The 144,179-nt window shown below is 31.2% G+C and overlaps 2 protein-coding genes across 10 annotated transcripts in view; both read right to left on the reverse strand.

The window, feature by feature from the left end:
* The window catches only part of LOC131802301 (zinc finger protein 888-like), a 1,819-nt gene extending 1,145 nt beyond the window's left edge, over positions 1-674 (reverse strand). The window contains exon 1 of the mRNA XM_059122315.1: positions 1-674. This exon is cut by the window's left edge and continues 1,145 nt beyond it. Within this exon, the coding sequence (XP_058978298.1) occupies positions 1-664 (664 nt within the window). The 5' untranslated portion in view covers positions 665-674.
* Positions 675-20,679: 20,005 nt separating this feature from the next.
* LOC101894165 (signal element on autosome protein 2) lies at positions 20,680-101,707 on the reverse strand. 9 transcript variants are annotated; one of them, XM_059122475.1, is made up of 3 exons: positions 88,233-88,801; positions 76,506-81,102; positions 20,680-21,283 (listed from the first exon to the last, which is right to left on the reverse strand). In XM_059122475.1, exons 2-3 carry the CDS (start codon positions 80,686-80,688, stop codon positions 21,240-21,242), a joined length of 4,227 nt encoding a protein of 1,408 aa, XP_058978458.1. In that variant the 5' UTR covers positions 80,689-81,102; positions 88,233-88,801; the 3' UTR covers positions 20,680-21,239. The 9 variants fall into 9 exon arrangements, with proteins under 9 accessions (XP_058978458.1, XP_058978456.1, XP_058978453.1 ...); XM_059122473.1 differs by lacking the exon at positions 20,680-21,283 and adding an exon at positions 101,324-101,707 and having other exon boundaries at positions 69,986-81,102; positions 88,233-88,636; XM_059122470.1 differs by lacking the exon at positions 20,680-21,283 and adding an exon at positions 101,311-101,707 and having other exon boundaries at positions 69,986-81,102; positions 88,233-88,636.
* Between the last annotated feature and the right edge of the window lie 42,472 nt (positions 101,708-144,179).

The following is a 144,179-nucleotide window of genomic DNA, read 5'->3' on the forward strand; positions in this document are numbered from 1 at the left end:
GTGTTTCCTCATCGGATAGATCAAAATCAAAGGCTCTCTTGTGGCCTCTAATATTTGGGGGGACCTGTTCGGTTGGCATATTTCCTTGGTTTTGGGAATAATAGATTTCCCCCGCAGTTTCATGTTCTCTTTTAATTTTCCACACAGGCTTAGGAGAAGGCGGGGGCTTTGCAGAAAAACTACTTCGGGGGAAAAAATTCTCCCCTGAGGCCTGGCAAAAACTTCCATCAACTTCGTTCTTAATATCCTCATCGGATACATCAAAATCATAGGCAGTTTTGTGGCGTTTGGGATTTTCTGTGGGAATTTGGTTTTCAAAATGATTTCTCTCCTCCGAAGCCCCATTTGTTCCAGGATTCTCATTGGCCCTGCTTCCGATCATATTTTTGGTACTTTCCTGCAACGATTTCCTTTGGTTACTTGATCTTATTTTTTGTTTATATTCCGCCAAGGGTATATCATCATCATCTGAAGTGTTGCTGTCATCACTGGAGGCATAATCATCACTTTCACCTCCCGACCACTCCGAGGCTGATAAAGAAAAATCTTCATTTTCTTCAGAGTCCAGGAAATATTCATTTGAATTCTGCTCCTGGATTTGAGACATTTCCGGTTGCTCAACATTAGAATAGGGGATAGAAGTTGAATTAACGTTGGGCGCCATAATTTGTGAAGCTTCGGAGACTTTATAACTTGGATTTTTGTTGGGCTCTGGGACTTCCGTTGAATGTGGATTTACGTTGGGCGCCATAATTTGCGAAGAGTCAGCTACATCTTTATTTGGATGTTTGTTGGCATCAGGAATGGCAGATGAATGTAAATTAACGTTGGGCGCCATAAATTGTGAACCTTCGGAGACTTTATAACTTGGATTTTTGTTGGCTTCAGAAATAGCAGATGAATGTAGATTTACGTTGGGCGCCATCATTTGCAAAGATTCAGCGACATCTTTATTTGGATGTTTGTTGGGCTCTTGGACTGCCGCTGAATGTGAATTTACGTTGGGCGCCATATTTTGTAAATCATCGAAGCCTTTTTTATTTGAATTTTTGTTGCCCTCATAGACTGTCGTTGAATGTGGATTTGCGTTGGGCGCCATAATTTGCATAGCTTCAAGGCTCTCAGCTTTTGAAGGTAGATTAACGAGATCTAGATTCCAAGAATCACTTATGTTGGGCGCCAAATGTTGCAGATTTTCGTTGAGCTCATTCTTTGCAGTTAAATGCGAGCTCACATTGGGCGCCATATTTTGCAGATTTCTCTGGAATTCGTCATTAAATTGATGGGAGCTAAAGATATGATGCCTAGAACTGATGCTGTGTTCATTGCTTGCGGTTGAATGTAAATTTACGTTGGGCGCCACAATTTGCATAGCTACAGGGTTTCAGAATTTGGTGGTAGATTAACGAGATCTGGATTCCTAAAGTCACTTACGTTTGGCGCCACACGTTGAAGATTAGTGGCGTACTCATTCCTTGCTGTTGACATCGGATTTACGTTGGGCGCCATATTTTTTAAATTTCTTCGGAATTCGAAATTTTGTGAGGCACAGACTTGTTTCGCATTGGGTGCAAAAGGTTGCAGATTTTGATCCGTTGAATGAGATTTCACATTGGCCACCATATTTTGTAGATTTTCTGGGTTTCCGATATTTAAATTAAGAAACTCACAACCTTGATTCCTGGCACTACCAGTATTAGGTGCCAAAAGTAGTAGATCTTTCACCTGACTATTGCCTATAATTGACGGCGAGTTTAGGTTGGGCGCCATATTTTGTAAATTTTCGGGGTGTCCGACATCTACATTTTGCAAGTCTCTGTCCTGATTCTTAGAAATATAGGGGTTGTCGGAATTATTGATTGCTGACGAATGCAAATTAACGTTAGGCGCCATATTTTGTAAATTTTCTGGTTGTCCAATATTTAAATTTTCCAAGTCTCCGTCCTGATTCCTTGAAATATAGGGGTTGCCGAAATTATTGATTGCTGACGAATGCAAATTAACGTTGGGCGCCATATTTTGTAAATTTTCTGGTTGTCCAATATTTAAATTTTCCAAGTCTCCGTCCTGATTCCTTGAAATATAGGGGTTGGCGGAATTATTGGTTGATGTCGAATGAGAGGCAACGTTGGGCGCCATCACTTCTTCAGCCCTTGGGTCCTCAGCATTTATGTGATATGTCTCAGAAAAACTTTCTTTAGAATTATTCCGATTAGGCATCAAATGTTGCCCATCTTTGGTGTGTCCCATGACGCCAGTGGTGGGGAAGATATCACCTGGTGCGGGAACCTCTGAATTTTCTAAATATTCGGCATTTGAATGTGGCTCATTACAGTCTGGATCCTCAGTACCATTGGACTTGGCTTTGAAATTTTTTGCATGCTTCCTTACCAAGAATTTTCGATCTTTTAAAGAATTAACGTTGGGCGCCATTACTTGCAGTTCCTTGAAATTTTCATTTGGGTATTGGCTACTCGAAATATTGGCATTGGATGACACGATATGCTCGAAATTCTCATTGGAGTGATGTGGAGGAACACCGGCTGTGTCCTGAGATTTATGACCTGCCAAGGATAAGTTTTGTAAATCCTTAGGGTTTCCTTTGTAATTTTGTTCCTTGACATTATTGACGTTGGGCGCCAAAAATTGTGGATTTTTGAATGAATTATTCCTGCTTCGAACATGGGGCACCTGGGCATTGGCCGACAACATTTGTAGGACTTTGGTGTGCGGAAACATTTGAAAATCTTTGGTGGGCTGAAATAGTGGTGGGTTATCGTTGGGCGCCATTTTAGACAATTTTAGAGGGAATTCGGCTTTGGAGTTTTTATAGGCGGAGGAGTTAACATTGGGCGCCAAAATGCCATCAGCTCTGGAGGGTTTATCGAAGTGTTTTATATTGGAGGTTTCATTCATGGAACAGGAAGCGGCGGGCGTTATTGGGGACAATTGTAAATTGTAGTCCTTTCGGCTAACGTTGGGCGCCAAATTTCCCAAATCATTGAAATACTCCAGAACGGCATTAGAATCTACCAGACCATCAGAGTTGGGTGTCAAATGTTGTAAATGTTGGCTTATGGCTGACTTTGAATCTGGGTTAGGGTTATCTACCAGACCATCAGAGTTGGGTGTCAAATGCTGTAAATGTTGGTTGGCCTTTGCCTTTGAATCCAGGTTGGGTTTGGCGTTGGGCGCCATTTTTGTTAAGGCCTGGGAATATCTAATATCTTCGTTAAGAAATATACGATCACATGGGTGAGCATTGGGCGCCATTAATGCATTGTCATGTAAGTCTTCTGTGGTTGCGGAATTTTCAAATCCTGGGCGCTTGAAGGATGCTGTATTTAAAATCCAATTCTGAGGAGTGTCAGTGGCACCCCACGAATGCCTCGATGAAGAGGAATGAAATGTTGCCTGGAAATCTTTACTATCGTCTGGAGAAGTTGCAGAGCTGGGACTAGCCACATTGTGATGTAGATTTTCTGATTTAATATTTAATCTAGACAGAAGATTTTGGCTTACAGCTGGAATTGCCGGAGCATCCAAAGTTGTCTTTAACAAAACCTGATCCGAGGTTGAACCCCTCCAATTTCCTTGGGGTAAATTTTGAGCGGCCACATGCAACTCTAGGAGTTTTCTCTGCGCCCTACAGGCAATCTCCCGGAATTTGTTAAATTCTGTAAGACAAAATCGGCAGCTGGCACAGATATAACGAAAAGTTTGCGACCACTCCACTTGGAAAAACTGAAAAATAAAATTGAAAACAAAATAAATTTTTACTTCATCCTCAAGTTGACAGACAACCTACCGCAGGAAGAAAATATTTTTCCACAAGTTTATAAAGCGAATTTGGCTGGCCTTCCAGGCTATAGAGACACTCATGATCACTGCCAAGTACAGAGCAAAGCCGACAATATTCTGGCATTGCTGTCGGGACGAAATGCCAATTTGAAATGAAATGGGCGGGTGCTGTGTGTGCCAGGTCGTAATGTAAATGCATATGTTTTAGGGGCAGGTAGTAAGTGACTTTCCGCTTGGAAAAAAATGTGTCCGTAGAAGGATTTTCCCCCGATTTTTATGGATGTTATAACAGGAAAATAAAAAAATGTGTGGGCCATTCAAGCGAGATGTGACATTTTTTCAAATAAAAGAGTGCTGCTACAATTGGTTTGTAGATGGGAGAGATAGATATTTTGCAGTGGTCAGAAATCCTTGGAGACAGCTCAGGTATATTTTGAATTGAAATTAAATAATGAATCCTTTTTTTACAAAAATGTTTGATGAGGAGAGGAGATATGACCCTCAAAAAACGATTACCAAAAAATTTGTATAAAGGAACATTTCAATTCGGTTGACCAGATTTTCATTTTTTGTCTGCCACTCTAAAACAAATTCTCAAAATTCTTTCAATAAGAGATATCCCTAAGAGAATAACTTTATTTTCCTCAAAAACTCCTATTACCCTAAGAGTTATGGCCATTGAAAATTATTAATACAAAACAAGAATTAAATTTAAGAACTTAAGTATATGTGTATATTTGGTCATAACTCCAGTACTATAATAGATACATCAATATATCCAATTACAAAAGTCAAGAAAATATATGGTTTTCCTAAAATCCGTTTACTTGAGTTGAATACTTCGAACCGTTTAGGAATTATCAGCTCTATAAAATGATTACGCAAAAAATTCAACGCAATGAAAAACAAAAGTATTTATCCATTTTTGCCCATATCTTAGTTACTTCATAAGTTACACCCATAAAGTGCATCAATTTTTTAGAGATAAGTCTTCGTACTTTCAAAATCAGAACATATTTATTTGACATCTTGAATATAAAATGAAGTTATAGGCTCTGGAAAATGATCACGCAAAAAATTTAACAAATTTGGAAACTTAAGTATACATGTATATTCGATCATATCTCCAGTATTATAATATACACATCAATATATCCAATTACAAATGTCAAGATAAGACATGGCTTTCCTAAAATCCGTTTATTTGAGTTGAATACTTCGAACCGTTTAGGAGTTATCAGCTCTAGAAAATGATTACGCAAAAAAATCAACGCAATTTAAAACAAAAGTATTTGTTAATTTTTGTCTATATCTTAGATACTTCATAAGTTACACCCATAAAGTGCATCAATTTTTTAGAGATAAGTCATCGTACTTTCAATGTCTATATATACCTATTTGTTAAATCGAATATAAAATGAAGTTATAGGCTTTGAAAAATGATTACGCAAAAAATTTAACAATTTTTGGAAACTTAAGTATATGTGTATATTTGGTCATATCTCCAGTACTATAATAGATACATCAATATGTCCAATTACAAATGTCAAGACAAGATATGCCTCTCTTAAAATCCGTTTACATGAGTTGAATATTCCCATTCGTTTGTGAGATATTAGTTCTAGAAAATGGTAACGCAAAAAATTTAACATAATGACAAACAAAGGTATTTGTTCATTTTTGCCTATATCTTAGGTACTTGACAAGTTACATGCACAAAATATCTCAATATTTTAAAGCTAAGTCGTCGTACTTTCTGAGTCTGTACATATTTACTTGATAAATCGAACATCAAATGAAGCTATAGGCTCTGGAAAATGATTACGCAAAAAAGTTAACAAAATTTGGATACTTAAGTATATGTGTATATTTGGTCATATCTCCAGCACTGTAATAGATACATCAATATATCCAATTACAAATGTCGAGATAAGACATAGCTTTCCCAAAATCCGTTTATTTGAGTTAAGTACTCCCATCCGTTTAAGAGTTATTAGTTCTAGAAAATGATAACGCAAAAAATTGAACGTTATGACAAACAAAGATATTTGTTAATTTTTGCTTATATCTTCGAAACTTCATAAGTTACATCCATAAATTGTGCCGATATTTTAAAGATAAGTCGTCGTACTTTCAAAGCCAGTATATATTTATTTGATATCTCGAATATAAAATGAAGTTATAGGCTCTGGAAACTGATTACGCAAAAAATTTAACAAATTTGGAAACTAAAGTATATTTGTATATTTGGTCATATCTCCAGTACTATAATAGTTACAGCAATATATCCAAAGACAAATGTCAAGATAAGATATACCTCTCTTAAAATCCGTTTATTTGAGTTAAATACTCCGACCCGTTTACGAGTTATTAGTTCAGGAAAATGATTACGCAAAAAATTCAGTGTTATGATAAGCAAAGGTATTTGTTTATTTTTGCCCATATCTTCAGAACTTTATAAGTTACATCCATAAAATGTATCACTATTTTAAAGATATGTGTTCGTACTTTCAGAGTCTGTATATATTTATTTGATATCTTGAATATAAAATAAAGTTATAGGCTCTGGAAAATGATTACACAAAAAATTTCATAATTTTGGAAACTTAAGTATATGCACATATTTTGGTCATATCTCACGTATTATAATAGATACAATGCTATAGCTAGCAAATGTGAAGACAAGATATGCCTTTCTTAAAATCCATTTATTTCAGTTGACTACATCCAGACGTTTAGGAGTTATCAGCTCTAGAAAATTATAATGCAAAAAATTAAATATTATGTAAACTAAAAGTATTTGTCTATATCTGGCTATATCTTGGGTACTTTTTGAGCTAGATCCATAAGATTTCTCATTATTTAAAAGAAAAGCCTTTCTGCTTTCAGTATCGGTTTATATTTATCGGATATCTTCAATGTTTTAAGAGTTATGGCCTCTTGAATATGATTACTCAATATCTTAATTACTTTAGAAGATATGACCACGAAAATTAAATTACGCAAAATATGTAAACATTTTTAAAACTTTAAAAACTTACCAATATCTCCAGAATTTTATGTTCTACAACAACACTACTTTTCATGTTTTTTATAGAGAAGAATTTTGTCGTTTCAAATCCATTTAATTTAGTTAGATATCTTGATTACTTTAGGTGTTATCGGTATTTAAAAATGGTTACGCAAAAAATCCAAAAATTTTGTAAAATTGGCTATATTTGCTTACTTGACTGTATCTCTGGAATTTGGGGAGTTATATCAAAGTGTGGCACATCCATTGTAGGTGTTATATTCCTCTTTCAAAAAAATTTAATCTGAGTCATATATCTCAGTCACCTCAAAAGATATAGCCCCATAAATACGATTACAGAAAAAAAAATTAAAAAATGTAAAAATTTTGGGCATATGTTAATTTGTCTATATCTCCGAAATTTGCTGAGCTACATCCAAGTGTCTGCAGGAATTATTAAAGCTTATGGTGTTCTCTTTCAAAATCCATGCTACTTAATTGCCATTTCTCAAGTAGTTTAGTAGTTATGGTCTCCAAAATATCCTTACCAAGAAATATGCAATTTCCAACACATGCCTGCATTTGCCGATAACTCGGGCAGTTGGCCAGCTAATCTAATATTTTAATGCATGAAGATTAACAATTTGAATATTCTTGAGTAACAACCTATTTTGGAATTGATTGACAGTCCAGAAATAAGTTAAACTTGAGTCAATCAATCAATCAATCTTCTCAACATGCTGTTACCAGACTGGGGTCTATTGAGGCTAAATTTTTGTTATGGGAAGGGGGTGGTGGTTGGTCATGCAAACATACGAAGGTATGAGTGTGTGCGTGTGAGTTCAATTATCAAAAAACGTTTTTGCCAAATACCAACCCCCCCTCCCCTCCTCCAAAACGTTAAAGACTGATTTAAAATTTTTGAAAAAATTTCCATATAAAATTGTTTTGGATTTTTTCTTTCAGTCTATCCTGCAGGAAGTGCTGGAAATTTCCCCCTGCTCTTCAATTTTGGCCCTGGGCTAAATTGACACCAACAGCATCAACATGCAAAATCGCCTTTTGTAAATGTTATCCAAACACGCCATCAAAAAAATTCTGAAATGTATTGACACAACTAAAACTCTTAAAACTCAATATTAAGGCATTAGGAAATGCCGTTTGGCAGAGACGTAAGCCAAACACACACACATATGCCAAGGGGGGAAATTCAAGATGAAATCTTCAAAAGTTTAAAAAGGAGAATTGCCTTATCCCCTGGTGCTCCTCTCCCTTACCATTACCATAAGTCCTGCAAGGTCTTTCCATTTTTTACCCATCTAATGCAATTACTTTAAAAAATCCAACACCACCCCCACCCCCTCTGGCCTATGTTTATTCACATCAATACCGTAGAATGTCTCGGATGCTGGCCATGGCTATCAGCAAAATTGGATTTATTTATTTACAAAACCATACCAACACCAGCGCACACGTTTGTCGGCATACATTCACACGCTTAGGGGCATAACTAAAACACTCATATGCTCAATCAATAACATTGTTCGAGGCATATGTGTATAGTTTATTGGGGTGGTTAGAAGTTAAATTTAAACATTTTCGAAAAGGATCACTAAATCTTTAAATAAAAAGTATTTAGATAAATAACCACTAAAATAATCGAGATATTTTCAAAAATAAAATTTGCTTAATTTTTCAGAAATTTTCTGCAGCCATGTTCTTGAGATTATAGCTCATAAACTATTCTGTGTAACAGTAAAAATAAGTGGAATATGGAAGCTAATTTTCAGATCTTCAAAATCATATAAATAATGTTAAAATAACTTGCTAAATTCCCGAGATATAGGCAAAATTTCACACTTACCAAAATTGTTACATTTTTATCATTTTCCCGGCATAGATATTCAATGGACCATAACTTCGCTTTAAATTTACATATCGCAATTTAACAAAACGACTTTTAAAGGGGTAACTCTTATTCTTCAATAGAAAAATTTATTTAAGTATGTCCCCAAATAATTTCCTGAGTTATCGGCAAATTAACACAAAAATCCAAATTGTCTAATTTGCCGGATTTTTTTGGTAGTCAATTTTCGGGGCTTATACTTCATAAAGTTGTGAAGACATACATCTAAGTCAATATGGTTATGTTAGGAGGACATATTGCCTTTTAAGAAACATTAAATGTTTTGGATATATCTCTCCAAATACCAAAGATATGGCCAAAAGAAGACTGATGTGGAACTTCTTTAATGTCACATTTTATTTCGTAATCTTTTTTCTAATGGTCATAACTCCTAAAGTTATGAAGATATTTGACAAAACTAAAACGTATTTGAAAGTGGTATGCCTTGACAAAATTCTCACCAAGTTATGTAGATATATCTTTATACATACCCAAGAAATCGTCATTTGTATGCCTGTACTTAATTTTCATAATATTTGATATTTTCTAGGTAATTATATTTTTTCGGTCATAACTGCTAAAATAGTCGAAAAATTTATACAAATTAACATGATAATATCAGGAGAATATATCTCCCTTTAAAATATTTCAAATTTTTTCGATGTATCTCAGCAAATGCCCGAGATATGGCCAAAGGAACATTGGTGCCAAATTTCTTTGATTGTGGCATTTTAGTTCGTAATTATTTCCTACAAGCGATAACTGAGAAAATTATTGAGATATTGCACTAAAGTAAGTCGATTTTAAGAGAGACATGTCTTGATATGAAACTGGCCAACTTATGTGGATATACCTCCTTAAATACGGGAGATATCATCAATTGTATTCAGGTTCTCAATTCTCCCAAGGTTTGCCAATTTTTTTGCAATTATAATTTTTAGGCCATAACTACTAAAATAGTCCAGACATTTATCAAAATTAACATGGTAATATCAGGAGGATATATCTCCCTTTAAAATATTTCAATTTTTTTTCGATGTATCTCAGCAAATGCCCGAGATATGGCCAAGGGAACATTGGTGCCAAATTTCTTTGATTGTGGCATTTTAGTCCGTAGTTATTTTCTGTAAGCGATATCTGAGAAAATTATTGAGATATTGCACTAATATAAAACAATTTTAAGAGGGACATATCTTGACATGAAACTGGCCAACTTATGTGGATATACCTCTTTAAATACGGAAGATATCGCCAATTGTATTCACGTACTCAATTCTCTCAATATTTCCCATTTTCTTGGTAATTATATTTAAAAGGCCATAACTACCAAAATAGTCCAGATATTTATTTAAATTAGCATGGCTATATCAGGAAAATATATTCCCCTTTAAAATCCATCAAATTTTATTGATGTACCTCAACAAATACCAAAGATATGACCAAAAGAAGACTGATGTGAAACTTCTTTAAATGTTACATTTTATTTCGTAATCTTTTTCTAAAGATCATAACTCCGAAAGTTATGGAGATATTTGAAAAAAATAAAAAGTATTTGAAAGCGGTATACCTTGACATAATTCTGAATAAATTATGTATATATATATCTTTATAAATAACCAAGATATCGCCAATTGTATTCATGTACTCAATTCTCTCAATATGTCCCATATTCTTGGTAATTATATTTAAAAGGCCATAACTACCAAAATAGACCAGATATTTATCTAAATTGACATGGTAGTATCAGGAGAATATATCTCCCTTTAAAATTTATCAAGTTTTATAGATGTATCTCAGCAAATATCAGAGAGTTATCGCTAATTGTACAATATTGCTGTTGCTTTAAATTTATTTGCGATTTTTCGTTAGCTCGTTTCCTGAGGCCATAGATCTGAAAATAACCAAGATATCTGACTGAGGTAAATTGATTTTTTAAGAGGGTTATGTTTTCTTTAGAATCTTGTAAGATTTATAGATTTATGCGATCAATTTCCAGAGATATGGGAAAAATTACATAAGTACTTTTGTTTTCATTTTTTCTGTCATTCTTTCGTTCTTATCTTCTGGAGGTCATAACTCTGAAAGTAAGCAAGGTATCTGCGTGAAATAAATTGATTTGGAATTAGATATATCTTACCTTAAAGTCGATCTAGATTGGTTTCATATATCTTGACAAATACCAGAGATATCGCCAAATATAAGATATTACCGTAAATTTTAGTTTTCTTAAATTTTTTCCGTACTTAATTTCTTGAGGCCATAACTCTCAAAGTAATGAAGCTATCTGACTGAAGTGAACTGATTATGATAGATGGTTATCTTATCTTAGTTTGTTGTAAGACTTGTTGATTTATCTGACCAATTACTAGAGATATCGGAAAAATTAATTATGACATTCTGTTTAATTTCTTTCTACGTTTTTTTCGTTCTCATCATCTAAAGGCTATAACTCTGGAAGTAAGCAAGGTATCTGGGTGATATAAACTGATTTTGAAAGAAAAATATCTCGTCTTCAAATATATATATCACTTATTTATATATCTGCCAGAATACCAGAGATATCGCCAAATATATGGTCGTTGCTTTTTGCTTTTTGTTTTCCTTCGAACTCAACTTCTGAAGAATATAACTTTTAAACTAATCAAGATATCTGAGTGAAATAAACGAATTTGTAAAGAGAAGTATATTTTCTTAAAATAAGAATTAAGCATTTTCAAAAAAAAAACTCCAAATTCAGTTTTGCAGATTATCACCCACCCTATTATGTCATTTAAAGGGAGTGTGTGTTAGATTCCGTTTCTTTTTTAAATTCGCCAATTGTATTGTTCTGTTTTTTTTCTATTGTTGTTGTAATTTAAATGGAAAGTGAAAGTTCCGCATGTGAAAAAATTGAATTTTTTTTGTGTGACCATCCCATACATGGAGGGTGTTTTTGGCATTTGTATAGAGTCTATCTGTCCATTATGGCCAAGAAAGGAGATTGAAAGTCTCCCTTGTCCTGCTCTCTCTCTTTCTCGTCAAACACGTGCATGGGCAATTTAAATAATACTTTTACACATGTCGGTATGTGCGGCCATATGTACATATGAGTGTATGTGTGTGTATGGGCCTGTAAATTATTGAAAATTCAGTTTATTTTATTTGGGAACTTTTTGCGATAAAAAAAAATTGTTTTAAACTTAAGCCGATTAGAAAATACGCATTTGAAGAAGATTTTGAATGTAGGGAATGTTTTAGCTCATTTTCTTATGGAGGTAAGCATTGGATTACATAAAATATATTTTATCAGAAGATTTTGAAAAAAAATTCAAATGGGAAACCTGAAAAAATATAAGACCTTATTTCCCAATTCGTCACAAGATCCTTTTATTTTAGGTATATAATGTCTTCGGCAATATTTTCATAGACCCTTCAGCAAATGTGCACCTTCGGTTGGCCACCAGAACTCAAGCGCCGGCCATGGTGAAGGTGTGGGCCGTGGGCCGCCATATCAGCAGATGGTCGCTCTCCGCTCCGTATTAATCGACCGTGGCATCAGAATAATAGCCCCAAATCTCCCCCTAGATTTTTGTTGTTAAGTGCCAATGGAAGAAGTATTATATCTAGGATGATTGGTATTGAAAATGAGATATATCGGTCCACGTCGCCGCCATACCTCTCGATATTCGATATTTCGATGATTTTAGCAACATTATTCACCGGAATTGTTTCAAATTTCGTATTTGAAATTCGTAACGGATACTTCATCCTGTGACAGAAAATTGCCTCCGCAGGTCCATGCCCCATATAACGGTACCTCCCGATATTCAATATTTTGATGATTTTAGCTACATTATTCACCGATTTTTTTCAAGTTTCGCATTTGAATATTATGATAAAATTTGCCTATGCAGGTCGACGTCGTCGTATTTTTAACGGTTTTTATTTTTTGAAAATTGCAAAATTCGTTCCAAATGGTGGAGGGTATTCACTGTTAGGCCTGGCCGAGTAAAAAAGCTATATATTTTGAATTTGACTTAAATTAAGCAACAAAACTTAAAATGAGAGGAAAACGATTAAAGACAAAAATATTCTCCGTAAAAATTCGCCATAGGTCTCCTAACAAAAGAATCTGCTAAATTCGATATATAGTACTTAAATATGCCGAACAACTTAAATATATAAAATTTATGTTTTTTTTGGACTAAAATTGGTTTGCTTCAAAATTGGTCGAAATCTGCAAGAATTCTTTATTTTAGCGTATTACTATCTATGAAGAAAATATTCTCCGTCAAAATTTACCATATGTTGCAAAAGAGAAGAAATCTCTATATTGGATACAAAGCGACCCAATATCAGCTCAAATTTAAATATAAGTATGTTAGGGTCATTTCATAAGGCTTTTTTTGTGAATTTGGGTCAAATTTCGCATCAAAACTTAAATTTGGATGAAAACGTTTAAAAGCGAAAATATTCTCCACAAAATTTCACCAAACAAAAGAGCCTCCTAAATATGATAATATAACACTAAAATATGCCTGGAAATTTAAATATATAAAATTTATGGTTTTTTGGTCTAAAATTGGTTTGCTTCAAATTTGTTCCAAATTTTGGTAGAATTCTTTATTTTAGCGGATTGCTATTAATGAGGGAAATATTCTCCATTAAAATTCGCCATGAGTTGCCGAAGAAAAGGTATCTCTAAATAATATATAAAATGACCAAATATTAGTTCAAATATGACTCAAAAGATTATTTAGTCAATTTAGATCATTTTTTGAATTTGACCCAAATTACGTATCAAAACTTAATTTTAAAGGAAATCCATTAAAGGCAAAGATATTCTCCATAAAATTTCACCATAAGTCTCCAAACAAAAAAACCTGTTAAATTTGATATATAGTACTTAAATCTGCCTGACAATTAAAATATATAAAATTTATGTTTTTTTTTTTGGTCTAAAATTGGTTTGCTTCAAATTTGGTCCAAATTTTGGTAGAATTCTTTATTTTAGCGAATTGTTGTCAATGAAGAAAATATTCTTCATAAAAATTCACCATAAGTTGCCGAAGAGATGAAATCTCTACTTCTTGACATAAGGCGACCAAATAACCATTCTTACTAAAAAATTTGAACAAAAGTATTTTTGGGTCAGTTTCATCAAGATGTTTGTGAATTTGGTACAAATTTCGCATCAAAACTTAATTTTAGAGAAAATCCATTGAAAGACAATATATTCTCCATAAAATTTCACTATGAGTCTCCTAACAAAAGAACGTGCTAAATTCGATATATAATACTTAAATATGCCTAACAATTGAAATGTATAAATGTTATGCTTTTTGGTCTAAAATTGGTATGCATCAAAATTGGTCGAAATCTACTAAAATTTTTTATTTTATCGAATAACTGCCAATGAAGAAAATATTCTCCACAAAATTTCACCATAAGTCTCCCAGCAAAAGAACCTGCTAAATTTGATATATACCACTAAAATATGCTTGGCAATTTAAATATATAAAATTTATGTTTTTTTTGGTCTAAAATTGGCTTGCATCAAAATTGGTCGAAATCCACTAGAATTCTTTATTTTAGCGAATTGTTGTCAATGAAGAAAATGTTCTCCATAAAATTTCAGCATAAGTCTCCTAACAAAAGAACCTGCTAAATTTGATAATAATACTTCAATATGGCTGACAATTTAAATATATAACATTTATTATTTTTTGGTCTAAAATTGGTTTCCTTCAAATTTGGTCCAAATTTTGGTAGAATTCTTTATTTTAGCGAATTGTAGTCAATAAAGAAAATATTCTCCATAAAATTTCGCCATAAGTCTCCAAACAAAAGAATCTCCTAAGTATAATATATACCACTAAAATATCCTTAACAATTTAAATACATAAAATTTATGTTTTTTTTTTTTTTTGGTCTAAAATTGGTTTACTTCAATATTGGTCGAAATCTCCTAGAATTCTTTATTTTAGCGAATAGCTATCAATGAAGGACATATTCTCCATTAAAATTCACTATGAGTTGCCGAAGAGACGAAATCTCTAAATTTGATGTAATGCGACCAATAACCATTCTTACTAAAAAAAATTGAGCAAAAGTATTTTTGGGCCAATTTCATCAAGATTTTTGTGAATTTGGCCCAAATTTCGTATCAAAACTTCATTTTAGAGGAAATCCATTAAAGGACAATATATTCTCCTTAAAATCCCACCCTAAGTCTCCAAACAAAAGAACCTCCTACATACGATATATACCACTAAAATATCCTTAACAATTTAAATATATAAAATTTATGGTTTTTTGGTCTAAAATTGGTATGCATCAAAATTGGTCGAAATCTTCTAGAATTTTTTATTTTAGCGAATTGTTGTCAATGAAGAAAATATTCTCCACAAAATTTCACCCTTAGTTTCCAAACAAAGGAACCTCCTAAATATGATATATACCACTAAAATATCCTTAACAATTTAAACATATAAAATTTATGTTTGTTTTGGTCTAAAATTGGTTTGCTTTAAAAATTGGTAGAAATCCGCTAGAAATATTTACTTAAGCGAATAACTAACTATGAAGAAAATGTTCTCCATCTAAATTCATCCAGAATTGCCAAAGAGAAGAAATCTCTATATTTGATATAAAGCGACCAAATATCAAGTCAAATTTGAATAAAAGTATTTTTGGGTAAATTTCATCAGCATTTTTGTGAATTTGGCCCACATATCACGTCACAATTTAAATTTGGAGGAAAACCTTTAAAGGCAAAAATATTCTCCATACAATTTCACCCTCAGTCTCCAAACAAAAGAACCTCCTAAATATGATATATACCACAAAAATATCCTTAACAATTTAAATATATAAAATTTATGTTTTTTTGGTCTAAAATTGGTTTGCTTCCAAATTTTGTCCAAATTTTGGTAGATTTCTTTATTTTAGCGAATTGTTGTGAGTGAAGAAAATATTCTCCATAAAATTTCGCCATAAATCTTCAAACAAAAGAATGTCCTAAATATGATATATACCACTAAAATATCCTTAACAATTTAAATATATAAAATTTATATTTTTTTGGTCTAAAATTGGTATCTGTCAAAATTGGTCGAAATCTTCTAGAATTCTTTATTTTAGCGAATTATTGTCAATGAAGAAAATATTCTCCACAAAATTTCATCATAAGTCTCCTAACAAAAGAACCTCCTAAATGCGATATATACCACTAAAATATCCTTAACAATTTAAATACATAAAATTTATGTTTTTTTTTGGTGTAAAATTGGTTTGCTTTAAAAATTGGTCGAAATCTGGTAGAATTTTTTAGTTTAGCGAATTATTGTCAATGAAGAAAATTTTCTCCATAAAATTTTACCATGAGTCACCGAAGAAAAGAACTTGGTAAATTTGATATATAGTACTTAAATATGCCTAACAATTTAAATATATAAAATTTATATTTTTTGGTCTAAAATTGGTTTGCTTCAAAATTGATCAAAATCAGCTAGAATTCTTTATTTTAGCGAATTATTGTCAATGAAGAAAAGTAAGTCTTCTACAAAGTCTCCTAACAAAAGAACCTCCTAAATATGATATATACGACTAAAATATCTTTAACAATTTAAATATATATATATGTAATTTATTTTTTTTTTGGTCTAAAATTGGTTTACTTCAAAATTGATCCAAATTTGGTAGAATTCTTTATTTTAGCGAATTACTGTCAATGAAGAAAATATTCTCCACAAAATTTCATCATAAGTCTCCTAACAAAAGAACCTCCTAAATGCGATATATACCACTAAAATATCCTTAACAATTTAAATATATATATATGTAATTTATGTTTTTTTTTTGGTCTAAAATTGGTTTGCTTCAAAATTGGTCGAAATCTGCTAGAATTCTTTATTTTAGCGAATTATTGTCAATGGAGAAAATATTCTCCACAAAATTTCACCATAAGTCTCCTAACAAAAGAACCTGTTAAATTTGATATATAGTACTTAAATATGTCTGACAATTTAAATATATAAGATTTATTATTTTTTGGTCTAAAATTGGTTTGCTTCAAAATTGGTCAAAATTTGCTAGAATTCTTTATTTTAGCGAACTACTATCAATGAAGAAAATATTCTCCATAAAATTCCACCCTAAGTTTCCAAACAAAAAAATCTCCTAAATATGATATATACCACTAAAAAATCTTTAACAATTTAAACATATAAAATTTATGTTTTTTTTTTGGTCTAAAATTGGTTTGCTTCAAAATTGGTCGAAATCTGCTAGAATTCTTTATTTTAGCGAATTATTGCCAATGAAGAAAATATTCTCCATGAAATTTCACCCTAAGTTTCCAAACCAAAGAACCTGCTAAATTTGATATATAGTACTTAAATATGCCTAACAATTGAAATATATAAAATTTATACATTTTTGGTCTAAAATTGGTATGATTCAAAATTGGTCGAAATCTGCTGGAATTCTTTATCTTAGCGAATTACCATTAATGAGAGAAATATTCTTTATCAAATTTCATTGTGGGTTACCGAACAAATGAAATCTGTATCTCTTGTGTATATCCTTAAAATATTTCTTAGAAAAAATGAGAACCCTGTTTTCTCCCATAAGAAAAATGGATTTTTTTAAATTTTTTTTACACATTTTATTTATTTTTGTATTTCATTTTGGTTTTCGTTCTTTTTCGTTCGTTTCATTATTTTTTATATATATAATTTTTGAAATTTCTTTTTTGTTTTGGTTTTTGTTACTTGTCTAAAATACTTAAAATTTACTATTGTTTTTAAAGAGAGTGTTTTTTGTTTGTTTGCAAAGATAGCTCACATTTGTTGTTGTTTGTTGAGAGTGTGTTTTTTGTTATTATAGTTTCAATTACGTATAACTTTTTTTCGTTTTCTTTAAATGTTCCGTTTTTTATTGTTTTAATATTTGTTCAATATATAAATTAATTTTAATTTTTTTTTGTTGATTAAAAACGAGGTAGGTTTCCTTTTTTATTATTATTTTTATAAAGTTGATGTTTGTTTTTTTTTTTTAAATATATATGTATATATTTTTTTAATATATATAAGAATATACCTGAAATTTTTAAGTTCTTGTGTGTGGGGGGTTGTTTTTTATGATTTTTTTTTCTTAGTCAAAATTATAAATTAAATTTATTATTTTTTTATTTAAAAATACAATTAAGGGAATTTGTTTTTTATTTATTTTTTTTATTTATAACAAAAATTAAAAAAAGAAAATAATTTCTATATATATTGCACATACTAATCTTATGTCTTAAATTTTTGAAATCCGAACAAATTAAGAAAAAAAAAATAAAACTTCTAATTATTTTATTTTTTTTTTTATTCAAAACGGTTCAAAGAAAAACACATATACACATACTATTTAGCTTATAAATTAAGATTATTTTTTATTATTATTTTTTTTAAGATTTCGTATTGATGCTTTGTATTGCTGTTATTGTTTGTTTATTTTCCAACACTTTTTCCAAAGGTGTTTTTTTTTTGGGTTTTTATTTCTTTTTTTATTCCTTGGGGTGATTATATTTTTTTGTTTTATTTCTTTCAATAAAAATGATATGCAGGGGAATTGATATTTTTTCTATATATGTAAAATTTCTATATTTTTTTTATTTTTTTTTATATTTATGGGATTTGCATGTGGTACGAGGAGAGGTGAGGTGAGGTAAGTTTAGATTTTTGGGGCTTGTCGTGGTTCATTCTTACTAAAAAAATTAGTACTTTCAAAATGCTCTGCCTGTATTGTTGGTATTTTTTTTTGGTTTAAATTTAATGATTATTTTTTATTATTTTTTTTTATAATTTTTTTGTAACAAAAATAATTAAACAAATAACAAAAACGAATTTTTATGACTATAGTAAGTGTAAATAGTTGGGTTGTTTTATTGGATTAAAATATTATTATTATTTTTTAAAGAAATAAAAAATTAAAAAAAAATAATTTAAAAAATAATTAAAAAAAATAATTAAAAAAGATAATTAAAAAAATAATTATTGGATTAAAATATTATTATTATTTTTTATAGAAAAACAAAAAATAAAAAAAATATTAAAAAAATAATTTAAAAAAAATAATTCAAAAAAATAATTTAAAAATAGTAATTATTGGATTAAAATATTATTAGTATATTTAATAGAAAATAAATAAAAATTGAAAAAAAAAAAAAAAACAAGTTAAAAAGTATCAGTCGGTTTTGCCGACAGGTGTATACCTCCGGCCAATCTTCGATTATTTAAAAAATATTTTATTTTATTTATTTTTTTTATAAATATTTTATTTTTGACCCTATGTGGGGGAGGTACTTGATGGAGTGCACCGATATGGTTCATTTTCGCACCTGACGTAGTACTGACGTAAATATTAGGATTCGCAAAGTTGGTGCAAAATCGGATTATCGTTTCACTTTCTGTGCAGAAAATATATTTTTTGAAAATTTCGACCTTTTTTTGTGGGGGAGGTACCAGAAGGAGCGGACGGATATTCTCCATTTTAACACCAAATCTTGGGTTAATAAAAATATTGGGATGTGTGAAATTTGAGGAAAATCGGACTCTTAATTCACATTTTATAAGAATTGTAATTATTCAAAATTTTGACCCTTTGTGGGGGAGGTACATGATGGAGTGGACCGATATGGTTCATTTTCGCACCTGACGTAGTACAGACGAAAATTTTAGGATTTGCAAAGTTTGAGTAAAATCGGATTATCCTTTCGTTTTTTGTGCAGTAAAATATTTTCTTTGAAAATTTCGACTTTTTTTGTGGGGGAGGTACCAGAAGGAGCGGACCGATATTCTCCATCTTAACACCAGACCTTGGATTGATAAAAATATTGGGATGTGTGAAATTTGAAGATAATCGGACTCTTAATTCGGAATTTTATAAGAATTTGTAATTATTCAAAATTTTGACCCTTTGTGGGGGAGGTACTTGAAGGAGTGCACCGATATTGTTCATTTTCGCACCTGAAGTAGTACTGACGCAAATATTTGGATTCGCAAAGTTGGAGGAAAATCGGATAATCGTTTCTCTTTCTGTGCAGAAAGTATATTTTTTTGAAAATTTCGACCTTTTTTGTGGGGGAGGTACCAGAAGGAGTGGACCGATATATTCCATCTTAACACCAGATCTTGGGTTAATAAATATATTGGGATGTGTGAAATTTGAAGATAATCGGACTCATACATCACATTTAATAAGAGCTTTAATTATTCAAAATTGTGACCCTTTGTGGGGGAGGTACTAGATGGAGTGGACCGATATTATCCATTTTCTCACCTAATGCAGTACTGACGCAAATATTATGATTCGCAAAGTTTGAGCAAAATCGGATTATCGTTTATCTTTCTGTGCAGAAAATATTTTTTTGAAAATTTCGACATTTTTTTGTGGGGGAGGTACCAGAAGGAGTGGACCGATAATGCCCATCTCCGAACTCAATCTAAGTTTGACAAAAATATTACGATTTACCAAGTTTGGACCAAATCGGATACTCCCTTCGAGAGTTATCGTGCTCACCATCCAGACAGACAGACGGACGGACGAACGGACGTCGCTAGATCGACTCCAACTGTCCTGAAACGGATTTGCTCCAAAGAGACCTAGGTTCTAAAATCGTTATTTCGACTAGACACGTTTTGACCGTATCCAGCCATATGGCTAAGGGTATAAAAAATAAATGTTAATAAATTGTAGAATATTTTTTTAAATCATAAAATTAATAAAATATATTTTTTTTTATTTTAAATTTTTTTTTCATAAAAAAATAAAAATGATATTTTTTTAACAAAAAATAATAAATTGTAGAATATTTTTTTTAAATCATAAAATTAATAAAAATTATATTTTTTTATTTGAAAATTTTTTTTTCATAAAAAAAAAATTCAAAACAAAAGAAAAGAATAAAAATAAAATAAAATTAAAAAAAATTGTTAATAATTTTTTTTCGTAATCTGTCTATTTTTTAAGTTTAAAAAAATTTTTTTTTGGTAATAATTATTTTTTTTTTGAAATCCGTTCTTTTTTTTGCTTATTTCGTTTAAATTGTTTTAAAATTCGATTATTTCGTTTCATATTAATATTGTTGTGGGTTTGATGTGTGTGTTCTTAAATATTTTTTCTATTCAAAATTTTACAATTTTGGTTTCGTTTCGTGTTTTGGTTTGTCCTTGGGTTCCTTTCGTTTGTTTGGGTTTCGTTTAAATTTATTTCAATATTTCTTTTTCGATTTTTTTCAAAAAAAAAATTTTTTTGATATATTCGGCTGTGTTCGAATTCCATATTTCGTGTGTGGTGGTTTAATTAATGCTTTCTTTTTTGTCTTAGTTTTCCTGTCATGTAATCCAATTTTATAAATTTCCAAAAAAACAATACGGCTTTCTTCCATTCGATTTCGACTTCGTTTTCTTTTTTCTCTCTCTTTTGTGGAATATTAGTTTATGCCTTGTTTCGTGTCAATTTTTTTTTTTCGGGTATTGATGTGGGAATGCCCTCTTAAAATACTTCACAGAGTTGCGTGAGAAAACTGAAACTGGATTCTGCAATAAAGGAAATTGAAAAAATCAATATTAGAAAAAAAGTGAAATTTAATTATAATTAATAAAGAAATTGAAATTGAAAATGGAATAACGAATATCTAAATGTCATTTCCAATTTTATTGTTAAATATTATAGTAACAAATATTTTTTTTTATTCAACACACCATAGTGAAATTGAGTGGAGAACATTTTCTCCATTGATAGCGATTATCTAAAATGAAATTTTCTTGGAGATTTGGACCAATTTTGGAAATGACCAAAATTTTGTAAAATTTTTCGCACTTCAATTTGCTATTGCCAATTTCTTTATGAATTATCAAATTTACAAATGTCTGTTGTTCGGTGACTCATAGTGAAATTTAATGCAGAAGATTTTCCTCATTGATACCAATCACCTAAAGTGGCAAATTTTGGGAGATTTGGGTCATTTCTCGAAAAAAACCCCAAAAAGAACAATTTTATTTTTTAATATTTTTATATTTCCAATTTGCAGCTGCCAATTTCTTTGGCATATATTAAATCTACAAATTTCTGTTGTTCAGTGACTCATAGTGAAATTTAATGCAGAATATTTTTCTCATTGACACTTAACAGCTAAACTGAAGAATTTTGGGAGATTTTGTACCATTTCTGGAAAACACCAAAAAATTACCAACATTTTTTAAATTATTTTATATGTTCCCAAAATTTAGCTGTCAATTTCTTTGAGAAATATTAAATCTACAAATTTATATTGTTCGGTGACCCATAGTCAAATTTAATGTAGAATATTTTCTCCATTTATACCAATCACCTAAAGTAAAGAGTTTTGAGAGATTTGGGCCATTTCTGAAAAACAGTCAAAAAATGACCAAATTTCTCAAGATATTTCCAATCTTAATTTTCTACTGACAATTTCTTTCGGATATATCAGATCTACAGATTTTTATTGTTCAGTGACTTACAGTGAAATTTAAGGTAGAATATTTTCTTCATTTACACTAAATACCTAAAGTGAAGAATTTTGGGAGATTTGGGCCAATTCTGATAAAAACTTAAAAAATGACCAATATTTTTTAAATAATTTTATATTTCCAAATTGAAGCTGCCATTTTTTTAGGAATTATCAAACCTACAGATTTTTGTTGTTCAGTGACTCATAGTGAAATTTAATGTAGAATATTTTCTCCATTGGAATTAAACACCCAAAGTGAAGAATTTTGGGAAATTTGGGCCATTTTTGAAAAACACCAAAAATTACCAAAATTTTTTTAAATATTTCCCACTCTAATTTTCTACTGCCGATTTCTTTGGCTTATATAAAATCTACAAATTTTTGTTGTTCAGGGACTCATAGTGAAATTGAATACAGAATATTTTCTTTATTGACACTAAACACCCAAAGTGACAAATTTTGGGAGATTTGGGCCATATCTGAAAAAAAAAACCAAAAAAGACCCACTTTATTTTTTAATATTTTTATATATCAAATTTGCAGCTGCCAAATCTTTGGAATATATCAAATATACAGATTTTCCTTGTTCGGTGACTCATAGTGAAATGTAATGCAGATTATTTTCTTCATTGACAAAAATCACCTAAATTGAAGAATTTTGGGAGATTTGGGCCATTTCTGAAAATTAACAAAAAATGACCCAGTTAATTTTTAAATATTTTTATATTTCCAATCTGCAGCTACCAAATCTTAGGGATATATCGAATCTAGAGATTTTTTTTGTTCGGTGACCAATAGTGAAATTAAATGTAGAATATTTATTCCATTGACACCAATCACCCAAAGTCAAGAATTTTTGGAGATATGAGGCATTTCTGAAACACACTCTAAAATGACCAAAATATATTGTGAAGTTTTATCAAATTGGCACCACTGAATTCTGGAGAAAGATTGGGTATACAGATTTGTGTTGTTCGGAAATATAAATTGGAATTCGATGAAGAATATTTTTTCCATTGACATCATTCGGGCGTATTGAAAAATTTTAAGAGATTTGGGCCATTTTTAAAAAACTCTCAAAAATGACCAAAATTTATTGTTACTTTTTTAAATTGGTAACAAGGATTTTTGGAGATGTATTAGATATATTGGTGTCATTTCTTCTGAGACTAATAGTGAAATTGAGTTTATAACCCTTTCCCCTTTGACACCAATCACCAAAAATCTAAAATTCGGTTCAATTTCCATCAATTTGGAAAATGACCAAAATTGCCCAATATTTTTTGACTCTTTGTTGTTGACCTCCTCTAATTTCTGGAGATAGAATGATTATACAGATTCCGTTTCTTCGGAGACTCATAGTGAAATTGTATGTATAACTCTTTACCCTTTAACACCAATCACCAAAAGTTTAGAATTCGGCTCAATTTCGATCAATTTGGAAAATGACCAAAATTGCCGAATATTTTTCTTCTTCATTCTAAATGAATGATACCTCCGATTTTTGGATATGGAATGGTTATACAAATTTAATTTCTTTACAGACTCATAGTGAAATTTTATGTTAAACCCTTTCCCCTCTGACACCAATCACCAAAAGTTTAGAATTTGACTTAATTTCGATCAATTTGGAAAATGACCAAAATTGCCCAAAAATATTTTTTTTGTGGACTCTAAGTGATACCTCCGATTTCTGGAGATGGAATGGTTATACTGAATTTGCTTCTTCGAAGACTCATAGTGAAATTTTCTGTGGAGTATTTTCTCAATTGATACCAGCTACATAAAGTTAAGGATTTTGGTTGATTTTGATCAATTTCCCAAAAATGACCAAAATGCCCAACTTTTTTTTGTAGACCTTAAATGTTATTGCTGATATCTCGGGACATAATTGATATATGGATTTCGTTTCTTCAGGAACATATAAGGAAATTGGCTGTAGAATATTTCCTTTATTGACACCAAACACCTACAGTTTAAAATTTCGCATAATTTCGATCAATTTGGAAAATGACCAAAATTGCCCAACTTTTTTTTGTACACCTTAAATGATGGTGCTGATATCTCGAGATATAGTAGATCTATGGATTTCTTTTCTTAGGAGATTTATGGTGGAATAGGGTGTAGAATATTTCCTCTATTGACATCAATCACCTACAGTTTAACATTTCGCTTAATTTCGATCAATTTTGAAAATGACCAAAATTGCCCAAAAAAATTTTTTTTGGTGGACCCTAAATGATTCTGCCGATTTCTGGATATATGTTGTTTATACGAATTTCGTTTCTTCTGAGACCTATAGTTAAACTTTCTGTTGAATATTTTCTCCCTTGATGTTAGCCACCTAAAATTTAAAAAATCGGTAGAATTCAATAATTTTTCCGAAAATGACCAAAATTGCCCAACTTTTTTTTGTAGACCTAAAATGATATTGCTGATATCTCGAGTTATAATAAATATATAGATTTCGGTTCTTAAGAGAATTATGGTGGAATAGAGTGTGAAATATTTCCTCCATTGACACCAGCTACATTAAGCTAAGGATTTTGGGTGATTTCGACCAATTTTCCGAAAATGACCAAAATTGCTCAAAAATTTTAGTAGTCCCTAAAATGATATTGCTGATATCTCGAGATATAGTAGATATATGGATTTCGTTTCTTAAGAGAATAGGAGTGAAATAGGGTGTAAAATAATTCCTCTACTGACACCAACCACCGAAAGTTAAAATTTTCTCCTAATTTCGATCAATTTCTAAAATGACCAAAATTGCCCAAAAATATTTACAAAGCCCTAAAAGATACTAGTAATGTCCGGAGATATATTAGATATATGGATTTAATTTCTTCAGTTGCTTATGGTAAAAATTGACGTTGAATATTTTTCCCTCTGACATTAATCGCCTAAATTGAAAAAAAAAAAATCGCTGAAAATCGGTTAATTTCGAAAAATGTCCAAAATCGCCCAAAAAATATACCCAAACTGATACTGCCGATTTCTGGAGATATATGGAATATATGGATTTGGTTTCTTTGGAGACTCATAGTAAAATTTAATAGGGAATATTTTTTCCATTGACATTAACCTCGAAAAATTGAGTTATAGGTGAAAATTTCCTAAAGATTTGGAAAAATACCAAAAATACCCAAAAAATTAATTTTTTTTATTTTCCTTAATTTTTACTATTTGGAGTGAGTTTTGAGTTTTGGTGTATTTGAAGAACTATTGCAGAATTATGTGTTGAATATTTTTTCAGAAAGATTATGTCCCCTAAATCTAAGTTTTAGTGGAAATTTTGAAGATTTTTTGAAGAAGTAATGGTAATTTGAATGGTTTTCCTGAATTGGGGACCAAAAAGACCCCTATTATGAGCCGCTAGAGGGTCAATGTTGTCTAGGAAAATATTCTTCATGATATTCTGAATATTTGTGCCAAACACTCCCTTTGGATAAAATCTAAGGATCTCAAGGAATCGTGCCCTGAATCATGGAAGAAATAAAATTCATTTCTACTTTTTTTCAAAATTTCCCCAATATTCAATTCCAAATAAAATTTTTATGTTTTTCCAAAATTAATTAAATTTCATTAATATATCTAATCTCATGTCACTGCCACATGTCCTTTTGCCAGAAGGACACGTACAACTGATATCCTTAATGACATGCTACATAAAAATTCAATCACCGTCATTTCATTATCTGATCTCTGCTCGGCTGTCATTCTTATTAATTTGGCTACATTACTTTCTTTTTTTTCGGGGTTTGTTTTCAATTCCTCCTAGAAGAAGAAGAAGACCAAGACATTTTAAAAACCTTTTTTTCTTTTTGTATCCTGTAAAGATATTTCGTGTCTGGACGAACATTTCGAAATCAACCCCTTGTCACGATTCGAAATGTAACGGCCTACATTTGTGATAGAAACAAAAAAAACACACGCACACACACAACAAAGAAGACTACCCCCTCCTCCTGCCTGGAATCCTAACACACATAAATTTGAAATTACAGCATAAGTGTCACTTCTAATTAAGTGTAATATTGAAATAAAGAAAAAAGAGAAAGGACGAAGAAAAATATATGGCCATGGCCAAAATAAATTTAAATGTTTATGGCTTTGGTCTGATGACATGTCATGCATATTTGATTCGAATTTCCAGTGATGAGGTATTGAAAATTTGAAAGGATTGAATTGATCGATGTTAAATGAGGAGGGGATATGGAATTTTTCAAAATTTCCCAATAGAGGATAATTATAAAGAAAAAAGGGAAATTTTAAAACTGACTTTCACATTTAGCTCTGTTAGGAAAAATAATGTGGTTTGGTGGAAAATTTTAGAAATTTCCCTTTAGGGAAATTATATTTCCTCAAAGGGAAATTTTTGTTTCGGGGAATTTTCAAAAATTTCCTTCAAAAATATCTATTTTAGGAAAAATAAAACTATTTGGTGGACAATTTTGAAAATTTCCCATTTGGAAAATAATTTTTTCTCAAAGGGAAATTTTTGTTTTTGGGGATTTTAAAAATTTCCTTTACTTTTTGCTTTGTTAGGAAAAGATAAAGGGATTTTGTGGAAAATTTTAAAAATTTCCCTTTGGGAAAATAAAATTCCCTAAAAGGGAAATTTTTGATTTTGGGAATTTTTTAAAATTTCTTTCACATTTTACTTTTATATGTCTAATAAAGTCATTTTGTATAAAAATCTAAAAACTTCCCTTTGGGAAAATAAATTTCCCTTAAAGGGAAATTTTTGTTTTTGGGAATTTTTAAAAAATTCTTTCACACTTAGCTTTTTTACGTAAAATAAAGTAATTTGCTGTAAAATAATGAAAATTTCCCATTGGGAAAAAAAATTCCCTTTAAGGGAAATTTTTGTTTCTGGGAATTTTTAAAACTTTTTTTCGTTTTTAACTTTTGTAGAAAAAAATAAAGGGATTTTGTGGAAAATTTTAAAAATTTCCCTATGGAAAAATAAATTTCCCTTAAAAGGGAAATTTTTGTTTTTGGGAATTTTAAATTTTTTTTTCACATTTAACATCTAAAATTAAAATAAGACATTTTGGTACAAAAATCTGAAAATTTCCCTTTGGGAAAATAAAATTCCCTCAAAGGGAAATTTTTGTTTTTGAACATTTTAAAAAAATTCTTCCGTTTTCAACTTTTGAAGGCAAAATAAAGCAATTTGCTACAGAAAACTGAAAATTTCCCTTTAGGAAAATAAATTTCCCTTTAAGGCAAATTTTTGTTTTTGGGAATATTTGAAAATTTCTTTCACATTTAACTTTTATATGCCTAATAAAGTTATTTGGTATAAAACTCTAAAAATTTCCCTTTGGGAAAATAAATTTCCCTCAAATGGAAATTTTTGTTTTTGGGAATTTTTGAAAAATTCTTTGACATTTTACTATTATATGTCTAGTAAAGTTGTTTGGTGTAAAAATCTAAAAATTTCCCTTTGGGAAAATAAATTTCCCTAAAAGGGAAATTTTTTTTTTTTGGGAATTTTTAAAAATTTCTTTCACATTTTATTTTTATATGTCTAATAAAGTCATTTGGCATAAAAAACTGAAAATTTCCCTTTGGGAAAATAAATTTCCCTTAAAGGAAAATTTTTGTTTTTGGGAATTTTTAAAAAATTCTTTCACTTCTATCATTTGTTAATAAAATAAAGTAATTTTCTACAAAAATCTGAAAATATCCCTTTGGGAAATAAATTTCCCCTAAAGAGAAATTTTTGTTTTTAGGAATTTTTAAAAAATTCTTTCACATTTTACTTTTATAAATAAAATAAAGTCATTTGGCATAAAAACCTGAAAATTTCCCTTTGGGAAAATAAAATTCCCTTAAGGGGAAATTTTTGTTTTTGAACATTTTTAAAATATTCTTTCGTTTTCAACTTTTGCAGGAAAAATAAAGTCATTTGGCATAAATTCTTCAAAATTTCCCTTTGGAAAAATAAATTTCCCTTAAAGGGAAATTTTTGTTTTTGGGAATTTTTAAAAAATTCTTTCATTATTTACTTTTATATTTAAAATAATGTCATTTGGCATAAAATCTTAAAAATTTCCCTTTGAGAATTTAAATTTCCCTTAAAGGGAAATTTTTGTTTCTGGGAATATTTGAAAATTTCTTTCAAATTTTACTTTTATATGTCTAATAAAGTTATTTTCCATAAAAATCTAAAAATTTCCCTTTGAGAAAATAAATTTCCCTTAAAGGGAAATTTTTGTTTTTGGGAATTTTTAAAAAATTCTTTCACATTTTACTTTTATAAGTAAAATAAAGTCATTAGGCATAAAAAACTGAAAATTTCCCTTTGGGAAAATAAATTTCCCTCAAGGGGAAATTTTTGTTTTTGAACATTTTTAAAAAATTCTTTCGTTTTCAACTTTTGTAGGAAAAATGAAGTCATTTGGCATAAAAAACTGAAAATTTCCCTTTGGGAATTTAAATTTCCCCTGAAGGGAAATTTTTGTTTTTAGGAATTTTTTAAAAAAAAATTCATTATTTACTTTTCTAAATAAAATAAAGTCATTTTCAGTCAAAAAACTGAAAATTTCCCTTTGGGAAAATAAATTTCCCTTCAAGGGAAATTTTTGTTTCTGGGCAATTTTAAAAATTTCCCTTTTAAAAATTTTGGTATCTCCCCTAAATTAGTTCATGTAAGCTGTCTGAACTAATTTTCTCCACATATCATGTACCTAATAAGCTTAATTCAGATCAATCTTCATTATTTTGCTTTCATATATCCATGACCTGTTATGGCCTTCATGACCCTTCCATGGGTAGCAAGCATCATTGGATAAATGTAAAAAAGATGATACTTTCCTTTGGTCCCTTGAAAAAAAATACCCATTAAATGTAACAACAATTAAGGCACAAATGTTCCCTCTCCAGTCACGGTTGACTGGCTGGCTGGCTGTCTGTTTTGATTGGTTCATTGGAAGTGTTAAGGAATTTCTTGTTGTTGTTGTGAAATTTTATTTTGAAGGGTTCATTTACACTTTTGAAAGATGATGGAAGGACTGACAGCTCAACAACAATGTTGTCAATTGTTGTTTTTGTTTTTCAAAGAAAAACGACCCCATGCTAATGCTTAGATACATCTGATAAAAAGGAAATTTGGGGGAAATTTTGGAAATTTTATTTTGAACTGAAGGACAAGCATCCCAAAAATGTCCTGCCAAATTAATATTCGAAAAAAAAAAATTATTTATATACAGGAGAAACATATTAGCCTTGACAGTTTATGAGGAGAGAGGAGGGAGAAGGAGGGCATTAAAAATATTTCAAACCCGATTTTCAAGTTGTTTCTGAGTTAATGTGTCATTAATTTGTAAATTGCAAATTTTAAGTTTATTTTATGACCCACCAATTTTCTTTGTGTGGCGGAGATTCTTGGCTTGGTTTAGAAGTCATTGTACCCATCCCTGCCGGCAAGTTTTTGTGACACATACAGACATTTTGCATAAATTTTTATGGTTTTCGAAACACACATAAAAAATACCCAAAAAATCTGGTTAATTAGTATTTATAACCCCTTCCCCCCTCCACCCTTTCTTTTACCAAAAACTGACGCCTTACAAAGTAAAGGAGAGGTTGCAATGTAGAGATACATATACATACGTATGTATGTGATCCTTTCATTTTTGGCCAAAAGTGTGAGAAGCAATATTACCGAAAACAATCTGGGGAATATTTTTGTAGAACATCATAACCCTCTGGCGCCATGTTTTGGGGGTCTTTTTGGTCCGCCAATTAAAAATACTTTTTTTGAACTTGAACTTTGAATAAAAGTTAAAATTCTCCCAGAATTCTTCAATTTAGAGAGTTTATGTTAATGAAAGAAATATTCTACACAAAATTTCACTATAAGTCTCCACACGGAAGAAATCTGTATGAATCCCACTTCTCATGGAAATGTCAATAGTAATTTGGGTATAATAGAGAATTTTGTATATTTATTGATACTTTTCACAATTGGTCGAAATCTTAAACTAGAATTCATTTTAGGGTCTTGATACCAATGGAAGAAATACTCTACACAAAATTTCACTATAAGTCTCCACACGGAAGAAATCTGTATGTATCCCATTTCTCATGGAAATGGCAATAGCAATTTGGACATAAAAGACAATTTTGTAATTTTTTGGTACTTTTCACAATTTGGTCGAAATCTTAAACTAGAATTCATTTTTGGGTCTTGACACCAATGGAAAAAATATTCTACATAAAATTTCACTAAAAGTCTCCAAACAGAAGAAATCTGTTTGTATCCCATTTCTCCGGAAACATGCAATTGCAATTTGGGCATAAAAGAGAATTTTGTATTTTTTTGGTTTATTTCACAAATTGGTCGAAATCTTAAACTAAAATTAATTTTTGGGATTTGATATCAATGGAAAAAATATTCTACACAAAATTTCACTATAAGTCTTCACATGGAAGAAACCTGTAGGTATCCTATTTCTCAGAGAAATGGCAATTGCAATTTGGGTATAAAAGAGCATTTTCTATTTTTTGGAATTTTTTAAAAATTTGGTCGAAATCTTATATTAGAATTCATTTTTGGGTTTCGATACCAATGGAAAAAATATTCTACATAAAGTTTTACTAAAAGTCTCCACACGGAAGAAATCTGTATGTATCCTGTTTCTCAGAGAATTGGAAATAGCAATTTGGGTATAAAAGACAATTTTGTAATTTTTTGGTACTTTTCATAAATTGGTCGAAATCTTGAACTAAAACTCATTTTTGGGGTTTAATATCAATGGAAAAAATTTTCTACACAAAATTTCACTATAAGTCTCCGAACAGAAGAAATCTGTATGTATCCCATTTCTCGTAAAAATTGCAATTGCAATTTGGGCATAAAAGACAACTTTCCAATTTTTTGCTACTTCTCACAAATTAAATTTTCCAATTTTTGCGTACTTTTCACAAAATGGTCGAAATCTTAAACTAGAATTCATTTTTGGGGTTTGAAATACTCTACACTAAATTCCACTATGAGTCTCTGAACAACGGAAATCTGTAGATATAATATATTTCAAGAAATTAAAGGTATACATAAATATAGTTTTGGTATTTTTTTCATATTTTCGAAAAATGGCCAGATTCTTCCAGAATTTTTAATATTTGGGATATATCTCCTGTAAAACTAAATTTCTGACATTTGGTATCAATGAAAGAAATATTCTCCATCCAATTTCACATTAAGTCACTGGACAACAGGTTTGCGTATCTGTAAGATATATCATGGAAATTGCGGCATGATCTTGGATATATAAACAATTTTTGGGCTTTTTTGGACATTTTTCAGAAATTGTCAAATTTCCATTGAAGAATCCATTTTTGGGGTTTGATGTCAATAGAAGAAAAATTCTGCATCTAATTTTACTATTAGTTGCTGAAATAATGAATTCTTTATCTCTAACTAGTCTCAGGAAAATTAAACTATAAACATGGATATATTAACTTTGTTTGGTCTTTTGGGTATTTTCAAGAAATGACCAAATTTTCACTGAAATATTGATTTTTGGGATTTATTGTCAATGAAGAAAATATTCTCCATAAAATTTTGCTATGAGTCGCTAAACATAGGATTAACCTATATATAATGTATCCCAAGGAAATTGTGGCATGAACTTATATCTTAACCTATGAATAAACTATTTTTGGACGTTTTTGGGTATTTTTCAGAAATGGACAAATTTTTACTGAAATATCGATTTTTGGGATTTGTTGTCAATGAAGAAAATATTTTTCATATAATTCCACTATGAGTCGCTAAACATAAGATTAACGTATCTATAATACAACCCAAGGAAATTGTGCTATGAACTTGGGTATATGAACTAAATTTGGTATTTTTGGGTATTTTTCAGAAATGGTCAAATTTTTAAAGAAGAACTCATTTTCGGGTTTTGTTGTCAATGAAGAAAATATTCTCCATTTAATTTTACTATAAGTCGTTGAACAGAAGATTTACACATCTATAATACATCCCAAGGAAATTGTGCTATGAACTTGGGTATATGAACTAAATTTGGTATTTTTGGGTATTTTTCAGAAATGGTCAAATTTTCAAAGAAGAATTGATTTTTGGGGTTTGATGTCAATAGAAGAAATGTTCTTCATCTAATTTTACTATTAGTTGATTAATTAATGAAGTCTGTATCTATTACCAGTCTTAGGAAAATTGAGCTATGAATATGCATATATTTACTTTATTTGGTCTTTTTGGGTATTTTTGAGAAATGGCCAAAGTTTTACTGAAGTATTGATTTTTTAGATTTGGTATCAATGAAGAAAATATTCTCCATATAATTCCACGATGAGTCCCTTATCGAAAGGTTGCGGTATATATTCGAAATCTCATGGAAATTGTGGCAAGAAATTGGATACATAAACTACATTTGGTATTTTTGGGTATTTTTCAGAAATGGTCAAATTTTCAAAGAAGAGTCGATTTTTGGCGTTTGTTGTCAATGGAACAAATATTCTACATCAAATTTCACTATGAGACTCTAAACAAATGAAATCTCTATGTGCAATATATCTCTAACAAATATAAGCTCCAAATTTTGCTGTGTGAACGAAAAAAAAAATATTATTTCATTTTAAATCATTTATTTAGAAAATAAGTTTTGAAAACAATAAATTATTGTTAATTATTTTACTAATGCATTTAAATCCTCCGGTGCTGATTCATTGTGGTTACCGTATGAATTCATTCAAAAAATTGAATTAACAAAATATTAAATCATCATCACCATTGCTCTGAACATACTAATTCGAATCCTCCCAAAAAAAAACTCAATGAAATTCAAATCCAAATGCTAATTAGCAATTTTTCAATACAAATTCAAAAAAAAAAAAAAAAAAAAAAGTGTGTTTTAGGAAACATATGGTACTCATAATTTATATTAAAAATTCTTAATAAAATTTTGTAGGAACACCAAAATTGATGGCGTTTTGAAACTCAATATGAATTTATATTTTATTTTTTTTTTTGGTTATTAAAAATTCAAAACACGTTTGAACTAATTTTCGTTTTCTCATACAAATTATAGATAATTTCCTAGATCAGGAAAAGAAACAACTACAACAACAACCACAGCAGCAGCAGCGATCAGAAAGGGGGTTTCGTGTGAGTTTCGGTTTTTAATTCACATGAAAATTATTACTCAAGATGCGGTATCTTAAAACAACAAACAAAACAAAACAAAAAAAAAAAAAACGAACAACAAAATATAATTTCTAAGATTCATAGAAATTTGTGTGTGCGTCTTTTTTTGCTCAGAAGAGAAAAAAAAAAAAACGGAATGATCAACAGTCATACAGTCGAGGAAAAATGTCTGTTCAAATAAAATGCAATTAAATTTCAGGGCAAAATTAAACAAATTGAATATCCTAAAAGAAGAAAATATTTTTTTTTCTACAACTTTTTTTCTTGGGTGTATTAATAAAATCCTGAAAATCTCATAAAAATATAAAATATTTTTAAAATATCACAAAATTTTTCTTTAATTTTTTTTTGTTATTTAATTTTTTTTAATTTCCCATTTTTTTGAGTGTATTTATTTTTTTACAAAATCCCTGAAAATCTTATAAAAATATAAGATATTTTTAAAATCTTACAACATTTTTAATGCCCTTGTTTTTTTTTTTTCAAAAATTTCCCAACTTTTTTCAATTTGCAAATTTTTTAAATTTTATTAAAAAATGTCTTAAAATATTATAAAAAATATATATTTTTAAAATCTTACAACATATTGCTATTGTTTTTTTATATTTTTCTTATATTTATTTTTTTATATTTTTTCAAAAAATTTCCCAACTTTTTTCCCCGAGTGTACTAAATTTTTTTCTTGTAAAAATATAAGATATTTTTAAAATCTTACAACATTTTTAATGCCCTTGGTTTTTAGTTTTTTTTTTAAATTCCCTACTTTTTTCCCCGAGTGTATTAGCTTTTTTAAAAAATCCCTTAAAATATTATAAGAAATATAGAATATTTTTTAAAATCTTACTACATTTTTAATGCTCTTGTTTTTTAATTTTTTTTCAAAAATTTCCCAACTTTTTTCCCCGAGTGTACTAAATTTTATTAAAAAATGCCTTAAAATATTATAAAAAATATATATTTTTAAAATCTTACAACATTTTTATTGCTATTGTTGTTTTATATTTTTCTTTTATTTATTTTTTTATATTTTTTAAAAAAATATCCCAACTTTTTTCCCCGAGTGTACTAAATTTTTTTACAAAATCCCTGAAAATCTTGTAAAAATATAAAATATTTTTAAAATCTTTCAATCTTTCTTTTTTCAATAAAATCGCAACATTTTCTCTTGAGTGTATAATTTTTTTTACAAAATCACTGAAAATCTTATAAAAATAGAAAATATTTTTAAAATCTTACAACATTTTTAATGCTCTTGTTTTTTATTTTTTTTTTTCAAAAATTTCCCAACATTTTTTTCTCGGGTGTATTCATTTTTTTTTACAAAATCCTTGAAAATCATGTGAAAATATAAAATATTTTTAAAATCTTAAAAATTTTTTAAGCTCTCGTTTTCTTCAAAAAAGTTCCCAACATTTTTCCTCGAGTGTATTACTTTTTTTACAAAATCCCTGAAAATCTTGTGAAAATATAAAATATTTTTAAAATCTTACAACTTTTTAAAGATCTTGTTTTTTATTTTTTTTTTTTAAATTTCCCAACATTTTTCCCCGAGTGTACTAATTTTTTTTTTTTCAAAATCCCTGAAAATATTGTAAAAATATAAAATATTTTTAAAATCTTACAACATTTTTAAAGATCTTGTTTTTTAATTTTTTTTCAAAAAATTTCCCCAACATGTTCCCCCGAGTTTATTATTTTTTTTTTAAATCCCTGAAAATCTAATAAAAATATAAAATATTTTTTAAATCTTACAACATTTTTAATGCTATTGTTTTTATATTTTTTTTTATATTTTTCAAAAAATTCCCCAACATTTTTTCCCATGTGTATTAATTTGTTTTACAAAATCCTAATCCTATCCTAAAACTATATATTTTTAAAATTTTATATAATTTTCAAAACATTTTTCCCCGAATGTATTGATTTTAATTTTTTTCCCTAAAAATATTACAAAAAATATATATTTTTAAAATTTAACATAATTTTCAAAACTCTATATTTTCAAAAATTTCCCAACATTTTTCCCCGAGTGTATTATTTTTTTCACAAAATTCCTAAAAATATTGTAAAAAATATATATTTTTAAGATCTAACATAATTTTCAAAACTCTATTTTTTCAAAAATTTCCTAACTTTTTTCCACAAGTGTACTAACTTTTTTTAAAAAATCCCTTAAAATCTTATAAAATATATATATTTTTTTAAAATCTTATAACTTTTTTAATGCTATTGTTTTTTTTTATTATTTTTTAAAATCTAACATAATTTTCAAACTCTAATTTTTTTCTTTTTTTTCAAAAATTCCCCAAAATTTTTCCTATTTTTTACAAAATCCCTGAAAATCTCATAAAAATATAAAATATTTTTAAAATATTGCAAATTTTTTTAAGCTCTTTTTTTTAATTTTTTTTAAATTTCCCAATTATTTTCTCCGAGTGTATATTTTTTTAAATCCCTGAAAATTTTATAAAAAATTTATATTTTTAAAATTTAACATAATTTTCAAAACTCTATTTTTTCCACAAAATTTTCCAACATTTTCTCTCGAGTGTATTATTTTTTTTACTAAATCCCTGAAAATCTCATAAAAATATATATTTTTACAATTTAACATAATTTTCTTTGTGTTATTTTTTTTTTAAATTTTTCCAAAAATTTCCCAACATTTTTCCTCGAGTGTATCTATCACTCCTCCTGGCCGTGTTGCTGGCTTCATTGTGATTGTGATTAAAATGACATACAACCAACCAATTTAGCCAGCCATACAGCCATCTAACAAACGGCGGCAAGATCCCTCCCAGAAAAAAAAATTATACAACAACTACAACAAAACAAAAAAAAATGAAGCAACAACATACATAGTAAACGAATCTTAGAAATAAATCTTATAATCCAATTAATGCGCTTCATTTTTTTCTGGTGTTTTTGTGAAGCACACAAGCAACTCCCAAGAACTATGAGTTACGGGGATACAAAAAGGCACCATAGATAGTAGACAGACAGACCGTCCGACAGATAGGAAGATAGACATACCGACGTAGATCATCTGTACGTAGAAAAAGGTATGAATGTATGTGATGTTGTATCTAATCGCTTGCATGTATCTTAAGCTTGGCTTAAGGAAGGGTAGGGTGGACAGTGGTTGTAAAAGGGAAATAAAAAAATTGGAAATATTAAAAAAAATGAAAATTAATATGGATATTTTTTAATTTATATTATATATTCGATGGAGAATATTTCCTTCTTTGACATTAAGTCGATAAAGTGGCCTTTTTGGGGTAAAATTTCAACATAATTCAAAAAACTACCAAAAATAGCCCCAAGTCATTTAAAATAATATTGAAATTGAAATAAGGTTTTGAAAGGCATATATGAGTTTTATATTTTTTTGTTGTTCAGAAACTCATAGTGAAATTTTCTGAAGAACATTTTCTCTTTTGATACTAATCCCCTAATGTGGTCTTTTGGGGTAAAATTTCGACCATATTCAAAAAAGTACCAAAAAATTGCCCAAGTACTTTTTAATGATATTGACATTGAAAGAGGGTTTTAAAGGGCATATATTATTGAAACAGATTTTTGTTGTTCAGAACCTCATAGTGAAATATTCCGGAGAATGTTTTCTCCTTTGACATTAAGTCCCTATAGTGTATTTTTATGGAAAATTTTCGACCATATTTAAAAAAACTACCAAAAATAGCCCTAGTAATTCATAATAATATTGAAATTGATAGGCCGTTTTTAAAGGCATATATAAGTTTTATAAATTTTTGTTGTTCGGAAACTCATAGTGAAATTTTCTGAAGAACCTTTTCTCTTTTGATACCAAACCCCTAAAGTGGCATTTTGGGTTGAATTTTCGACCTAATTCAAAAAACTACCAAAAATAGACCAAGTAATTTACAATAATATTGAATTTGAATGAGGGGTTTCAAAGGCATTTATAAGTTTTATAATCTTTTGTTATTCAGAAACTTATAGTGAAATTTTCCGGAAAAGATTTTCTCTTTTGATACCAAGCCCCTAAAGTGGCTTTTTGGGTTGAAATTTCGACCTAATTCAAAAACTATCACAACAGACTAATTTCTTTTAATATTCTTTTTGAAAGAGAGTTTTGAAAGGTATATGTTAGAGATAGAAAAGTTTGTTATTCAGAAACTCATAGTGAAACTTTCCGGATAATGTTTTCTCCTTTGACACCAAGTCGCTAAAGTCGTTTCTTATTGAAAAATTTCGACCTAATTCAAAAAACTACCAAAAAATAGGAGTTATTTATAATAATATTGAAATTTAAAGAGGGGTTTGAAAGGCATATATTACTGAAACCGGTTTTTGTTGTTCAGAACCTCATAGTGAAATTTGATGGAGAACATTTTCTCCATTGAGATTAATCTCCTAACGGAACTCTTTGTGGGTCATTTTGGACCAAATTCAAAAATCTACCAAATTTAGCTCAATAAAAGTATATATCTAAATGTTATGTTATATATACAGATTTATATGCTATATATACAAATTTCTTCTGCTCAGAGACTCATAGTAAAAATTGAAGAAGAATATTTGCTTCATTAGGATGTATCCCCTAACGGGGCTCTTTATCGGCCATTTCGGCCTAAATTAAATTAAATTTAGCTAAATAAAAGTATATATCCAAATGTAATGCGATTTGTACAGATTTATATGATATATACCGATTTTATTTGTTCGAAGACCCACATTGAAATTTAGTGGTGAATATTTTTTCCAATTACACCAGACCCCTAAAATGATTCCTAATGCGACAAATTGATCCAAAATCGAAAATTCCCAAGAAACACCTAAATAACTTATTTTTATGTATTATGTCAACATTGTAGAAAATATTTCAAGTATTTAGAGTGTTAATACGGATTTCACTTCCATTGGGACTTATAGTAGAATTTGATAAAGAACATTTTCTTCACTTACACCAATCGCCAAAAATGCATTTTTGGGGGAGATTTGGTCCATTTTTGAAAATGACCAAAATAAAACAAAATTATTTTCATATAAGGAATTGGTACTGCATATTTTCGGGAGTTGTATTACATCTACAGATTTTTTTTGCTCGGAGACTTATAGTGAAATGTGATGAGGAATATTTTTTCTATTGGAACTAATCCCCTAACGAGACTTCTTATGGCTCAATCCCGACCACATTTAAATATATACCAAAAATTGCCCAATAAGTTGTTATATCCATATTGTATCGATATTTCATCGCGATATATGATAGATACGCATTTCTTTTGTTCAGTGCCTTATAGTGAAATTTTATGGGGAATCACTTTTTCATTGGCAACATACTGCTAAATTGACTCGCTATGCCGCAAATTGGCCCAGAATTAAAACCCCATAAGAAATACCCAAAAAATGTCTTTCTTGGTATTACATTTATTTCGGGGATATAGAGCGTATATATGGACTCCATTTATTTGGAAACCCATAGTAAAATTTGATAAAGAAAATTTTTCTTCTTCATACCAAATCCCTAAAATCCATATTTGCAAGAGATTTGACCCATTTTTGAAAATGACCAAAATTACAAAGAATTATTTTAATATGATTAAATTGGTATTGCATATTTTCGGGAGTTGTATTATATCTACAGATTTCTTTTGTTCAGAGACTTATAGTGAAATATGATGAAGAATATTTTTTCCATTGGAACCAAACCTCTAACGTAAGTTTTTAGGACCCTATTCGGAACAAATTTAAAAATATACCAAAAATAGCGCAATAAATTTTTAAAACCAAATTATACCTATATTTTAACGCTATATATAGGATATACACATATATCTTTTGTTTGGGGACCCATAATAAATAATTCGATGGAGAATATTTTTTCAATTCACACCATACCCCGAAAACGACTAGTAGTGCGAGAAATTGGACCTAAATTGAAAACCTCTTAAAAAAGTCACAAAAACCCGTGTTTTATGTGACATCTAATTTGTTGAGGGTATTTCATGGAAATATACCATATCTGCTGATTTCTTTTGCTCGACAACTTATAGTAGAATTTGATGGAGAATATTTTTCTCCTTTATGATAAATCGCTAATATAAAGTTTTTTTTTGGCAGATTTGACCTATTTTTTCAAAATAACACAAATTACCCAAAAATCTATCTAGCCAAATTCATCCTGCAAATTTTTCGAGAAGTATTATATCCACAGATTTCTTTTGTTCGAAGACTTATAGTGAAATTCGACGGAGAATATTTTTTTCTTTGGTATCATTTATCTAACGGAATTATTTGTGGTTCAATTTGCCCAAAATTTTAAAAATTACAAAAAACCCCAAATTACTTTTTATCCTCAAATCGATATTGCCTATTTTTAGCAGAGATGCCGATTTCTGTTGTTGGAGAACCCATAGTGAAATTCGATGGAGAATATTTTTTCCATTCATACCATATCCCTAAAATCACTAATAATGTGCGGAATCGGACCTAAATTGAAAACCTCTTAAAATAGTCCCAAAAACCCGTATTTCATGTAACATCTATTTTGTTGGGAATATTTCATGGATATATAGTACATCTACTGATTTCTTTTGCTAGAAGACTTATAATAGAATTTGATGGAGAATATTTTTCTCCTTTATATGAAATCTCAAAAATGCACTTTTTGTGGCAGATTTGACCCAATTTTGAAAATAACGCAAATTACCCAAAAAAAATCTATCTAACCAAATTTATCCTGCTAATTTTTCGAGAAGTATTATATCCACAGATTTCTTTTGTTCGGAGACTCATAGTGAAATTTGATGGAGAAGATATTTTTCATTTACACCATTTCTCAAATGTAAGTATTTGTGGGTCAATTCGGCCAAAATTCTAAAAATTACAAAAAACTCCAAATTATTTTTTATCCTCAAATCGATATTGCCTATTTTTAGGAAAGATGCCGATTTCTGTTGTTCGAGAACCCATAGTGAAATTCGATGGAGAATATTTTTTCCATTCACACCATACCCCTAAAATCACTAATAATGTGCGGAATCGGACCTAAATTTAAAACCTTTTAAAAAAGTCCCAAAAACCCGTATTTTATGTGACATCTATTTTGTTGGGGATATTAGATGGATATATACCATATCTACCGATTTCTTTTGCTAGAAGACTTATAGTAGTATTTTATGGAGAATATTTTTCTTCTTTATACGAAATCTCAAAAATGCATTTTTGTGGGCGATTTGGCCTATTTTTCAAAATAACACAAATTACACAATAAAATCTTTTTAACAAATTCATCCTGCAAATTTTTCGAGAAGCATAATATCCACAGATTTCTTTTGTTCGGAGACTTATAGTGAAATTTGATGGAGAAGATTTTTTTCTTTGGCACAATTTCTCTAGCATAATTATTTATGGGCTAATTCGGCCAATATTCGTAATACTACCAAAAAACCCCAAAGTTATTTTATACCCCCAAATAGGTATAGCCTATTTTTAGGAGTTGTATTGTTTCTACAAATTTCTTCTGTTCGGAGACTTATGGTGAAATTTGATGCTGAATATTTTCTCCATTGGAAGTTATACTCTAAAATCAGGGGTAGCGGAATTATTTGTGGTTCAATTCGGCCAATATTCGTAATACTACCAAAAAACCCCTAAGTTATTTTATACCCACAAATATATAGCCTATTTTTGGGAGTTGTATTATTTCTACAAATTTCTTCCCCTGGTAGACTCATAGTGAAATTTAATGCAAAATATTTTTTCCATTGGAAGTTATGCTCTAAAATCAAGGGCTGTGCTGAAATTTGGCCCATTTCGAATTTCTACCAATTTTTAGTTACTACCTTTTCACCATCCAAATCACTGTCTCCCTCCCCAGACCGAACAACGTCTGTCACTCTTTTATTTTCCAAAAACATGGCCATCCTCAAGCGAGATTTCAATCTCGCCAGCTGAGACTAAGACTAGTTATAAGGTATCCATTTTAGACTAAATTTAAGCGAACCATGTGTTTAGGCAAATGTGTTGCCCGAAAACAGTCTATTAGAATTATTAGCCTGGACAAAATAACAACAACAACAACTACAAATTCAAAGTAATTTCCAACCAAAAACTACAACAACAACACCAACACCAATCTAAGACATTTACGTGTATTCCTGAACCCAAAAAGATTTTCGAAATGGTTGGTGTTGCTCTTTCAAATTTGGCTTAATTATAAAGTATGTCTGTAGTAGGTGTGCATGCATGTATGTGTGCCGGCATTTGGTGCCGTTGTGCCCTCCCTGAGATTTAGCCAAACGAAGAAAGATACTAGATCTTTTTGGGAAGATACACCTTCTTTACGTCGGAGGCTGATTCGTTGGCTTGCCTTGTTTGGGACTAGGGGGTCGTTGGTATTAAATGAGTTGTTGTTGTTGTTTTTGGTGTTGTTCGTGTGTGAGGGGATTAATTACAAAAAAAACAACAATGGGAATAATCTTCATGAAGCTGATGGTGATGGGCCAAAACTGTGTTGGTCTTCAACCCCCCCACCAAAATCCCAAAATGGATATCGAATAAATCCAACAACAATGCCAACAAAACAATAGATGAGACCCAAATCGAATTTAAATTTCGTTTTCATTTTCAATTTTTTTTTAAGAATTAACCCTATGATAACCTCTATGGAGGTATTGGAAAAAAGGGAAATTTCTGAAAGTTTTTTGGAAAAATATTATTTTTTTAAGGATTGGCAGGACATTACAAGAAGATTTTTTGGAGAGCATTTTTTCAGAAATGAATTTTTCAAAATATTTTTTCAAAAAAAATCGCTTTTTTCAAAAAAATCGCTATTTTCCTTGGCTCGAATTGCGGGTTAAAATAAAATCGAATTTCAGACCGTGATTTTGTTCTGAATGAAGCTCCAACAATGCCAACAAAACAATAGATGAGACCCAAATCGAATTTAAATTTCGTTTTCATTTTCAATTTTTTTTGGAAGAATTAACCCTATGGCAACCATTATGGAGGTATTGGAAGAAAAGGGGAATTTCTGAAGGTTTTTTGGAAAAATATTATTCTTTTAAATTTTCAAGGATTGGCAGGACATTACAAGAAGATTTTTTGGAGGGCATTTTTCCAGAAATCAAATTTTCAAAATAATTTCCCAAAAAATCGCTATTTTTTAAGGAGTCCTTGGCTCGGATTGAGGAAGAAAGGAAAATTTCTGAAGGTTTTTTGGAAAAATATTATTTTTTTTAAATTTTCAAGGATTGGCAGGATATTACAAGAAGATTTTTTGGAGAGCATTTTTCCAGAAAAAAATTTTTCAAAAAAAATTTCAAAAAATTGCAAATTTCAAAAAAAAATCGCTATTTTCTAAAATCGATTTTTAGGAGGAATTGGAAAAAAAGGGAAATTTCTGAAGGTTTTTTGTATTTTTTTTTTAAATTTTCAAGGATTGGCAGGTCATTACAAGAAGATTTTTTGGAGAGCATTTTTCCAGAAATTAATTTTTCAAAATAATTTAAAAAAAATCGCTATTTTTCAAGGCTTTTTGAAAAAGGCTTTTTGAAAAAATATTATTTTTTTTTTAAATTTTCAAGGATTGCCAGGACATCACAGGAAAAATTTTTGGAGAGCATTTTTCCAGAAATCAATTTTTCAAAATAATTTTGCCAAAATTTCCTATTTCCTTGGCTCTGATTGAGGTTTCAAATGAAATCGAATTTCAGACCGTGATTTTGTTCTGAATAAAGCTCCATATGACCCAAATCGATTTTAAATTTCGTTTTCGTTTTCATTTTCAATTTTTTTTTTGAAGGATTAACCCTATGACAACCTCTATGGAGGGAGTGGAAGAAAAGGGAAATTTCTGAAGGATTTTTGAAAAAAAATAATTTTTTTCTTAATTTTCAGGGATTGCCAGGACCTCATAGAAAGATTTTTTGGAGAGCATTTTTCCAGAAATCAATTTTTCAAATTCATATTCAAACTAATCTCTAATATCCGTCTCTGAGAAGTCCTTGGCTTGGATTGCGAGTTCTAATAAAATCGAAATTTCAGACCTTGATTTTGTTCTCAATAAAGCTCCATATTGCTGTGATAGATCCAACAACAATGCCAACAAAACAATATATGAGACCCAAATCGAATTTTGAATTTCGTTTTCATTTTCATTTTTTTGTTTTGAAGAATTTACCCTATGGCAACCCTTATTGAGGTATTGGTAAAATGGGAAATTTCTGAAGGATTTCTGAAAGAATGTTAATTTTTTTCTAAATTTTCAAGGATTGCCAGGACCTCATAGGAATATTTTTTGGAGGGCTATTTTCCAGAAACCGATTTTTCAAAATAATTTTCAAAAAAATCTTTATTTTCTAAGGAGTTTTGGCTCGGATTACGGGTTCGTTTTCATTTTCAATTTATTTTTTGGAAGAATTAACCCTGTGGCAACCTCTATGGAGGTATTGAAAGAAAAAGGGAATTTCTGAAGGTTTTTTGGAAAAATATATATTTTTTTTAAATTTTCAAGGATAGACAGGACGTCATAGGAAGATTTTTTGGAGAGGACATTACAAGAAGATTTTTTTGGAGGCATTTTTTTAGAAATCCATATTTCAAAACAATTTTCAAAAAAAATCGCTATTTTCAAAAAAAAAAATCGCTATTTTCCAAGGCTTTTTGAAGAAATATTATTTTTTCTAAATTTTCGAGGATTGCCAGGACATCACAGGAAAAATTTTTGGAGAGCATTTTTCCAGAAATCAATTTTTCAAAATAATTTTCCCAAAATTTCCTATTTCCTCTCTGGGGAGTCCTTGCCTCTGATTGAGGTTTCAAATGAAATCGAATTTCAGACCGTGATTTTGTTCTCAATGAAGCTCCATATTGCTGTGATAGATCCAACAATAATGCCAACAAAATTTCGTTTTCATTTTCAATTTTTTTTTTTTTTTGAAGGATTAACCCTGTGGCAACCTTTATGGAGGTATTGAAAAAAGGGGAATTTCTGAAGGCTTTTTGAAAAAATATTATTTTTTTTTTTAAATTTTCAAGGATTGCCAGGACCTCATAGGAATAATTTTTGGAGAGCATTTTTCCAGAAATCAACTTTTTCAAAATAATTTCCCCAAAAAATCCCTATTCCCATCTCTGGGGAGTCCTTGGCTTTGATTGAGGGTTAAAATGAAATCGAATTTCAGTCCTTTATTCCGTTCTCAATGAAGCTCCATTTTGCTGTGAGTCCGGCTAGAAGCCTCTGAATTTTTTCTTGTGAATTTCTAATCCAACAACAACAACAAAACCCCTCTACAACAACATAAAATCCTAGAAAACAAAGTCATATTGTAAATCAATTGAAAATTGATTTCAATCAATTGGTGATCGGATTTTGGAGTTCAGAAAAATTGTTTTGTTGTTGTTTTTTTCTTTTAAGACTTGTGGGAGAATCTCCACTGAAGCTAATCCCTGCCGACAGGGCAGACAAAACGAGTTCAAGATTGTTGTCTTAAATCATCACTTTTTGGTGTTGTTCCGAAACCATCTGGTGTTGGTCTTAATTTTTTCATGTTGTTGCTGTTGTTGTTTTTGTCCATAACTTTTTATTATATAATAAATCTCTGGTTTTTATTGTTGTTATAAAAAACAACAACAAATAATAAAGATAATATCTCCCGGCCCAGCTGACATATGTTTCAGATGTGTGTTTTTTAGCAGCATCTTTTTCATCTTCATCTTCTCTTCTCTTTTCACTTCTTTCTTTTGGTTTGAATCATAAAAATTAGCGGAACTATGAGTAAAATTGCAACATCTTTTGTTTTCTTGAAACAATATTGTTTAGGCCTTATCTTGGCCATGGCTGGAATTCCTTTGGCGGTACCCCCTTAGTTGGCTGTTGACGCATTTTGGCGCCCAACGTTGTGGCTGGCCCTCGAAATCATTAGCATTCTGGAAACGTTGATCTGTTTTTTTTTTTGGTTTGTTTTGGTGGCTGTTAACATTGTTTTGTGCCGTGTGATCTGGGTCTTTAGATTGCCTCTGCTGCCTTGTTGTTTTCAAATTCCAAAGAAATATTTAAGGGAAATTGGGACAAATGTTTTCGGTTTCAGTTTGTATTTTTATTTTCAAATTTTATTGTTGTTGTTGTCACAATTAACAGTTAATAGCTGTTAGTTGCCGCCATAAAATAACAGCATTAGGATTTAAGGTTTTTGGGCGAGGAACCAAAAAAAAATGAAATTTTTTTAACTCAAACTTGTTTTTCTAGAGCAAAGTTGTATTGGATACTTACAGGATACCCGGAGATCCTTACATTTTACGAATATAGTATGTTTGGCAATATTACTCGCAACACTACAAGGTATATTTTTGTAGAACATATTAACCCTCTAATGAACCTATAAAGGGGTCTTTTTGGCCCTTAAAAAAAGTGTCCATTTTTTAAAAAATTGATATCGGATCCTTACAGAATTCTCGGCGATCCTTAGATTTTACGAATATAGTATGTTCGGCAATGTTACTCACAACACAAAAAGGAATACTTTTGTAAACTACATTATTCCCCTAGCGATCCGCTGGAGGGGCCTTTTTAGCCCCTCAATGGAATTTTCCAAATTTTAAAGAATAAAATTTAATTGATATAAGATCCTTACAGGATTCACATACATCCTTACATTTTACGAACATGATATATTCGACGAAATTACTCACAACACAACAAGGAATATATTTGCCAACCGTATTAACCCCCTAGCGATGCGGTGGAGGGGTTTTTTTAGTTCCTCAATGGAATGTTCCAAATTTTAAAGAATAAACTTAAATTGATATTGAATCCTTACAGGATTCTCATCGATCCTTACATTTTACGAACATACTACGTTCGGCAATATTACTCATAATACTACAATATTACTCATAATACCTCTAGCGATCCGCTGGAGGGGTCTTTTTAACCCCTCAATGGAATTTTTCTAATTTTAAGGAATAAAATTGAGTTAATATAGAATCCATACAGGATTCCATAGATCCTTACATTTTTCAAGTATGATGTATTCGGCAATATTACTCACAACAGAACAAGGAATATTTTTGTTAGCCACATTTACCCTCTAGCGACTCCCTGGAGGGGTCTTTTTAAGCCCTCAATGGAATTCTCCAAATTTTAAAGAAAAAAAAATGTATTTTTATATTGAGTCCTTACAGGATTCTCGGAATTTTACGAACATGATATGTTCGGCAATATTACTCACAACATAACAAGCTAAATTTTTGTAAACCACATTAACCCTCTAGCGATCCGCTGGAGGGGTCTTTTGAGCCCCTCAATGGAATGTTCCAAATTTTAAAGAATACTATTTAATTGATGTTGAATCCTTACAGGATTCCCACAGATCCTTAATTTTTTTGAATATGTTATGTTCGGCAATATTACTCCAAACACAACAAAAAATATTTTTGTAAACCACATTATTCCTCTAGCGATCCGCTGGAGGGGTCTTTTTAGCCCCTCAATGGAATATTTCAAATTTTAAAGAATAAAATTGAATTGATATAGAATCCTTCAGGATTCCCGTAGATCCTTACATTTTTCAAACATGATATGTTCGGCAATATTACTCACAACATAACAAGGAATATTTTTGCAAACCACATTAACCCTCTAGCGATCCACTGGAGAGATCTTTTTAGCCCCTCAATGGAATTTTCCAAATTTTGAAGGGATAAAATGTAATCCTTGTGAGATTCTCCCTTATCCTTTCTATGTTGACATAGGGTATATTTACCAATTCTACTAAGGATACTGTGTTGAACATTTCTGTCTCACAGTTTAACCCTCTAGCTAACCTTTAAAGTGTTATTTTTGGTGCATCAAAATGTGTTTTTTTTACTTTTAAAAGTTAAGATTAAATCCTTATAAAATTCATGGATATCCTTTCATTTTAGGTAATATCCTTTGTCAGGAAAATTACTAAAAACTCTACAAGTAATCAGTTCATAAACCACATTAACCCTCTAACGACTCAATGAAGGGGCCATTTTGGTCCCTCAACGGAATTTTCTTACTATTACAGGAGAGAAACTGTATCCTTGCAGGATTTCTGGAGATCCTTAAATTTTACGAGTTCGATGTCTTGGAAAATATTGTGCTAAACACTACAAGGAGCATTTTTGTTATTCACATAAACCCTCTTACGACTCATAGAAGCGGTCTTTTGGGCCTCTCAATATTAATTTATAATTAAATGAATCCTTACTAAATTTCTGGATATCCTTAATTTTTAGGCAACATCCTTTGTCAAGAAAATTATTTAGTACCCCTCAATGATAATTTTTGCAAACCACATTAACCATTTATCGACTCATTGAAAGGGTCGTTTTGGTGCATTATTGGAAAATTCGTAACTTTTAGCAGATTGTATATTGAATCCTTGCAAAATTTACGGAGATCCTCACAATTTAGGTATGGAATATAATAAAAAAATTTGATTAGGACACTTCAAAGAGCATTTTTGTAAAATACGTCAATCCCCTAGCGAGTCATTGATTGGGTCTTTTTGGTGCCTCATTATTTTTTTTTCAATTTTTCATCGATTTCGTATCAAATCTTTATAAAATCCGATGATCCTTACAATGAAGGTGCAATATATATTCTGCAAAATTACTAAAAACACATCAAGAATCAGTTTTGTAAAACATCTTAACCCTCTAGCAACTCATTGAAGGGGTCTTTTTGGTGTCTTATTGGAAAATTTATAATTTTTCATTGAGAATATATTGAATCCTTGTAGGATTTCGGGAGATTCTTTCAACTTAGTACAGAATATATGAACTGGCTTGGCAGTAGACACTATAAGGATCATTTTTCTAAAATACTATAACCCTCTAGCGGCTTATTTAAGGTGTATTTTTGATGATTTATTGATTTTTTTCACAGATTGCATATTTTTGGGTATTTTTATTCATTTTTTAAATCAGTGGCAATTTGGCCATAAAATTTTCATTTTTGGGAGAAACATCCAAAGGGAAATATATTCCCCACCAAATTTTACTATAAATCTCCATTGAAAAGAAATCTCTAGCTGTAGTATTTACCAATAAAATTTTGGTATCAATTTGGGATTAAAAAAGGGGTTTTTTTGGGAACAAATTATGATTTATGAAAAAATGGCAATATGGCCCAAAATAAACCACTTTTGGGTGTTAGTCTTAAGGGAGAATATATTCTACACAGAATTTCACTATAAGTCTCCAAAGGAATGAAATCTGTGAGTCTTATATATAACAATAAAAAATCAGTTCAAATTTGTAATTAACGTTTTTTGGGTATTTTTGTATATTTTCCGAACGGGTGGCAATTTGACCCAAAATTTCGCATTTTTGGGAGAAACTTCTAAAGGCAAATATATTCTTCACCAAATTTTAATATAAGCCTCTATTGAAAAGAAGTCTCTAGCTGTAGTATTTACCAATAAAATTTTAGTATCAATTTGGGATTAAAAAATGGGAATTTTAGGAATTATGAAAATGTGGCAATATTGTCCAAAATAAATCACTTTTGGGTGGTAGTCTTAAGAGAGAATATATTCTACACAGAATTTCACTTCAAGACTCCAAAGGAATGAAATCTGTAGGTTTTATATATAACAAAAAAAAATCAGATTAAATTTTTTATAAACGTTTTTTTTTTTTTTTGGTATTTTTGTACATTTTTCGAACGGGAGGCAATTGGGCCCTTAAGTTGCCATTTTAGGGAGAAACATCCAAAGAGAAATATATTCCCCATCAAATTTTACTATAAATCTCCATTGAAAAGAAATCTCTATCTGTAATATTTATCAATAAAATATTGGTATCAATTTGGGATTAAAAAATGGGAATTTTTGGGAACAAATTAGGATAAATGATAAAGTGGCAATATTGCCCAAAACAAACCACTTTTTGGCAGTAGTCTTAGGAGAGAAAATATTGTACACAAAATTTCACTATAAGTCTCCAAAGAAATGAAATCTGTAAGTGTTAGGTATAACAATAAAATATCAGTTCAAATTTGTTATAAAAGTTTTTTTTTTTTTGGGTATTTTTGTATATTTTTCGAACGGGTGGCAATATGACCCATAATTTGCCATTTTAGGGAGAAACATCTAAAGGGAAATATATTCCCCACCAAATTTCACTATAAGTCTCCAAAGGAATGGAAATTGTAAGTATTATAAATAACAAAAAAAAAATATCAGTTCAAATTTGTTATAAAAGTTTTTTGGGTATTTTTGTATATTTTCCGAACATGTAGTAATTTGACCAATAATTTGCCATTTTAGGGAGAAACATCCAAAGGGAAAAATATTACCCACCAAAGTTTACTATTAGTCTCCGTTGAAAAGAAATCTCTAGCAGTAGTAATTATCAATAAAATATTAGTATCAATTTGGTATTAAAAAATGGGAATTTTTGGGAACAAATTAGGATTTATGAAAATGTGGCAATATTGCCCAAAATAAACCACTTTTGGTTGGTAGTCTTAAGAGAGAATATATTCTACGCAGAATTTCACTTTAAGTCTCCAAAGACATGAAATCTGTAAGTCTTATATATAACAAAAAAATTTCACTTCAAATTTGTTATAAACGTTTATTGGGTATTTTTGTATATTTTCCGAACGGGTGGCAATATGATCCATAATTTGCAATTTTTGGTAGGAACATTCAAAGGGAAATATGTTCCTCACCAAATTTCACTACTTGTCTCCATTGAAAAGAAATTTCTAGCTGTAGTATTTATTAATAAAATATTAGTTAGAATTTTTGGGACAAAAATTAAGATTTTTTGATAAAATGGCAATATTGCCCAAAATAAATCACTTTTGGGTGGTAGTCTTAAGGGAGAATATATTCTACACAGAATTTCACTATAAGTCTCCAAAGAAATAAAATCTGTAAGTCTTAAATATAACAATAGGATATCAGTTCAAATTTGTTATAAACGTTTTTTGGGTATTTTTGTATATTTTCCGAATATGTGGCCATAATTTACAATTTTAGGGAGAAACATCTAAAGGGAAATATATTCCCCACCAAATTTCACTATAAGTCTCCATCGAAAAGAAATCTCTAGCTTTAATGTTTATCAATAAAATTTTAGTATCAATTTGGGATAAAAATGGGAATTTTTGGGAACAAATTTGAATTTAAGAAAAAGTGGCAATATTGCCCAAAATAAACCACTTTTGGGTGTCAGTCTTAAGAGAGAATATATTCTACACAAAATTTCACTATAAGTCTCCAAGGAAATGAAATCTGTAAGTTTTATAAATAACAAGAAAATATCAGTTCAAATTTGTTATAAAAGTTTTTTGGGTATTTTTGTATATTTTCCGAACGGGTGGCAATATGACCCATGATTTGCAATTTTTGGGAGAAACTTCTAAAGGCAAAGATATTCTACATCAAATTTCATTGTGAGCATCCGAAGAAACGAAGTCTGTAGCTGCAATATTTATTAATATTCTGATAGCATATATTGTATACTTAAAAATACCTTGTTTTAGGAATTTGTTCCTAATTTGTACCTACATTTTAAGAACAATATCATAATTTAATAATTTTGTATTTTTCCAAAGCCCCTCTTATTACCAAAAATTTAATTTTTTTACTTTGCTGTTGAAATTCTGGAAGAAAATATAGTAATTTTTGTGTAGAAAATTAAGCTATTTTTTTGTAGGAATTATGTTCCTAAATTGTATTCGAATTTTAGGAACATTTGTATTAATCTGATAAAATTAGGAATTTGTATTTTTTCCTGGACCCCTGTTATATCATAAATAGTATAAATATTAAAGTCATTTTATATATTTGAAATAAAAATAATTTATTTAAAAATTAAATATTTTTGCTAGGAATTTGTTCCTAACCTGTACCTTAATTTTAGGAACAACGGAGAGAAATTTCAAATTTCTCTTGATTTGAAATTATGTTTTTTTTAATTTAATTCCAAAAAATCATGAATTTATTGATTTTTTTATTTATTAAATTCCAAGGACTCCCTTCCCAATTATCCTGTTTCGAAAATGGCTTGATTGCTTCAAATCTCCCCCACTGTTTTTTGGAAACGGCTGGAAACCAGCCATAACCCAAAAGAACACAAAACGAACAATCGTGATCTGGCTGTCTGTCTGTCTGCCTCCCTGTGTATACCGTAGAAATTGTAAAAGAAATAAGAAAGAGGATAAGAAGTAGAAAAAAAAACAACAATAAACGTAAAGGCCTGACACAAAAAAAAAAAACAGTCCAGCCAAGGAAACGAGAAAAAAAGACAGTTGTTGCGCATGCCTTGTAGAAATTCTCTACTTTCGTTATGTTTCAAAAAACACGTACACCACACTGCACACACACACAAACACATGCAACAGAATTCCAACACACAGATAGCCACGACCTCGAAGGCAAAATAACACCACACCAAACCAGCACAGAGATGGCGAGAGTAAAAGAGAATGTGGGAAAGGCATTGGCAAATCATGTGGCTTGTAAATGTGTGTGTGTGGCTGTGTCAAACGAGCCGATGTATTTGCATTTGTATCGCCCCGACACACGAAGTATCTCAGCATTCTACTACTGGTTGCTTTACTTCGTCTCGGCTACATGTCTCGTTTTCATTCGTATCTGTGTGAATGCTCGTTGCTGTTTTACCCAGAGGAGGAATTCTATTTGTGTTGGTGTTTTCTTTTGTCGGCTTTATCTGTTTCGTGAGCCGACGACGACGACAACAACGGAGATGACGACGACGTGAAAAGGAATAATTGTCGAAACGCAACAAAAACCGGTTTTTTGCTACGGCAAATGTTTGTGTGCATGTGGTGTGTGTGCCTGTATGGGTATGCCATTTGTTTGCTCGCCGGCTTTCTGTTGCCACCGCTTTTCAGAGATCTGTTGCTTGTACAGCGGAACAGTGGTATGCAATTTCGAACACCTAACTCCATTCCAAATCAGGCGATTTCAAAAACATTTTCAAAATATTTCGTGTATTATTGTCCCTGCGAAGCAATAACGAAAACAAGGCAAAAATATACAGAAATTGAGGTACTTGTGTAATTTTCACAATATCTCTGCTATTTTACGAGATACAAAAAAATTATAATTTCGATTTTTAGATAATGGCTTTATCTTTCCAAATCTATATATATTATGATTATACACGGCTAACTTCCAGAGTTATGGGCAAAAGAAGACAACTACCAAACGAATTTAATAACTTAAGAAAATCTTGCGACCTTTACGCTTTTCCCAATATCTCTGCTATTTGATAAGATATATGGGCAAAAATAATTTTGGTTTTTTCTACTAGGTTGTCTCTTTTCAAAAATATGAATATTTTCTAAAGTGATTCAGAGAATTTCAGAGCTATTGCTCCCAGAAAACGAGCACAAAAATTTATAAAAATATTACAATTTTTAAATATTGTGGTATTTTCCCTATATCTCTGGTATTTGATGAGATACATTGAAATATATAATTTTATGTTTTATTCTACGAGATATCCCCTTTTCAAAAAAGTATAAATTAGGCAGATACTCGAAGGATTTCCAAAGTTATGGTCACAAGAAGACAGTTTCCGAAAAAGTTAAAAAATCTGTAAAATCTCGGGACTTCAAGATTTTTCCCAATATCTCTAGCATTTAGTGACATACTTCGATAAAATTTGGTTTAACTAATTCTACTGCATATTCGCTTTTCAAAAATGTATAAATTAGACAGATACACAAAAGATTTTCGGACTTATTGCCCCAAAACCACCAAAGCCGAGAAAATTCAATTCTTTACAAAATCTTGAGATTTCTACATTTTTCCCGATATCTCCGGAATGTGAAGAAATATTTCCATAAAATTCATTCGGTTTTTCCTACTGGATTTTTCCTATTCAAAAATGTGTAAATTAGATAAATACACAAACGATTTTCGGACTTATTGCCCCAAAACCACCACAGCCAAGAAAATTCAATTCTTTATGAAATCTTGCAACAACTACATTTTTCCCGATATCTCTGGCATGTGATGCGATATTTTCAAAAAGTTAATTTGGTTTTTCCTACTGGACATTTTCTTTCCAAATATGTATAAATTAATTAAATATGCAGAAGAATCCCAAAGTTATTGCCACAAGAAAACAGTAACGGAAAATGTTTAAAAATTTGCAAATCTTGAGATTTCTATACTTTTCCCTATATCTCTGGAATGTGATGAGATATTTTAAATAAAATTAATTTGATTTTTCCTACTGGATATTTTCTTTTCAAATATGTGTAAATTAGACAGAGACACAAGGGACTTCCGGAGTTATTGCCCCAAAACCACCACAGCCGAGAAAATTCAATTTTTTAACAAAATATTAAGATTTCTACATTTTTTCCGATATTTCTGGAATGTGAAGAGATATTTCAGTACAATTAATTGGGCTTTTCCTACTAGATATTTCCTTTCCAGATATGTATAAATTATTTAAATATGTAGAAGAATCCCAAAGTTATTGCCACAAGAATACAGATACTGAAAATGTTTAAAAATTTGCAAATCTTGAGATTTCTACATTTTTCCCGATATCTCCGGTATTTGATGAGATACTTCCATAAAATAAATTTTAATTGTTCCTAATGGATGTTTCCTTTCCCAAAATGTGTAAATTAGTCAGATAGACAGAACATATCCAAAGTTATGACCACAAGAAGACAGTTACTGAAAAAGTTTAAAAATCTGAAAATTTTTGCGATCTTTATATTTTTCCTTATATCTCTGCTATTTGATGGGATATATTAATGAAATAATTTTGGTTTAAGAATAAGGTGTTACTGTTTAAATAACAGTTTATTTTAGCGATGTAGACAAATTACTTTTAAAGTTATGGCCTATGGAAGGCGCTATCGGAAAAAAAATAAAATTTGTGTTAGATTTGCGAACTTTCCTATTTTAGCGATATCTCCGGTATTTGATCGGGTACATCAAAGAAATTATTTAGGTTTAAAGATAAGATGTTACTCTTTCAATAACAGGTTAATTTAGCGAGATAGATTAATTACTTTTAAAGTTATGGCCTATAGAAGGCGCTTACGCAAATAAATTAAAATGTTTGTTCAATTTGCGCACATCACTTTTTTTCCGATATTTCTGGTATTTGGTAGGGTACAGCACTGAAATAATTTTGGTTTAAAGAGGAGACTTTACTCTTTCAAAAAAGGCATATTTCAGTGAGGTACACCAATTACTTTAAAAATCATGGCCTTTACAAGGCGCTTACGGAAAAATTAAAAAATTTTGTTAAATTTACGCACTTCTCTATTTTACCGATATCTCTGGTATTTGATAGGGTACTTCTATGAAATTATTTAGGTTTAAAGAGAAGATGTTACTCTTTCAATAACAGGTTATTTTAGCGAGATAGATCAATTACTTTAAAAGTTATGGCCTTTAGAAAGTGCTTATGGAAAAAAGTAAAATTTGTGTTAGATTTGTGCTCTTTTCCATTTTACCGATATCTCTGGCATTTGATAGGGTACATCAATGAAATTATTTTGGTTTAAAGAGGAGACTTTACTCTTTCAAGAAATGCATATTTCAATGAGATACACCAACTACTTTAAAAATTATAGACTATAGAAGGCGCTTACAGAAAAATTGAAAAATTTTGTTAAATGTAAGCACTTCCCTATTTTTTCCGATAACTCGGGTATTTGATTGGCTACAACTATGAAATAATTAAGGTGTTAAGATGAGATGTTACAAAATAGATTTTTTTTTAATAAAATAATATTTTTTGTCGCCAAAAATAATTTTTATTCCGAATTCATCCCACTGTACACCTCTCATTTCAATGTCAATATTGTAGTAGTTTTTAATTTTTTTTTTGTGGTTGTTTCGAGCATTTTCGGCAATGTTGATGGGTATTGAGCCGTATTTTATGTTCGCATTTTGGGGTATGGCAATCAACAGCTAGCAGCAACAGCAACAACAACAACTTAATGAGGCGACAAACATATGCCATACCATGCCATCCAACCATGCATGACTGGAGTTACTGCAGAGGATAAGGAAGACAATGATGATTAAGTTAAACATTGTTGCTGTTGTTGTTGCTCTCTCTCGGTCTCTCTTTCGGGCCCATTAAGGTGATAAAGGTGGTGGAAGTTGTTGTTATTGTTGCTCTTCCAACACCACCAAAAAAATCCAGGTAAGAAATAAATTCGGTGAGAATGAAGATGATCGGTTCTTGGACTCTCTTTTGTGGTTTTGTTGTTTGTTTTTGGAGCAAAGCCTAGTTATTGTAATGTTCAGATGTTTGTTTAAGGGGTCTATATATAAAGTTTATTTTTGATCCATAGAAAATCATATTTAATAATAATTATTTATTGGGGTCCTGGACCCTAGGTCATAGGAGGTCTTAGTTCACCGAAGTCTAGGGCCTTGGAGTTAGGACGGAACAAATTTACAATTTTAATTGATTCCTCAATTTTCTTCAAATCTGGCTATTTGCCATTAAAAATATAACAGAGCTCATCTCTCTACTGTTATTTCACCATTCAGAGAAGGAGAGAACGCAAAAAGAGAGAGAGAGCAAAAAAGAGAGAGTCAAAATCACAAAAGCAATGATGCTGTGAAGGAAATCATGTCAGTAGGGGATTTCATTTAACTGGCATTTTCATTAAATAAACCAGGAGAGAAAGTGTGTGAAGATGAGAGAGGGAGAGAAAAAAGAGAAACATTCAAGGCCTTAAGGAATAGCTGGAAGTCCTGTTAACAACGAAGGATGCTGTGGATATAAATAAATCAATTAAATGGCAAAAAAACTAATGTCCGCAATTCAGTTATTGATGGAGAGAAGGCAGGGAGAGAGAGAGAGAGAAAGTGAGAGAGAGTGTGTGAGATAGATTAATATGGAGAGTCTCAAATTGAGGCCTCCCAATGCAGGGGATAAACCAAAAAACGTTAATCATTATTGAAGCTGTAAATGACACAGAGTTAATATTATAGCTATCGAACTGGGTATAAAAGAGAGATATAGAGATAGTGAGAGGACGAGGAAGAGAGAAATACACAACGCCTCTGGAAATTAAAGGGGTCCATTTATCCACGAATGATGCTGTTGAAATAAAACACAAGTTAAATTGGAAATATTTTCTGACCAACATTCTATTATTAATGGAGAAAATAGAGAGAGAGAGAGAGGAAAAAATAGTGTGTGTGAGAGAGTTATTAATGTGGAAAGTCTCAAATTGAGGCCCCTGAATCCAGTGAATAAACAAATAACCCAAACTGTTATTGAAGCTGTGAATGATACAAGGATGAGAGGAATGGGGTAAAGCAGGGAGAGAGTGTGAGAAATGCTCAACACCTGAGGGTATAGCTGAATTGCTTTTGGCCACGAATGATGCCATTGAAATACAATAAAAGGTTAGTATTGAAGATCTATTGACTGGCATGACATAATTGAAAGAGTAAAGACAGATAGAGAGAGAGAGGAAAAAACTAGTGTGTGTGAGAGAGCGATATTTATGTGGAGAGTCACAATTTGAGACCCCTGAATCCAGGGAATAAACAAATAACCTAAACTGTTATTGAGGCTGTGAATGATACAAGGATGAGAGGAAAGGCGAGAAGCAGAGGGAGAGAGAGATAGAGAGTAAAAAATACCCAACTCCTGAGAAGATAGCTGGTTTGTTTTCGACCACGAATGATGCCATGTTATTATTAAAGATCTATTGACATGCCGTTTTTGATGGGAAAACCAGTAAAGAAAGTCTTAAAGTCGGGCGGGCCGTCTTTTCTGATACCCTACACCACTTTGCTAATTTAGAAGAGCTGCGCATAACAATTAAAAGTTTTTATGGGAGAATTCAATCATAGACGCTATGATTATAATTATAATTTAAAGTTCAAAGGACTAAATATGCCGAAGAATTTGTATCTTTTAAATTCGGACTTGTATTGACCATTTGATATATATGGGAGCTATATCCAAATCTGAACCGATCTTGATAAAATTTGGCAATGATATTTCTGAGCTGTAGTTCCTATATTTCCCTGAATATCGTTATTACGGAGTGCATATTACGGCTGTGAGTAACAAATATAACAAATCGGATGAACAATATATAGGGGAACTATAGCTATATCAGAACCGATCTTCACCAAATTTGACATACTAGCTTCTAGACTCAATTCCGTCGCATGTTCCGAATTCCATCCCATTTGGACAAATATTACACGTTTGGTGTACAATAAAAGGTAAATCGGACGAAGTTATATATGGGAGCTATATCCAAATCTGAACCTATCTCGATAAAATTTAGCAAAGGTATTTCTGAGCTGCATTTGGTATATTTCCCCAAATATTGTTGTTACAGAGTGCATATTACGGCTGCGGAGGACAAAAATAACAAATCGGATGAACAATATATATAGGGAAGCTATAGCTATATCTGAACCGATTTCGATCAAATTTGGCATACATATTTGCAGGCCTAATTTGGTTGTATGTTCAAAATTCCATACTATTCGGGGTGATATTACACGTTTGGTGCACAATAAACGGCAAATCGGACGAAGATATGTATGGGAGCTATATCTAAATTTTTACCGATTATCTCCAATTTCAATAGGGTTCGTCCTTGGGCCAAACAAATGTTGTTTGGAAAATTTCATCTCAATCGGATAATAAATGCGATCTGCATTTTGTTCACAAGAATACATGGGCAGACGGACAGACGGACTGACATGCATAAATCAACTCAAAAATTGATTCAATGCAGTTCCTCAAAAGTAACTATGGGTCTATCTCGCTTCCTTCTCCATGTTACAAACAAATGCACAAAGACATAATACCCTTACCACTATGTGGTGTAGGGTATAAAAAAGAGAGAGAGAGAGAGAGCAAGACTGAGTGTGAGAGAGTAAATTGGGACCCGAATCCATTGGCCAAATAAATAGAAGCCTATCGATTTATATCCATAAAAATCAATATTGAGTATCTATTGAGTGTTAATTTATTTCTGATAGATGAGAGAGTCAGTTCGTGAGAGGGAGAGACTCTTAAATCGAGATCCCTCAAGTCAGCAAAAAAAAAAAAAAAAAAGAAAGAGGAGCGTGTACCAACATTTATCGGCAAATTTTAATGATGCTGTGAAGGATATCAATCCACCAAACGCACTGTGAGAAAGAGAGTGAGTGGGAGAGAGAGAGCGCAGACTGAATTTGTGTTTGTAATATTGAGAAAACAAAGTATCTCTCTCCCAGTGACAATGGTTCTGTTACTGATGCCAGGACCAGTTGGGACCATAACAGCTAAGAGCAGCCTCGAACGCAAAAAGTATAAACAAAGCCTACACATTCTCTCTCTCTCAATTTTCATGTGTCATTGAGAGAGTCTCTTACCACTAAAAATACATATTTTTTGAGCAAGTCTGGACCATAGGCATCTGTTGTATTTGTGTAACCGGCTTCACATATTTTGTGGCTCTCTGCCGCTCTACTGCTCTCTCTCTCTCTTTATTTATTTATTTTTTTAGTGCATTGTGTATATCTATGATCTGCGTTGTTTGTATTTCAATTTTCAAATTAAATATGGAATATAGGTGTTTTGGTTGTCTTTCTATTATTGATTGAGAAGGGAGAAGGAGAGATCTGTGTGCGTGCGAGAGAAATTAATTTGGAGAGTCTCAATTGATATCTCTCCATTCAGAAAATAAATACATGAGAGTATACCCGAATTTATCCTTAAATAATACTAGAGCTTTCCATGATATCACATCCTTATGAAAAGGAGAGAGAGTGAATGTGTGTTTGAGATGAGAGTGTAGGGGAGAGAGTGTATGTGTGTGAGAGATGAGAGTGAAATTATTCAAGGCCTGTTAAAACCATAGACATCCGTTGTGTCTGTGTAACAGGCATCACATGATCTGTGCTCCTCTCTTCTTTTATATCTTTCTCTCTCTCTCCCTCTCTCTCTTCATTTATTTTTGAGTGTATATCAATGATCTGCGGTGTTTGTATTTCAATATGCATCCTGTGTGTCTTTTGCCTCATATTTTGTTTAGTTTCCATATATTTTCTTGGCCTTTTTCTTTTACCAAATTTAAACAAACACACACACTCACACACATACATTCACACCTATACTAAGCAGATATCTCCTGTATTGGCAATACCAAAACCATTGTCTTGTGATTTTATTTTATTTATTTTTTCTTAGTTTTGATGATTCTCATTCCTTTTCCTTTTGTTTTCATTTTCTTTTTCGAAACGCATCATCATTGTTGTTGTTGTTATTGCCTTAACTAACAGTGATTCATAGATTTCAGGTTTTTTTTTTTTGGTGAAATCTTGTTTTTGTTAAAATTTGAATTCTTTGGAAATTTCTACAGGATTGCATTGTTTTGTTGTTGTTTTGGTGTTTCATCTTCTCAACAATGAAACACCCTACCTTGTGCGTTTCGAAATAAAATTTTAATGGCATATGGTGTTTGAGTTTTTTTTTTGTAGCAAAAAAAAAAACAGAATTCTTTGGCACAACAAGTTATGGAAAAAGCCGAAGATCGTTAGTAGGTTAAAGAAACCGGAAATGGTGGATAAGAACGCAAAAGAGGCCTTGGAATTAAGTGGGAGTTTTTTTTTTTCAAAAACTTAGGAAGGGCTTCAGGAGAGGTCCTCAAGGAGATGGCTGAAATTACAAAATTGTTTAGAATAAGGAATATTCCCCAGCAGCAGCTTTTGACCCTCAGTAAAGGCGAAGGAGATCCAATAGCTCCGTCATCGTACAGGCCCCATAACTTCTAAAATAATCGGTGTATTTTTATAAAATAATATAATTTGGAAAGAAGAACATCTTATTTTTAAATCAGCTATGAACACTCTGAAGGTTCCTCAACAAATTCCTTAGATATGGACAAAATTTAACGTGTGCACAAAATTATAAATTTCTAGATTTTTCTGTGCAAACACTTTCCAGGCCCCGTAACTTCTAAAATAATTGGTGTATTTTTATAAAATAACTTGATTTTGAAAGAGGAACATCTTATTTTGAAGTCTGCTATTAATACTCTGAAGGTAGCTGGACAGATGCCTTAGATATGGTCAAAATTAAACGTGTGCACAAAATTGTAAATTCGTAGATTTTTCTGCGCAATCACTTTTCAGGCTCCATAACTTCTAAAATAATTGGTCTATTTTGACAAAATAACTTGATTGGGAAAGAGGAACATCTTATTTTGAAATCTTCTATGAATACACTGGAGGTAGCTCCACAAGTGTCTTAGATATGGACAAAATTTAACATGTGCACAAAATTATAAACTTGTAGATTTTTTTGCGCAACCCTTTTCTAGGCCCCATAACTTCTAAAATAATTGGTGTATTTTTATAAAATAACATAATTTGGAAAGAAATCAGCTATGAACACTCTGAAGGTAGATGCACAAATGCCCGAGATATGGGTAAAATTAAATATGTGCAAAAAATTATAAATTTGTCAATTTTTTGCGCAATCACTTTTCAGCCCCCATAACTTCTGACCTAATTGGCGTATTTTAATGAAATAACTAGATTTTGAAAGAGGAACATCTTATTTTGAAGTCTGCTATTAATACTCTGAAGGTAGCTGAACAGATGCCTTAGATATGGACAAAATTTAACGTGTGGACAAAATTATAAATTTGTAGATTTTTTTGCGCAATCACTTTCCAGCCCCCATAACTTCCGACATAATGGGCGTATTTTAATGAAATAACATAATTTGGAAAGAGAAACATCTCACCTTGAAATCTACTATGAACTCTCTGAAGGTGGCTCAGTAAATGCCTAAGATATACCCAAAATTTAACGTGTGCACAAAATTATATTTTTTTAAATATTTTTGCATAACCACTTTCCAGGTCCCATAACTTGTAAAATAATTGGCCTACTTGAATCAAATTACATAATATTGGAAGAGGGTTATGAACTCTTGAAAATTTGTATGAGTACTCTGGATGTAGCTTCACATATGCACGAGATATCGGCAATATTACGCAAGTACCCAAACTTCAAAATTTCTAAGTTTTTTTGCGCACTCATTTTCGAGTTACCATAACTTCTAGACTAATTGGTGTATTTTCATTAAATAACTTGATTTGGACAGAGGAACATCTTATTTTAAAATTTGCTATGAATACTCCGAAGGTAGCTGCACAAATGCCTAAGATATGAGCAATATTAAATGTTTGGCCAAAATTATAAATTTGAAAATTTTTTGTGTAACAACTTTCCAGGTCCCATAACTTCTAAAATAATAGGTGTACTTAAATGAAATAACTTGATTATGAAAGAGGAATATGAACTCTTGACAATTTATGCAATAACTTTGGATGTAGCTTCACATATGCACGAGATATCGGCAATATTACACAAGTACCCAAACTTGAAAATTTCTATGATTTTTGCGCACTCATTTTCGAGTTACCATCACTTCTAGACTAATTGGTGTATTTTCATGAAATAACTTGATTTGGAAAGAGGAACATCTTATTTTGAAGTTTGCTATAAATACTCGGAAGGTAGCTCCACAAATGCCCGAGATATGGGCAAAATTAAATGTGTGCTCAAAATTATAAATTTGAAAATTTTTTGCGCAGACACATTTCAGGTCCCATAACATCTAAAATAATTGGCCTACTTCAATCAAATTACCTAATATTGAAAGAGGATTATGAACTCTTGAAAAATTCTGTGATTACTCTGGATGTAGCTTCACATGTAACCGAGATATCAGCAAAATAACACACGTACCCAAAGTTGAACATTTCCAAGTTTTTGTGTGCACTCATTTTCGAGTTACCACAACTTCTAAACTATTTGACGTATTTTAATGAAATAACTTGATTTTGAAAGAGGAACATCTTATCTTGAAATCTGCTATGAATTCTTTAGAGGTAGCTCAGTAAATACCTAGGATGTGCCCAAAACTTAACGTGTGCAGAAAATTACAATTTTTTAATTTTTTTTCAGCATCATATTCAAGGTCTCATAACATCTAAAATAATGGGTTTACTTAAATGAAATAACTTGATTCTGAAAGAGGAATATCAACATTTGAAAATATGTGCGAATATTATGGATGTAGCTTTACAAATACCCGAGATACCGACAAAATTATACAAGTACCCAAGCTTGAAAATTTCTATGATTTTTGCGCGCTCATATTCAAGTCACCACAACTTCTAAACTAATTGGTGTATTTTCATGAAATAGCTTGATTTGGAAAGAGGAATGTCTTATTTTGAAATCTACTAATAATACTCTGGAGGTAGCTCCACAAGTGCCTAAGATATGAACAAAATTTAACGTGTGCATAATATTATAAATTTGTAAATTTTTTGCGCAATCATTTTCCAGGCCCCATAACTTCTAAAATAATTGGTGTACTTCAATCAAATTACATAATATTGAAAGATGATTATGAACTCTTTAAAATTTCTATGATTACTGTGGCTGTAGCTTCACACATACCCGAGATACCGGCAAAATTATACAAGTACCCAAGCTTGAAAATTTCTATGATTTTTGCGCAATCATTTTCGAGTTGCCACAACTTCTAAACTAATTGGTGAATTTTATATAATAACTTGATTTTGAAAGAGGAACATTTTGTGTTTAATCAGCTATGAATACTCTGAGGTAGCTCAACAAATGCCTTAGATATGGACAAAACTTAACGTGTGCAGAAAATTACAATTTTTTAATTTTTTTTCAGCATCATATTCAAGGTCTCATAACTTCTAAAATAATGGGTTTACTTAAATGAAATAACTTGATTCTGAAAGAGGAATATGAACTCTTGAAAATTTATACTACTACTATGGATAAAACTTCACATATAACCGAGATATCGGCAATATTACACAATTACTCAAACTTGAAAATTTCTATGATTTTTGCGCACTCATTTTCAAGTTACCATAACTTCTAAACTGATTGGTGTATTTTCATGAAATAACAAAATTTTGAAAAGAGGAACATCTTGTTTTTAAATCTGCTATGAATTCTTTGGAGGTAGCTTAACAAATGTCCGAGATATGGGTAAAATTAAATGTGTGCCCAAAATTATAATTTTTTAATTCTTTTTCAGCATAAAATTCAAGGTCTCATAACTTCTAAAATAATGGGTGTATTTTCATGAAATAACTTAATTTGGAAAGAAGAACATCTTATTTTGAAATCTGCTATTAATACTCTGGAGGTAGCTCCCCAAGTATCTGAGATATGGACAAAATTTAACGTGTGCTCAAAATTATAAATTTGTAAATTTTTAACGCAATCAAGAAGAAGGCCTATTAGGAGCCTGGGATCCACCTCAAAGTAATACGAATTAAAGTTTTCAACATTTCTTTCTTTTAAATTCTTTCCAATGAAAAACTTTGCCAATATGTGGACAAATTCCTATATTTGTGCGTCTATGTCTATGTGTGTGTACATAAAACCCCCCATATCTATGGCCCTTTTAAATTAGATGTGTTTTGCAAGATATTAAAATAAATGGCTAGATATGTATGTATATGTATGTGTGTTTGTAGTTGTATTAAAAGGGTTTACGAGAAGATATGTGTATCCATTCAACTATTCCAACTTGGAGTCCTATCTCTTTTTGGGATATCCATACATACATAGCTATGTATGTATGGGTGAACATATACCATCTATATATTTCTATGCATAGTTTCAGAACCATTTGACAAACATACAGACTCGCAAATCCCCTCAAAACATATTGCAAATCGTTTTTTTTTTTCAGATTCCTTGATTGTCTTTCGAGTCTTTGTTTTGGCCAGTTTTTTGTTTTCGAATTACGGTTCCTCAATACAATTTTTTTAAACAAACATACATATGTATATATGTAGGTATGTATCTGAAAATGGGACTATGTTGTTCATCTGTTTTTTTAATGGCAGCCATTGAAATGAAAGACAAATTCCTTCAAACATCAGCTGAAGAGCAACGAATAGTTTTCACTTTAGTTTCATCCTTTTTTTCTTATTCCTTTAACAAACAACATCCATTGTCCTGGAAAAGGAACTCATCTAGTCCCCCCTCGGATTTCCTTATGCGAAACGAGAGACTACCTTTTGTTTGTCAAAGAGCAAACAAAAAAACACACTTATTGTCTTATTTCTCATTTTCAAGTGCCAAAAATAAATTTAAAGGATTCAAGGATTCATTGCCATTTTTTATGGTTTCCCAAAGTCCTTTGTTTGAGGGAACAATTCAAATAACTGTAGTTTCATTCAAAAAAAAAAAAAAAATAGAAAAAACAACAAGTGGGAAGGTCTTTGGATTTTTGTTGCAGGATGCGGATTTCTATTTGGGATAATAAGACAATTCAAATCAAGGTTGCAATAACAAACAAAAAAACTTAATGGAGTTGAAAAAGTATATTCCAGGATCCCGGCCTCAGCCTCTTAGAGGTCTCATCGCCATTTATTAGATGGAGAAAAACCAAACACCCCACAAAGAACCTCTAATGACCAAACTAAAAAAATATCCTATTTATAATTCTTTCACCATCTTCCCAGGGCCATAACTTCTAAATTAATTAAAATATTTCATTCAAGTAACTTAACATTTCAGAAAGCAATCCGGCAGCTATGTAAGGTAAAAGTTATAGGCCCAAATCTAATAAAATTCCAAAGTTATGGCCCAGCAAATGCATGTACCGAAAACGAGCCAATTTTCATAATGTTTTCGTAAGGCTATTTCAAGGATCATAACTTCTAAAATATTTGACGGATTTTAATGAAACAACATAATTCAGAAAGAGTAAGAAGTACACTTATAATCTGCTATGGATGGTCTGAATGTAGCTTCACAAACTCCAGAGATATCACCAAAATTACACAAGTACCCAAACTTGAGAATTTCTAAGTTTTTTGCGCACGCATTTTCAAATTACCAAAACTTCTGAACTAATTGGAGTATTTTCATGAAATAACTTGATTTGGAAAGAGGAATATCTTATTTTAAAATATGCTATGAATGGTCTGGAGGTACCTCAACAAATAACTGAGATATATGCAAAATTAAATGTGCGTAAAAATTTATAAATTTGGAAAATTTTCCCGGTATCAAATTCAAAGTCCCGCAGCTGCTAAAATAATTGACCTACTTAAATGAAATAATATAATTGTAAAAGAGGAACATCGAGACTTCAAAGTTCATATGAATACGCTGGATGTAGCTTCACATATGCCCGTGATATCGGTTAAATTACACAAGTACCAAAACTTGAAAATGTAAAAGTATTTTTGAGCAATCATTTCTAGAGACCATAACTTCAAAGGTATTAGAGATATTAATGAAGTCACTTGACTTTAGAAGAGGTATATCTGTTCTTAGAAGCTCCTGGAAAAAGTCTTGATATAGCTTCACACATGCCGGAGATATCGGTAAAATTCTGCAGGTGCTGAACATAATAAATTTCTTTGCGATTTTTGGCAATCATTTTTCAGGGAGCATAACATTTAAAATAATAAGCAGATTTTAATAAAATAATATAATTTCAAAAGAGGAACATCGACTATTCAAAGTTTATATAAATACTTTGGATGTAGCTTCACACATGCCCGAGATATCGCCGAAATTACACAAATACCCACTCTTGCAAATGTGTAATTGTTTTTGCGCAATATTTTTCAAGCCACCACAACCTCCAAACTAACTTTCGAATTTTGATGAAATAACTTGATTTGGAAAGAGGAATATCTTATCTTAAAATCTGCCATGAATACTCCGGAGGTAGCTCAATAAATGCCTTAGATATGGGCAAAATGAAACGTGTGCTGAAATTTATAAACATTAAATTTTTTTGGGTAATTACTTTCCAGGGACCATAGCTGCTAAAATTGTGGGCCTACTTTAATAAAATAGCTTGATTTTAAAAAAGGAATTTCATATTTTAAAATCTGCTATGAATACTCTGGAGGTAAATCAATAAATGCCTTAGATATGGGCAATATTATATGTGCGCAGAAATCTATGAATTTGTAATTTTTTTTTCCAGTCCTTGTCCATACCCCACAACTTTGAAAGTAATTGGCGTATTTTAATGAAATAACTTGATTCTGAAAGTGGAAGGTCTACGAATGAAAGTTGCCATCAATGGCCTGCATGTAGCTTCACATATACCAGAGATATGGGCAAAATTAAACGAATACCCAAGTTTGCAAAATTTCTAACTTTTTTTGAGTAATCGTGTTCCAGGGTCCATATCTTCTAAAATAATTGGCGTATTTTGGTGAAATAAAATTAATTGGAAAGAGGAACATTGACTCTTGAAATCTTCTGTAAATTGTCTGGACGTGGCATCGTATATACCAGAGATAAGAGAAATAGTCTGGATGTAGACCCCCATATGACAAAGATATTGGCTAAATTAAACGAATAACTAAGTTTGCCGATTTTTTATTTTTTTCGGGTAGTCATGTTCTAGGGTCCATAACTTCTATAGTAAGTGGCGTATTTTAGTGAAATTTAATTATTTAGGAAGAGAAACATCGTCTCTTGAAAGCTGAGTTCAAACGTCTGGATGTAGCCTTGTTTATACCAGAGATATTTTCAAAATTTTACAAATACCCAAGTATGCGAATTTCGGAATTTTTTTGTGCAATCGTGTTCTAGGGTCCATAACTTCTAGAGTAATTGGTGTATTTGGGTGAAATAAAATTATTTGGAAAGACAAATATCGACTCTTGAAACCAGCTATAAATAGTCTGGATGTAGCCTCGCATATACCAGAGATATCGGCAAAATTAAACGAATACCCAAGTTTACAAATTTCGGAATTTCTTTTGAGTAATCGCTTTCTAGGGTCCATAACTTCTAGAGTAATTCGTATATTTTAGTGAAATAAAATTTATTGGACGGAGGAACATCGTCTCTCGAAATCTTCTATAAATAGTCTGGATCTAGTCTCACACATACCAGAGATATCGGCAAAATTAAAGGAATACCCAAGTATGCCAGTTTCTGACTTTTTTGTGCAATAATTTTCTAGTGGCCATAACTTCTGAAATAATTCGTGTATTTTGGTGAAATAAAATTAACTGGAAAGAGGAACACCGTATCTTGAAATCCAAGTTGAAAAGAATTGATGTAGCTACGTATATACCAGAGCTATCGGTAAAATTAAACAAATACCCAAGTTTGCAAAATTTCTGATTTTTTTCGAGCAATCGTTTTTTAGGGTCCATAACTCCTAAAGTATTTGACGTATGTTGGTCAAATAAAATTTATTGGAAAGAGGAGCATCGTCTCTTGAAATCTTCTGTAAATTGTCTGGACGTGGCATCGTATATACCAGAGATATCGGCAAAATCAAACGAATACCCAAGTATGCAAATTTCTGAATTTTTTTGAGCAATCGTGTTTTAGGGTCCATAACTTCTAGAGTAATTGGAGTATTTTGGTGAAATGACATTAATTAGAAAAAGGAACATCTTCTCTTACAAGATGAGTTTAAATGTCTGGATGTGGCTTCGTATATACCAGAGATATGGGCAAAATTAAACGAATACCCAAGTTTGCAAATATCTGAATTTTTTTGAGCAACCGTTTTCAAGCGACCATAACTTCTACAGTAATTGGCGTAATTTGGTGAAATAAAATAAATTAAAAAGAGAAACACCGTCTCTTGAAATCTGCTATTAATAGTCTGAGTGTGACCTTTTATATACCAGAGATATCGGCAAAATTAAACGTGTACTCAAGTTTGCAAATTTCTGACTTTTTTTGAGTAATTGTGTTTTAGGGGTCATAACTTCCACAGTAATTGGGATATTTTAGTGAAATAAAATTAATTGGAAAGAAGAATATTGACTCTTGAAATCTGCTATAAATTGTCTGGATGTAGCCTCGCATATGCCATACATATCGTCAAAATGATACGAATACCCAAGTTTGATAATTTCTAACCTTTTTTGAGTAATCGGGTTCTAGGGTCCATAACTTCTAGAGTAATTTGAGTATTTTGGTGAAATAAAATGATTTGGAAAGAGGAACATCGTCTCTTGAAATCTGAGTTGAAAAGTCTTGATGTGGTCTCGTGTATACCAGAGATATCGGTAAAATTATACGAATACCCAAGTTTGATAATTTCTAAACTTTTTTGAGTAATCGTGTTCTAGGGTCCATATCTTCTAAAATAATTGACGTATTTTGATGAAATAAAATTACAAGGAAAGAGGAAGATCGTCTCTTGAAATCTCATATTAATAGTCTGAATATAGCCCACCATATGTCATAGATATCGGCAAAATTAAACGAATACCCAAGTATGCAAATTTCTGAATTTTTTTGAGCAATCGTGTTTTAGGGTCCATAACTTCTAATTTAATGGGCGTATTTTGGAAAAAAAATAAAATTAATTGAAAAGAGAAACATCGTCTCTTTAAATCCGTTATAAATAGTCTGGATGTTGCCTCACATATACCAGAGATATGGGCAAAATTCAACGAATACCCAAGTTTGCAAATTTCTAACTTTTTTTGATTAATCGTATTCCAGGGTCCACAACTTCTAAAGTAAAGGACGTATTATTCTAAAATACATTTAACTTGGAAGAGGAACACATAACATTGTAAGGTAGTCGGCATAGACTGGCTATAGCTTCAGGTATGTCAGAGTTATCCAAGGATTTAAAAGTGTAACCAAAACATTTTTTTTTGTTTTTCAGAAAAATTCTAAAACCAAAAATAAAAACCAAAAATATAAATCCAACTAAAAATAAATAAATAAAACACACAAAACAATTTTACAATTTCTTGTTTTAAAACAAAATAATAATTTATTTTTTTCAATTTTTTTTTTCGTTGAGGTATTTTGTTACGATTTTTTTCTTCCAAAAAACATAAATTGGCACGTTTACTCTAATGGGGGGTGGGTACACAGGAAAAAAATTAATAAACTAAAATAAAATAAAAAAACATATTTATAAGACACTTAAAAAAGGCTTAAATAATACACAAAAAATAATAAAAATCAAAAAATATAATAATTAAATAAACATTAATTTTTTTATACACAAAAAATTCTAATTTTTCATATTTTTTTTAAAGGAAAAAAAAAAAATAAACGTACACAATTTATTTTCTAGAATCAAATCATAAATTAAAGTTCATAGAACTTTTATTTTTTCTTAATTTTATACATGTTAAAAATCATAAAAAAATAATAATATAAAATTAAGTATGGAAAGGAGGTGGGGGGAGGGGGTTTTTTTATTTTATTTTAAATAATACTAACAACAAATTTTTAAAAATTATACTCTTTTTTGTTTTTTTTTTTTTTTTTTTTGTAAATGAGGTAAGACATGGAGTATTTTTTAGTTTTTTTTGTTTTGAGGTGGGGAAGTGGAGGAGATTTTTTTTGGGAATTTAAAAAAAATTTATATTCAATTAAAACTAATGGAATTTTTTTGAGGGAAGTTTTGTGTTTTTTCTTTGTTTGCTTTGGGTTTTAATTAAATTAAAAAATAATAACAATTGTGTTTTTATTGCTTATTTGTAAAATAATAAAAAATAATACATTATTACAAAATAATAATAATAAAAAATATGAGTATAATTGTTGTTTTGTTTTGTTTTTTTTTTTAAATATGACACTAAGAAAATTTTAAATCATGAGGCAAGCAAAAATCATAGTTTTTTTTGTTTTCTTAAATTATAAAAAAATAATACAATTTATAAAAATTATAAAATTAAAATTAAAAAAAAAATACTAAAATTATTAACACTAATAATCCCTGATATTGTTCTGTATTTATTTTTATATTTATATAAAAAAATGATTTGGTATCACTATTTAGTTGTCTTTCTTTTCGTTTTTTTTTCGTTTTTTGTTGTCCGGAAAAAAAATAAATCTTTGAGCTTATGTTTGTTTTAAAAATTAATGGCATTTGAACGCATTGTCATTGAGAATTACAAAATTGAGGGTTTTGTAATCAAGGTATTTCAACATATTTTTTTTACAAGAGAATAAGGTTTTGGAGAGATGAGAGACACATGAAATGTAGTTATTTTTCAAATTTAAAATGCTTGAAAAGAGCTTAACATATTTTTAAGAGAAAGAGAGAAGGAGGGAGTGAGAGATATCGGAAGAGAGTAAGTGTTTTATTAAAGTTATTTTCACAACTCTTGTCAATCCATGAAAGTTTTGCTGAGGGAAAACCAAATTTCAAAGAGAGTGAGTGAGAGAGAAAAGTTCCCTCTCACAATTAAAAAAAATAGGAAAATACTTAAAATGCCGAGCAACAAAAATATATCCAGTTTTTTAATCTCCAATCCCTATTTAAACCAATTAAATTCAAAACACAATTAAATATGGCGCCCAACGTGGGGCCAATTTCAAAAACAAAAAATATATTTTGTTTCCACACACCGTCTTTAAATGTTTTGCTCAGAGAAATCTAAGTTCTATAATTATGAGAGAGATCAAGATTGAGAGAGAGAGGAAATAAGAATATACCATTTGCCTCTTCCAAATTAATCAAGAGAGTGAAGGAAGTCAAGAATAGCAAAATTATGGCAATTTTTTATCTTCGAATTCCATTTCTATGCAATTAAAGAAAACACCTAATCAGACAATTAAAAATGGCGCCCAATGTGGGCCCATTACTATAAAAATATATATGTTCTAAAACTATGAGAGAGAAAGAGAGAGAAGGAAGAGCATTTTCTCTTTTACCATTTGCCTCTCCCAAATTAATCAGGAGAGTACTGGAGGTGAAGAAAAGCAATATAATGTTAATTAAATCAAATACTAAGTCAAATCATAAAAAAATGGCGCCCAACGTGGGGCCTTCTTCAAAATTTTCTATTATTATTTTTCCTTTGGTGACTCAAAAAAAAAAACAATTCTGTTTTTATTTCCATTGAAAATAAGCAAATATGATGATGTAAACTATTACAGCCACGTTGGGCGCCACTTCAACATTTCATTGAATATTTCCAATGATTTCCTCCTTCGGTTACTTAAAAAAAGTTAAACAAATCAAGGCCTATTTTATTTCCAAGAAAATTGGTGAAATACGATGATATGGACAATTAGAGACACGTTGGGCGCCACTTTGAAAATCCCTAGGTGTAAAGGCCAAAGTAGGACTGTAGCCCTAGAAGACAAGAAGAGCAAAAATGTAGCCATTCTTTAACTCAGAAACCATTTTCTAACCAAGTAAATTAAACTCCAATCTCAAAAAATTACAAATGGCACCCATCCCACGTTGGGCGCCACCTTCATTAAAATTTTCTAATGAATTCTGCCTTCAGTTACTTAAAAAAGTTAAACAGAACAATGTCCCTTTTAATTCCATGAAAATTGGTCATATTTGATGGTATGGACAATTGGAGACACGTTGGTCGCCATTTTGAAAATCCCACGCTATAAAGACCAAACTAGGACTGTAGCCCTAGAAGACAAGAAAAGCAAAAACGTAGTCATTCTTTAACTCAGAAACCATTTTCTAACCAAGTAAATTAAACCCCAATCTCAAAAAATTACAAATGGCATCCATCCCACGTTGGGCGCCACCTTCATTAAAATTTTCTAATGAATTCTGCCTTCAGTTACTTAAAAAAGTTAAACAGAACAATGTCTCTTTTAATTCCAAAAAAAATTGGTCATATTTGATGGTATGGACAAATGGAGCAACGTTGGGCGCCACTTTGAAGATTCCACGTTATAAAGATCAAACTAGGCGTGTAGCCCAAGTCAAGAAAAGTAACCTCAAAAACCATATTCTAACCAAGTAGTGAGAGACCTCAATCCCAAAGATTACAAATGGCGCCCAACGTGGAATTCATTAAAATTTCCAATGAATTCCTTCTTCGGTTACCTAGAAAAAGTTAAACAGAACAATGTCTCTTTTAATTCCAAAAAAATTGGTCATATTTGATGGTATGGACAAGTGGAGGCACGTTGGGCACCACTTTGAAAATCCCAAGGTGTAAAGACCAAACTAGGTTTGTTGCCCCAGACAAGAAGAGCAAAAATGGAACCATTCTTTAGTTTAGGAAAATTTCCAAATTTCCATTCAAATTGAGCACTAAATCACGGACGGAATTAGACGGAATTTTTTAAATAAACCCGAAATCTTCTTTTGCCGGAAAAAAGCTGAAAATTTGATAAATGGTCCTTCGACTTGAAAAAAAAAATGCTAAATGCTCAAACACTTCGCTCAGAGAGAGTGAAATAGTAAATGGTCCTTAATTTCACTTCTGAGGAACTATCGAGAGAGAAATAAGGTATTTATTAAAAATCCTTATAACCTTTGGGAAATTCAAACGGAATTTCTTGAATAAACCCCAAAAACGATAAATGGTCCTTCGACTTGAAAAAAGTGCTAAATGCTCAAACACTTCGTTCAGAGACAGTGAAGTAGTAAATGGTCCTTCGACTTCCACGAAAAGACGCTTCAATTTTTAAACTCTGAACTTTTTTCTCTCTTTTTGTATTTATGTACATTGGCGAAAATCTCCATGCTACCTGTATTCCTGGATTTTGTCATTAAACTAAGAAAATTTTTTGAAACTAAGAAAATTTTTTGATATGAATACTGTAAAGGCATAACATTTTTGGCTCACATTTTTTGCAATCAATTTTTTTTTTCAAATTATCTGGTCAGAGTTTAAGAAAAAGGAGGTATATTAAGTTTTTTTTTTTGTATTTAAAATTGTCCTGTTTGCAATGACCAGAGCAGGGCATTCAAATACAAAAAAATCAATTTTTGAAAATGAAAATTGGGAAAAATTTCATCAGTCTAACAACTATTCAAAGGCGGAATGAGGAAGCTGCAAATTTTCTCTAGCCTTGATTGTTTCACCAACAAAACTCTTTGCTTTCAATTAAAACTCCACAGTATGGCTATGAAGAAAATTCTCATTTTTAGGGCTTAAAATATATAAAATCACCTTTTTGGGGAAAATGATCCACGTTGGGCGCCAATTGCAAAACTGCACAATTTTGGGGGTTAAATGTCTGAAATCACCCTTTTCTCTTACAAAAATAAAACAAAGCCAATACTTCTTTAATTTCTCATGAAAATTTCCAAAATATGGACGGGAGTCAAAAACGAGTCGTATTGGGCGCCACAAGCAAAAATTCAAAACTTCAGGGGTTAAAATGTCTAAAACCTTTTTATGTCTACAAAATCTAAAACAAAGCCAATACTTCTTTAATTCCTCATGAACATTTTCCAAATTTGGTTATAGAGCCACGGGGAGTAAAAAAAAGAGAGTCACATTGGGCGCCACTTAAGAAAAAAAACAAAGGTAAAGCCAAAATCTGGCTTCCCCGGACTTTTAGATTTTCTTCGCTGCATTTATAGAGGGAAGCGTCTAAATCCCGTCGCTATGGTGAGGCATTTCTTGCACGGCTTCCTCGGAAGTAAAAAAAATATGTATTTATGAAAATGGTAACAATCGAAACTCTGCTCCTAAAAAAATTTTCATATTTGGATTTATAGGACAGTGAAGTAAAAGAGTCACGTTGGGCGCCACTTTAAAAAATGCAAAGGGCAATCAAAAATCTGGCTTCCAAGGACTTTAAGATTCTCTTCGCTGCATTTACTCGATATGGGAGGAGAAATAAATCCCGCCATTCTCATGAGGTATCGAAACTCTGCTCTAAAAAATTTCCATTTCCATATATCAAGGGGAGTAAAAAAACAGTCACGTTGGGCGCCACTTAAAAAAAATCGAAATTCAAGCTTCCCAGGACTTTGAGATGCTCTTCGCTGCATTTACTCGATATGGGAGCGGCGATAAATCCCGCATTTCTCTTGAGGCTTTGAAACTCTGCTCCTGAAATATTTCCATATTTGGTAATAGAGGCAAGGGAAGTAAAAAAATTGTTACGTTGGGCGCCACTTAAAGAAATCCAAATTCAAGTTTCCCAGGACTTTAAGATTCTCTTCGCTGCATTTACTCGATATGGGAGGAGCATCAATATATCCCGCCTTTCTCTTAAGGCTTCCCTCGTTTGAAAATAAAAATATATTTACGAAAATGGTGATAAAGAATCTGCTGTCCCAGAATTTTCCATTTCCCTCGATTTTCTCAAGAAATTTTCTAGAATCTCTCTTGAGATGTAATTTATGGAAAAAGTCTCTCCCTGCTGGCACTTCAACATTTTCTCTCAGTAAAATCTCTCATTCATTGTGCCAACAAATCTCTTGAGTATTTCAGAGAGAAATCGTATTTCTCTCGCGGCTTCTCTGGATTTAAAAAAAGACATATTTACGAAAATGGTGATATCGAAACTCTGATCCTGAAAAATTTTCCATATTTGGTAATAGAGGGGAGGCAAGGGAAGTAAAAAAAAGTTACGTTGGGCGCCACTTAAAGAAATCGAAATTTAAGCTTTCTAGGACTTTAAGATTCTCTTCGCTGCATTTACTCAATATGGGAGGAGCAATACATCCCGCCTTTCTTTTGAGGCTTCCCTCGTTTGAAAATAAAAATATATTTACGAAAATGGTGATAAAGAATCTGCTGTCCCAGGATTTTCAATTTCCCTCGATTCCCTTAAGAAATTTTCTGGAATCTCTTTTAAGAAGTACTTTATGAAAAAGTCTCTCCTTTCAGAGACTTCAAAATTTTCCCTCAGCAAAATCTCCCATTCATTGTGACAACAAATCTCTTAAGTATTTCAGGGAGAAATCGCATTCTCTCGCGTCTTCCTCGGAAGTAAAAAAAGACGAATTTACGAAAATGGTGATATCGAAACTCTGCTCTCTCTCCCTCTCTCTGATTTAAAATTCAGAATCTCTCATTCTGTCTTAAATATTTCAGGGAGAAATCGCTCTTCTCTGGATAAAAAAAGACGTATTTACGAAAATGGTGATATCAAAACTCTGCTCTCTCTCCCTCTCTGATTTCAAATCCAGAATCTCTCATTCTCTCTTAAGTATTTCAGGAAGAAATCGCAGTTCTCTCGCAGCTTTCACGGATTTAAAAAAGGCCTAGTTACGTAAATGGAGATATCGAAACTCTGCTCTCTTTCTCCCTCTCTCTCTCTTTCTCTTATCATCTTCCAGATTTAACTTCTGTTTTTAAAAATCCATTTAAAAAAAATGTTTCCAAAAAAAAAAATTCCCTTGTCTCTCATCTCTCAAAAATCCTTGGATCAATCGCCTTAGACCTGGACAACCCTGAATTAATAAATAGGAATTTCTTGTTCAATTATCTGATAGGACTGTGGCTGGCTACTACTGTCGCCATGTTGCAGCAGATGTTGCTGGTGATGCTGTTGTTGCTCCTGTTTGAGCATTAAAGAGAACTCTGTGGCCCCAGCACCAGCACCGCCACCGCCACCACCCGCATTAAATTGCTGTTGTTGTTGCTGCTGCTGTTGCATTTGTTGCCTTTGTTGTTGTTGCTGCTGAATCTGTTTCTCATAGGATTCTATGCTAATGTACTCCTCCTCATCCATATCATTCGGATCATAGTCATCTAGCTCTTCTTCATCCAACAAATCCTCATCATCAGCAGCAACATCATCCAAAGGTTGCATGGCCGTCGATTGCGGGGTGGCGGTTTGCAGCTGACGCTGTGGCATTGCCTGTTGCATTGGCGAGGGTGAGGCGGAATTTTCATAGATAGTTTGTAGCAATTGGCCCGACATGGTGGTGGCCATGGTGGCTTGTGAGGGCGGCGGTGGTGGTGTGGCCGAGGAATATGAACTATTTGAGGCCGAGGCCTGGGGATTTTCCAAAACCAAATTTGGCGTTTCTTTGGCGGATTTCTTTTCCGCCTTGAGAAAAGCAGTTATACCCCGCCCACCGGCGACCCTCGACTTCTTGGTGGCCACCCTTGGCCTACTGTGCGTCTCCATGTGCTTACGCAAATGATCCTTGCGACAGAAACCCTTTTCACAAATCTCACAGGTGTGCTGCTTATTGCCCGTATGGATGGCCTCAATGTGCCGCCGCAAATCGGTCTTGTGATGGAATTGCTTCGGACACATGTCACACTTGTGCGCCTTGTCCGTGGTCTTGTGCTTACCCAAATGGGTAATGTAGACCTCTTCGGTTTGATAGCGTTTACCGCACTTCTGACAACGAAACGGATACTCACCGGAATGGAAACTCTTGTTGTGCTGCGTCAGGTAACAGATTTTCGTGAACTCCTTGTCACAGGGTATGCATTTGATGCGTCCACTGGGCAGTACGGTGACAGGCGGGGCGCCCACACTGCTCGAGCTGCTGGGATTGCGTTTGCGTTTGGTGGCCGGTACAATGGCGGGTGGTGGTTTTTTGCTCTCCACCTTGTTTTCCTCCTCCTCCTCCATGTCTTCGGGGAGTTTGGTTTGGGGAGGCGTTGCGCTGCGGAACTCCTGCAGCTGCTGCTCGCCACTGCCATAATTGTTGTTGAGATAATCATCGGAATATTTATAGGGCTTCTGATCCATGGAATTGCTGGTGGATGAGGGTGTCAGTGATGGCGAATAGGCCATGGAAGAGGGCACCACGGTCACAGTTGTACTGGGCTCTTGTTTGTATTGATAGGTCATGGGTGGCAGATCACCTTCATGGGGTGACCTCTGGGCCATGTAGGGATTATAGCTGGCCTGCGAATACAGAGTTGTCGCCCCTCCACCCGTTGCGGCCGGTATCAATTGCACAATTTGACCATCCTCCATTTGTATCAGCTGCTGATGCTGATGCCCACCCGCCGTGGTGGAGGTGGGCACCAAATTCCCATAGGCATCCAGGGTATAAATCTCCGCATTGGCCAAACTACCAATGGAGGGCAGTTGGGCCCCACCACCATTACTGCCACCATTACCAATAATAGTGTGATGATAGGTCAGCGTGTGGTCCAGCGGCTGCAGTACCGAGCCCTGCTGCTGCTGCTGCAGCTGGTGGTACGATGGCATGCTGGTGATGCTGTTGGTGGTGGTGATGTGCTGCTGGTGGGTATTGGTACTGATTGTGTCCAGCTGCTGCAACTGCTGCGGAGTATTGGCTAGCGGCTGCAGCTCCGTAAGCGACTGCTGCGGCATGTGGTGGCTGGGCGCCTGCAGCAGCATATTGGCCATACTGGTGGGGATGGTGGTAGTATCCGGCTGCCCCATGGTGATGTGCTGCGGCGGCAGCTGCAGCATACTGCTGGGCTGCTGCTGCGTGTTGATAGCCAAAGGCGGCATGCTGATGTAGGGCTGCTGCGGCTGTAGCTGATCCATTGTATGGGGATGAAGCAGCGGCGGAGGGGTTGGCGTGAGGGTATAGGTGGCCGCCGGCGCCATTTGCTGCTGCTGCTCCAGCTCCAGTTGCTCCCGGTATTGCTGGTGGGAGATAATAAGGGGCGAGTGGACTTGCATGTTGCTGTGGGTGCTGCTGGGCGTGGTGTTGTGATAGAGACGCTCCATGTCCGGCGAGGCCTGGTGCTGCTGCTGGTCCAGCTGATAGTGCAAGTGATGCTGTGACTGTGGCATGTGGTGGTGTGCCTGCTGCACTTCCTCCAAGTCCTCCTGTTTCACATAGACCTCCTGCTGCTGCTGCTGATGATTCGGGGTGTGAGCCGCCGTTTGAGGTTCCGTGAGTATGCCCACTGCCTCCTCCAGCTCCTCCTCCTCCTCCCCGGCCTCCGCCAGATCCTCCTCCTCCTCCTCCTCGTCTTCCAGATCCGGATCCTGTTGATCCGGGTCTGCCGTTGCCGCCTCCATGTGCTCGTTCTTTGTGATAAGCATTGTTGTTGTGGTTGTGTTGTTGTTGTTGTTCAGCAGGCCCCTCATTTGGGAGGACGGCATTTGTTGTTGGGTTGTCGTTGGGACGGAGGGGCCTGCTAACGCGTTTGGGTGACCGTTCATAACGGTGGTTTGCGTTTGATGTGGGCCGGACTGCTGTTGGGCGCCAGCCATTTGGGAAGCATGCTGTGGTGAAGCGTTTGTCGTGGATTGTACCTGCGGCATGTACGGATACTGCTGCTGTTGCTGCTGATACATGCTGTTGGGCGAGGGTGTGGCAGCATAGTGGGACATGGGCGCCAGGCCACCAGCTGCCGTCTGGGGCCCGCCATAGTCATGCGGACTGTTGGGCGGTTCGGGAGGTATAACAGGATTCGGCGGCTGTTGCTGTAGGGCGGCAGCATTGGCGGCGGCGGCTGCTGCGGCCGCCGCAGCTGCTGCTCCACCCCGCCGACTTGGTTTGGAGGTACCCTCCCTGGCCGGATGATGATGGGCCGAAATGGGCAAGGTGGCCGGATCAGGTTGGCCACTGGATTTCACGGCATTTTTGTGCAGCGTGGTATTGTAATGGCGTTTCAGGTGCCCTGAACTGGTGAACCATTTGTTACAGGCCGTACAATTATAGGTCTTGGGCCTTCGAGCCTCATTCGATTTCCAGTTGGCCGCCTTGGTACCCAAATTCGTGCTAAGCGCCGAACTAGAAGTGGGTGGCTCAAAATTGCCGCTACGAAATGGTTGATTTCCCGTCGCCTGGCCTCCGCCATCCGTTGTCGTTGAGGGAAACTCCGCTGGGCTAGATGACACAGCCGGCGGCATCATATGTTGCCCGGCCGTCGGAGCCGTGGGATCAAAGGACTTATCGCCAGCCATGTACTGGTTATCGCCGGGATATTCATTTTTTATCATCGGATATTCCGATTTAATGACATTTGAACTGTTGCTCACATGATAGGGTGAGTCCTTGGACGTGGGATAGTAGGGTGAGTGGCTGGGCATGCTCTTGCCACTGCCATCATTGGAGTTTTGCTGGAGATAGGGCGGAAGACCTTCGGTGGATTGTTGGTCCCATGTGGCCATGCCGGCCCGCTGTTGCATGCTGTGCATGGATTGTAGGGGATCTGTGCTGGAGCCATGATGATGCATCATGCCACCGCCGCCGGGCATGAGACCCTGGCCACCAGGTGGAGGATATAACATCTTTTGGCTATCCAAATCCAGGATTTCACCAGGATTCCCACCACCTGATTGCTGCTGCTGCTGAGAGGGATGTTGATGCTGCTGCTGATGCTGTGAGGGAGGTGTTTGCTGGGACTGCAGCTCCTCCTTGATGTAGGGCGAACTGGCATAACCACTGCTGGCATAGGGCGAGGCCCCATGCACATTGGCAATGTGCTCCTGCAGCTCATTGTCATTGGTACACATTATGCCGCATTTCTTACACTGCGGCACCCCACCGGCCGGCGAACTGGGATTGCCGGCAGACATGCTGCCAATGCTGCTGGCACTGCCGCTCATTTGCATTTGATTGCTGGACGATGAGGGACTTGTGGAGCTGACAACACGCGGACTCATGACACTTGAACTGGCCGAGGAGACCACGGGTGCCGCATGGGAATTGACCGCGTCCAGCGCATTATTTGAGGAATTTGAGGAAGCCGGTGGTGGTACAGCTCCATTAGCAGAATTGGAGCTCGAGGACAGCCCTGAGGTGGGTGTGTGCAGATAGGGATGATAGCGTACTCCGGCCGGCTGCTGTTTGCTGTAATCGGTGGCAGGATACATATTGGAGTTCTGGGAATTGCCATTCATATAATCCATGGAGCCGCTTTGCTGGGCTGCTGCAGCAGTGGCGGCGGCATGTTGCTGCTGTTGCTGATAGAACTGTTCATAGCTGTTGAGGTAGGAGGGATAACCGGAATGTTGAGTGGGAGTTTGGGGCTGAGACTGTGGCTGTTGCTGTGACATATCCATGTTGGCGGAGCCATAAATATTCTGATGGGAACCTGGATACATCTGCTGCTGCAGATTATGGCCCGAGCCAGCCGAGGTGGTGCTGGGCTGTTGGGCCCCGGCATACATGTGATGATTGGCATAGGGATGATGGGAATTGGGTCCCATGCCACCACTTTGACTCTGCATATGAGTTCCGGAGGAGTTGGAGTGCTGGCTATCACTGCCATTGTGTTGATGGTGCTGCTGGTGCTGCTGCTGCTGGTGATGATGATGAGGCTGGGGCGTGGCTGGTTGATTATCACTAGAATCAGCGGCCGCTGATATGGTATTGCTGGTATTGCCATTTGTCGTCGATGATTGTTGGGTCGTTGTGGTAGAGCTGGCAACACCAGTGGAATTGGCGCCCGAGCTATTGTTGCCCCCGGCATCCATGGCCTCTGCCTGGGAATTGGAGTTTTGTGAGGAATCAATGAGGCCATTGGATTCACTGCTTCCACCCGCATTGTTTAGGCCGCCCATGTTCGAGGGCGGCGGTTGTGAGGAATTGGCCGGCGTTTGGATACCGGCCAAAGATTCCGCCGTATGTAACGGCGGCATTTCAGTGGCCAAAGTAGCCATTGATTGCTACATTCGTTACGGAATGTTGGGTGTTGAGTTGCTTAAACAACAGCACACACTGGCAGGGGCATTAAATGTGACACCACGGCGGATGGCTGTGAGAACATAAGGAACAGTTCGCACACACACACAAACAGGCGAAAAAGCAAATCGTCCACAAAAATCTCTCTCTTTTCCTTGCTGGATATTTAGCTCTGTGTGTGCAGCGTGCACGCTCTGAAAACCCGAACAGCGATCAGGATATGATCGCAAGGCTAAAATGCTGGAGGTTTTTTTTTCTTTTCGTTCTGCTTTGTCTTTCTTGTTCTCTGTTAGGAGGTTCTGTTTTTGATTGTTTCACTTTTCTTGAATTTGGGGAAGATTTCTGCTGTTGCTGCTTCTGTTCTCGTTTCTTTCTTTAAGTTACGGTTGTATCTAAAGGTAGAAGAAGAAGAAAAAAATGACGATATGAATAAAGAAAACTGGTTTTAGATGTCAATATTTTTTTTTTTTTGAAATTTTGTTGGTATTGAAGATGGTTTTTTTTTTTTGGAAGTTATTTGGAATGGTTTGTTTGATAGGTTGGCTGGATGTTTGGAAGATTTGTATGATTCACCAGGCAAAGGATTTTGAATAGATTTGTATTTTTTTTTTTTTGGTCCTTCGAGTTGAAGATATTTTATTTTTTTTCAGCATCTTTAAATAATTGTAAAATTTTTTTTTAATAAGGTTTGAGGCTCCAAAAATGTGGATTCGAATTTTTTATAATTTTTTTTTTTGGTACTTCGAGTTAAAGATTTTTTATTTTTTTAGAATTTTTAAATAATTATAAATTTTTTTTTTGTCCTTCGAATTAAGGATTTTGTAGAATTCTTAAATAATTGTAAATATTTCTTTAATAGGGTTTGAAGGTTCAAAAATGTGGATTTGAAAAAAAAAAATATTTTTTAAAAAAATGTTTTTGGTCCTTCGGGTTGACGATATTTTATTTATTTTTTTTAGAATTTTTAAATAATTATAAATATTTAATTAATCAGGTTTGAGGCTCCCAAAATGTGGATTTGAATTTTTTAAAAATATTTTTTGGTCCTTCGAGTTTAAGACTTTTTATTTTTTTTCAGAATTTTTAAATAATAGTTAAAATATATATTTTTTAAATACGGTTTTGGATTTTTTATGAGATATTTTGTTTTTTAGAATCTTTAAATACTGAATTGAGGATATTTATTTTTATATAGATTCTTAAATACTAGTAAAAATATATATTTTTAAAATATAGTTATGGATTTTTTAATGGCCAAAAAAGGCCAAAGGCCAAAAAGGTCCTTTGGGTTGTTATTTATTTATTTTATTTTATTTATTTTTTTTTTTTTTTTTGAATATATAAATGAATCTGCTTGTTTTTTTTTTTTTTTTGGTCCTTCGAGAATAAAATTTAAATTTCCTAATACCCAAAAAATTTATCATTTTTTTTTTGTCTTTCGACTATGAGATATTTTGTTTTTTTAGAATCTTTAAATACTGAATTGAAGATATTTATTTTTTTAATAGATTTTTTAAATGCTAGTAAAAAATATGTTTTTTTTAATTATGGTTTTGGATTTTTAATGGCTTTTTTTGGTCCTCTGGGTTTTTACTTTTTCTGGTTAAAGTTTGTGAAAATATAAATGAATCTGCTTGTTTTTTGGTCCTTCGAAATTAAATATGAATTTCCAGGTTTCCAAAAAAATTGCAATGAATCTGCTTGTTTTTTTGGTCCTTCGAAAATTGAATATGAATTTCCAGGTTCCCCAAAAAAAACTTTTACAATTTTTTTTTTTGGTCCCTCGAGTATTAGATATTTTCTTTCTTAGAAACTTTAAATACTAGAAATGAGATATTTTTTTTAAATATGGATATTTTCTTAGTCCTTCGATTAAAAGATTTTTTTTATAATCTTTAAATAATTGTAAATATTTCTTTAGTAAGGTTTAAGAATCCAAAAATATGGATTGGATTTTCTAGGCTCCCCAAAAAAAATTTCATAAATTCTTTTTGGTCCTTTGAGCTTAAGATATTTTAGTTTTTTTTAGAATTTTTAAAAACACTAATAAAAATTAGTATTTTTTAAATATGGTTTTGGGTTGTTATATTTTTTTGGTTAAAGTTTGTGAAAATACAAACGAATCTGCTTGTTTTTTGGTCCTTCAAAAATTGATTATAAAATTTCCAGGTTCCAAAAAAAACTTTTACAATTTTTTTTTGGTCCTTTGAGTATGAGATATTTTGTTTTTTAGAAACTTTAAATACCAGAAAAGAGATCTGTTTTTTAAATTTGGTTATTCTTTGGTCCTTTGGGTTTTTATTTATTTTTTTTTATTAATGTTTGCTAACAATTATTTTTTTTCTGCTTGTTTTTTTTTTTTAAATTTCCTGATGCCAAAAAAAAATTATCATTTATTTTTCTTTTTTTTTTTTGGTCCTTCGAGTGTGAGATATTTTCTTTCTTAGAAACTTTAAATACTAGAAAAGAGATATATTTTTTTAAATATGGTTCTTTTCTTGGTCCTTGGGGTTCTTATTTATTTATTTTTTTTTTTTTTTATAAAAATTTGTGAACATTTAAATAAATTTGTTTTTTTTTTTTGGTCTTTCGATTAAGAGAAATTTTATTTTTTGTCTTACGATTAAGAGAAATTTTATTTATTTTTTTTTTTTCGTCCGAGTATGAGATATTTTGTTTTTTAGAATCATTAAATACTAAATTGAAGATATTTATATTTTTTATAGATTGTTTAAATATTATTAAACATATAATTTTTTTAAATATGGTTTTGGATTTTTATGGCTTTTTTTGGTCCTTTGGGTTGTTATTTATTTATTATTATTATTATTATTATTATTATTATTATTATTATTATTATTATTATTATTATTTTTTTTTTTTTTTTTTTTTTTGAATATATAAATGAATCTGCTTGTTTTTTTTTTGGTCCTTAGAGAATAGGATTTAAATTTCCTGATGCCCAAAAAAATTTATCATTTCTTTTTTTTTTTTTTTTTGGTCTTTATTTATTTATTATTTATTTATTTATTTTTTTTTTTTGAATATATAAATGAATCTGCTTGTCTTTTATCTTTCGAGAATATAATTTAAATTTCCTGATGCCTAAAAAATTTTATCATTTATTTTTCTTTTAAATACTGAATTAAAGATATTTATTTTTTTTTAAAGAATTTTTAAATATATTTTTTTAAATATGGTTTTGGATTTTCTATGGCTTTTTTTGGTTTTTTTTTTTTTTTTTTGAATATACAAATAAATCTGCTTGTTTTTTGGTCCTTCGAGAATAGAATTTAAATTTCCTGATGCCCAAAAAATTTATCTGTTTTTTTTTTGGTCCTTCGAGTATGAGATATTTTGTTTCTTAGAATCTTAAAATACTAGAACAGAGATACTTTTTTAAATTTGGTTATTCTTTGGTCCTTTGGGTTTTTATTTATTTATGTTTTTTATTAAAGTTTGTAAATATTTAAATAAATTTGTTTTTTTTTTTTTGGTCCTTCGATTAAAATATTTTTATTTTTTTTTAATCCTTAAATAATTGTAAATATTTTTTAATACGGTTTGAGAGTCCAAAAATTTGAATTTGGATTTTCTTGGTTCATCAGAATATTTGTTATAAATTCTTTTTTGGTCCTTCGAGTTAAAGATATTTTATATATATATATTTTTTTTTAAATATGGTTTTGGATTTTATTTTTTAAATATTTTTTAGTCCTTTGCGCTGTTATCATTTTTTTTTTCGTTAAAGTGTGTTAAAAATAAAAATAAATCTGTTTTTGGTCCTTCGATAAAAAGAATTTTTTAGAATTTTTGAATAATTGTAAATATTTTTTTTGAATAAGATTTTCGGATTCAAAAATTGAGATTTGGGATTTTCTCGGTTGACCAGAAAAATTATTATAATTTTTTTGGCCCTTCGAGTTGAGAATATTATTGTTTTTTTTTTGGAATTTTTTAATATCAATAATTATATTTTTTTAAATATGGTTTCGTATTTTGCTTCTTTTTCTTAAAAAAGACTTTTTATGGTCCTTTGCTGTTGTTATCTTTTTTTTTAAGGTTTGAAAAGTTTGGATTTGAATTTTCCTGGTTTTCCATTATTGCAATTTTTTAGAATCTTTAAATGCCAGCAAATACATATATATATATATTTTTTTTAAATATGCTTTTGTATTTAGCTTTTTTTTCAAAGTATTTTTATGGTGCTTTGAGTTCTAGGTTTTAAAATCTTCCTTGAATAGTTTTTGTGGGTCCTTCGAATAGTTTCAAAATCTTTTCAAAGATTTAAGGAGTGTGAATATTCGAAAAATATTGAAGGGGTTTGTTTTTGTTTTTTGGTCCTTCGATTTCAAAATTGTTGCCTTACGAGGCTCCAAAATTTTCTCAAAGATTCAAAAGATGTAAGAAATGGATACATGCAAATATTTATTTCTGAAATATGATTTAGATTTTGTATCACCCAAACTAAAAAGCGCTTAGCCTAAATTTTGGAGGAGAAAACTTATTTTTAATTTTCCAGTAGGTTTGATGGAAAATTTATGTACGCAAATATTGTTTTGATTTGTGAAATATCCAGAACTATTGAATTTGATTTGGGTTTTCTGCAGTTTTATGGGACTCACAAAAATAAAAAAATAAGGGATTGGCAACTTTCTTTTTTTTTGCCCTTCGACTGTTTTTTTTTTTTTTTTTTTTTTTTTTGGAACCTTCTCAAAGTTATAAAAGATCTGGATATAAGGGATAAATATGCAAATATTTTAAAAAAGAGGCGAAAAAATTCGTTAAACTAAAGCTTTCAGGAAAACATGTAGGTTTTCTGGCTATTTCAGGAAATCCTTCATTTTATATAAGAGAGATTTTAATCTCCAAACTTATTTCAGAATTTTCATTGCAATTGAAAAATGAGTTAAATTTTCCAATGTGAAATTTGTGGGTCTTCAACAATAGCGACGCCTAAAGGTTATTCGAGGACTTTCTCAAAACGTAAAACGCAAGAAGATAAACTCCATAGGTGCCAAATTTGAAACTCGATATTAAATTGCGATCGGAAGACAGTCGAAATTTTCGATTCCGGTAGAAACATCTTCTTCCTCTATAGCTTCGCCTAAAAGATTATTCCTACATATTCCAGCGGTTACTCCAGAAACATCCATACTTTCTTTAGTGGAGAGGCCAGCTATTATTCGCCCTGAATTCTTGAGAGATTTTTTTCCCAAAGTTCGCCATTTTTTTAAATCAATTTTGAATTCGCCGATAAATGGCAATAAGTCATATGGCTATGTTAGCTGTTCAGTTAGGTACTGAATAAGATCCTCTTTTCAATTCCATCCATCAGCCAAAGCTAAAATTTTTCCTCTTTTCTGACATCAGAATGTAAAAAAGCTTAAATCAAGATTAAGTCGAAGATAAAATCTGACTTTGCCAACGGAATGATATTTCTGCAGGAAAAACAACAATTATCCATGGTACAAATCATACATTGGTCCTTCGAGACGTAGGACCTATTCTTGGAATCTTAAACCCCAAATATCTGTTAAAATATGTTTTCTAAGGGCCCTTAACAATTGCTTTCCGAAAACCTGAAACTCTGACAAGTTTTGAAACATATTTTTTGAGAATTTTTCCAAAGTATTGAAGATCTGAATCTGTTTTTTAATAAAAAAGAAAAAATCCAAAGGATCGTGGGCTCAAAAATATCAAGACCTCAAACTAAGAAATTTTTTTTAATTTTTTTTTCCAAGGACCCTTTTAAAGTATTGTGAACAGGGACCTCTAAATTTTTTGTTTTTTTTTATATATACCCTGTTTTTTATGTTTTTCTAAGGACCAACTTTTCAAAAAAAAAAAATTCAAATATTTGTTGCAAAGGATTTTAAATTCTGATCCTTTAAAATATTGTGATCAAGGACCTCTAAATTATTTGATGTTTTTATATATATACCCTGTTTTTTATGTTTTTTCTAAGGACCAACTTTTCAAAAAAAATTCAAATATTTGTTCCAAAGGATTTTAAATTCTAAAATAAATTTTGTCCTAGGATGAAATTCCTGGATTCTTTTTTTGATGTTGATCAAAAACTCTCCAAGGATCAAATTATCGAATTTTATTAATTACTATTATTATTATTATTTTTTTTTTATTTGAAAAATGTTTGTTCAAAATCATTAAAAAAGGTGAATTGTTAATGTTTTCAAAATATTTCTTTCCAAGATTCTCTGATATTTTAATTTTAAATATTTTATCAAGTACCCCTAAATTACTTTTAAAAAATATGGAATATTTTTTCCAATGACTGAAAGCTTTGAAATTTTTATAAAAAAAAAAAAAAAAATCAATAATATTTTACCCAACGGATCTTAAATGCTGAAAATTATGCTAATTCATTTGCCAAAGCCATTAAAACCAAAATATTTTGTATAGTTTTTAAGAATCAAATTTTTGAATTTTTTTTTTTTTAATTTAATTTATTTATTTATTTCTTTTTTTTTTTTTTTGAGTTAAATCTATATATATTTTTTTTTATATTTAGTTTTTTGGTATAACTTGGATTTTTTTTTAAGAATTCTTCCAAACGAAATTTGAATTCTGATTCATTGAAACAGAGATTTTACAAATTTTTTAAAGATTCTCTTATATTTTTTTAAATATTGATTTCAAGGACCTCTATTTTATTATTTTTTTTTTCAATTTAACAATTTTTTTCCCCTTATTTTTTGTTATTTTTTGAACCAAAAGCCGTTAGAACTGAAGTTTTTTTTAATTATTCCAATCACTTGGATTTTTTTTAATTTTTAACAGAAATCAGATCTTTTGAATCAAAGTTTTCTTTAAAACATTTAGCCAAAGACCTGTAAATTTTTAATATTTTTTTAAACATGAATTCTATATTAATTATATTTTTGTTAAACAATAATATTCTCAATAGACCATAAATTCAAAAAAATTAGATTTTTTTTTTTCGAAGTCATTAAACCTCGAATTTTAAAGAATTTTTTCCAAGGCCATAATTTTCAATACCTTTCTAATGTTTATTATTTAATTTTTCTAAATTTTTATTTTTCCCTATAATTAAATATCATATAATTTTTCAACGAAAAAAATATTAAATAAATGCTCAAAATTTTTAAATATATTTAATTAAATTATATCAACAATAATCCATTTTATACAAATCCTTCAAATCCTCTTTCGAATAACCATTGTTTTTTAATTTTTTTATTAAAATTTCTTTCCAAATATCCAGTGTTTTTTTTTTTTTTTTTTTTTGGTGTTCAATTGTTTTATTTTTTTATTTTTCACTTTTCAATCACTTTTTATTCTTAATTTTTTTGTTCAGTGTAGGTACCAAAAAAAAACTAAAAAACAGTTGTTTTTATTTGTTTTGTCTTTTCGATTTGATCGTTTGGTGATCTTTTTCTCTTTGCTTTTCACTTTGTTTGTTCTTCATTTGTTTGCAATTTTTTTTTCATTCTTTGGTTCTTTATCCATATTTAATTTTTTGTTTTATTTTTTTAATTACCATTTATTTGAATTGGAACCACATTTTTTTCAATTATTTGCACTTGTTTCTTTATTTTTGTTTAAAACGCGCGTTTTATTTGTTTTAATTTGTTGGTGGGGTTTTTTGTTAAAATAAAAATTGAACTCAAAATATTTTTTGGGATAAATGAAAGTAACTTAAAATTGTAACGAATTTTGAATTTTGACAATTTTGTTTGCACTTTTTGTTTTCTTTTGAACATAAAATTTGAACTTAAAATTATTTGTTTTGTTTTTTGGAAATTAAAAATTTTTAATTTTTTTTTTCGTTTTGTGATTTGTCCAAAATATTTGGGGTGTTTTGTTTTTAGTTTTCTTTTTTGTTTTTCTGAGCCAAAAATGTTATGCCGAAAGTAGTTTTTGTTTGTTTTTTAAAGGAAAAAACTAAAAAAAGTTGTAAAAAAGAAGTGAGGGCGCTTTAAAGCTTCGTCACCAAAATGCCAACCGCTCTGTAACACGCGCTGTCTAATTCTAAATCGTATGTCCTGTTCAAATGACCGGCCAACCAACCAAATTACAAAACACAGACACACACACAGAAGAACAACAAACACTGCACTCACCACCAACACTTATACACACACACACACAGAAAAACCAACGAATAATGCACACAAGAACGAGCAAGCCGTTCATATGGCAAAAAAAAAGAAGTAGTCGTGTTTGACGTCGACTGCGACGCCAGCCTCTACAACGACGCAGAAAATAATAATGATGCCAATGATGTTGTTCGTTCGTTGTCGATGCCAGCAGCAGACGACGATGTGCAAAACACGATGCGCGCCAATACTCTTCTATGTGGTCACAACAAAGCAACGAAAGAAACCATGATGAGAAGCCAAAGCCGATGCCACCGCCATGCAAACAGAAACGAATAGAAGACACAAAAACAAAAAGTAAACAACAGCCACACAAACACAACGACTCTCACACAGCGATAACCGAGTGATGCTCAATAACTGAAATCTACGCTCTCCCAAACAAAAAAAATAACCAAAGGAGAGAGAGAGAACGCCGTACACCTAATGGGAGGAAGAGAGCATTAGAATATCACTCAACAAAGCCAGCAGTGTGGCGTGTGAATAAACGAACAAGGAAACAAGAAGGAATGGAAAGTAATAACAAACAACAACAACAAAATCGAGGCATCATCATCATCGTTGATGTTGTTGTTGTTCGTAATCATTAGTAGTACATAAAAATTAAGTAAAATCTATAAAAAAAAGGAGAATAAAATCAAATTTAAAATATCAACTCTTCCTCTCACCACAGTTGTAACCGTAATTCACTCAATGCCAACAACAAGAACAAAGGTTTTGGGGGGGGGTAATAGGAATTACTTAACAGCAGAAGCAGAGAATTTTGTGATGGCACTTAGTAACTCGCGCATTGCCATACATTGCCCAGCACCTTCGTTTGCTTCGTTCGATGTTTCGTCTTCATCATTCTCTTTTGTTCAACAATTCATTATTCGTCGTTGTTGTTGTTGTTGCTTTTTAGTAATTAAATATTTTTTTTTGCCAGCCAGAATTTTAGTTATTAAAATTTGATTCAAAAAATGTTTGGACAACACCAAGTGTGGGAGGGGAGGGAGGAAAGAGAATGAAGGAATATTAAAGAGATGATAATTAAATTTTAAACAAAGAGAGGGAAAAAATAGCTGAGCCGGGAGTTTTAAGGAAAACAACTATTCAGTCCGGCTGAATAGGGGGTTTTCCAGACCAGGGTTTTTCGTTAGGAAAACTGCTAATCGACCCAGGGCTGAATAGGGGTTTTCTGTTAGGAAAACTGCCATTTAGCCTGGCTGTTAGGAAAACTGTTTTCCAGCCCAGGACTGAGTAGGGGGTTTTCTCTTAGGAAAACTGCTATTCAGCCCAGGACTGAATAGGGGTTTTTCGTTAGGGCAACTGCTGCTCGGCCCAGGGCTGAATAGGGGTTTTCTGTTAGGGTAAACTGCCATTGCTGAATAGTGGTTTTTCTTTAGGGCAACTGATATTCAGCCCAGTTCTAAATAGGGGGGTTTCTGTTAGGAAAACTGTTAATCGAACCAAGGCTGAATAGGGATTTTCTTTAGGAAAACTGATACTCAGGCCAGGTGGTTTAGAAAAATAGTTTTTTTTTTGTTAGGACAACTGCTATTCGGCCCAGGGCTGAACAGGGTTTTTTTTTATTAGGACAACTGTTATTCAGTCCAGGGCTGAATAGGGGTTTTTCGTTAGGACAACTGCTATTCGGCCCAGGGCTGAAAAGGAGTTTTCCGTTAGGACAACTGCTATTCGGCCCAGGGCTGAACAGGGGTTTTTTATTAGGACAACTGCTACTCGGCCTAGGGCTGAATATGGGGGTTTCCTTTGGAAAATCTGCTATTAAGCCCAGGGCTTAAAAGGGGGGGTTTCTTTGGGAAATCTACTATTCACCCAGGGCTGAATAGGGGTTTTTCTGTAGAGAAAACTGATGTTCTCTCTCTCTCCCTCTCTCTCTCTCTCTCTCTGACTCCCTCCTCATCTCTCTCTGAATTAAAATTTGTTGATTCATTTTGCTTTTGTTTGCCATATTTAAGCCAGCTCCCAGGTTTGATTATCCCAGGCAAAGCCACGACTTTGGGCTAGCCACGTGCTCCAACAAAAGCAACAACAACAACTACAAAAAGTCAAAATATGCTGATGACTAATTTTTGTTTTTGGTTTTCTTTTTGAGTTGTTAAATTTTTTCAAGCCCAGTCAGCGATGTCTGCCAAAGGGGGAGGGGGAAGGTGGGGGTGGATGGAGAATGGATGGGAGAAAAATTATGCGGTGAGTCATGTTCAGACAAGTTTTAAAAGTTCAACAGAATTTATTATGTTGTAATGGCCAGAAAAAAAAATCGCCACTCAACTCTGCCGGGAGGAAGAGGTTTGCAAAAGGCAGGAGGTTAAAAGTTGTTGGCGTTGCATTTTCGTGGCGAAAAATAAAAATTTGGATGAATTTCGAAAATGATCTGCAAAATTTTTGCATTGCACAAATTTGCCAAGGGAGATACATTTTATGATCATTGTCTATCATGTCCGATCTTGCTTTAATGACCCACATAAAATTCAATTACTTTCGTTTTCCAGCTAACCGGGGGAGTTCAGCTAGTCTTAAATGGGTCATAAAAATCAAGTACCGAGGAGCAGGTAGGTAGGAGGAACAATAATTTTGGTGACAAAACAATGGCCCTCTTAAATCCCTCTGTGCTCTCACTGTGTGACTCTCTCTCTCTCTCTGTGAAATGTAAGGTGTTTTATTGGCATGTTGCCTGTTGAGTTCCCTGGAATTGAGAGTCTTGCTCTCTCCCTCTCTCTCTCTCTCTTTTTTGTCTTTGTTTTGAGACCTTAATTGCTTTTTAATTACCAAAGTCATAAAACCATTGCCGCGCTAATCTCCTCCTTCCTATTCGGCAAGACTCCTCTGGACCAGGACAAATTAAGAAGTGAATCTGTTTTCTGTCTTTGTTTTAGGGTCCGAGAAAAAAAAAGGGTGTTGTCACCTAAAACGACCGCGACGAATGCAGTTTTCCAAAAACTGCAATTAATTTGAGGATAGAATTTGTCCACTTTTTGAGGTTAATTGAGGGAGAGGTGACACCTACGTTTTAAGGTGCCAAAAATCCTAGAAGAAAATTACGACAAGGTAATTTTGGAATTTTATGATCTGTCACCCAAACAAAATAGAGATATTTAGGGAGTAAAGACCAAGAGTGAGAGGGGGTTGGGGGGGAGGTAAATTTGTCTAGAAATCCCATATCCCAATTGACTTCCTTTGGTGTGTTTTCCTCGAGAAATCTTTAGCCCCTCAATGTGAGAGAGGCGGCCTCTCAGAGAGAAAGAGTATGAACACACACGAACTCCCCCTCCCCCCACACACACACACTGCACCATACCCCACATGGCCACATGTGTGTCCACTGCAGACAAACTCCTCTCTAATGCCATAGACTCACCATGAGTGTGTTTTTGAATTTACGGAAATTTTTTTTGTTGTTGCCACAACTGAGGCTCCATGGGGAGAGAATGTGTGTGTGTGTGTTTGCCAAATCATGTCCATGTGTGTTACTCGAATTTGCTGTTGATGTTGTTGTTTTTTTATTTCGTTTTATAAAGTCTCGTTTGTTTTTTGGATTTTAATTTTCGTTCATACGTTTTTTATTGTTTTATTGTCAATTTTTTTTGTTGTTGTTGTCTTGTTGTTGTGTCGCCATCAATTGTGTGTCGTGCGAATGCTGTTGTTGTTGCCATTGCCATTAGCATTCAGTCAGTCAGTTGTGCGGCTATTGTTTTATTCAAAGTCTCTCTTGCTCCGGCAAAACATTCTCCTGCCCGGATCGTTTGTTTGGGGAATTGTCATTGTACTTAGAATCGGCATGGGTGGAAAAAAAAAAAAAAAACAACAGCATTGGGCAGCTGAGAAAAGGGGGAACACCAACAACAACAATTCTACTACCAAAACGTTCTACATACGAAATAAAATCAAGTCATAATTTGAGGCACAACATATTTTGAATAAATCTTGAAGGTCAATATTTACCAACTGGGAGGAGGATGGGGAGGAGGAGGAAGTTTAAAAAAGGGGTTTAGGGACAAAATTGAAAAATATAAATTTTAAATATATTAAACACAAATATATAATTTTAAGTGGAAAAAATTAATTTATTACTATTATCAAATTTGGAGATTTAAGAAATTACTTTCGTAAAAGGGGAATTTTTGGAAAATAACAAGGCAAAACTCAAAAAAAAAAAATACTTTTTAAATATGTAAGTATTTAAAAAAGTTTTTTTATTCTTTTTTTAAATTAGCAGATTTTAAAAATTGAAATAAAAAAAAACTAAAAGTGGAATTTTTAAAACAAAAAAAAAAAAAATACTTTTTAAATATGTAAGTATTTAAAAAGTATTTTTTTTTAAATTAGTGGATATTAAGATTTAAAATAAAAAAACTAAAAGTGGGATTTATGAAACAAAAAAAAAATATGTATAAAAAAATGTGGGTTAAAAATTAAAAAAATATATATTAATAAATAAAATTTAAAAAATTGATAAATAAAAATATTTGTATTAAATTTAAAAAAAATTATTTCTAAGGGAATTAAAAAAAAATATTTAGGAATAACATTTTAAAAAAATATGATTTAAAAACATTTTTGTATTGAATATTTCTTAAAAAAATATTAATAAATAAAATTAAAAAAAAAAACAATTATAAAAAATATTTGTATTGAATAAGAACTTGAATAAAAAAATAAATAAACGTGGAATTTAAAAAAAAATGTATGTCTAAGGAAATGAAAAAAAAAGTTTAAAAATCATTTTTAAAAAATAATTTTAAAAAATATGATTTAAAACAATTTGTGTATTAAATAACAAATTATTTTCTTAAAAAAATATTAATAAATAAAATTAAAAAAAAAAAAACAATTATAAAAAATATTTGTATTGAATAAGAACTTGAATAAAAAAATAAATAAACGTGGAATTTAAAAAAAAAATGTATGTCTAAGGGAATTTAAAAAAATGATTTAGGAATAACATTTAAAAAATATGGTTTAAAAGCAATTTTTTTTATTAATTTTTTTTTTTCTTAAAAAAATATTAATAAATAAAATTAAAAAAAAAATAATAAAAATATTTGCATTAAATAAGAACTTGAATAAAAAAATAAATAAACGTGGAATTAAAAAAAAATGTATGTCTAAGGGAATTTAAAAAAATGATTTAGGAATAACATTTAAAAAAATATGATTTAAAAACAATTTTTTTATTAAATAACAAATTATTTTCTTTAAAAAATATTAATAAATAAAATTGAAAAAAATTGATAACAAATATTTATTTGTTTAAATTTAAAAAAAAATGTGTGTCTAAGGGAATTTAAAAAAAAATGATTCAGGAATAAAATTTAAAAAAATATGATTTAAAAACAATTCTTTTTCGTTCCTGAGAAAATATTTTTTTATTTAATTCTTAAGAAAATAAATTTTTATTTAATACCACATTTTTTAAATGCTATTCTCAAATCATTTTTTTTTTAAATTCCCTTAGATGTACATTTTTTTTAATTCCACGTTTATTTACAATTTTTCGAGTTCTTATTTAATACAAATATTTTTTTATCAATTTTTTGTAAATTGTATTTATTAATATTTTTTTTAAGAAAATAATTTGTTATTTAATACAAAAATTGTTTTTAAACCCTATTTTTTTTAAATGTTATTCTTAAATATATTTTTTTAAATTCCCTTAGACATACATTTTTTTAATTCCACGTTTATTTATTTGTTTTTATTCAAGTTCTTTTTTAATTCAAATATTTTTTATCAATTTAAAAAAATTGAAAAAAATATTTGTATTAAATAAGAACATGAATAAAAAAAATAAATAAACGTGGAATTTAAAAAAATGTATGTCTAAGGGAATTTAATAAAATGATTTAAGAATAAGATTTAAAAAAAATATGATTTAAAAACATTTTTTTTATTAAATAACAAATTATTTTCTTAGAAAAAATATTAAATAATAAAATTTAAAAAAATTGAGAAAAAATATTTTTATTAAATAAGAACTTGAATAAAAAAAAAAATAAATAAACATGGAATTTAAAAAAATGTATGTCTAAGGGAATTTAAAAAAATGATTTAGGAATAAGATTTAAAAAAAATATGATTTAAAAACATTTTTTTTATTAAATAACAAATTATTTTCTTAGAAAAAATATTAAATAATAAAATTTAAAAAAATTGAGAAAAAATATTTTTATTAAATAAGAACTTGAATAAAAAAAAAAAAATAAATAAACATGGAATTTAAAAAAATGTATGTCTAAGGGAATTTAAAAAAATGATTTGAGAATAACATTTAAAAAAATATGGTTTTAATTAAAAATATTTTCTTAAGAATTAAATAAAAAAAATATTTTCTTAAAAATCAAATAAAAAACGTTTTTAAGAATGAAAAAAAAATATTTTTTAATAGATAAATGTTTAGGAAATAAAAAAACAGTTGTTGAAAAACAAAATATTTTTATACATAAATTTGAAAAAAATTATTTTCTTAAGAATTAAATAATTTTTTGAAGAATGAAAAAAATATATTTTTTAATAGATAAATGTTCAGAAATTAAAAAAAAACTGTAGTTGAAAAACAAAATATTTTTATACATAAATTTTAAATAAACACGCTGAGTTTTTAAAAAATTAATCACGGAATATTTAAATAAAATTGATTTTCTGGATTTAAAAAATCCTTGAAATTCAGGATTATTTTTTTAGGATCTATCATAATTTTTTAGAAAATTCAAGGATATTAAAAAATGATGTATTCCGGTTATTATTAAAAAAACTTTCCGTTTTTTTATTAGTATTTTTTTATTTCTAACGATTTTTTAATTAAAATAATTAAGAATTAAATAATTTTTTTAAGAATGAAAAAAAAATATTTTTAAATAGATAAATGTTCAGAATTAAAAAAACAGTAGTTGAAAAACAAAATATTTTTATACATAAATTTAAAAAACTGAGTTTTTAAAAAATTAATCACGAAAATTGAAATTAAATTAATTTTCTGGATTTAAAAAATCCTTGAAATTCAGGATTATTTTTTTTTTGTCGTGGAATTTAGGATCTGTCATGATTTTTTAGAAAATTCAAGGATATTAAAAAAAAATCCGGTTTTAGAAAAAATGATTTATTCCGATTATTATTAAAAAACTTTCTATTTTTTAATAGTATTTTTTTAATTTATTTTATTTCTAACAATTTTTTTAATTAAAATATTAGCAAAAAATTATTTTCTTAAGAATTAAATAATTTTTTAAGAATGAAAAAAATATTTTTTTAATAAATGTTCAGAAATTAATAAAAACAGTACTTGGAAAACAAAATATTTTTATACATAAATTTAAAAAAAAAACTGAGTTTTTAAAAAAATTTATCACGGAATATTTAAATAAAATTGATTTTCTGGATTTAAAAAATCCTTGAAAATCCTGAATCCTTTTTTTTTGTCGTGGAATTTAGATTTTTTAGAAAATTCAAGGCTATTAAAAAAAAATCCGGTTTAAGAAAAAAATGATGTATTCCGAAAATTATTAAAAAAACTTTTTTAATTTTTTTTATTTATTTTACTTCTAATTTTTTTTTTAAATTAAAATATTTTCAAACTTTAAACAAATTCATTTTTTTATTTATTTTTAATTATGTAAAAATTATTTGTCAATATTTTTTAGTAGTTGAGAAAAATATTTTTATAAATAAATTTAAAAAAAATCACGAAAATTAATTTCCTGGATATAAAAAGCCCTTCAAATTCGGCATTATTTTTTTTTTGTTGAGGAATTTTAGAAAAGTATGATGTATTCCGATTATTAATACAAGAAATTTTCCATTTTTAATAGTATTTTTTTTCAATTTATTTTATTTCTAACAATTTTTTAAAAAAGAATTATGTTTTTTCCCTAATTTTCAAACTTTACTTTTATTTTTGTTTAATTATTTGTCAATATTTTTTTAAGTTTTTTTCCAAATCTTCTAAATAATTTTTTAAATAAAAATGTATTTCATTTTAAAAATTATATTTTGATTTTTGTAATAAAATATTCCCTTTTTGATTTATTGTTTTTACGGATTGTTGGAAAAAATAAGGTTCATTAGAAAATTTAAGGAAATTAAACATATTTTCAAACTTAAAACAAATTCAGTTTTTTTCAATATTTGTCAATTTTTTTTTCAAAACGTTATTTTTTCCATTTTTAAAAAAGCATTTTTTCAAATTGATTTTTTTAAATTGAATATTTAAAAAAAATTATTAGAAAATTTAAGGAAATTAAAAAAATTGAGGTTAACAATAAATATTCTTTCGAATAAATGTTCCTTTGTAAAAAACAAATAACAAATAAAAATTTAAAAAAATCCTAATTTTTTAAATATTTTTTTTTAATTTATTTTATTTCTAGCACTTTTTTTCATTTTAGTAGGGATTTTTTTATTTTTGGAATTTAAAAAAGTTTTTTTTTTTAAATATTTTTTCGTTTCAAAAAAAAAACTTTTTTTAATTTTTTTTAAATATATTTTTTGATTTCTAACTCTTTTTTAGAAAATGTTTTTTTTTTTTCTAAATTCTATAATTTTTTGGAAAGGAAAACATGTTATTTTTTATTATTTTTTAACACATTTCATAAAAATAATTTTTTTTATTTCTTTAACTAGTTGTAAAAAGATTTTTTTCTGGTGATTAAATAATTTTTTTTTATTTTGAAAAAAAATTCAATTTTTTTTTGATTTAAGAATATGTATAAATGTGTTAAAAATTTATTTTTTCTGTAAAAAAATTACTTTTAAACTTTAAAAAACTATTTTCGTTTTCCAAATTTTGAAAAGTATTATTATTATTATTATTATTTTTTTTTTTTGATAAAAAATATTTTCGTTTAGTATTTTTTTCACACTTTTTTAGATTTTTCAAATAAATTGTATTATTCTTGTTGTATTGTATTATTATTGTATTTTTCCAAGCTTTAAAGAATCTGGTATTTTTCATTTAATATTTCTTAATTTTTTAATATTTTTTTATTTGAAAGAAATATATGCTTTTATAAATATTTTGTTTTTTTTTAAAAAAGTTGTAAAAAGTTTTTTTCTGGTGATTAAATAATTTTTTTTGAAAAAAAAAATCAATTTTTTTTTTGATTTAAGAAAATGTATATATGTGTTAAAAATGTATTTTTTCTGTTAAGAATTTATTTTTAAGCTTTAAAAATTATTTTCGTTTTCCATATTTTGAAAAAAATTTTCCAAGCTTTAAAAAAACTGGTATTTTCCATTCAATATTTCTTAATTTTTTAATATTTTGTTTTATTTAAAAGAAATATATGCTTTTAAAACTATTTTTTAACTTTTAAGCAACTCGTTCGATTTAATTTTATGATTTACAGTTTTTTAAAATAAAATATTTGCAAGAGATGGCAAATACAGCAAAAAAAAACTTAAAATAAAAAATATTTTTAAAAGTCCAACAAAAAGTGGATTTTGTTAAAGAAATAATATTTCGAATACCTTTAAGGATGAATTTACAGAAGAAATAGTTCAGTTTATATATTAAGCAAACTGCATAGCACATTAGTTAGATTTTCTACTGAAAAAATGGTTTTTACAGAACCAAAATATCTTCAACGGAACAAAAGTTATGGCCATTTAAAAATGTGTTTTAATTTTCAACTATTCAGCTTTGGTGACTGGGTAACCGATTACGACTCACACAACACTAGCGCCACCAACCGTTCTAATGGAGAGTCGAATAGAAGCCGACTACATTCATCTTCAATGTACGACCCAGCAGTCCGCTGGCCATTACAATTTAATACCCATCCAAATGTATGCTATATTGTCAATAGGAAAAAATGAAATAACAGTGGTTAATAGCATACAACTAGCATCCGAATCGGATGAGTCGTATTGCTATTACATTGTGAAACAAAATCCATGTTAGAATTAAAGAACAAAACAAAATACAATAAAAAGTGTCCATCGCACTTGCATCTGAATCGGATGCCTTTGTATTGTTTTGTAACTTTTTTGTTTATTGCTGCAGCTGCTGTTGTACCGTTATTCATTTTTGACGCTTCTTTCTTTTTTGAAGCAAAATTTTATTCTGTGAAGTGTTTTTAAAAGTGCAAGTTGTGAATATTGAACAAAAGTTATTAAAATAAATTAATAAAATAAGAATATAGTAAGTGTTGTTTGTTAAATAAAATGTCAGGACTCAGTAGGAGTAATTTAAGACGATTAAAGAAAGTGGAATTAGACAATTTTAAAATAAATGCACAGTTGAGGACGGACTGTTTGGAAAACAATGGTATTGTACTAAATGAGCAGATTCCATGCATTCCAAAATTGTAGAAGATTTTGGAAAATATGTAAGAATATTAAAAACTCTCCGCTATAATCCATTAATAATTTAATTTCTTTCAGGTTAGTATCATAAAAATTATAATTTCGCCAGATGGCCTTATTAAAAACTTCTGCAAGATTAATGACATTTCTATAATATTATCTTACAGCTATGATGGTACCCAAAATAAAAAGGCGTTTAAGGAATATAAATTTTAATCATGGCCATTTTCAGTAAGTTAAATTTTTTCTTACATATTTATTGAAAAGTGATATTACATTACCTTAAAATGTAAAATGTATTATATAGTATAACTGTTAAATATTAAAAAACTCTTCTATATTTTCTATCCTTATTTCAGAAGCTGTCATATGTAAAGGATTCAATGAACAGGATTACGCCAAAAAAATTAGAAATTGTTTCAAATTCCCTAAGGCCAGACACTTCCGAACAATGTCCTACAATAAAAAACTGGAAAAGTTTAATTTTTTCCTTTAGTTTAAGCTTTATTTTTTCCCACGTCTTTTGAATTTATGCATTATTTCTAATTATAGTAAGAATATTTTATCGTTGAAACACTGTTCTATAATACGAATATTTTAATAAAAAAAAACAGCTGAAATGTAAGTTCCACAATCTAAAATGTTGATGGAATCGGACCCATCCAACCTTCGCTTACAATGTTGATAGATTTCGGACCCATCCAACATTCGCTTACGTTGTCGGTCGATTTCGGACCCATCCAACATTCGCTTACATTGTCGGTAGATTTCGGACTCGTCTGACGGCCTAGGCCATCGCTGTGTAAATGTAAGTAGAAATTGTATACAGGCTTTGGATGGGTCGCACCTACATTGTCATTGGTCTCAGATGGAAGATGTATGTGCTAAAAAATCCGCTGGGGAAGTACAATGGTTTTGTTTTCTTGTTATTGCTTCATGTGCCGGTGTTGATACCAAATTAATTATAAAACTTAGTTTTCACACCCTTTCTAATCCATAAATATTTTTCTAAATTTGTTCTTAAGAATCCTTGATTTTATTGTAAAAAATAGTTTTTTACAGAACCAAAATATCTTGAAGAGGACAAAAGTTATGGCCATTTGAAGATTTGTTTAAATATTCAACACTCAACACAGCATTGGTGGCTGGGTAGCCGATTACGACTCTCACAACACTAATGCCACAAGCATTGGGACTCTCATGTGGAGAGTAGATCGTATGCAATAGAAGCCGACTACATTCGGCTCCAATGTACGAAGTACAGTGGCTCTGTTGTATTATGTATGGGGGAGATAGAGAGAGTAAGCATTTACTCATTATTATGATTGTTTTGGTGTTAACTGCCGAAAGGCCAATGTGTGTGGAGTCCCCACACATCGTGGACCATACGATGATGGAGTTGTTTTAGTTTTTGTTGTTATAATTGTTTTGTTTTTGTTTCGTATGACTAACACTGCCTAATGGCTGTGTGTTGTTTGGTTTTTGCAAATCTTTATGTGCTGTGTACATAATTTGATGTTAGTGTTGTTATTGTTGTGTTATGATCATCCCAGAGAGCTGAGTTCTTGTTACAAAACAAGGGGAGATAGGGAGAGCATGCATATATCTCCCCATAACAATGATTTCATAGAGTGGAGACCTCTCGTAAACACGATGTGTGTATGTCGCAATGTTACGACAATGGAGTCTGTTGATTGTTGTTGTTGTTCTCCACATTGCCATGCTGACTGTGTGTGTGCGTGTGTTGTGTTGAAGTATTTTTGCATTGCCTATTGTTATTTTCGTGATAGATCATCTCCGAAAATGTTAATAGATCATCAAAGAGAGCCATGTGTATTTGTTTTTTATTTCTATTCGGTAGGCATGGTTGAAAGAAAAAGGCATGCCATGTGTTTTTGTTGGATGATTAAATGATGTATGGATGGATGGTTGACACAAAGAGGAATTGTAATTATATTTTTGTTTTACAACATAAAAAAAATGAAATAAAATCTAATTATTTTGACAATAAATTATGCGACAAAAACTGGTTAAGAACGGAACGAGAAAAAAAAAACAATAAACTAGGAAAATAATTTACAAATAAAACACAAAAATCGACATACAGACACGTAGTGACATACAACGAGTGATAAAATCGCAGTAGAACTTACGCACTTTTGTTAGTTACCTTATTTTTTTACCATTACCAATGGAAATTTTTGGTTTATTTTTTTTATTATTTTCAAGTTGTTCTAAATTTTTTTTATGATTTTTTTAATATTTCTTACATATTTTTTTAAATTTATTTCATATTTTTTTCATGTGTAAATCAGATTTGTTTTTTTGGTTATCAAATCGGGTCAGATTTTATTCACAATTTATTTTGCATTATTTTATTCTTTTTATTAAAAATATATATATTTTTTATTTGTTTTATGAAACAACAAAAAATCCTCAATTTATATTTTTTTTGAAATAATTCTTTAATTCACTTTCCAGCAATTTCTTCCTCCGATTTTTAAAAATGTCTCCCAGTCCTCCTTTGGCAAAAAATCCCGTAAACTAATCGCTGATTCTTCTTCTTTTGGATTTTGGCTTATCTGTCAATGTCAAGTTGTTTTCATTTAAAAAAAAAGAGTTGCCAGGGCCCTGAAAAAAAATTCTAGAAAAAATCTAGGATTTTTACAGGGAAAAACTTTAAAAAAATATCAAAAAAATAAAATGTAATTTTTTTTAATTTTAAAAATTAAAAAAAAAAAATGGAAACATACAATTAAAAAAAAAATGGAATCCTGAAAAAAATTCTAGAAAAAATCTAGGATTTGTACAGGGAAAAACTTTAAAAAAATATTTAAAAAAAAATAAAATTTAATTTTTTTACAACATAAAATTAAAAAAATGTAAATCTGAAAAATATCTTTGAAATGTTTCTGAATGTATTCTAAAGACCTCTAACAAATATCAAAGCTCTCTCCTAAGTTTGAAATATAGATCAAACTATTAGGGAGGCCCTTTGTATATAGTCGAGTCTTTATAAAGGCCTTAACAAGGTTTGACCTAAGGAGACAAACCCGTTTTGCGGAGTTTTCACTTGGAATTTTCTATAACCGTAATCAACTATTATACAGCGAAGTTATATAAAAATAACAGCCAATTGGGGAAAAATTCTAAATTTTTCAAAAAAATTTTGTTCACCAAAAATTAATAGCATTTTTAAATGGTACATATTGAATATACAAATTTCTTTTGTTCAGAGACTCATAGTGAAATTTGATGTAGAATAATTCTTCCTTTGACACCTTTCCCAAAAACTGAAATATAAAGAGAGATTTTGGCTTGGATTGAAAACGTGTCGAAAAACCAGGGCATAATTTTCGCTTGTAATATTTAATTTTCAAATGTAATTTTCTTAAAAACCATTAAAGCTATTTATATGATTTATTCTCAGATTTATTGTTAAATTTAGTGTAGAATATTTCTTCTTTTAACACCTTCTGGCTTAAACGAAATTTTATGTTACTTTCAGGCATCAACTCGAAAAAAGACCGAGGAAGAATTGGTCAAAAAATTTGTAAAAATGTTTAGTTTCTTTTGCCACATTGATGCCGATATTTTCTTGATATACATTAAAAATAGAGATTCCTTATCTTTGGTGACCTAAAGTGAAATTTGATGTAGAATAATTCTTCCTTCGACACTTTCCCCCAAAAATTAAGTTTTAATGGAGATTTTGACTTAGAATGGAAACGTGTTAAAGTAACAGTAAAAACCTCAACACATAATTTTCCTTTGTAAAACATACATTTCAAATGTAATTTTCTTAAAAACTATTAAACCTAGATATATGATTTATTCTGAAATTGATAACGAAATTTTGTGTAGAATATTCCTTCCTTTAGCATCTTCTGGCTTAAACGAAATTGTATGCCACTATCAGGCATGAACTCGAAAAAAGATCGAGGAAAAATTTATCAAAAAAAGTAGTGAATATATTTGCGTCCTTTTGTCAACATTGATGTAAATATTTTTGTGATATATAATGGAAATAGAGATTTCTTTTCTTTGGTGACCTATACTAAAATTTGATGGAAAATAATTTTCCCTTTAACACTTTCTCCAAAAAATCAAGTATAAAGGATGATTTTGACTTAGAATGGAATCGTGTTCAATTAGCAGTAAAAACCCTTTACACACACTTTTTCCTTGTAAAACATTGATTTCAAATTTAACTTTCTTAAAAACTATTAAACCTAGATATATAATTTACTCTGAAATTTATGGTGAAATTTTGTGTAGAATATTTCTTCCTTTAACACCTTCTGCCTTAAACGAAATTTTATGTCACATTCAGGCGTCAACTCGAAAAAAGGACGAGGAAAAATTGATCAAAGAAATAAGTAAAAAGTTTTAATTTTTTTGCCACATTGATGTAAATATTTTCTTGATATATAATGGAAATAGAGATTCCTTTTCTTTTGTGACCCATAGTGAAATTTAATGGAAAATAATTATTTCTTTGACAATTTTCCCAAAAAATCAAATATAAAGGGAGTTTTTGACTCAGAATGAAAACGTGTTCAATTAGCAATAAAAACCCTTAACACTTAATTGTCACGTGTAAAACATAGATTTAAAATGTAATTTTCTTAAAAACTATTAAACTTAGATATATAATTTATTCTGAGATTTATGGTGAAATTTTGTGTAGAATATTTCTTCTTCTGATAACTTCTGCCTGAAATGAAATTGTATGTCACTTTCAGGCGTCAACTCGAAAAAGGTCTGAGAAGGAATTACCACAAAATTTGTAAAATGTTTTTTGTTTCTTTTGCTACATTGATGCCGATATTTTCTTGATATATAATGGAAATAGAGATTTCTTTGTTTTGGTGACCCATAGTGAAATTTTATGAGGAATAATTCTTCCCTTGACACTTACCCCAAAAAATTTATTTTTAAGAGAGATTTTCACTATGAATGGAAACGTGTTAAATTAGCAGTAAAAACTCTTAACGCATACTTTTACCTTGTAAAACATAGATTTAAAATGTAATTTCCTTAAAATATATTCAAGCTAGATATATAATTTATTCTGAAATTTATAATGAAATTTTGTGTAGAATATTTCTTCCTTTAACACCTGCTGCCTTACACGAAATTTTATGCTATTTTCAGGCATGAACTCGAAAAAAGACCGAAGAAAAATTTATCAAAATAATTAGTGAATATTTTCGCTCTCTTTTGTCCACATTTTTGTCATATACAATGACAAGAGAGATTCCCTTGTTTCGGTGACCCATAATGAAATTTGATGAGGAACAATTTTGTCTTTGACATCATCCTTCTAAAATGCTGCTTTGTGGCAGTATTTTGCCTAAACTCACATAAAGTACAGTGTTAACCCTAAAATGTGTATTTAATATATATACGAATTCCTGGCTTTTAGATAAAATTTAGACTTTTGAAGTCTTCTGTGATCTATGGTAGAACTTTATGACAAATAATTTTGTAGAATATCTTTGATCGCCACGATTCCGTTTTCAAGGAGTTCTTGGGCATAGTTTTAAATTAGGACCAAACAGACCGTTTTTGTAACTCACTTGAGGGTTAAAATTTCTAGCAAAATAATCCTCATGTTTTTATCTGTAATATTGCCAAAGACACTATATACCTAAAATCAACGGATTCCCAGGAACCTTAATCTGAGAAATTCAAAAAAGTGGGATAGAGGGGGGAACTTGTTTCCCCCCATATTTAGTTTGACTAGCGACGTAAACTGTTAAACCTCCATTACATATGACTTCTATTTCTAGCTCTACTTTCATAATCTGTGGGATATTCCCTCTAATTGTTGAAAAAAAATTGAATTTTGCCTCACAGAGGTACAAAAATTTTGAACCCTTGTGGGGGAGGTATCAGAAGGTGTGAAGCGATATCTACTATCTTTACACCGAATCTTGTGTTAGTAGAAATATTGGGATGTGTGAAGTTTGAAAAGAATCGGGTGCCTATTTTGGATGTTATGAGCATTTTGGTTATTCAAAATTTTGACCACTTTGTGGGGGAGGTACCAGGAGGAGTGGTCCCACACATTCCATATTCACACCAAATTTCGTGTTTATAGAAATATTGAGATGTGTGAAAATTCAATAGTATCGGATGCTTATTTCGCATTTTATGGGAGTTATAATTATTAAAAATTTTGACCCCTTTGAGAGGGAGGTACCAGAAGGAGTGGCTCGACACATTCCATATTCACACCAGATTTTGTGTTGATCGAAATATTGAGATATGTGAAATTTCAACAGAATCGGATGCTTATTTCGTATTTTATGGGCGTTATAATTATTAAAAATTTTGACCCCTTTGTGAGGGAGGTACCACAAGAAGTGGACCGATATATTTCGTCTTTACAACAGATATTGTTTTGGAAGAAATATTAAGATGTGCGAAATTTGAAAAGAATCGGATGATTATTTCGTATTTTATGAGCATTTTTGTTATTCAAAATTTTGACCCCTTTGTGGGGGAGGTACCACAAGAAGTGGACCGATATATTTCATCTTTACAAAAAATATGGATTTGAAAGAAATATTAAGATGTGCCAAGTTTGAAAGTAATCGAATGATTATTTCGTGTTTTATGAGCATTTTTGTTATTCAAAATTTTGACCCTTTTGTGGGGTAGGTACCAGAAGGGGTGGACCAATATCTTCCATATTTACACCAGATTTTGTGCTGACAGAAATATTGAGATTTGTGAAATTTGAAAAGAATCTGATTTTTTTTGCATTTTATGAGCGTTTTTGTTTATTCAAAATTTTGATCCCTTTGTGGGGGAGGTACAAGAAGGAGTGGTCCGATATATCCCATTTTCAGAAAAAATATTGTTTTTGAATAAATATTAGGATGTGCCGAGTTTGAAAGTAATCGAATGATTATTTCGTATTTTATGAACATTTCTGTTATTCAAAATTTCGACCCCTTTGTGAGGGAGGTACCACAAGAAGTGGTCCGATATATCCCATCTTCACAACAAATATTGTTTTGGAAGAAATATTAGGTTGTGCCGAGTTTGAAAGTAATCGAATAATTATTTCGTATTTTATGAACATTTCTGTTATTCAAAATTCTGACCTCTTTGTGGGGGAGGTACCAGAAGGAGTGGCCCAATATCTCCCATCTTCATCAAGAATTTTGTGTTGGCAGATATAATAAGATGTGACAAGTTTGAAAATAATCGAATGCTTATTTCGTATTTTCTGATCATTTTTGTTATTCAAAATTTTGACCCCTTTGTGGGGGAGGTACCAGAAGGAGTGGGGCGATATACTCCATATTCACACCAGATTTTGTGTTAGTAAAAATAATGGAATGTGCCAAGTTTGGGAAGAATGGGATTTTTATTTCGTTTGTTATTAGCATTTTGGTTATTCAAAATTTTGACCCCTTTATGGGGGAGGTACCAGAAGGGATGGCCCAATATCTCCCATCTTTACAAAAAATATTCTTTTGGAAGAAATATTAGGATGTACCAAGTTTGAAAACAGTCGGATTTTTACTTCGTATGTTATGAGTGTTTAAGTTATTCAAAATTTCGACTCCTTTGTGGGGGAGGTACCAGAAGAAGTGGGCCGGTATTGCCCATCTCTGAACTCGATTTAAGTTTGATAAAAATATTACGATGTACCAAGTTTGCAGCAAATCGGATACTCCCTTCGAGAGTTATCGTGGGTAACAGTCGGTCAAAAAGACATACAGGCAGATGGAAGGACGGAAGGACATCCCTAGTTTGACACCAAATGTCCTGAAATGGTTATGGTCCAAAGAGACCTAGGGTCTGAGACCATTATTTCAATGAGGCTCGTTTTGACGCCATCAAATGATATATGTATACCCTCTGTAGCCATATGGCCGAGGGTGTAAAAAGCCCTTTGATTTTTAGTCCTTGAAAGAAAATTAATTTAAAAATATTTTTCTTTCCTAACTCCAGAATAAAAAAATATTTAAAATCCTTGGATTCGTGATCCTAAATAAAAAAATATTTTTTAAATTTTGGAAAGCTTTTAATCCTTAAAGTATAGAAAACGTTTTTTTTTAAGTCCTTTTTCCTTCCTCGTTCGATAAAATAGTTTTAACCCAAAATTTAATGAAAGTGACAGTGAAAATCCAAAATTGAATTAAATACCCTAACCTCACTCTCTGGCAACCACAAAGATCCTTGAAGTTAGAAAAAAAAAAACAAAAGTCAATATTAATAGGAAACCTCCTCAGATGTCCTTTTGCCATAAAAATTTGAAAAAAAAAGGTAAACAAAAGGACCGGCCGGTAGGACATCTGAAAATTATGCTCCTTACATATATGTGAAGGAAAATAAAAGAAAGGAAACCCATAAAATATAGAACAAACCGCAAATCAAACAAAAAGGATATTAACATTTTGTTTGAGTTTCAGAAAACGCACGCACACACACACATATACACTCACACATACGCCAAAAAGGTCAGTGACGAAAAGGATGTCATCTTTTTGAAACCCAGCCAAGAAAGGAAAAAAGGCGCAAATTTTTCTTGTCTTTTTTTTTCTTCTATTTTGGGGGAAATTTTCTAGACACTTTTCAGACTCAGGGAAAAAAGGACATCCCATTGAGAGAAATTAAAGGAAATCTGGGACAACAACATGTTGCATGGTTGGTTGATGCAATAAATTGCACATGCCCTTTTATTTCTTTGAGGGGAGGATAGAAATGATGATAATAAACTGAGAACTCAAATGCCAAGAGAGGGAGAGAAAGAGAGCGGTAGTGAGAGAGGAGAGCAACAGAAAAAAAACCAATGTTGATATTTTTGCAAAAGGCCATGAATATTTTTCACTCTCTTCTCTTTTGAGTGGCAAACAAAAATTCTCTCTCTCCCTCTCTCGCTCACTGAAACTTTGCCGGTCTGTTTCTTTTTGGCGCCCAAATGCATTTGCATTTGGGATAGAAGACACAGAAAAATGCCGGATAACTAATGGATGCATTTACCACCACCGAGGGTTAAGGACATCCGAATATATACTCAAACAGGACGCGCACACACACACACTCGTAGATGCATATGTACATTCCACCACAGTTGGGCACTCGAATAGAAAATTGCATGCCAGGAAAATGCGTCTGCCAATGGCTAATGCGGCTGGAGACGTAAACGCCACAGGGGGTTGATTTTTTTTTTTGCACTGCGGAGGGTAAGGATCTGCTGGGATAGAAAAAAAAACATTTGTGATTTTTTTTTCCAAACACAGACAGTTGTTGTCATAATTGATTCATCCATTCTGTCAGCAAGCCAGCCAGCCATCCATCTATCATTTTGGCTACTGATAATCTAAATCTCAAAAAAAAAAAATTGGAATTCAGGGTAATTAAAGGTCGAAAAAAGCAGTGATGTCCTGCTGATGATAAGAACCCAGTGACATAGTCTCTTTTTCTCTTTGATGATGTAATCATGACTGGGTGTATTTTAAAAATCCAAATTTTCAAAAATTTTCAATGATCATAAGGTTTCAAATATGTTTCTGTAGAATTTTGAAAATTATTTTTACAAAGAGTCAATATTTCAGGAATTTTTTAGACACCGGTGTTTTAAAATTTCAGTATTGTGAACAACCAAAATGCTCATAAAATATGAAATACACATCCAATCCTATTCAAACTTGGCAGTTTCTACCAACACAAGATCTGGTGTGAAGATGGTAGATATTGGCTCACTCCTTGTGGTACCTCACCCACAAAGGGGTCAAAATTTTGAATAACCAAAATGCTCATAATATACGAAATAAGCATTCGATTACTTTCAAACTCGGCAGATTCCAATATTTCTACCAACACAAGATCTGATGGGAATATGGAATAAGTCGGACCACTCCTTCTGGTACCTCCCCCACAAAGGGGTCAAAATCTTGAATAACCAAAATGCTTATAAAATGCGAAATAAATATCAGATTGCCTTCAAACTTGTTACATCCGAATATTTCTTTCAACCCAAGATCTGGTGTAAAGATCGTAGATATTGTCCCACTACTTCCGGTACCTCCCCCACATAGAGGTCAAAATTTGAAATAACCAAAATGCTCATAACTTACGATATAAGCATCCGATTCTTTTTAAACTTCACATTTTCCAATATTTCTATCAACACAAGATCTGGTGTGAAGATTGAATACATCGTCTCACCTCTTCTGGTACCTCCTCCACAAAGGGGTCAAAATTTTGAATAACCAAAATGCTCATAACTTTCGAAGTATGCTTCCGATTCTTTTCAAACTTGGTACATCTTAATATGTATACCCACACAATGTATGATATGAAAATGGTATAGATTAGCCCATTCCTTCTGGTACCTCCCCCACATAGGGGTCAAAATTTTGAATAACCGAAATGCTGATAACATACGAAATAAGCATTCGATTATTTCTAAATTTCACACATCCAAATATTTTTATCAACTAAAAATTTGGTGTGAGTATGGTAGATGTCGGACCACTCCTTCAGGTACCTCCCCCACAAAAAGGTCAAAATTTTGAATAACCAAAATGCTCAAAACTTACGAAATAAACCTCCCATTCTTTTCAAACTTGGCAAATCTTAGTAAGCCTACCAACACAATATCTGTTGTGAATATGGTAGATATCGGACCACTTCTTCTAGTACCTCCCCCACAAAGGGGTCCAAAATTTTGAATAACCTAAATGCTCATAACTTACGAAATAAGCCACCGGTTCTTTTCAAACTTAGCAAATCTCAATATTTCTACTACCACAAGATCTGCTGGGAAGATGAAATATATCGGTTGACTCCTTCAGGTACCTCCCCCACAAAGAGGTCAAAAATTTAGAATAACCAAAATGCTCATAACTTACGAAACAAGCATCCGAATACTTTTGAACTCGGCGATTCCCAATATCTTTATCAACACAATATCTGTTGTGAATATGGTAGATATCGGACCAATCCTTCAGGTACCTCCCCCACAAAGGGGTCTAAATTTTAAATAACCAAAATGCTCATAACGTACGAAATAAGCCTTCGATTCTTTTCAAACTTGGCACATCTTAATATATCTGTCAACGCAATATCTGATGCGAAGATGGAATATATCGGACCACTCCTTCTGGTACCTTCCCCACAAAAGGGTCAAAATTTTGAATAACGAAAATGCTCATAAAATGCGAAATAAGTATCCAATTCTTTTTAAACTTCACATTTTCCAATATTTCTATACACAAGTACCTAGAACTTTTTTGGGGGTTTGATCTAGAGACCGAGGACTATATATAGTTACCACAGCCTATGACAGAAAATTGTCTATGCAGATCCAGGACTTCCTATAGCCCCCATATAACGGTACCTCCCGATATTCGGTATTTTGATGATTTAAGCAACATAATTCACCGGAGTTGTTTGAAATTTCGTATTTGGAGTTCCTACTAGGTACTATAGTCTGTGACAGAAAATTATTTTTGAAGGTTCAGGTCTTCGTATAGCCCCCCATATATCAGCACCTCCCAATATTCGGCATTTTGATGATTTTAGGTACAATATTCACTGGAATTGTTTCAAATTTGATATTTGAAGTTCCTAAGGGGTACTACAGCCTGTGCTAGAAAATTATTATAAAGGTGTAGGTCTTCGTATAGTCCCCATATATCGGTACCTCCCTATATTCGGTATTTTCATGATTTTAGCAAAATTATTCATCGGAATTATTTCATATTTCGTATTTGAAGTTCCTAATGGGTACTACAGCCTGTGACAGAAAATTGTCTATGCTGGTCCAGGTCTTCGTATAGGCCCCATATAACGGCACCTACCGATATTCGGTATTTTGACGATTTTAGGTGCAATATTCACCGGAATTGTTTCAAATTTGGTATTTGAAGTTGCTAATGGGTACTACAGCCTATGACAGAAAATTGTCTATGCTGGTCCATGTCTTCGTATAGCCCCCATATGTCGGTACCTCCCCATATTCGGTATTTTGATGATTTGAACGTCATTATTTACCGGAATTGTTTTATATTTCGTATTTGAAGTTCGTAATTGATACTACTACTTGTGACAGAAAATGGTTTATGAAGGTCCAGGTCTTCGTATAGGCCTCATATATCAGTACCTCCCCGGATATTCGGTATTTTAATGATTTTACCGACATTATTCATCGGAATTTTTTCAAATTTCGTACTTGAAGTTCCTAATGGGTACTACAGCCTGTAACAGAAAAATTTCTATAAAGGTCCAGGTCTTTGTATAGGCCCCATATATCAGTACCTCCGCGATATTTCGATCTTAGGTGCAGTATTAACCGAGACAAAAGTTGAGAAGATTACAAAAACATTTAAATTTTTTTGAGATTTTTTTAATTTTCTCAATTTTGGAATTTTTATTTTTTTTTTTTCGAAAAATTTGAATTTTAATTTTTTTCCAATTTTTTTTTCAATTTTCGAAAATTTTTTTATTCTTTTTTTATTTTTTTTTTTTTTTGAAAATTGCGTTTAGCTATTGAATTTTTTCAAAAAAAAAAATTTTTTTTCCATTTCCCATTGCTCCTCTGTAACAAATTGTTGCTTCAAAGGATACGCGCAGCCGATTCAATGCCATTTTCCTCACTTAATATCCTTGGAATTTGAAATTTGGTATTGAGAACACGCATACATATATACTCTCACACACACATAATTGAAGTGTGTAATTTTCCTCAGCTGATCATGTGCGTCATGTTGCAGCCTCCAGGCTCGGTAGACAGACGGCTGGATTGCATGCTGCAACTGCTGTTGCGTGTGTTATCCTTGCATTGTCATCGTTTTCAGTCAGCCAGTCACTCATTATTGTTTTGAAAAGAATTGTTGTGTTGTTGTTGCCATAATTTAAGGGTGTTGAAATTAATGGCTGCTTGGTTAAGTACTTCAATGTGTGACAGCCACAGCAGCAGCAGCAGGATCAGCATCCTTGTATCCTCTGGAATTTTTCTCTCTCTCTCTCTCTCTCTCGAATGGCAGTTAGTTTCGACTTACAAACAATGATGGTACATCTGCTATTTTCTTTGGCAGCATAGAAAAATAGAAGGAAAAATTCTATTGTTTTTCTAATAAAAATTCAAAAAAAAAAAAGAAAATTGTTTTTGTTGGCTTTTCATTTTAGGACGAAAAGAAAAAATTCTTTGTTTTCTTTTTGTCGAAGGGATTATAACAGGACATCTTGGTTTTCTTTCTTCCAAAAAAAAAAAAATCTTATTGATGGATGGAAAAATGAATGTGTGTTACTGGAGATCCTTAAACGATTTAATAATAAATCCTTTGGACTTTGCGTGATGTTTTGTTGAATAAACACACTTTCCTTTTTTTTGTCGGGAAAATTGAAAATTATGAAAATAATCTCCAACAGACCACACATTACAGCTTTGGGTGTAATTACAAAAGGATTAACTTTGTGAAAGGATAAGTCATTCAAGGATAGCTAAGGAAATTTAATTTGAATTTTTCAATTAATTTTTGAAAAAAAAAAATCGAAAAATTTTTTTCCAAAAAAAAAAAAAAATAAATAAATAAATAAATAAATAAAAAAAAATTGAAAAAAAAAATGAAAAAAATAACAAGTAATTCGGCCGGGCCCACCTCCGGAACGAATTTGGAAATTTCCAGAAAAAAATAAAATTCTGTTAAAATCTTAAAAATACAAAATATAGTAGTTAGACGTGGACCTGCATAGGAAGACCTGGCCCAGCATAGACAATTTTCTGCCACAGGCTGTGGTACCTATTACTAACTTCAAATACGAAATTTGAAACAATTCCGGTGAATAATGTCGCTAAAATAATCAAAATACCGAATATGGGGAGGTACCCTTATATGGGGGCTATACGAAGACCTGACCCAGCATAGACAATTTTCTGTCACAGGCTGTAATACGCATTACGAACTCTAAATACCAAATTTGAAACAATTCCGGTAAATAATGTCGCTAATATCATCAAAATACCGAATATCGGGAGATACCGATACATGGGGGCAATACAAAGACCTGGACCAGCATAGACAATTTTCTGTCACAGGATGTAGTATCCATAGGAACTTCAAATACGAAATATGAAACAATTCCGGTGAATAATGTCGCTAAAATCATCAAAAAAACCGAATATGGGGAGGTATCGTTACATGGGGGCTATACGAAAACCTGGACCAGCATAGACAATTTTCTGTCACAGGCTGTAGTACCTCTTAGGAGCATCAAATATGAAATTTGAAACAATTCCGGTGAATAATGTCGCTAAAATCATCAAAATACCGAATATGGGGAGGTACTGTAATATGGTGGCTATGCGAAGACCTGGACCTGCATGGACAAATTTTGTCACAGGATGTAGTAACCATTAGGAATTTCAAATACCAAATTTGAAGCAATTCCAGTGAATAATGTCGCTAAAATCATCCAAATACCGAATTTTGGGAGGTACTGATATATGGGGACTATACGAAGACCTGGACCAGCATAGACAATTTTCTGTCAAAGGCTGTAATACCCATTAGGAACTTCAAATACGAAATTTGAAACAATTCCGGTGAATAATGTTGCTAAAATCGTCAAAATACCGAATACGGGGAGGTACCGATAAATGGGGGTTATACGAAGACCTGGACCTACATAGACAATAATCTGTCACAGGCCGTAGTACCCATTAGGAACTTTAAATACAAAATATGAAACAATTCCGGTGAATATTGTATCTGAAATCATCAAAAAATCGAATATCGGGAGGTACCGATATATGGAGGCTATACGAAGACCTGGACCTGCATAGACAATTTTCTGTCACAGGCTGTAGTACCCATTAAGAACTTCAAATGCGAAATTTGAAACAATTCCGATGAATAATGTCGCTCAAATCATCAAAATACCAAATATGGGGAGGTAGGATATATAGGGGCTATACGAAGACCTGGACCAGGTTAGACAATTTTTTTGTCACAGGCTGTACTATCCATTACGAACTTTAAATGCCGAATTAGAAACAATTCTAGAGAATAATGTCGCTAAAATCATCAAAATACCGAATATGGGGAGGTAGCGTTATATGGGTGCTATACGAAGACCTGAACCGGCATAGATAATTTTCTGTCACAGGCTGTAGTATCCATTAGGAACCTAAAATACCAAATTTTAAACAATTCCGGTGAATAACATCGCTAATATCATCAAAATACCGAATATGGGGAGATATCGTTATATGGGGGCTATACGAAGATCTGGACCTTCATAGACAATTTTCTGTCACAGGCTGTAGTATCCATTACGAACTTCAAATACCAAATTTAAAACAATTCCGGTGAATATTGTACCTAAAATCGTCAAAATACCGATTATCGGGAGGTACTGATATATGGAGGCTATACGAAGAAGTGGACCTGCATAGACAATTTTCTGTCAGAGGCTGTAGTATCCATTACAAACTTCAAATACCAAATTCCGATGAATAATGTCGCTAAAATCGTTCAAATACCGAATATGGGCAGGTACCCTTATATGGGGGTTGTACGAAGACCTGGACCAGCATAGACAATTTTCTGTCACAGGCTGTAGTTCCCATTAGGAACTCTAAATACCAAATTTGAAACAATTCCGGTGAATAATGTCGCTCAAATGATCAAAATATCGAATATCGGGAGGTACCGTTACATGGGGGCTATACGAAGACCTGGACCAGCGTAGATAATTTTCTGTCACAGGCTGTAGTACCCATTAGGAACTTCAAATACCAAATTTGAAACAATTCCGGTGAAAAATGTCGCTAAAATCATCAAAATACCGAATATCGGGAGGTATTGTTACATGGGGGCTATACGAGGAGGTGGACCTGCAGAGACAATTTTTTGTCACAGGCTGTAGTACCCATTAGGAACTTCAAATACAAAATATGAAATAATTCCATTGAAAAATGTAGCTAATATCATCAAAATGCCGAATATAGGGAGGTTCCCTTAAATGGGGGCTATACGAAGACCTGGTCCAGAATAGACAATTTTCTGTCACAGGCTGTAGTACCCATTAGGAACTTCAAATACCAAATTTGAAACAATTCCGGTGAATAATGTTGCAAAAATCATCAAAATATCGAATATCGGGAGGTACTGATATATGGGGGCTATACGAAGACCTAGACCAGCAGAGACAATTTTCTGTCACAGGCTGTAGTACCCATTAGGAACTTCAAATATGAAATTTGAAACAATTCCGGTGAATATTGTATCTGAAATCATCAAAATACCGAAAATCGGGGTACCGTTATATGGGGGCTATGCGATATCATGGACCGATATAGCCCATCTTCGAACTTAACCTGCCTGCAGACAAAATACTGATCTATGCAAAATTTTAGCTTCCCATCTTAATTCATTTTGATTCTAGCGTGATTACAACATTTGGACAGACGTACGGAAGGACGGACGGATAGGGCCTAATCGTCTTAGAATTTTTCGCCGATCAAAAATATAAAAACTTTTTTTGGATCTCAAAAATTGTTATTTCGATGAGTTACAAACGGAAAAAATTACCAACGGTAGGGTTGCCAATAGTCATTTTTGGTTAAGGAAAAAAAAATACCAACCTTAGGATTGCCATTTTCAGCTATAGAAAAAAATCAGCAACCCTAGGGTTGCTATTTTTTGCTATAGAAAAAATCTTTAAGGTTGCCATTTTTTTGTTATAGAAAAAAATCACCAACCCTAGGGTTGCCATTTTTTGCGACAGACTAAAATCACTAACCCTAGGGTTGCCATTTGTGCTAAAGAAAAAAATCGAAAAACGAAGGATTGCCTTTTTTTGCTATAAAAAAAAATTACCAACCCTAGAATTGACACTTTTTGCTGTTGGAAAAAATCGAAAATCCAGTTTTTGATACGGAAACAAATCACCAAACACAGGGTTGCCATTTTTTTCCTATAGAAAAAAATCACCAACCCTAGGGTTGCCATTTTTTTCCTATAGAAAAACATCACCAACCCTAGGGTTGCCATTTTTTCCTATAGAAAAAAATCACCAACCCTAGGGTTGCCATTTTTTTCCTATAGAAAAAAAAACATTTTTTTGCCATTTTTTTCCTATAGAAGAAAATCACCAAACATAGGGTTGCCATTTTTTTCCTATAGAAAAAAATCACCAACCCTAGGGTTGCCATTTTTTTCCTATAGAAAAAAATCACCAACCCTAGGGTTGCCATTTTTTTCCTATAGAAAAAAATCACCAACCCTAGGGTTGCCATTTTTTTCCTATAGAAAAAAATCACCAACCCTAGGGTTGCCATTTTTTTCCTTTAGAAAAAAATCCCCAACCCTAGGGTTGCCATTTTTTTCCTATAGAAAAAAATCACCAACCCTAGGGTTGCCATTTTTTTCCTATAGAAAAAAATCACCAACCCTAGGGTTGCCATTTTTTCCTATAGAAAAGAATCACCAACCCTAGAATTGCCACTTTTTGCTGTTGGAAAAAATCGAAAATCAAGTTTTTGATACAAAAACAAATCACCAACCCTAGGGTTGCCATTTTTTCCTATAGAAAAAAATCAACAACCCTAGGGTTGCCATTTTTTTTCCTATAGAAAAAAATCACCAACCCTAGGGTTGCCATTTTTTCCTATAGAAAAAAATTACCAACTCTAGAATTGCCATTTTTTGCTGTTGGAAAAAATCTAAAATCCAGTTTTTAATACAGAAACAAATCACCAAACCTAGGGTTGCCATTTTTTTTATAGAAATAATCACCAACCCTAGGGTTGCCATTTTTTTCCACTCAAATGGAAATGGGAGAAATTTAATCTGGATTTTTAAGAGGAAATTTACAAAATGTTTAAATGTTTTTGAAAAATATTTCTATACCCTGCACCATACATAGAGGGTATAAAAATATTTTTCAAGGATAACAAATGATTCTAAATTTCCTCCTTAAAATTCCCGCTCCAATTTCTCCCCATTTCCATTCAAGTTACCTGATATTAACCGAAATGAGTTGCAACTATGGCCATCAGACCCCAACAGAAAACCAAACTCAAGGCCAGAACACAACACTACTCTAAAACAAAGCACGTACATTTTCCAACAACACCAACAACAAGTAAGCGCTTCGAAATGAAAACTGCAAATGAACCAAACACCGAAAAACGTGGTAAATAGATTTACGATATTTTTCAAAAACTTGGCGGCAGGCTCCTCTGCCAAAGAGTCAAAGGATGTAAAGGAGTATGGAGAGTAAGTCATTAGACGGCATGCCATCATGTGTGTGTACAGGTAATGGCAGGCCGAGTTTTGGGGAGGGGGGGAGAAAAACATAGCAGGCACGTAGCGACATGGAAATGTTATGCCCGGGTATTTCAATGTGTAATGGTTAGTTTAAAATTACTCTCTCGCTCTGTATTAGAGTCTATTTCATCTGTCATGTCCACCTTGTGATGGCGCCCCCCACCACCTGGTCCACCGGCACACACACCCAACCACCCACACATACTATGCTATTCATTGCTTCATTTCCAGCGTGATGTTAATACGTTTTACCAAAAGGTCCTTTGGGTTTTTGATTGTTGGCATTAGGCGGGTATACATGGACATATATGAGAGAGAGCAAGAGAGAAAGGGGGGGGGGGGGGTGGAGAGTGGGAGAAGGGGGTTCCATGTGTGGCGATTTTAAATTGTTGTAAAAAAATCCAATTAAATTTCACGAATATACCAAGTATTAGAGATTTAAGTAGTGGTAGAAAAATAATTTTTAACCAAAGAATTTTTGAAAATAAAAATTTTGAAAAAATAAAAAAAATATATTTTTAAAAAAATCCAACTTGAAATATAAATTTGCAAAATATATTTTAAAAAAACTCCATGTTAAAATAAATATTTTAGGAATTTTGGATCATGCTTTAATTTTTCCCATACATTTTGTAAGGGCCGAATTTGAACGGCCCGAAATGCCTCATTATACTACATTTCTGGGAAAAACTGTCAAAGAAAAAAATATTCCCCATCGAATTTTACTATAGGTCACCGAAGAAACTATATCTCTAGAAATAATATATACCTGGAAAAATTGTTTCCAACTTGGGCGGATATTTTAATATTTTTAATTTTTTATCATATTTTTAGCGTTTTACTTTCGGGCCAAAATCTCCCATTATACTACATTTTTGTGAGAAACTGTCAAAGAAAGAAATATTCCCCATCGAATTTCACTATGGGTCACCAAATAATATATGTCTGGGAAAATCGGGTCCAATTTGGTAGAATATTTTAATATTTTAAACTTGTTTTCTCATCATATTTTTAGCGTCTTCAATTTGGCTCAAAATCTCCCATTTTACTACATTTTTGGGGAAAACTGTAAAAGAGAAAAATATTCTCCATCGAATTTCACTATAGGTCACCAAAGAAACGATGTCTCTAGAAATAATACATATCTGGGAATGTGGGTTCCGAATTGGGCGGGATATTTTACTATTTTCAATGTTTTTCCTATTTTTTAAGGGTTTTCAATTTGGCTCAAAATCTCCCATTATACTACATTTCTGGGGAAAACTGTAAAAGAGAAAAATATTTCCCATCGAATTTCAATATGGGTCACCGAAGAAACGATGTCTCTAGAAATAATACATATCTGCGGAAATAGGTTCCGAATCGGGCGTATATTTTAATAATTTTTATTTTTATTTTTTTTTGATATTTTTTAGCGTTTTAAATTTGCTTAAAAACTCCCATTATACTACATTTTTGGGGAAAACTGTCAAAGAGAAAAATATTTCCCATCGAATTTTACTATGGGTCACAGAAAATACCATATCTCTAAAAATAATATATATGTGGGAAAATCGGTTCGAAAGTGGGCGGGATATTTAAATATTTTCCACTTTTTTTCTCATCATGTTTTTAGCGTTTTCAATTTGGCTCAAAATCTCCCATTATACTACAGTTTCGGGGAAAACTGTCAAAGAGAAAAATATTCCCCATCGAATTTCACTGTAGGTTGCCAAAGAAACTATATCTCTAAAAATAACATATGTCTGGGAAAATCAGTTCCTGTTTGGTGGAATATTTTAATATTTTCAATTTTTTCTCATAATATTTTAAGCAGTTTCAATTCGGTTCAAAATCTCCCATTACTCTACATTTTTGAGGAAAGGTGTCAAAGAGAAAAATATTCCCCATCAAATTTCACTATGGGTCACCGAAGAAAATATATCTCTAGAAATAATACATATCTGGGAAAGTAGGTTCCGAATTGGGCGGGATATTTTACTGTTTTCAATTTTTTTCCCATACATTTTTAAGTGTTTTTAATTCAGCCCAATATCTCCCATTATACTACATTTTTGAGAACAGTTATCAAGGGAAAAAATATTTCTTATCGAATTTCACTATAGGTCACAGAAGATACTATATCTCTAGAAATAATACATGTCTGGGAAAATCGGTTCCAAATTGGGCGGGATATTTTAATAATTTTCATTTTTTATCATAGTTTTTTAGCGTTTTCAATTTCGCTCAAAATCTCCCATTATACTGGATTGTTGGGGAAAACTGTCAAAAAGAAAAATAATCCTCTCCGAGTTTTACTATGGGTCACTGAAGAAACTATATCTCTAGAAATAATATATATCTGGGAAAATCGGTTCCAATATGGGCGGTATATTTTAATATTTTCCACTTTATTTCTCATCATGTTTTTATCGGCTTCAATTTGGCTCAAAATTTCCTACTATACTACATTTTTAGGGAAAACTGTCAAAGAAAAAAATATCCCCCATCGAATTTTACTATGGGTCACAGAAGATACCATATCTCTAAAATAATATATATGTGGGAAAATCGGTCCCCAATTTGGGCGGAATATTATAATATTTTACATTTTTTTTCGTATACATTTTTAAGTGTTTTCAGTTTAGCTCAAAATCTCCCATTACAGTACATTTTTAAGAAAAGCTGTCAAAGAGAAAAATATTCTTCATCAAATTTCACTATAGGTCACCGAAGAAACTATATCCCTAGAAATAATATATATCTGGGAAAATCTTGGAACCGATGGTGGATGGTGGGATATTTTAATAATTTTAATTATTTTATCATATTTTTAACCTGTTTCAATTTAACTCAAAATCTCCTATTATGCTACATTTTTATGGAAAACTGTCAAAGAGAAAAATATTCCTCTTCGAATTTCACTATAGGTCGCCAAAGAAACTATAACCCTAGAAATAACATATAACTGGGAAAATAGGTTCCCAAAGAAACTATAACAATAGAAATAACATATAACTGGGAAAAAGGTTCCGAATCGGGCGGATATTTTAATAATTTTAATTTTTTATGATATTTTTTAGCAGTTTCAATTTAGCTCAAAATCTCCCAATTTACTGCAATTTTGGAAAAAACTGTCAAAGAGAAAATCATTCCTCGCCGAATTTCACTATGGGTTACCGAAGAAACTTTGTCTGCAGAAAAAAATATATATCCGGGAAAATTGGTTCCAAATTGGAAAATATATTTTAATATTTTCAACTTTTTTCTCATTATTTTTTTAGCGTTTTAAATTTAGCTCAAAATCTTCCATTGTACCACATTTTTGGGGAAAACTGTCAAACATAAAAATATACCCGAACGAATTTCACCATGGATCACCGAAGAAACTATATCCCTAGAAATAATATATATTTGCGAAAAATCGGTTTCAAATTGGGCGGAATATTTCAATACTTTTCATTTTTTATCACATTTTTAGTGTTTTAAATTCGGGCCAAAATCTCCCATCATACTACATTTTTGGGGAAAACTGTCAAAGAGAAAAATATTCTTCATTAAATTTCACTATAGGTCACCAAAGTAATTATATATCTAGAAATAATATATATCTAGGAAAATGGGCTCCAAATTGGACAGGATATTTTAATATTTTCAACTTTTTTTCTCATCATATTTTTAGCGTTTTCAATGTCAAAATCTCTTGCGTTATACTACAATTTTGAGAAAATTTATGAAGGGAAAAAATATTCCCCATCGAATTTTACTATAGGTCACCGAAGAAACGATATCTCTAGAAATAATACATATCTGCGAAAATCGGTTCCGAATTAGGCGTATATTTTAATATTTTTTATTATTATCGTATTTTCTAGCTGTTTCATTTTGCCTCAAAATCTTCTATTATACTGCATTTTTGAGGAAAGTTGTCAAGGGAAAAAATACTCATTATCGAATTTCACTATAGGCCTTCGAACAAATAAAATCTGTAGAGAGACTATATATCGAGAAAAAATGGGTTTCAAGTTGTTCATGTAAAAATACATTTTTAATTCATGTTTTATTCTTAAAAAATTGAATGACTTTTTGAACATGACCCAAAATCTGCCATTAAACTTGCGTTTTGGGAGAAGGTGTTAAAGGAGAAAATATTCTCCATCCAATTTCGCTATGGGTATCCAAAGAAACTAAATCGGTTAAATTAATATATATCCGGGAAAATCGGCTTCCATTGGCTCATAAAATAAAATGTTTTTAGAACACTCTAATTCTGACAAATTTTATAAGGGTTTCGATTTAGCCCGAAATCTCCGGTTACATTTCATTTTTGGGGGTAGATGTCAAAGAGAAAAATACTCTCCATCGAATTTTAATATGGGTCCCCATCCAAGATAAGTCTGTATATACAACATATATTAAGAATAAAATCGGTTTCAAATTGCCTATACAATATATTATTTTAAAATAGTTTTTCCTGATGTAATATATAAGGTTTTCGATTTGTCCCAAAATCTCCAAGTTAGATACATTTTTGAGGAAAGTTGTCGAAGGGAAAAATGTTCCTCATCAAAGTCTGCATATATAATGTAAATAGGGAAAAATCTGTTCAGAATTGTCCATACACTATATACATATTTTAAATAATTTTCTCCGATAAATTTTAAAAGGTTTTCGATTTGGGCTTAAATCTCCAGTTATACTTTATTTTTGGAAAAAGTTGTCAAGGGAAAAAATGTTCCTCATCAAATTCCACTATGGGTCTCCAACAAAATGAAGTCTACATATATAAGGTGTATAGGAAAAAATTGGTTCCAAATTGTCCATATAATATTATTTTGCAATAGAATTTTTTTCTGCAAAATTTAAAAGGATTTAAATTTGTCCCGATATCTCCTCTTATACTTGAATTTTGTGGAATTATGCCAAGGGAGGAAATGTTCCTCATCGAATTTCACTTTAGGCCTCCAACCAAGCTATGATTGCATATATGAGGTATATATGTCAAAAATCGATTCCAAAATGCCCATATCCAAAAATATTTGAAAATAACTTGTCCTGCTAAATTTTAGAGGGTTTCGATTTGGCTCAAAATTAGCCATTGTTCTTCATTTATGAGAAAAGTTGTCAAAGAGAATAATGTTCCTCATCAAATTCCACCGTGGGTCTCCAACGAAGCTAAGTCTGCATATATAACATATATATCGAAAAAATCGATTCCGAATTGTTCATACTCTATATATATTTTTTAAATAATTTTTCATGCTAAATTTTAGATGGGTTTAATTTTGGCCCGAAATCTCCTATTATACTTGATTTTTGTGGGATTATGTCAAGGAGAGAAATGTTCCTAATCAAATTCCACTATGGATCTCCATCCAAGCTAAGTCTGCATATATAACATATATATCGAAAAAATCGTTTCTAAATTGCCCATACAATATTTTTTTAAATAAATTTTTTTCTGCAAAATTTAAAAGGTTTTCGATTTGTCCCAAAATTTCCCCTTATACTTGATTTTTGTGGAATTATGCCAAGGGAGGAAATATTCCTAACCAAATTCCACTACAGGTCTCCAACCAACCTATGATTGTATATATGAGGTATATATGTCAAAAATCGATCCCAAAATGCCCATATACTATAATATTTTAAAATATTTTTTACTGTTAAATTTTAGATGGGTTTTATTTTGGCTCAAAATTAGCCATTGTTCTTCATTTTTGAGAGAAGTTGTTAAAGAGAAAAATATTCCTCATCAAACTCCACTATGGGTCTCCAACCAAGCTAAGTATATATATCGAAAAAATCGATTCCGAATTGTTCATACTCCATATATATTTTTTTAAATAATTTTTTATGCTAAATTTTAGATGGGTTTAATTTTGGCTCAAAATCTCCCCTTATACTTGATTTTTTTGGGATTATGTCAAGAAGAGAAATGTTCCTAATCAAATTCCACTATGGGTCTCTAAACAAGCTAAGTCTACATATATAACATATATATCGACAAAATCGCTTCCGAATTGTCCATATTATATTTTTTTAAATAGATTTTTTTTCTGCAAAATATAAAAGGTTTTCGATTTGTCCCGAAATCTCCACTTATGCTTCAATTTTCTGGGATGATGGCAAAGGTGGAAATATTCCTCATAAGATTCGGTTGAGGGTCTGCAACCAAATGAAGTGTGTATATATAACGTCTATATGTAAAAAATCGGTCCCAAATTGTCCATATATTATATTGTATTAAAATAATTTTTGCTGATGAATTTTAAAAGGTTTTCGATTTGGTCTTAAATCTCCAGTTATACTTCATTTTTGAGCAAAGTTGTCAAGGAAAAAAATATTCCTCATCAAATTCCACTATGGGTCTCCAACAAAATGAAGTCTACATATATAATGTGTATAGGAAAACATTGGTTCCAAATTGTCCATATAAAATTTTTTTTAATAGAATTTTTTTCCGTAAAATTTAAAAGGTTTTCAATTTGTGCCGAAATCTCCCCTTATACTTGATTTTTGTGAAATTATGCCAAGGGAGGAAATGTTCCTCATCAAATTTCACTATGGGTCTCCAACCAATCTATGATTGCATATATGAGGTATATATGTCAAAAATCGATCCCAATTTGCTCATATACTATAATATATTAAAATAATTTTTCCTGTTAAATTTTAGATGGGTTTAATTTTGGTTTAAAATTAGCCATTGTTCTTCATTTTTGAGAAAAGCTGTTAAAGAGAAAAATGTTCCTCATCAAATTCCACTATGGGTCTTCAACCAAGCTAAGTCTGCATATATAACATATATATCGAAAAAATCGATCCCAAATGTATACAATATTGTTTTAAAATAATTTTTGCTGATAAATTTTAGAAGTATTTCATGTTGGCTCAAAATCTCCCGTTATACTGCATTTTTAAGCAAAGTTGTCAAGAAAAAAATATTCCTCATTAAATTCCACTATGAGTTTCCAACAAAATGAAGTCCAAATATATTATGTGTATAGTAAAAAAATAGGTTTCAAATTGTCCATATAATATTTTTTTTAATATAATTTTTTTCCGCAAAATTTAAAAGGTTTTCGATTTGTACCGAAATCTCCTCTTATACTTGATTTTTGTGGAATTATGCCAAGGGAGGAAATGTTCCTCATCAAATTTCACTATAGGTCTCCAATCAAGCTATGATTGCATATAACATATATATCGAAAAAATCGGTTCCAAATTGTCTATACCCTATAATTTATTCAATTAATTTTTCCTGCTAAATGTTAGATTGGTTCCATTTTGGCTCAAAATTACCCATTGTTCTTCATTTTTGAGAAATGTTGTTAAAGGGAAAAATGTTCCTCATCAAATTCCACTATGGGTCTCCAACCAAGCTAAGTCTACATATATAACATATATATCGAAGAAATCGGTTGCAAATTGTTCATACTCTATATATATTTTTTAAATAATTTTTGCTGATAAATTTCAGAAGAATTTCAATTTGTCTCAAAATCTCTCATTATACATCACTTTTGAACAAAATGATCAAGGAAAAAAATATTCCTCATCAAATTGCACTATGGGTCTCCAACAAAATGAAGTCTACATATATAATGTGTATAGGGGAAAAATCGGTTTCAAATTGTCCATATAATATTTTTTTTAAAAGAATTTTTTTTTTCCGCAAAATTTAAAAGGTTTTCGATTTGTACCGAAATCTCCTCTTATACTTGATTTTTGTGGGATTTTGTTAAAGAGAGAAATGTTTCTCACCAAATTCCACTATAGGTCTCCAACCAAGCTATGATTGTATATATGAGGTATATATGTCAAAAATCGATTCCAAGTTGCCCATATACTATAATATTTAAAAATAATTTTTTCCTGCTAAATTTTAGATGGGTTTCATTTTGGCTCAAAATTGGCCATTGTTTTTCATTTTTGAGAAAAGTTGTTAAAGAGAAAAATGTTCCTCATCAAATTCTACTGTGGGCGTCCAACCAAGCTCAGTCTGCATATATAACATATACATCGAAAAAATCGGTTCCAAATTGTCCAGACCCTATATTTTATTAAATTAATTTTTCCTACTAAATTTTAGATGGGTTTTATTTTGGCTCAAAATCTCCCCTTATACTTGATTTTTGTTGGATTATGTCAAGGAGAGAAATGTTTCTAATCAAATTCCACTATGGGTCTCCAGCCAAGCTAAGTCTGCATATATAACATATATATCGAAAAAATCGGTTCCATACCCTATATTTTATTATTAAATAAATTTTTGCTGATAAATTTCACAAAGGTTTCAATTTGGCTCTGAATCTCCTATTATACTTCATTTTCGGAAAAAGTTGTCCAAGAGAAAAATGTTCTTGATCGAATTTCACTATGGGTTCCCAAATAAGTCTTATTGATTGAGTCGATATATATTAAAGAAATATCCGGAATAATATGAAAATATTTCAAAATTTTTAATAAGAATTGTTAGTCATTTTCTTCGCATTTGACTACAAAATACTCCTAATCCAAGGATTTCAAGCGATCCACAGGAAAGAGTTCTTAAAATTCTTTCCAACAATTCCACCCCCTTCCCCAAAAAACCTTTTGTATCTCCCTCCCCACCCCTCATGTAGAAGATGTGTGTGTTCCAAGTGATATGTGCCAAATTTGGCCCGCAGTCTATGCCCAATATCTTCTTACATTGATTATTTTGTGACTTGTTGTTGGAATCTCCCCAATCTCCATTGTTGTTGTGGCTGTGGTTGTTATTGTTTGCCGTTTGGCCTTACACGAAAAATTCATATTAAATTAAAAAAATATATATATTTATTTTTGACGTTTCAGCAATAAATGCGTGCGAGGATATTTCAAAAACTTGTATATCAAATTTACACACATACACACATAGATACAGATTGGCAAGGATGATGTGGACACACATACGCACTTTTCCAAACACACACACTCACACACATCCATTTACATATCTAATGAACGTGTATGGGCATTAGTGGCCTTTGTAATCATCATCGTTGGAAATTGTATCTTGAAATTTGAAAATGGTTACTCTTGATTGCGTAAATAAGTGTGGGGAACACACACATAGACACATTTGAGTATGTGTGTGTGATAATTTAAATACTGGCAAAGCCGAAAAGGGAAATAAAACCTTCTTCCCCCTTCCGCCAAATGCTAGCGTGGAGTCTCTGGCCTGGCCAAAGGCTGAATTAAACTCGCAAAAAGGGATAAATGGAAGGGGGAGCAGATTTTTGATGTTGGGGCGGAGTGTTGGTTTTCCATCTAATAATTGAAGCCTGTTCATGCATGGTTAGTTCGTTGAAAACGTGAAATGTTATTCAAATATTAATACTAATAATATTGCGGAGGATATCTTGGTGGCTGGCTGGCTGCCTTGCCATGCTCTATGGCCAGAACAGAGCTTTATGCGAGGCAGCATTAATGGTGGCGCGAGCAATGGCGGTTGATGTGGCGGTCGAATTGTTGCTGGCATCCAACCATGTGTGAGTGTGGAAGCGTGTGTGTGTGTGTCCACATATATAATTGCTGGAATTGCTGATTAATAGACAAGTAGACAAGTGAAAGATGAAGCCATACCCCCACACACCTACACACAAAACGCATACACTTACACACCATGTGTAAGTGTATTCAAAATTTTGTAATAGGTATTTTCAAACAAATCTCGAAAATCTGTGTACAGTTTGTGACAAAATGTTAGGTTAGCGAAGGACTATCAAGGACAATTGGGGCGAGTTTGGAGGTAAGGCATTGGAAAAAAATTGGAACTTGAAAAATATTAAAAAAAAAAAAATTCTCAGATCCACATTTGAAAAAATATTTTTAAAATTGCCCTTTCTTTGGAGGTCCCTGAAAAAATATGTTGAAAATTACCCTTTCTTTGGAGGTCCTTAAAAAATATTTTTAAAAAAATCCCCGTTCATTGGAGGTATTTAAAAAAATATTTTTATAAAATCCCTAATCTTTAAAAGTCCTCGAAAAATATTTTTAAAAAATCCCCATTTTTGGAGGTCCTTCAAATAATATTTTTAAAAAAATCCACGACCACTACCAAGTCCTTGAAAAATATTTTTAAAAAATTCCAGTTCTTTATAGGTCCTTGAAAAAATCCACGTTGAGTGGTACTAAAAAATATTTTAAAAAATCTACTTTTGGTGTTGGAACTTTAAAAAATCCCCATTCATTGGAGGTCCATGAAAAAATATTTTTAAAAAATTGACCACTACCAAGTCCTTGAAAAATATTTTTAAAAAAATCCCAGTCCAATGAAAATTATTTTTAAAAAATTACCATTCTCTGGAGGTCCTTGAAATAATATTTTTCAAAAAATCCACGTTAGATTGATGTCCTTAAAAAAATATTTTCAAAAAATCCACATTGATTCATAAAAAATTAACGTTGGGTTGAGGTCCTTAAAAAAATATTTTTAAAAAATCGACGTTGGGTTGAGGTCCTAAAAAATATTTTTAAAAAATCCACGTTAGATTGATGTCCTTAAAAAATATTTTTAAAAAATTCAACTTTGGTTTAAGGTTCTTAAGAAAATCTACGTATGAATGAGGTCCTTAAAAAATATTTTTTAACAATACACGTTTGTTGTTAGTCTTTGAAAATATATTTTTCAAAAAATATTTTTAAAAAATCTTAGTTTTTTGGAGGTCCTTGAACAAATATTTTTAAAAAATCCCAGTTCTTTGAAGGTCCTTGAACAAATATTTTTAAAAAAATTCACGTTTGTTGTTAGTCTTTGAAAAAATATTATTAAAAAATCTACGTTGGTTCTTAGTCTTTGAAAAAATATTTTTAAAAAATCCACGTTTGTTGCTAGTCTTTGAAAAAATATTTTTAAAAAATCCCAGTTCTGTGGAGGTCCTTGATTTTTTTTAAATCAACGTTTGTTGTTAGTTTATGAAAAAATATTTTTATAAAATCCACGTTTGGTGCTGGACATGGAAAAAATATTTTTATAAAATCACGTTTGGTGCTGGACCGGAAAAAAATATTTTAATAAAATCCACGTTTGGTGCTGGACCTGGAAAAAATATTTTAATAAAATCCACGTTTGGTGCTGGACCTGGAAAAAATATTTATAAAAAATCCACGTTTGTTGCTGGACCTGGAAAAAATATTTATAAAAAATCGACGTTTATTGTTAGTCTTTGAAAAATATTTTTAAAAAATCCACGTTTATTGTTAGTCTTTGAAAAATATTTTTAAAAAATCCACGTTTATTGTTAGTCTTTGAAAAATATTTTTAAAAAATCCACGTTTATTGTTAGTCTTTGAAAAATATTTTTAAAAAATCCACGTTTATTGTTAGTCTTTGAAAAAATATTTTAAAAAATCTAAAATTGTTGTTAGTCTTTGAAAAAAATATTTTTAAAAAAATCCACGTTTGTTGTTGGTCTTTGAAAAAAATATTTTTAAAAAGTCCAAGTTTGTTAGAGGTCCCAAAAAATATTTTTAAAAAATCCATGTTTGTTATTAGTCTTTGAAAAAATATTTTAAAAAATCCACGTTTGTTGTTAGTCTTTGACAAAATATTTTTAAAAAATCCATGTTTGTTATTAGTCTTTGAAAAAATATTATTAAAAAATCCACGTTTGTTGTTAGTCTTTGAAAAAATATTTTTGAAAAATCCCAGTTCTTTGGAGGCCCTTAAAAAATATATATTTTTAAAAAATCGACGATTTTTGTTAGTCTTTTAGAATTTTTTTTAAATCTACGTTTGTTAGTAATCTTTGAAAAAATATTTTTAAAAAATCCACGTTTTGGTGGTGGTCCTTGAAAAATTATTTTTAAAAAATCCACGTTTGTTGTTAGTCTTTGAAAAAATATTTTTAAAAAATCCCAGTTCTTTGGAGGTCCTTGAAAAAACATTTTTAAAAGATCCCAGTTCCTTGGAGGTTCTTGAAAAAAAAAATAGTTTTAAAAAATCCACGTTTGTTGTTAGTCTTTGAAAAATTAATTTTAAAAAATCCATGTTTGTTGTTAGTCTTTGAAAAAAAATAGTTTTAAAAAATCCACGTTTGTTGTTAGTCTTTGAAAAATTAATTTTAAAAAATCAATGTTTGTTGTTAGTCTTTGAAAAAAAATATTTTTAAAAAATCCACGTTAAGTTGAGGTCCTTAAAGAAATATTTTTAAAAAATCCATGTTTGTTGTTAGTCTTTGAAAAAAATATTTTTAAAAAATCCACGTTAAGTTGAGGTCCTTAAAGAAATATTTTAAAAAAATCCACGTTTGTTGTTAGTCTATGAAAAAAGCATTTTTAAAAAATCCACGTTAGGTTAAGGTCCTTAAAAAATATTTTTAAAAAATCCACGTTATGTTGAGGTCCTTAAAAAAATATTTTTAAAAAATCCACGTTTGAAATATTTTTTGAAAAATTTAATATTTTTAATTTTTTTTTTCTCAAAATCCATTGCCTATACCAAGTGGCTATGTTAATTTCCTTATTATTTAATTATTTTTTTTTGTTTCCTTAAAAATCCATTGCCTACTTTTGGGATTCATTATAATTTCCCTACCTATACCTGTTGTAAAACTTTACCAAACCTGTTTTATCTTCTTCCTCCCTTTTCTCATTTATCATTTGATAGTTTACAAAAATTATAGCATACTTTTAGGGGTTCGGTGTAAACTTTCAACCACACTTCCGCAATTAAATATAAAAATTTAGTTTAATTTGAATGTTAATATTACCGCAATGCCAAGCCGACAGCCAGCAGTTCCTGGTCTTAGCTTAAATGTAAAAGTATTGAATTGTTGTTGTTCGTGTATCTGTGTTAGTGTGTGCTGCCTTAAATTGTCACACACATGCCACGACGAGTCTACTGCGAATCCTTTGAGTCCTACAATCAGTCTCTATTTAGCAAATAAAACTTATGTAGCGACACGTTTGTTTGCCCGTTCCCTGATGGACAGAGAGAGAGGGAGAGGGGGTTGGCGAGATACAGAGAGCTCTAAAACTTGCCATCATTATGTTGTCCTTGTTTGCATACTTTCAGGCGGGCACGCAGGCTTTCACTTTCTGTTGGTTGGTTTTTGGGGGGAAATTCGGGCATTTCAACTCCTTGATGCTGATCATCAGCGACAGGATGTGTTGTGAGCTTTTGTTTGCTTTATGAGCATATCTACATTTGTACAGCCAGAAGTTGGCATGTCCTTGGTCCTTTCAAAATACATCCTACACACACACACACCCTCAACTATCCTTGGTACAATATATTTTAGAGAAAAGGACATTAATGGTCTTTGCCAATCTGTCTGTCCTGGCATTTGTTGCAAGGAGTTGTTGGTTTGTTAGCCCATGGGGTTGGAAGTGGGGGAGGGGGGAGAGGGTGTTAAACATTGTAAGCCAGCCACACACATATGCAAATTTTCGTTAAGGCCATCATTCTCACCATTCTGCCATAGTTTTATTGAATGCTTGGGTGGTATCCTTGTTTGGCTGGGCGGAAGGGTAGGTGGTCCATATTTTCCAACTAGAAGGACATTAATGGTCATGACTTGGCATGTGTGCTTGTGTGTGTGGGTAAAAGTGTTTACATATAGCCGGAGGATTCTTATTAGAAAACTTTGTTGTTCTTGTTCGCCTGCCTTCCTGCCTCCATGTTTTCAGCTGGACTCTTACTTTTAAGCTTTACATTTTCAAATACTTTCTATGTATTGGTGTACCACTGGTTATATCGATGTGTTGGTAATTCTGTGTATTTGAAAAGTTTTAGTTTGTTGTTATTGCTTTTGTTGTTGTTTATGTTTGTACTTTATGGTCTATACGTGGGCAAGGAGTAAAATATGTGTTCTACCAAAAACTTGTTCTTTGTGTTAGTAGTATATGTAAAAGTGAATGTGCGTATGTGTAAAACAAAGTTGTTTGGCATTGACATTAGTTATGCAAAATATATTTCAAATCGATGCAAAGGGTTGCCAATTTTGGGAGTTCTTCAAGTGACTGCAGAATTCCACAAATTTGGGTTAATGTGGCATTTTGGCTATAACTTTGGAATTTTGCAAGATATATTACCTACATTTACAGAAATATTTGGTTGAGATGTCCTCCTTTCAAAATTATGCTGTTTTATGTAGATCCGATATTTTTTGCAAAAGTTATGGCCTCTTGAATATTTGTTAAGAAAAAAATAAACAATTTTGAAAATTCTGTGTTTGTGTAATTTTCAACATATCTCTGGTATTTGTGGAACTATATTCATAAAATTTATGGGAAGCTAGGCTGGGAGCTCACTCTCTTTAAAAAATGTTGTTTCATGGAAATATGTCACTTATGTCCACAGTTATTGGCTCCGGAAGACTATTACCCAAAAAATCCATATCTGAATAAATTTGAGTAAATTGCGTATTTTGAGAATATCTCAGAGATTTGCATAGATACGGTAACATTGTTTATATTTGTTTAAGGCCCTGTTCTTCTTCGATCCAAATTAAGTTATTTCATAGAGATACATTGACAATTTCACAAGTTATGATCATAAAGATATTTGTTAGGAAAAAAATCAAAAGTTTTAAAAATTAAGTATTTGTGTAATTTTCAACATATCTCTGGTATTTGTGGAACTATACTCATATAAATTATAGGAAGCAAGGCTGGGAGCTCACTCTCTTTAAAAAATTTTGTTTCATGCGGATATGTCACTTATGTCCGAAGTTATTGGCTCCGGAAGACTATTACCCAAAAAAAAAATCAATATCTGAATAAATTTGAGTAATTGCAATATTTTGATGATATCTCTGAGATTTGCATAGATACGGTAACATAGTTTAAATTTATTTAAAGTCCAGTTCTTCTCCCACCCAATTCCAGTTATTTCATAGAGATACATTGACAATTTCACAAGTTATGGCCTCTTGAATATTTGTTAAGAAAAAAATAAATTTTTTTGAAAATTCTGTGTTTGTGTAATTTTCAACATATCTTTGGTGATTGGGGAATTATACTCATATAAATTATAGGAAGCAAGGCTGGGAGCTCACTCTCTTCAAAAAATGATGTTTCATGGAGATATGTCACTTATGTCCGAAGTTATTGGCTCCGGAAGACTATTACCCAAAAAAATCCCTATCTGAATAAATTTGAGTAATTGCAGTATTATGGCGATATCTCTGAGATTTGCATAGATACGGTAATGTAGTTTAAATTTATTTAAAGCCCAGTTCTTCTCCGACCCAAATCAAGTTATTTCATAGGGATCCATTGACAATTTCAAAAGTTATGGTCTCTCGAATATGGTCACCCGAAAAACCAAAATTTTCAGAAAATTTTAAAATTTTTATAATTTTTGCCATATCTTTGGCATTTCTTGAGTTAAAAACCCCAGGTGAATGTAAGATGAGGTGTTCATCTTCCAGAATTATTGAGTATTTTGGAGGTATAGACAGAAGTTTAGAAATTATGGCCTCTTTACTGGCATTACTAAAAGGTTTGCTGAAATTATCACATTTGGATGATTGTGGAATTTTGGCCATAACTCAGGTATTTCGTGAGATATATTGGCGTAACTAATATCAAAATGAAGGTTAGATGTTTTTCTTTCAAGTTCACAATGCCTCATTCAGATCCGTTGATTCTTTCAAAAGTTATGGCCACCAAAAAATCTGTTTAGAAATAAATCAAAATTTTTGAAAACTAAGTGTTTGCGAAACTTTTACCATATCTCTTGTATTTATTGAATTATATATCTATAAATTATAAGAAAGTATTCTGGGAGTTCATTTTCTTAAAATATGTCGTTTTATGGTGATTTATTGATGATTTCAGAAGTTATTGGCTCTAGAAAATCAATACCCTAAAAATGTAATATCGAAATTACCTTAAGTAATTGTGGAATTTTGGCTATATGTCTGGTATTTGAATTGATAATGTTACGAAATATGTATCTTTTAAAGCCCAGTTCTTCTTCGTTCGATCAATCAAGTTATTTTATATAGATACATTGAGAATTTCACAAGTTATGGGCTTTTGAAAATTGTTACCTAAAAACTTATCATATTTCGAAAATTTTAAATCTTTATAATTTTCACCACATCTTGGGCAGTTGCTCAGTTATATCTGTAAAAATTGTGTGAACCGAAAATGACTAAGCCCTCTTGCAAAATAAAAATATTTCATGAATATAGAGTAATTATGGGAAAAGTTGTAGTCCTTAAAATTTAATTACGAAAATAATTGAGAAAATTAAAAATGTTGGGTAATAGTACAATTTTCGCGATATCTCTGTTATTTCATTAGATATTTAAATCTAGATGATATAATGTTTAAGAGCAGCTTAATTCTCGACCAAATGCAAGTTATCTCATTAAGATCCAATGATAATTGCCAGAGATATGGCCTCTCAAATATTGTTACCAAAAAACCTAACATTTTCTGGAAATTATCAACTTTTATAGTATTTGCTACATCTTAGGTAGTTATTAAGTTATATTTATAAAAAATACTTGTACAGAAGCTAGCGTATTTAACTTTCAAATTTTAGTTGGATTATGGGGTTATAGGCTTTATTTTTGAAACTATGGCCCCTGAACTGATATTACTCAAAAATTTGCTAGAGTCAAAATATTTGAATAATAGCGGAAGTTTCGCAATATCTCTGGCATTTGAGAAGATATTGTTATCTTGCCCATTTTTCCTTAAAGACCATTCACTTTTGACCAAATCCAATGGATTTCATAGAAATCTAGCAAAAATTTCAGAAGTTATGGGTTTCCGAATATGCTTGAGGAAAAACTCCAAAAATATTGAATGTATGAGATTTTTATAATTTTAGGGCACATCTTTGGAATTTGTTAGGTTATGTCTATAAAAATTACATGAACCTAAAGTGATATAATGCTCCTCCGAAGTTAAGATAATTTGTAAAAATATATTGAATTTTTCAGAAGTTATAAACCCCCAAATATACCAACTCTAAAAAGTCAATACTTGGAAAATTTTAAGTAATCGTGAAATTTTGGTTATATCTCTGACATTTAGGTAGATACTATAACTTAACCTATATTGCTTTGAAGTCCAGTTATTGTTCAACTACAATCAATTTATTTCATAGCGATCCATGTAAAATTTTCAAAGTTATGGCCTTTCGAATATTGTTGCGAAAGAAATTCTAAATTTTTGAAAATTAATAATTTTATAATTTTTACCATATCTTTGTTATTTATTGAGTTATAGCATTAAAACTAATATCAACGTAGGATTAGATGTAACTCATTCAAAATCAAGTAATTTTGTGAGGTTATAGGCATTAGTTTAGGTGTTATGGGCCCTAGTGTGTCATTACTTATCACTAAAAAGAATTTCAAAAATTTGCGTATTTGTGCAATTTTGGCTATATCTCTGGAATTTGCAAAGATATCGCTATCCAATCTAAACTACTTTAAAGTGCAGCTAACCCTTGACGAATGTCAATTGAGGTCTGTAGAGATTCAATGCAAATTACAAAAGTTATGGCCTCTAAAATATTTTTGGGAAGAAATTCATAATTTTTGAAAATTGAATATTTTTGTCATTTTTACCATATCTTTGCTATTTGCTGGGTTATATCTATATAATTTACAAGGAGATAAGACAAGATGTTACTCATTCCAAATCTTGTAACTTCATACAATTATAGATATTAGTTTAAAAATGACAGACCCTGGAGTAGGATTACCCAAAATTAACTGAGCTTTTATATATTTGGGTAATTGTGAAATTCTGACGATATCTCTGGTATTTGGGTAATTACTGTTTCCCAACTAATATCCATTTTAAGCCCAGCTAATTTTCGACCCAAAAAAATTTGTTTCAGAAAGATTAAATGAAAATTGCAAAAGTTATGGTCTCTCAAATATTATTCCGGAAAAATTAAAGTTTCTTTGCAAAGTTGAGAATTTTACCATTTTTCCCATATCTTTGGTATTTGCTGGGTTATATCCATATAACTTACAGTGTGGTAAGATGAGATGTTACTCTTTCATAATCATGCTTTTTATGAAGTTGTAGTTGTTGGTTTAAAAATTGAGGACTATGGATTGACATTAATCAAAAATGGTTGAGTTTTTTAAAGTTTTGGTAATTGTGGATTTTTGGCGATATCTTCGGTATTTGGGTAGTAACTGTATCCGAACCTATAACGACTTAAAGCCCAGTTAATTTTCGACCAAAAGTCACTTTGTTTCATGGAGGGCTAGTGAAAACTATAAAAAATATTGTACCTTCAACATATTTGGGTATAAAATCCGAAATTTTGGAAAATTATATTTTTTTTGTTATTTTTACCATATCTTTGGTATTTGTTGGGTTATATGTATATAACTTACAGCGAGGTAAGATGAGGTGTTACTCCTTCAAAGTCATGCTATTTTGTGGAATTTTAGTAATTAGTTTAAAAATGGGAAAACCTGGATTGACATTACTCAAAAATGACCGTGTTTTTAAAAGTTTTGGTAATCGAGGTATTTTTGCGATAACTCTAGAATTTGTAAAGATACAGTAATCCAATCTGTGTTGCTTTACTGCCAAGATTTTTCTTGACTACTTGCCACTTTATTCTACAGAGATTCAATGGAAATGACAAAAGTTATGGTCTCTCCGATTCTGTTGCGAATAAAAATAAAGTTTGTTGAAAATTTGAGAATTTTACCATTTTTCCTATATCTTTGATATTTGTTGGGTTATATCCATATAACTTACAGCGAGGTAAGATGAGATGTTACTCTTTCATAATCATGCTTTTTATGAAATTGTGGATGTTAGTTTAAAAATGGCAAACCCTGTAGTGGCATTACTCAAAAATGCTTGAGTTTTTAAAATTTTTTTTAATCGTGGATTTTTGGCGATATCTTCGGCATTTGGGTAGTAACTGTATCCGAACCTATAGCGACTTAAAGCCCTGCTAATTTTCGACCAAAAGTCACTTTGTTTCATGGAGGGCTAGTGAAAACTACAAAAGTTATTGTACCTTCAACATATTTGGGTATAAAATCCGAAATTTTTCAAAATGTGAGATTTTTGTTATTTTTACCATATCTTTGATATTTGTTGGGTTATATCTATATAATTCACAGTGAGGTAAGATGAGGTGTAACTTATTCAAAATCATGCAGGTTTGTGCAGTTTTAGTAATTAGTTTAAAAATGGGAAAACCTGGATTGACATTACTCAAAAATGACCGTGTTTTTACAAGTTTTGGTAATCGAGGTATTTTTGCGATATCTCTAGAATTTGTAAAGATACAGTAATCCAATCTGTATTGCTTTACTGTCAAGCATTTTCTTGACTACTTGCCACTTTATTCTACAGAGATTCAATGGAAATGACAAAAGTTATGGTCTCTCCGATTCTGTTGCGAATAAAAATAAAGTTTGTTGAAAATTTGAGAATTTTAATATTTTTCCTATATCTTTGGTATTTATTGGGTTATATCCATATAACTTACAGCGAAGTAAGATGAGATGTTACTCTTTTATAACCATGCATTTTTATGGAATTGTATCTTTTAGTTTAAAAATTGCGGACTATGGATTGACATTGCGGACAAATTGGTGATTTTCTACAAGATTTGGTAGTTGTAGATTTTCGGCAATATCTCTCGTTTTTAGGCAAATACTGTTTCCCACCTTATAGCGACTTAAAGCCCAGCTAAATTTCGACCAAGAGCCAATTTGTTTCAGGGAGATTTAGTGAAAATTACGAGTGCTATAGTATCTTCAATACTGTTGCGTATAAAATCAAACATTTTTATAAATTAGATATTTTTGTCATTTTTACCATATCTTTGATATTTGTTGGGTTATATCTATATAATTTACAGTGAGGTAAGATGAGGTGTTACTCTTTCAAAATCATGTAGGTTTGTGGAGTTGTAGCAATTAGTTCAAAAATGGGAGACCCTGAATTAACATTACTCAAAAATGGTTGAGTTTTTAAAAGTTTTGGTAATCGAGGTATTTTGGCGATATCTCTAGAATTTGTAGAGATACAGTAATCCAATCGGTATTACTTTATAGTCAGGCTTATTCTTAACTAATGTCAGTTTATTCTACAGAGATTCAATAGAAATTACAAAAGTTATGGTTTCTCCAATTCTGTTACGAATAAAAATAAAGTTTGTCGAAAATTTGAGAATTTTACTATTTTTCCTATATCTTTGGTATTTATGGGATTATATCCATATAACTTACAGAGAGGTAAGATGAGGTATTACTCCTTCAGAATCGTGATTTGTTGCGCAAATATATTTATTAGTTTAAAAATGACAGACCCTGGAGTGCCACTACTCAAAAATAGCTGAATTTTTACAAGTTTTGCATTTTGGCAATATCTTTGCTAGTTTGGGATATATATTGGCTCAATTGATAAATACTTAAAGACTGTTGCCTACTTTCAGCCTCCAACATAGTTTTAATTCCTTCAAACAAATATATATCCTCCCAATCTCTAAATCAACTTAAGACATAATCTTCATTTAGCACTGGTACTTTGATTGATTATCTTCCTTGGTGTCCTGGCAACCACTACCAGCTACCGCACACATTCTCAATTTCGTTGAGTTAAGGTAAATATACTAAATTTTTAAATAATTTTTTGGAGGGTGGAATGGGTCGGGGTCAACAAGGCCAGCTATGGCAACCTCTGGTAACAAACTATGGTGGCGGCCAACATGGATTCGATAGATGAATGACTGGTTGGCTGAAATCTTACATATGCATATGAGTTGGTGTGTGTGAGCCGGAAACTACCACCTAGCCCGAAAAGCTGCCATGGTAATTTCAAAAATCCTGTGGAACCACCACACACTAACACACAAAAGCTGGACGTTAACGAGCAGCTTCTCTTGTCTGCCTGGCCAAAAGAAATCGAAATGCAAAGGAAGGATATTAAAATGTAAGATTGTAAGTGTGTGTGTGTGTGTGAGACTGGACATGTGTGTGAGGATTTTGCAAATTTTGGAATTTTTATGAAAATTTTTTGGGAAATTTGGCAACATGGCCTCGATGGACGGAAGAGAATTTTAAAAAGACTCACACACACACACACAGGGAGGCAAAGAGTCCTTAAAAAAAGGAATTCAATGGTCAAGCATTTGGTGGTCTCCTTGCCTATGAAGGCCAAGGAAAACTGGCCAGACATTTGTATGGCTGCTGGGCCAAGAAGGAAAGGGAAAAGGGAGGAGGAAAGGGGGGAGGGAGGAGGTAACAATGTATGGCTTGTTGATGACTTGGCTTGTCAGGATATCTGGTCCTTTTCGGCCATGTGTGCCTGGCTGCTAAATAATGTATGTGTGTGTTGTGTTGTTTATGTTACATGCGCACAGCACACACACATATACCCTCACACACACACATGCACGCATTAAGATTCAAATTTTTAAGCCCTTTTGTATTTAAAATATGTAAAGACGAAGAAGACGACGGCCTGGCCTGGCCATGAATTTGATGCTGATGGACGTAACTTCCAAACAAATGGATGGATCTGAATGTAAACATAAACGGTGGTGGGGGAAGGGGAGGGGGGAAAACAGTCGGATTTAGTATGCAGAGCTGGCCAAACTCATGTGCGTTGGGGAGAGGGGGTGGAGGGGTACGTTGTAGACAAAACTACACACTGCTAAGGCATTTATGTGAATAAGTAGTGGAAGTTGGAGTGTGTGGAGAGAGGGAGGAGAGTGGGGCATAACATGGTCCATCCATTGGCTTGTAGTCGAAGGACACAGCTGGCTGGAGATCTAACAAAAGTAAGCCTTGGCAGAAATTAATTTATTTAAATTTCACAGAACAAGGAGCAGTAGATTCCTGCCAACAAGGAAGGGGGAGGGGGGGATTACACATAACATCCAAAACCCCTCCCCCCTTTCTTTGCCTTATATATATTCACATACTAATGATCGAAAACAGCAAACGTGTACAAATTTTAAACTTTCCATTGCCTGCCTGGCCGAGGACGTGGACTAGAACGAGGACTGGACACCAAGTTCAAATAATACCTAATCCTGCAGGATGTTTGATTGCAAAATGTTTGACATGCAGAGGCGAGCCAGGATCTACGTGGGAATGTGTGTGCATATGTGTAGTCGGTCGGTTGGTCTGTCTATTTATCTGTTCCGCAATGGATTTTAATAAATAGATTAAATAGCATAGAGCAGTTGGAGGGTGGGGAGAAAGGACCAAGGATACCACACATGTAAATGATTATCATTGTGGGTAAGTGTGTGTGTGTGTGCGTTCAAAACTTAGTGAAATATTTAAATCAAAATTAAAATTTGGGCCACTAATGAAGATATGAATCGGAAACTTTGCGGAAAATATGGAGAAGAATTAATTAAAAAGGACATGTAGGGGAAGAATGGAATATTTAAAGAATTTACCAAATTTTAAGGCAATTGAAGAAATTTTTTTTTGCGGATTTTCAGAACAAGAATGTGGATTTTTCAGAAATATTTTTCAAGGTCCATAAATAAACGTGAATTTTTCACAAATATTTTTTCAAGGACCAAAAATAAACGTGGATTTTAAAAAATATTTTTTTCAGACCCAAAAATAAACGGGGATTTTTTAAAAATATTTTTCAAGAAATAAAGTGGAGTTAAAAAAAAACAATTTTCCAAGGACAAAAAAAAACTGGATTTTTTTTTAAATATTTTTTCAACGACCGAAAATAAACGCTGATTTTTTAAAAATATTTTTTAAGGACCCAAAATAAACGTCGATTTTTTAAAAATATTTTTTCAAGTTAAAAAAATAAACGCCGATTTTTAAAAATATTTTTTCAAGTTCCAAAAATAAACGTCGATTTTTTAAAAATTTTTTTCATGGACGAATTTTTTAAAAATATTTTTTCAAGTACAACAACAAACGTGGATTTTTTTAATAATATTTTTTAAGGACCAATAATAAACGTGGATTTAAAAAAAATCTTTTTTCAAGGACCTAAATAAACGCGGATATTTTAAAAATACTTTTTTAAGGACCAATAATAAACGTGGATTTAAAAAAAAAAATCTTTTTCCAAGGACCGAAAATAAACGTGGATTTTTTAAAAATATTTTTTCAAGGACCAATAACAAACGTGGATTTTTTTTAAATATTTTAATTTAACGTGGATTTAAAAAAAAATCAAGGACCCGAATGGACATGATTTATTTTAAAAAATTTTTTCAGGGAACAAAAATAAACTTGGATTTTTTTTAAAATATATTAGTTTAATATTTTTTTAACGTGGATTTAAAAAAAATCATGCACCTAAATGAACGTGGATTATTTTAAAAATATTATTTTAACGATAAAAATTAACCTAGATTTTTTGAAAATATTTTTTCAAAGATCAAAAATAAACGAGGATTGTTTAAAAATATTTTTTCAAGCATCAAAAATAAACGCGAATTTTTTAAAAATATTTTTTTAAGGACCAAAAATAAACATGGATTTAAATAATATTTTATTCAAGGACCACAAAAAACGTGAATTTTTAAAAAAATATTTTTTTAAGGACCAAATATAAACGTGAATTTAGAAAAAAAAACTTTTTTCAAGGATCAAAAATATAATGACCAAAAAACTCGATTTTTTAAAATATTTTTTCAAGGACCAAAAATAAACGTGAATTTAAAAAAATAATTTTCAAGGACCAAAAATAAGTGTGGCCTTTTTAAAAAAATATTTGTTCAAAGACCAAAAATAAACGAGGATTTTTTAAAAATATTTTTTAAATACCAAAAATAAATGTGAATTTGTTAAAAATATTTTTTTAAAAAACCAAAAATAAACGTGGATTGTTTAAAAATATTTTTTCAAGGACCAAAAGTAAGCGCGGGTTTCAAAAAAATATTTTTTTCAAGGACCAAAAATAAATGTTGATTTTTTAAAAATATGTTTCCATTTACCAAAAATAAACGTGGATTTTTTAAAAACATGTTTTCAAGGGACAAAATAAACGTGGATTTTTTTAAAAATATTTTTTCAAGGGCGAAAAATAAACGTGGATTTTTTAAAAATATTTTTTCAAGGGCCAAAAATAAACGTTGATTTTTTAAAAAATATTTTTTAAGGAGAAATTCTAAACACGGATTTTTTAAAAAATATTTTTTTCAAAGACTAAAAATAAACGCGGATTTTTTAACAATATTGCTTCAAGGACCAAAAATAAATGTGGATTTTTTTAAAAATATTTATTTAAGGATTAGAAATAAACGTTTTTTTAACAATTTATTCAAGGATACATAATAAACGTGGATTAAAAAAAATTTAAAGGATTTCAATGACCAGCAGAAAATTTGGGTTTAAAACATTTTTTTTCAAGAACCAAAATAAACGTGGATTTTTTTAAAACATATTTTTTCAAGAACCAAAATAAGCGTGGATTTAAAAAAAAAATATTTTTTCAAGGGCCAGCAGAAAAGTTTGGTTTAAAACATTTTTTTCAAAAACCAAAGAAAAAACTGGATTTTTAAAATATTTTTTTTCAGGAACCAAATCGCGTATTTTTTGGATTCGATGAATCCGGATGTTAAAAAATATATATTTTTTTCCAAGGGTCAAAATTGATTTTTATACCCTCAGCCATATGGCTTATTTGACACGATCAAAACGTGCCTCATCAAAATAATCAGGTTTGGACTCTAAGTCTCTTTGGACCAAATCCGTTACAGGACTCTCTGGCTGGTGCACTACATAACTCTCAAAGGGAGTATTTCATTCGATCCAAACTTTGTATATCGGAATTTTATTATCAAACTTAGATCGTCGTCGGAGATGGACAATATCGGTCCTTCTGGTACCTTCCCCACATAGGGGTCAAAATTTTGAATAACCAAAATGCGAAATAAGCAACCAATTTTTTCAAACTTCACACATTTCAATATTTTTGCTGACACAAGATCCGGTGTGAAGATGATAGATAATGACCCACCCTTTCTGGTCCCTCACATTTTCAATACATATATCTTTCACTATTAAAAAATCTTACGAAAAAATAGTTTTTCTATTATTTAGATTATAACCAAGCAACACATTAAATTCTCTGAGCACCTTGGACCCTGGCCTAAACATAGAAATTGTTAATTTTTATAGCATTATATTTATATTGCAAAGATAATTATTTTTTAATAAAATGTGTTTATTTATAAATATTTTTGTATTTATTTTATATAGATAGTTTTTACAAAATTATGAATTTATATTTTTGAGGCAAAACCTCTAGTTTACATAAAAAATATTTATTTCATTGTAACCACTAAAAATCACTATTTTATATAACATTTATTTAGGCATGGAAAAAATATGAAATCCCACAATCTTTGGAAAAAAATTTTTTTTCCGATTATTTTGATTCCGATCAAGCAAGATATAAAATTCTCTAAGAACCTCAGGTCTCGGCCCAAAAACAGAAATTATAATTTTTATCCTGGCATTATATTTATATTTAAAAACAAATTATTTTTAAGTAAAATGAGTTTTTATATAGATAATTTTTATTAGTTTTATATAAATAGTTTTTACAAAATTAAGAATTTCTATTTTTTCTGTAAGTCCTCTAGTTTATATAAACAATATTTATTTCATTGTAACCACTAAAAATCAATATTTTATATAAAATGTAAATAACTAATAAAAAAATGAAAAATATGAAATCTGCCAATTTTTTTAAAAAAAATATTTTCCCATTATTTTGATTGTAATTAAGGAAGGCATAAAATTCACTGAGAACCTGGTCTAAAAAAAAAATATTATTATTATATTATATATTATTTTTATGCTGACATTATATTTATATATAAAAATAAATTATTCTTAAATCAAATGAGTGTTGTAATAAATATTTTTTTAATAATTTTATATTAATAGTTTTTACAAAATTAAGAATTTCTATTTTTGAGCTAAGACCTCTAGTTTATATAAAAAATATTTGATTCATTGTAACCACTAAAAAGAATTATTTAATTTTATTTTTAATTCAATAATTTAACACTATATTTATATTTAAAAATTAATTATTTTTAAATGAAATGAGTGCTTTTAAAAATAATTTTCTATTAAGTTTGTATTAAGAGTTTTTACAAAATTAAGAATTTCTATTTTCTCAGTAAGACCTCACGTTTATCTAAAAAATAATTATTTCAATGTAACCACTAGAAATAACTATTGAATATTATCTTTTAGTCAATAAGTTAACAAAAAAAAAAAAAAAATGAAATCACCCAATCTTTGGGAAAAAATATTTTTTTATTATTTTTATTATATTTTATTAACAAGATTTTAAATTCTCGGAGCACCTTAGGCCTTGGTCTAAAAATAGAAATTGTTATTTTTATCCTGACATCATTCTTATTTTAAAAAATAATTATTTTTAAATAAAATGAGTGTTTTACTAAATTATTTTTTATATATTTTATATTGATAGTATTTACAAAATTAAGAATTTCTATTTTTGGCGTTAGACCTCTAGTTGATTTATAAATTAATTATTTTATTATTACTACTAAAAATCACGGTTTAATTTTTTATTAATTTAGGCCATAAATTAAATAAAAACATAAAAAATTGTGAAATCACCCAATTTTTATGGGTAACCCTCCCAAGTTTTTGATGGTTTTGGAAACTAGAATATGGGCCGCAAAAATAGAAATTTTTATTTTTTTCTATCTCCATTTTATAGGCTAAAATTAAATAAAAGATATTTTTTCAAGCACTTTTTTTTGGTAAAATGCCCAAAAGTAT

Source organism: Musca domestica, unplaced genomic scaffold (assembly GCF_030504385.1).
Source record: "Musca domestica strain aabys unplaced genomic scaffold, Musca_domestica.polishedcontigs.V.1.1 20, whole genome shotgun sequence".
Classification (NCBI taxonomy): domain Eukaryota; kingdom Metazoa; phylum Arthropoda; class Insecta; order Diptera; family Muscidae; genus Musca; species Musca domestica.

What these genes read in the sequence shown, in the direction of transcription:
- LOC101894165 (XM_059122473.1), bottom strand. Translation starts at nt 80,688, where the DNA reads ATGGCTACTTTGGCCACTGAAATGCCGCCGTTACATACGGCGGAATCT.